The sequence below is a fragment of the Tamandua tetradactyla genome, chromosome 5 (assembly GCF_023851605.1).
Source record: "Tamandua tetradactyla isolate mTamTet1 chromosome 5, mTamTet1.pri, whole genome shotgun sequence".
NCBI lineage: Eukaryota > Metazoa > Chordata > Mammalia > Pilosa > Myrmecophagidae > Tamandua > Tamandua tetradactyla.
In genome coordinates, this window is record NC_135331.1 from 138766408 (window position 1) to 138896419 (window position 130012).

At 37.7% G+C, this 130012-nt stretch overlaps 1 long non-coding RNA gene and 2 pseudogenes across 1 annotated transcript; 2 read left to right on the top strand and 1 right to left on the bottom strand.

The window, feature by feature from the left end:
* The first annotated feature begins 18570 nt into the window (after window positions 1-18570).
* LOC143683335 (ATP-binding cassette sub-family F member 1 pseudogene) lies at window positions 18571-20242 on the top strand (annotated as a pseudogene).
* Window positions 20243-29404: 9162 nt separating this feature from the next.
* On the bottom strand, window positions 29405-118043 carry LOC143684907 (uncharacterized). Its single transcript, XR_013176262.1, has 4 exons — window positions 99730-118043; window positions 65165-65234; window positions 35060-35223; window positions 29405-30949 (listed from the first exon to the last, which is right to left on the bottom strand). It is a non-coding gene; the product is annotated as an uncharacterized LOC143684907 (long non-coding RNA).
* On the top strand, window positions 86447-87494 carry LOC143684906 (small ribosomal subunit protein mS31 pseudogene; annotated as a pseudogene).
* Window positions 118044-130012: the final 11969 nt, after the last annotated feature.

A 130012-nucleotide genomic window follows, 5' to 3' on the forward strand; every position in this document is an offset into this window, starting at 1 on the left:
ACTTAGTCAAAAATAGAAGACAAAGAACAGAAGCTTATAATACAAAATATAGGGGACCTAGAGATACACAGAAGCTAGAGACGGGTGAACAGTTAGCTAATGAGGCTGAATACAAATGTAAGGGAATAGATAGAAGTGAAGGAAGTTTATAACTGGGCCTGTAAGTAATATTGCCATATTGAAAGTGAACATGAATGAAAGGGGTTGTACAGATAATGTGTCCTACCATTATGAACTACTTCAAATGTAAGAATCTTGTACAAAGAGAGTATAATATTGGGGTATGAGGAAAACTGATATTGCATTAAAAGATTATATTTAACAAGTAAACATCAATAGTACCACAGCAACACCAAGGGTAAATAATGGGGAGAAGGACAAGAGTCAAGGGAAGGTTTGGATTTACTATTTGGTGAGGGTGGGTTTATCAGGTATTTTTCTTTTGGGAACAATGAAATTGTCTAAAATTGAGAGTGTTGATGGACTGCTGACTTTAGATGTTAGACATAATGCCTAGTGGATGGACGTGGCTGAAGGATACACTGACTTAGAAGTCAAGTGGCAAATGGCGGTATATACATGTGATCAAATACTGTGCAGCTACAGAAAGGAACAAAGTTGTGAGGAATGCAATGTTGTGGGACATTTTGTGGAGTAACATAAGCTGGAAGCAAAAGAGCAAATATTGTATGATCTCATTTAGAAAATACTTATAATAAAATTGGAGCCTAGATTATAAGCTCTTATAGCAGTTACATTTAGTCTGGGATGGTAATTGTGGAGAGGCTGTGCCTTATATGTATAACCAGGTATTCAGAGATAAGAATGAAGCTGATCAGGTCAAGATTAAGGTAATTTAGAATGTAGGGGTAAAGAAGACATTGTCTGTATTTTAGAACTTCACCTACCCTATGAGACCAAAGGAAGAAAGGTTTATTTTGTCAAAAACCTACATTTTCTGTAGCATATAATCTAACTCAACCTGCATAACTCAACCCAAACACAAGGAGCCCAGAATGGGAATGGGGGCCCGTAATCCTGTATAGTTTAATGTGATACATTACATGATTTAATGGGATACATCCCAGAATATGTTAAACAGATAATCAAAAAATATTGGCAAAATCTCTTAAGGAGAAACAATATGGAGCTATTAAATTTTACCACTGGGGAAACCCCAGATACTGTGTCAAAAACTAGTTCCATCCCCCATCTCATATTATCGACAGCCCCAACATGAAAAAGTTACAGAGAAGAGAGGATTTAACAAATGAGTATGATTGCTAACTAGAATATCAATCATTTTGGATGATTACATGGTATATGAATATATAATATATATCAATAAAATTGCAGCAAAGAAGTAGGAGACATTTCTCTCCCTTTGAAAAAGTTGACCATTTAATCCATCATCACCCAGTTTCTAATCTGGATACATAAACTGAATGACATAAATCAGTTCTAATAGATAACCTTGACAATGAGCTGATACTGAGAAACTGGGCTGGGTATCCAAAATCAGTCATTGCATTTGAAAAACACAATTATGAGTAATTATTGCCATTAAGTTAATTAAACCAGTACAATTCTAACAAGAAGAGTAGGAATAGAGGTGCACAGACTGGGGACCCCCGGGGACGTAGCTCTTGGATCTCTCTACCTCTTTCAGATTACAAATTAGTGAATAAATCTTACCTGCTATTTCCTGAAAGCCAGATACAGCTAAAATGTTACAAAGAGATTAATTTCCATAGATTAAATAGCTAAGAATAGAAACATGGATAAAGGGAGTCAGATGATATATTTCCTTGGAAACAGAGACTAAGGCATTAAATTGATGGGGATTTGCTCTTAATACAAGTAGGAGCACTTCAATTCTTATTTTCACAGATTTCATTTTACTTCCAAATTTGAAATTTCAAGGCCACTATAGAGCAACTTTCAAAAAATATGTATATTTTTTACCTACTCTCTCTGTTCTTTTGTCTGTCTAACCCTGCTCCACTCTGCAAGGACAGAAAGAGAGAGTTTTAGGTTAGTGATATGATTATGATTATAAGATTACATAATCTTACATAATTTTACCACAAAGGGGCTATTTGTGGTAAAAACCTTTCCCATTACTTTTTTGTTTTTGTTTTCACATGGGCAACCCTTAAATTTGTGTCAAGTATAAAATAAATCAAAATGAAGTACATATCATTGAAAAATTTTATAACCATTTTCCTCCTTGTAAAAGTTTTCATAGTAATTTTATTTTCATGGTAAGAAAAATTAAGAGGACATAAACGTAATTTTTAAAAAGGCAACGAAGAACTCAATAACTCCACCCCCTAAAGAGGATCATTGTTAACATTTTGCAGTATTTCCTTCCAGAAGGTGATTGTGCGTGTGTGTGTGTGTGTTTTCAGATGTCCTTGCCAACACTGGTCCTTGCAAGCCCCCTGGCTTCTGGGTTCTGGACGATTCTTAACCCCTCTGGGGCCAACACTGGCAGAATAAGAGCAGGCATAACTCTCCCCATCTAGGGGCCTGGAGCTCACCTTGCTACTGTGGTTCATAGTGAGTGAGGTGAGTCTTGGACTTCTGACAGTTTCTGGAACTACAACCTTGCCGGTCCACACTGAGTTTGTGCAATCTCTATGACTGGGTAGCTACCTCAGTTTCCTGATTCATATGTTTGTTCCCCATCCTAGGCCTGGTACCCTATTCTTCCCAGAGTCTTTGGTCAGGGCCTAACACCTAGCTCAACTCTTTCCAATGGTCTGCTTCTCCCTTGGCCACTAGACTCTACGTCCTGTGCCCTGAGCTTCTAGTCCCACCTGAGTATGAGCATTTCCTAGAGACTTCAACTATAACAACCCATCCATCGTAGGAGATGTTGTACTGATGAATCCCTATCAATCCTGAAATCACCAGGCATCTTTGACACTGTCCACTTGCATCAGAGACCAACCCTAGGATGGATCACCTAACTTTGGTGCCCCTGGTCCTATTGGCCCCTCTTTCCCCAACAGCCCACTGCAGACACCCCAGTGGTTGGTTCACTGCATATTTGCATGATCTCTCTTTTCTGTCAGATGTTTTAGACATTTGTTTTCTTCTTTTACTTAAAACTGGCTACCCTTTACTGAGCACCGTATTATTTTAATTGCAGTAGAGACATCCGTGACATTTTAATTAATGTCTTAGCTCCATTATTTCAAAGCAATGAAAATTTATGCTTACACCCAGACTTTCCAGTGGCTAGCTCAGAATCACCTGACACAAATTAACTCATAATGTAGTCTTTTAGATTTTGTCAGCAAACAGCAGGAAGGAAAATGAAAAGAAAGGACATTTATTCACATCATATTTTCTTCTTTCAGGATAGAGAGGGCTTGATAGGTTGTATCCTTTCATCCACTAACTTTAAGATGCTTGCTTCCTTTTGATGTGTTTTCATTTGGATCTGAACAAGTGACTGGGCCCACATTCTGTTGCCTTCAAATAACAAATAATAATCCCTCTTTGTAAATAAAAGAGTAGGGAAGCCTATGGTGCTATTTTGCCAAATAATATACATAGGGGATTATTTGAAAAGCAGAAAGACACACTTGCCTAATAAACCTTAAAAGCTCAAGTGGCAGCTTTGTCTTTCAAAAAAGGAAAATCCTCAGGAAGATATTTTGTGGCTTGCTGAGTCATTACTCCCTAATTCACATTTTTCTTCAAGTAGAAATAACTGCTTTGGAAATAGGTCAGCAAATGAGCACATTGCATTGAGAAGCAGAAAAGAATTACAAACTCTGTCTCAATCCCAGCTGTCAGCTCCCATTTGAAGGAAGCCATCGATGTAAAATATCTCTCATAGGGCAGGATGGATCCTGGGCTCCAAAGTGGAAGAATAATCTGAGCCCTGAGGTGGTCACCTTGCATTTGGCTGTCATACACAAGACAGTCGATTCTCATTATTTGTGGCAGTTAGGTTCTATAAAATCACTGTAAACACTTAATTAATGAATAGTGCTCCTAGGGGAAATACAAGATTAGGTTCCTGGAACCTGTGATCACATTTTTGCCAACTTATCAATACATAACCTTGTTTCATGTGTGCTTCTGTTTAAAGACACCTTATTTGATATAAATTGTTGATTTGTTAACATTGAACTCATGGCCAACAGCACTGTGGCTCATGCCTGATCGAAGCCTATCTAGCACACACATTTTTTTCTTGTGGTTAGGTGCACTAGACAGCACTTCAGCATTACTCTTGGGGGCCATTTTAAATGCCAGATCACCAGAAACAGCCCAAAAATGTGACACTAAATATACCAAGAAAGTATACTTGTTTATAGCAGAACAGATGAAACAAAAAGGCAAATTGTTTCCATGTTTGACCTCAGCTGGGAACCTATGTATGAAAATACAAAATTTTCTCCACTCTACATGGGTCCACAAATAGTCATGAACATGTTGTGAGCATTGATTTTGGAGTTATAAATAAATTTTTGCAAGTAGGTGAATTCACAAATATGGAACCCATGAATAATAAGTATCTACTGTATTATGATAGAAGAAAATTCAAAAGATATAATGGTTAGATGGTATGTTAGTTTGCAAGCTACCAGAATGCAATATACCAGAACTGGAATGGCTTTTTAAAAAGAGAATTTAATAAGTTACAAGTCTACAACTCTAAGCCTATGGAAATGTTCCAGTGAAGGCACCAACAAGAGGTTACCTTCACTCAAAAAAGGCCTATGGGTCTGGAACAGTTCTGTCAGCTGGGAAGTCACGTGGCTGACATTTGCTGTTTCCTTTGCTCCTGGGCTCCATTGCTTTCAGCCTCTGTAGAGGTTACTCACTTTATTTCTCAAGGGCTGGCTTTCATTTCTTGGCTTCCCTTGGCTCTCTTCAGGTTCTGGCTTGCTTACTATCTCATGGCAATGTCTGCTGGGCTCCAGGCATCTCCAACATCCATGTTTCTGTTCTCCACGTGTCCATATCTGTGTCAGCTCTGTTTCTGTCAGCTCTGAAGCTTCTGTCATTTCTTTCCTTTCTGTTGTTTCTGTCACTTCTGTAGGCTCTGTTGTTTCTGTTGCTTCTCCAAAATGTCTCCCCTTTTGATGACTCTAGTAATCTAATCAAGACCAACCTGGAATGGGCGGAGTCATGTCTCCATCTAATCAAAAGTTCATACCCACAATTGAGTGTGTCACATCCCCATGGAGAAAATCTAATGAAAAGATTCTAACTTACATTATTAAATTGGGATTAATCAGGATTAAATCATGGCTTTTCTGGGGGTACATAATAGATTCAAATCAGCACAGATGGCAAATACATTTTAGTCACTGGTCAGAGTTAAGAATTTGTTAAAGGCTTTTATAAGTGTTCATTTTCTAAATTATCTAGTTTTTATTTATACACAGGTCAGACTCCAGATGTAAAAACTGTGGGTAGCTGCCAATCAGTGTGATTTAAGCACTGTCATCTATATTTATTCCTTCTCAGCAGCTAGTTGACAGTATCAAATTCCTACTACCGGAGTGCAGGGAAGTAAAGCAGGGCTCCAAGTTCAATTCCTCCAGGGGCCAGGTGGGAAGGTGAATAGGTGAGGGAAGCTCAGTGAGGACACTGGGAATTTGGAAGATCAGGTCCCATGTGATAGGCCTCTTGTTGCCCAGCTCCAGTCTTTTGAGGCCATGTGGAAATGCCGGCTCAATGTTGAGACATAGTCTTATGCTTTGCAGGAGAAGATGGAAATCTGTATATTTATGAGAATTCTCCAAATTTCTAAAGGTTGGCAATTGAGTTCAAGAATTTTCAAACCCCTAGCATGCCCAACAATACACATGTGCAAGCCAGATGTGACTGTCAGACTTCTCGTTTATGCTGTGTTCTAGAGCGTCGGGAGGAGTAAAGGGCATATATTAGGTTGGGGCAAGATTGAAAAAAGATGTTATGGGTTTCTTCTTGGCAAGGCTCTAAAACCAAGGCACCAGTTTCTTTAATAAAGGATATTTTAGCAGAATAACTATGGAATTGAGTCTTTGTATAATTTCTGTCCAGAATGCCCCCACATCTCCTATCACTGTTGTTGAACATGACCTACCTACTTTCCCAATTCAACCATTTTATCTGACAAAATTCCCTTCCTGTCTTACATGGAAGAATGTAAAAAAAAACATAGCTCACCAAAGCAATATAATTGCTTTCAAAGAACAGAGTACTAGAGAGATTCTAAACATGTCTTTGATGGTTCTAGAATAGTTGCTAAAAAAGGTTACTATCTATTTCCTTTAATTAGAAGGAAACAATTATGCCATTGTTTGGGTGGCATTTAAAATTTGAAAACCAAGGACTTTAATTTGTAATCAAGTGTAACTGTTTTCCATTGCTGCCAAAACAAATTACCACTAACTTAATGGCTTAAAACTATACAAATTTATTATATTACAGTTTTATTATTTATTTTTTATCCTTATTTTTTCACTCATCTATTCATACTTGTATAAAAGAAGCATCAGACACAGGTTTCACAATCACATTCACACTGTAAAAGCTATATAGTTATAAAGTCATCTTCAAAAATCAAGGCTACCATATTACAGTTCAACCGTTTCTAGCCACTCCAATACATGATAAACTAAAAAGGGATATCTATATAATGCATAAGAATACCTCTAACGCAACCTCTCAACTCTGTTTGAAGTCTCTCAGCCACTGAAACTTTATTTGGTTTCATTTCTCTCTTCCCCCTTTTCATCAAGAAGGCTTTGCAATCCTATGATTCTGGGTCCCAGCTCATTGTGGGAGTCCTGTCCCATGTTGCCAAGGAGAATTTACACCCATGGAAGTCATGTCCCATGTAGAGGGGAGGGCAATGAGTTCACCTGCCAAGTTAGTTTAAGGAGAGAGAGGCCACATCTGAGCTACAAAAGAGGTTTTCTGGGGGGTAACTTTTAGGCATAACTATAAGTAGATTTAGCTTCTCCTTTGCAGGAATATATCTCAGAGCTCTAAAGGTCAGAAGTCCAAAATAGGTCTCACTGGGCTAAAAGCAAGGTGTTAGCATGGTAGGTTGCATTGCCTTTTGGAAGCTGTAGGGGAGAATGTGTCTCCTGCTCATTTGAGTTGTTGGCAGAATTCAGCTCCTTGCAGTTGCACGTTGTAGACTGAGGTCTTCATTTCCTTGCTGGCTGTCAACTGAGGACTGTTTTAAGTTTTTAGAGGCCCCCTTTTTTGCATTTTCAAAGCCAGCAATGGCAGGTGGAGTTCTTCTAATGTTGGATCTTTCTGACACACTCTTCTTCCATACTTCTTTTTTTTATATATACATGGGCAGGCACCGAGAATCAAACCCGGGTCCTCTGGCATTCCAGGCAAGCGTTCTTGCCTGCTGAGCCACCATGGCCCACCCCTTCTTTATTTTTAAGGACTTGAATGATCAGATTGGGTCCACCTGGATAATCCAGGATAAATTTCCCATCTCAACAATTGTAACCTTAATCACATCTACAAGGAAAGTCCCTTTGTGCCATGTAAAGTGTCAGGTTCACAGGTTCTGGGGATTAGGATGTGGTCATCTTTGGTGGGGGATGGGGAGGAAGGTGCATTAGTCTGCTTCTTACATGAAACTTATATTTGGGATGAAAAATATTTTCTTCTTTGAAAAAAATGGGTTTATCAAAGGATTTCAAATAAATAAAATTTCCTGACAAATGAACTTTACAGAATTTAAATTGTAACGTGCTGTTTGTTTGATTCCTATCATCCTATTCTCAATATCTGCTATTAGTGAGTGTCTACATGGAGAAATGGAAGAAAAAGTTAAGAGATGGAAGGAAAAATTAGAAAAGTAGATATATGCAAATGAGATGCATCCCCTATTTTCAATCTAAGGAAATATAATTTCATAATGATGGTGAAATGACCCATTCAAAAAGCAACAGACTTTAGATTCCATTAGATATGGTTATTTAATCACTGATTTTATGAGCTAAGAGCAGAAATTCTTATTTAAATATATTGGGATCTTCTAAAATCCAATTTTCACTGGAATGGTTTGAAAGCTTCCCAATACTATTTATAATAGTGATTTCTTCTCCTACATGATTATAAATTAGGCCTCTATCAACTAACACTAATAATGTCAATATGAATACGAAATATAAGAAAACTACGCAAAACTTGAACTAGTTGCTAAGGCTTAACAATGGATTTTCCCCACCCCTAAGCCTACATAGAACAATTTTCATAAGCTTAATGAAAAAAACATTGAGGTTTGCTGATGAGCTGATTTACCTGATTTAAATGTTTCAAATTTAAGCTCCTTAAAATATTTCCTTGCTTTTAAGATCAGGGAAACTCCTCAATAAGATAGTGGCAGGATAAAAAGAAAATGAACATGAAAATAAAGAGGGCCATTTTGTTGGGCAGCCACACCATGGTATGATATCAGGGACCCAGGATGATCCTTGCGGTATTAAGTCTCCAAAGATAGTTGCCTTCAGCCTTTCCTCTGTATGAATATGCTACTCTCCCACTGAAAGGTGGTGTTTCTTTTTCCTTCCCTTGAATCTAGGCTGGCCCTGTGATTACCCAGACCTAAAGAATGCAATAGAACTGATATTCTGGGACTTCTCCACTCAGGCCTTAAGAAGACTAGCAGCTTCTACTTTCTGCCTCTTAGGCATACTACTTTTTAAACTCAGCCACCAAACAGTGAGGAAGCCCAAGCAACTATAAGAGGTGACATGGAGGAGAACTGAGGGTCCTGGCCCTATCACCAAGCTCCAACTGAGCTCCCATCTGCCACCAGAATCACTGTTAGCCATATATTTGAGACCATTTGGACCTTTCAGCTACCCAATACCCTAGCCAACACCACATGAGGCAGAAGAATCATGCGTTCAGACAGAATCATGAAAAATAATAAATTACTGTCAGTTTAAGCAAGCAAATTTTGGAATACTTTGTTATACAACATGGATAACCAAAACAGTCTCTCTCAAAAGAAAAATGATGAAGACACTCACAAGAATATTTCTCCATGTGGCTGACTGGTGCCTATAATCCTATAATTGAGATTTATGTTTTTGAATATTAATCTAAACAAAGGTTCATCTTTAGTAAAACAGATTCATCACATGTAAAATAGAAGTATCACACTGTACACACTGTTCTTTATTAGAGATCTCATGTGAGTAGTTTCTCAATTTCCTTCCTGATAGCAGGTGAAAGGAGGGAGTAGAAAGAGAAAATGGCCAATTTCTGTAGGGCCTAGAACTCTTTGAGTTGTGTAGCTCATTTGTAATTGCTTATCAGTTTGGAACAAAGATCCTATCCTAAAAAAAAAAAAATAGAAATACAAACCATCAAATGAGAATCCCACTTGGAGACATGGAAGAATTGGTCAAAACCCATAGTAGTAATTAGAATAACTGCTTACCAACCTTCAGGGTGAAAGAAATGCAATCATTCTTATTGACCTTCATTCAGCATTACTGAACACAGGAACTCTTTCTATTTATTAATGAATCTTTCAATAAGTCATTTTTTCCTTCCCCAATTTCAGAACTGGCCTGAGGCAAAAAGTAAAATAACTTTCTTAATCTATCCTCTCATCTCCTCATCCCACTACATCCCACTTCATTCCTGTCACCTACCTCTCCTCTCATACTCCCAGTAACTTATCTTCTGCCAAAAGCTCTTTCTTAGCATTTACATAGAAAGGATTGGAATACTACAGGGCTAGTGAGTAATTTGGATTATCTCAATGTTTTCACTAAGGAAAATGAACAGGTTATCTTTGAGGACAGAAGCTGAACCCAGGAAATGGAAGGAGGAATTTGTCAGACCCAGTATAGATAGCTGTTTAGTCCCAGTTCAGATATAAATGCAGGCATTTCCCGAGTTTCCAGCTCCCCTAGACCAACTAGCTTTCAGTTAAGCTCAGAGTTTTCACAACTCTGCGTCTCCCAGTGGCATCTTTTTCTAGGTTCATTCCCAGCCCTTGGGAAGAGCTCTTAGAGACAACTCACATGGCATTCATCTTTACCTGCATGATGCTAATTGAATTATGTACTCAGTAACTAGGCTATTCAACAAAAGTCTCTTTTTCAAAGTAGAGTGATCCAACAGGCATGTATCTTACCCATACTCTCACCCCTTGGAACCAAAGTGTAATAAGTTCTCAGTCATGTCCATGTCATCTGGACAGAATATATCTACCATGACTACTAGCTTCATTTAAATTCTAGCCCAGTTACGTAAATTTCATGCTGCCTGTCCCTTGCCTCAGACTTCAGATATGGAGCATTGTTAGATATAGCAGTAATGGACCAAATGGGCTGCTTATAGAAGTCCTCTACTTCGTTCTTTATAAGGAGAGGACGCATTCATTTTTATTTTTATTGAATTATCTGCACGTATTTTCAAATAATTGCACATAATTTTGACAGTTATTTTGCTAACCACTCAAAGACAGCTTTTGGCTGCCTTTCCTTTTACAACATTAGTATGATATAAAGTGCTTAGAATGGTGCCTGGCACATAGAAAACACTATAAATACACGCTAGTATTGTTGTCACTAGTATCATCATCATCATCATCACCATGTTTACCTCTTTGGTGTACCATGACAGAGAGCAATTCATTTAATAAATTCATTCAACAAAAATTTTGTGTTGTGTGTTCTGGCATACACTGATAAACAAACACAGAAATATCTCAGCTTTTTCGAGAAGGATAGACAATAAACATAATAAGGAGATTATATAGTGAGGTAGAAAGTGATAAATTACATAGAAGAAAAAAGAAAAAGAAAAACAAACTGCGCTGGTTTGAAATTGTTATGTACCCCAGAAAAGACTTGTTCTTCTAATTCTGATTCAATATTGTAGGGTGGGACTCTTTGACTAGATTTTTTTCATGGACATATGATTCAGTCAATTGTGGGTGTGAGCTTTTGACTAGATTGAGATGTTACTCTGCCCATTTAAAGTGCGTATTGATTCACTTATTGAAGTCCTTTTACCAAGGGAGAGATTTTTGAGAAAACACAGTTGCTTCAGAGACACAGACAATTGGAGATGCTTGGAGTGCTGACAAAGTCATGGATGTGTGGTATGCAGAGCCAGCCAATGTTGCCATGTGCCTTCCCATGAGATGATAAGCAAACCGGGACCCAGAATTGTGTCCTTGATGAGCTAAGTGAAGGCCCACAGATGCTTAGAGAAGAAGTGACTGGCGTCAGAAGCTGGAAGCAACAGAACTGGGAACAAAGACCAGCAAATGCCAGCAGACATGCCTTCCCATGTGACTGACATTAGCCTTTCTTATGTCAAGGTATCTTTATCTGGATGCCTTAGTTTGAACATTTTTTCTGGCCTTAAAACTGTCAACTTGTAACTTAATTAACTCCCTTTATAAAAGCCAAACCATTTCTGGTATACCACATTTTGGGGAGCATTAACAAACTAAAATACAAGTGCAGGGTAAGAAGGAAGGTGAGCACTGCAATTTTAAATAGAGCAGCCAGGGTAGACCTCATTGAGAATGTAACGTGAAGAAGTTAGCCATGTCTATATCTGAAGGGAAATGTTCCAGGCAGAGGGAACAGACAGTGAAAGGCCCTAATTCATGCATGCCTGGTGTGTTTGAGAAAAATCAAGGACTCTGATGTGATTGATCAAGATGATCCAAGAAGAGAGTGATAGAAAATGAGGTCTAAGAGGTAACAGGCTCCCAAAGTAGGAGAGTCCTGTAGGACACTGTAAGGACTTCACTGTTTAAGTAGGGATAAATTGGAGCCATTGCAGGGTTAGAGCAAAAGAATGACATCATTTAACCTACATTTCTAAAAATGACTGATTGCTAAACTGAAAATAAATGATATGTGTCCAGGGTAGAATCTAAGAGAACAGTTAGGGGGTTAATGCAAGCAAGATAAAATGATGGCATAGATCAACGTTATTACAGTATTAAGGATGAGGAGTGGTTAGATTCTGTATATATTTTCAAGATAGAAAGAACAGAACTTCTTGACAGATTGTATCTACCACATGAGAGGGAAAGAAGAGCCGAAGATGATTCCAAGATTTTGGATGTAAGCAAACGGAAGCATAGCCATCAACTGAGAAAAGAAAGGCTAAAGGTAAAACACATTTGGGGAGGGAGAAACATCAAAGGAACAGTTTGGGGGCATGCTGAATTTGAAATTTCCATTACATTTCCAAGTGGAGATGCTAGACAGGCAGATGCATATAAAAATCTAAAGTTCAGAAAAGAGCATGGGCTGGAGATACTGATTAAGGCCTTGTCAGCATACAAATGATATTCAAACCACTGAACTGGATGAGATAAACAATATAAAAAAGAGAAGAGACAAAGAGGTCTAAGAACAAACGTAGAGTGTTCTAGTATCAGGAGGAATGGGGAGCAGAAAAGCAAGCAAAGGAAGCCAAGAAGGGGTAACCAATCAGGCAGGAAGTAAACAAAGAAAAATGCTGTATTCTGGAAATTAAATAAAGAACATAAGTGAAGGAAGGAGTAATCAACTGTTCAAATGCAAGTAACTGGGGCAAGTAAAATGAGGACTGACAATTATTCCATGTATTTAGCAGCGCAGAGATCACTTTAGCAAAACTAGAAGTATTAGGGCCATCAGCATGGCTGAAGTGGGCTTCAGACAGCAGGGGAGAGAGAATTTGAAGAAATTGAGCATAGATTAATCTCGGGGAGGGAGTTTCATTATGAAGGGGAGCAAAGAAATGAGATGGCAGCTGGAAGGGGAAGAAAGCTCAAAGGAAGAGTTTCTTAAATTGAAAAGAAAAAGCAGCATGTACTTATGCCAATGGTAATGATTGAAAAGAAAAAAATTAAAATGTAAAAGGAAGGGAGGAAGATTGCTGGAGGAATGTCCTTGAGTAGGCAAAATTGGAGCAGATCTACTACAAGCATGAAGGAGTTAGTGTAGAGAATTCCTGTATGATACAGGTCAGAAGGTAGAAGATGTGAATCCTGACAAGCAGGTAGGTAGAGCAATAGTAATCTATGGCAATTCTCTTCTGTTTGCTTCGATATTCTCTGTGAAGCAGGAAGTGAGGTCATCAGCTGAGAATAAAGACTGAAGATTGGAGCAGAGAGACAGAAGGTATGAAATAAATGTCTAGGAGAGTGGGTGCGTAGCTAGGAAAGGGTAAAATGATTGTCCACAGTGATGAAGGCCATTTGATGTTTGTGATAAATTTAAAATGATGCTAGTCAACGCAGTTGAGAGTTTACCAAATTCAGCTGCACAGAGGCAGGCACAGAGCAGGCAGACTCTTGAATTTAAGCTAGGTTGTGGTTTTTCAGAGTATTCTACAAAATGAGAGAGGCAAAAGACAGCCCAGAGTGTAGGTCAGGCAGTGATGTAATGATTGATTCTGGAATTTAAGCTAAGAAAAGAAGAGAGATTATCAAGGGGATAAAGGACAGTGAAAGGATGGTAGGACCAATGAATAGGAGGTGAGGGGTGTCAGAGGACTGTTGAAAGTACCAGAAGGAATAAAATGGAAATATAGGGGGAAAAAACGAGAAAAAAATGTTAATGTTGGAAATACTGAAACCCAGATCAGACAAAAAGCAGAAGATATCCCCTTGGGCTTCGAATCACTCTGGCAGGGAATAGGATTTTTGAGATGGACCAAAAATATCCTCTTCATCCATTATTTCTTATGCTAAAGAAAACTTTTGCTTTAAAAGCTATTTTTGTTATGGCTAGAGAAATAGGAGGGCTAGATGTTTTTTCCGAACTAATTTCCAATTTCCCATCTTCACAGGTGATCCCCATCTGGGTCATAATAAACCATCACTTCAAGTTAAATGTTGTAAGAGTAGACACCTCTTTCCCAAGCCAGCAGCTACGTTCTTTAACCCTCCTTCCTAAATAACATTTCATAATCTTTAGTTATTCTCATGCTCTTATTCTCTTGAACCTTCTTCCCTATTGTTAATCTCTCTTAAAATGGAATATAATGATTAAATTTGAATATGGCATAAGAGTCTCACCCATGTCAAAAATAATGGGAGGATGATTTTTGCGATTCTTAAGCATCATTTACTCTCTAGAGTCCTGTAAGTACTGGGTTCAGTATTTTTCAGAAAGTAGACACTCATCTTTTAATTAGGTCAATATTAAGGGTAAAACATGTCTGACTGAGCCATTCTACACCTGGAGAAATCTCCTAGCAGTGATATGCAAAAATAAACAACAGCTCCAGGGAACTAGGCTTCATTATATTTTTATTAACATAGTAACTTTTTTAATTTGGGGTAAGTAATACCCCAAATTGGATAATTACCTCCCACATTGCTTTCCTCTTGGCTTGGAGCTAAATACCAGGCTCTTTCTCAATTAGCATTCCAAGCTTTGAGTCAAGTTCCTTGTGTGCTGTTACCCAGCTGCTATACAACTACCCAGATGTTACATGAAGCCCTTCCTAAATATAGCTCTTTAAGTACATCGAGAATCCTCCAGGAAAAAAAATAAATGGCATTAATACAGGGATTTTATTAATAAGAATCAGTATCCACCACTTAAAATTTCCTTAGGAAAAAAAATTGATTGTAAATACCTCAAATAAGCAAAATTATATTCTGGCTGCTTAATTTCAAACTACTTATTTGATAAGGATAAAATGGTCATTGATTAATAAAATCTGATCAAATTTCATTAAGCAGTATCCTTATCCAGTAATATGCTATTGTCAGGTAAAGGGAATTTAGCAGTAAAATGATAAGTATGAAATAAGCCATGTTGAAAAAAGCCCTGCTGTTTTTAATTTAAATGTTTTAGTATTCAAATGGAAACAAAAAGAGCACAAATCTTCTGAAGTAAAAACAGAACTGGAATTTCCATTTCCCATAGACATCATAAATGAGATCATTCCACAGCAATGATTCCTTGCACAACATTTTGAGATGAGTGTGCTCAAACAGAATCAGTGGCCAGGACCCAAGGTACTGAAAACCTAAACTGGCTTCCGAAAAATTCATTACACACATACACACACACAGTGGATTTACAGCTCTATCAGAAATCACATAACCCATGGCTAAGTCTCTGTGATAGTTATGAATAAACAACTAAAATAACCTCAAGTAGAAGTGGCAGAAAATATTACTCCTTTTATACCACTTTGGAAGTGAATCCCATTCAATGAGAGAGGTAACAGCATATGTTACTTTGACAACATCAAAACTAATATTTTAGGATTTAGAAATCATCTGGCATAAAGCCCTGGATTAACATCTGAATCCAATTCTTCATGTCTCAATGCAGAGGGCCACTCACGCTTCCCACGTGACTTCTGTCCAACTGTGGAGCTCACATTTGTGCAGCTTTATCTGAGCAAGTCACCAACCATACCATAGCTGTCTTTCACTGACCTTCCACTTACAACAGATGGTTTATCAAAGACTGTTGGAATGCACCCTCCCTTCAGGACACAGCGCCAGCCTGTAGAGGAATTAGCAGCTGGGGAGACATGTTAGATACCCAACTTGATGTCACAGCTGAGCAAATGAAAATATCAAAAGGGAACTCAAAGCGGAAAGGCAAAATAAAGCTGAATTATTTCAGTAGTTAACAAAAGGCATGTTTGGCAGGGATGACTGTGCCCTGGGGGAGGCGTATGCACGTTGTGGGGAGCAGCCAGCTCCTGCCCAGCATCCACTGGCCCTGTCTGCTCCATGATCATTGGTGCCTGCTGGAGAAGCTCTAGTCTGCGGCCTCTCTGGTAAGGGTTAGCCTCCCCTTCCACTGCCCTTAGCAACCAGAGCAACATGCATCCTGTGGCTCACTCACCGACTCCCACCCAAAGTCATGCTGAGGGGTTTAAGAAAAGAATATTATCATAATATTTACACCACAAAGAATACGTTTTTGCTTCCTTCAGGAAAATAAAATGTAGAAATAAGCTATTCAGAGTAAAAAACTAAGGAAATGGGTCTGAGGAAATTTGAAGAAATAGAAAGGGGAGAAATCTCCATTATGTTGTTTTAAGGAGAGGAGGGAAAGAAAGGGATGGAGAAAGGAATTGTTAAGTGAAAAAACGTTAAGTAAACAATTTCACTGGTAACTGGTAATTATTTCTCCAAATTTTTAGGTTTCCTTCTAGCATTTCCCTACCAGGGAAAAGAAAAGCTACCTAACACTTTCCTGTGGAAATTTGAATGCTAAATATGAAAAATAACAGTGGTCCACAAATCAGAGAGGGGAATGATAAAATTCCTAAATAACTAGAATGGAAGGATTGAGAAGAATGTATAATTTTGTGTTTTTCCACTTTTTGTGTGTGGTAATGCACAAGATATATCTATCTACAATAAAGAGCTAGTGATGACTTGATATGAAATAGCATCACACCCTGGCTAAATTACATATCTTTTAAGTATTTTTAAATCCCTGACAGCACACATGCAGTTTAGTGTGGGAGTCAGGATTTGGGTTCCCAAGCCAGCTGAACTACATTTAAATCCAAGCTTCTCTGCTGTCTGACACTGTGGCCCTGGCAAATGTTTTAAATACCCTGAGTCTCAGTTTCCTCATCCAGAAAACAGAAATAACAGTCCCTCCCTCATAAAGTTACACGGTTAAATAAATTAATTTAAATGCTACCATTTAAATTAATTAATACATTTAAAGTATTTGAAATAATACCTGGCACATAATAAGTACTCAATATATGTTAGCTATTTTTATTTTTTTTCCTTTCATCAGTAATTATTATGTTATGTTACTTCCAGATAGAATTCTTTTGTATTTTAAAATAGGGCTCTTTCGTATTTTCATAATTTCTGGAGGAAATTAATCATGCAGGTACTTACAATATGAGATAGAAAACCTCATGAAAATAATCAGATTTTTTACTTTTCATTTTATTCCTCAATACATACACAAAAACTTAATTCTGTCTTAGTTAATTATATATGTATGTATTTATTATAAATTATGCATACAATATGCTATATATTTTGGTATTCTTGTTTATATCTGCTTTTAGTTTTATATTGCTAGCATATAGATCCTAATGGAGTTGACTGAATACATGGGCTGAGAAACGACAGTCAGCTGGTAGTTATAGAGCTGAAGTTAAAGCACAGCTCCAGATTCTTGTCATTCTTTTTAAAAATAGGGAACAGAAGTCAGTGGGATCTACCCTTTTACCTGATAAGGATTAGATAATCATATGCGTGAATGAATAAAATGAATGCATGGATATCAGTGTCCCAGTCTGTGTTCAGACTATCGTTCTATTTATATTTCCCTCCATTCTAGACTTCCAATTTGCTCTTCATATATTGGCTCAGATGTGAAAAACTTTTGAATTGATCACAAGAAAAAAAACATATGTATATATATAAACATACCACTTGTTTAACAAAATAACCCTTGCTTTTTCCTAGCTCTCCTATTTTTTCCATGCCATCCACTATGGATGGCACAGTTCTTCTCCCCACACCTCTTTTTCTTCAAAAAAAACCCACCAGCTAATTTAACCTTAATCAATATGCCTTCCCTTCAGGGAATAGAGAATGAAGAGGTATCAAAATAATTTTTACTCTATCCATCTATTTTCTTAGGATTTAGGCTCCATCAGGTCTGAGATTGTGTCGTCTGAAAACTGTGGATAGTCAACAAAAATGTTTTTCAACAGTGTTGCTGTGAGGAAGGACTAAGGCTCTCTTTGTGACTTTCCTTATTTCAGGTTACAACTGCCAGTATGATGCTTATTCCTCATTTTATTCCCACTTGCTTCTGTTTCTCTGTTTTCTTCCAGACTACAGTTAGGGCCAGAAAGCTCCTCAGTCTACCCTTGACTCAGCTCAGAGTGTCTTCTCCCTTCTTCACTAGCCTGTTATTAAACAGAGCTTTTTTTATAGTAACCAGAGTATGTCAGTCTGTTCAGATGAATTACTTTTTTCTGAAGTAAAAAAAGAGGGTGGGGGGATAAAATGATTCATGATCTTGACCCATGGGGGTGGAAAATAATGCCTCATTGAATGAAAAGGCAGCACAAACTTTAGAAAAACTGCAGTTTATATTTCAGTTCATACCTGTTGACTTTCAACCGTTGGTGGAAATTATTGTGAAGGAACAAGTACTTGGCCAGGTTGAATGGAAATAACAATAAAAAATATTCTTTATGTGAAAGATTAAGGAAAACAATCATTACTAGTCCAGCTACAAGCAGGATTCAGGCATTGGTTCCTTTATTCACTCAGGATATAATAATCCCTCTGGGGAAAGTTTATTCCAAAACATTACTCTTAATAACTTTTGTCTTCTTATACATTTACTACTTATGTATATTATTTCTTACAGATTTTACTAATTCTCATACTAAAAGACAAAAATGTGAAGGAAAACATTAGATTATGCTAGAGAATAGGAAAGAAATAAAATTATTTTACCAATTTCAATATCAAAATTCTTGAAGGTTAATTAAATAGGTGATAACAGAAACAAAAAGATTGTACAGAACTTCATTTTTCTGCATTTATTGAAAAATTATGTAGCCATAACTGCTGCTGTGATGCCGAAGGGGCCCACGCAGCAGCCACTGGAGCCCGAGGGGATAGGGGACAGAGAGCGTGCAGCCCCGCAGACAAAGTGCAAAGAAGGACAAGACCAAAAAGACATCCTTCAAAGAGGTGGCAGGAGAAGATAAACAAGCTGAGGAAGAAGAGAGACTGCGCAAGGAGAAGGAGCAGCAGCAACAACAGCAGCCATGAAAAAAAGAAGAGAAACACTCGAAAAGGCCGGCAGAAGAAGGATGCCGATGATGACGGCGAGGAGATAAAGCTCACGGAGCACCTTAAGAAGCTCTCGATGCCAGCCACTGATGAGGAGGATGAGGTACCGATTGAGGGTGGTAATGTCTTGGCAGCTCCGATTCAGGATCAAAGTGAGAAAGTGGAGGAAGAAGGAAGATGCCCTCCTAAGCCTGCTAACCCAGAGAATTGGCACAATAAGGTTGTATCTCAGGAACAACAGCTTGTGCCTAAGGGCTAAAAAGGAAAGGAAGAAAAGCCAAATGGGAAAGCCAAGCTGCAAAATAAATTTGCTGCTCTGGCTAATGGAAAGGAGGATGAAGAGGAAGAAAAAAAAAAGAAAAGAAAAGGAGCCATCCAAACAAGGGAAGGACAAGGCCAAGAAGGCAGAGCAAGGTTTGGAGGGGGAAGTAGAGGAGGAGGAAGAGGGGGAGTCCAAGGCAGAAGATCCTATGCTCACCTTAGCAAAAAGAAAAAAAAGCTGAAGAAACAGATGGAGTATGAATGCCAAGTGGCTTCATTAAAAGCAGCCAATGCTGCTGAAAATAACTTCTCCATGTCCCAGGCAGAAATGTCCTCCCACCAAGCCATGTTAGAAAATGCATCTGACATCAAGCTGGAGAAGTTGAGCATCTTGGCCCACTGTGGGGACTTATTTGTCAGCGCAGACCAGTGCATTGTAGCTGGTGATCTCTATGGGCTGGTGGGGCCCAATGACAAGGGCAAGACCATGCTTCTCAAGCACATTGCTAACGAAGTCTTGAGCATCCAGCCCAGTATTGATGTGCTACTGTGTGAGCAGGAGGTGGCAACCAATGAGACACCAGCAGGGAAGGCCATGCTTTGAGCTAACATGAAGCCACTGAAGCCACTGGAAAAGGAGTGAGGTACTCAGGGCATCTGGAACAGGGGGAGGATACAGCTGCTGAAATGCTAGAGATGGTATTTAAGGAATTGTGGGCTACAGGGGCAGCAGCAGCTGAGGCCAAAGCATGGCAGATCCTGGCTCATTTGGGCTTTAACCTGAAATGCAGAATCAGCTCACCCAGAAGTTCTCGGGAGGCTGGCGTTTGCTTGTCTCCCTGTCTCTACAGTGTTCATGGAGACCACCGTGCTGATGTTGGAGGAACCCACCAACCACCTGGACCTCAATGCTGTCAACTGATCAATAACTACCTCCAGGACTGATAGAAGGCATTGCTGATCATCTTCCATGACTAGGACTTCCTGGATGATATCTGTACCCATATCATCCTCTCAATGCCCAACATCTCTACCAGATCTACAGACTCTCTGGTGGGGCAGAAAGCCCCGGTTGTGTTTGCAGAGCTGGCCTGTCAGGAGCCTGATATTCTTATCTTGGATGAGCTGACCAATAACTTGGGACTACTGATGCTTTGGGGGAGGCCATCAGTGAATACAAGGGTGCTGTGATTGTTGTCAATCACAATGCCCAATTCATCACAGAAATCAACTGCCAACTCTGAGTGGTGGAGGGGCAAAGTGTTAGCCAAATTGATGGTGACTTTAAGAACTACAACTGCAAGTGTTGGAGGCCCTGGGCAAAGTCATGGTTAACTGACCCCAAGAATGAGCTTTCTTTCCAGGAAGTCTCCGAGAGGTGAACTTTCATGGCCTAGAAGTTCCCTGCTGACTCCTTTCACTACTCAGCAGCCAATCCAGCAACCACTTGGGCACACCAGACAGAGAATTCCCTTGATGTGACTATGAGACCACTTTGATAGCTTCCATTTCTCTGCAAGACTTATCTGTTGTGCTTTTCTTTACATACTGAATTGCCTCTATCCTTGACCTCCTTCTGTACTGAAAGTGACTTTCATTATTGTGGGGTTCCATCAGCCAAGATTAATGTAACCTAGAAGTCCGCTGACATTCCCTTTCACCCCTCAGAAACTTCCCTCTCATCTACCTTAACATTTCAGGCCCAGCTGCACCCACGGTCTCTGAGTGGTGTGGTTCTTCCTTGGTAGATTTAATGCTGACTTAGTGATACAAACAGCTGTTGCAGCTCAGAGCTGAAGGTGAGTGTCTGAGACTTGTGCTATCACCGAGTCAGGATTTGGTGCTTGCATCTCTTGCCTGGTTGAGGACCTGAGGGCAGGAAAGGAATGCTGCTGAATTTGAAACTCCCTTTACAAGGAAAACAAATAAAGGAAAGGTGTTGCTATCAAAAAAAGGAGAAAAATTATATGAACTCTGTGTTCTCTTCATGATTTTTCTATAATTGTACAAGTTCTCTAATAAAAAATATGATACACTGTGTCAATAGATAAACCGTTGTATTCATTATTTTAAACGTAGCTGAACTTTCTCTTTCTGTGTCTTTAGAATTGCATTCTTGTCCATTTACCAAAAACAATTTTACGTATCCACTTTGTACAATGCAGTTTATAAATGAAACACAACTCTTTACTTAAATGAGCTCATATTTTATAAGTCAAACCAGTAAACAAAAAGGCAACAAAATGTTTGATGTATAATAAGAGAAATGGAAAGAATGGAGGTGGCTCATGGAAGGAGTAGATGATTCTGTCAGGGGAGTTAGTTGGCAAGAATGAATAGAATATATCAGGCAGTTAAGAACATTCTGGAAATACAAGAAACCATATGCATTAAGATAAGGACACATCAGCCAGCATGAAGCATCCTTGGAACTGCAAGCCATGTGTGATGGCTGGAGAGTGTGGGAAGAAGGTAAGTGGTTCATTTGCCAGGGTTATGGTCAGAGAGGGCTTGAAAATAGCGTTAAGGAGCAGGGCCAGCTTCATGGGCACATGACCTGTGCAGTCGCACAGAGCCCACCTAGGAGCGCTCCATGCTTGCTCTAATTCTCTGTTGTCACGTTGAAATTCTTAATTTTTTATCAAAAGACTCTGTATTTTCATTTTGCCCTAGGCCCTATAAATTTTGTAACCAGTCCTGTTCAAGAGGTCAAATAAATATTTCTAGAAAAAAAAATTAAGGCAGAATCAAACGCTTCTTGGTGTATTTGTGATTGTCTGACTTTTAACAAGTATCAGTCAGGACACATAAATGCCAACAGTTCTCAAAACAAAGAAGAGAAGTTTCTAAAAAGATTTCTCCCTACCAAATCTATTAATTAAGGAAGACAGTTAAATGACTGTGCTTCTTGGACTTTTCTGCTGATTTTTGCTTACACTCCGGAATGAAAATATTCTCCAGTTCCATCATCTACAAAGTTCTTAATACTCTTTCTGGGATTGACTTTATGAAAACAGAGCCTTTAAGCAGAACTCATAAAACTATTTGGCACAGAAACAAAAGGACAAATATTGTATGATCTCACTGACATAAATGACATTAGTGAATAAACTTGGAGAATTTCATTAATAACAGAGACCATCAGGAGATAGAAATAGGGTAAGATATTGGGTAATTAGAGCTGAGGGGATACAGATTGTGCAACAGAACTGAATGTAAAAACTCAGAAATGGACAGCACAATGCTACCTAACTATAATACAATTATGTTAGAACACTGAATGAAACTGAATATGAGACTGAAAGAGGGAGGAGGGCTGGGGGCACAAATGAAATCAGAAGGAAAGATAGACGATAAAGACTGAGATGGTATAATCTAGGAATACCTAGAGTGTATAATGACAGTGACTAAATGTACAAATTTAAAAAATGTTTTTGCATGAGGAAGAGCAAAGGAATGTTATTACTACAGGGTGCTGAAAATTGATGGTAATTAATTTTCAAAATTTTACCTTATATGTGAGACTAAAGCAAAAAATGTTTATTTGGTACAAAATGTATATTTTGACTAGTGCAATTCCTGATATAACTTATGTAGACAGCTTAATCAAACATCATAAATACATGGAACCTTGAGTAGGACATGAGATTTTGTTGGTTTGTCGAGAGTGATGCTCTGATAAATCCCAGAGTGACTTGAACAGTGAATAAAAAAGTATTTGCAAAGTCCCCTTCGGGGAATGATGAGAAAGGGGGAAAATTCAACTTCTGCAAATTGGATTCTTGATATTCTCACAAGCAGTGCGGACAACCAAAACTATAGGCTGAGCCCCCAATCTTGGGGTTTGTTCATATGAAATTTAATCCCACAAAGGATAGGTCAAGCCTACTTAAAATTAGGCCTTTGAATCACCCCCAAGAGAACCTCTTTTGTTGCTCAGATGTGGCCTCTCTCTCCAGTCAACACAACAAGCAAACTCACCACCCTCCTCCTGTCTACATGGGACATGACTCCCAGGGGTGTGGACCTTCCTGGCAACATGGGACAGAAATCCTGGAATGAGCTGAGACTCAGCATCAAGGGATTGAGAAAACCCCTAGAATGAATTGAGACTCAGTATCAGGGGATTGAGAAAACCTTCTTGACCAAAAGGGGAAAGAGCGAAATGAGACAAAATAAAGTGTCAATGGCTGAGAAATTCCAAACAGAGTCTAGAGGTTCTCTTGGAGGTTATTCTTATGCATTAAATAGATACCACCTTGTTAGTCAAGATGTAGTGGAGAGGCTGGAGGGAACTGCCTGAAAATGTGGAGCTGTGCTCCAGTAGCCATGTTTCTTGAAGATGATTGTATAATATAGCTTTCACAATGTGACTGCGTGATTGTGAAAACTTTGTGTCTGATGTTCCTTTTATCTACTTTATCAACTGACAAGTAAAACATATGGAATAAAGATGAATAATAGGGGAAACAAATGTTAAAATAAATTTAGATTGAAATGCTGGTGATTGGTGAGGGGGAGGGATGGGGTACGGTATGTATGAATTTTTTTTCTGCTTTCTTTTTATTTCTTCTTCTGAATAGATACAAATGCTCCAAGAAATTATCATGATGATGAATATGCAAAAAAAAACTATTCGGCATTCTCTTTGCCAAAATATACAATATTTTATTCTCAACTTCTAAATTCAACCGACTTTCTTCTTAGAATCTTAAGCAAGAACATATAAGATAATAGATGAGCTTTTGTTTGCATTTTATATCATTTTTATATCATTTTTATCATTGCTTGTCTAGGGAACAACAAATCAAGTTATGATCTTGCCAAAATTATTCATCACTCATTTGCCTTAACCTATCTTTAAAATTAAAGGCCTTAGACCAACAAACAATGCTTCATTCCTCTCCAAAAATCATTTTGAAGGAATCCATTTCCAATATGTTTGTTTTATTTGAACCATCCCATTTATGCAACTCACCCTTTATTTCAGTAAGAATAAATCATTGCTTTGCATATATTATTATCAGCAGTTTTTCCACCACACCCTAGATCAATATAGACCATATGTTTTAGTTTTGTTTTCAAAATATAATAGTCATGCAGAAAGTACACAAAGTTTAAACAAACAGATTAATAAACATATATACATTATATAAATCAGAAATATATTAATGTGTATGCACACATATATATACAAAACAATATAACCACCATTCAAATAAAGTTATAGAATATTTCCAACACCCCAAAAGGATTTTTCATACCCTTTTTTATTTGATACACCCCCAAGAGTTGACTCCTAATATAATTTCTATCATCATAGATTAAACTTACTTATTCTTCAAATTAAAAAAACTTGAATATTTGGGGTATTTCACATCATCATTTCTGTGCAATAAATCTCTGTTGTGTGTAACAGTAGTTCGTTCTTCTTTATTGCTGTATAAATATACCACAAATTAATCTATTCCACTGTCAATAAACACTTGTGTTGTTCTAATTCACTAGCTTTTTTAAAGTTTTTTTAATGAAATGTTTAAAGTGTTTGCCATTCTATTGCTTTTAACATAGCTATGTTCTTTTATTTTAAATCTCTTTCAAGTAGCATAGATGATTCTAATAATTTCAATTAAGCTGATTATCTTTTTAAATGGAATATTTAGTCAATTTACAAGCATGAAATTATTAAAATAATTGGGAATAATGTTACTATCTTGTTTTCTATAAATACTGTCTATTTATTGTTACATTATTCCTCCTTTTCTACCCTCATTTGGATTAATGAGGTATTCTTTTTATTCCATTTTATCCTCCATTAGCTTTTTAGTTCTGTATTCTTGGATTTAGTGGTCATCTTAAATATTTCAATATCCATCTTTTACTTATTAAAGTCTAACTAAGTTAGTGCTTTAGCACTTCCTGAACAATTTCAGAAACTTATAACAGTATATCCCTTTACTCCTTTGAATTGATCATGTTTCTGTAGAAAAAGAAAATTGACAGAATATATATATATAATGTAAATATTAGGAAATTTATTATAGGAGTTGGCTCATGTGACTTTGGGTATTAGCAAACCCAAATTCTGTAGGACAGGCCACAAGTTGGAAGCTTGAAGAAAATGATGATGAATTCCCCAAGAGAAGCTGACTAGCTAAAGCAGAAATAGAATTTCTTCTTTCTCATTGCTGAAATCCTCTGTTCTCCCTTTAAGGCCTCTAGAAGATTGGATGAGGAGACTTCTCTCATTGTCAAAGGCAATCTCTTTTGTTAACTGTAGCTGTAATCAGCCATAGATGCAATCAATTGATAATTTACATTCATCTTTGAAATACCTTCACAGTATCAATCAGGCCAGTGTTTGCTTGACCAAACAACTGGACAGCATAATCTAGTCAAGCTGACACATAAAATTAACTATCACACCCCTCTTATCCTTAGTTCTCTTCTGAACAAATATTTTTGCTTCTATATGTGGTATAAATAATAGAAGACGGCATTATTATCATTGTTTTAAATAGTCAACATTATCTTACATTTACCCATATGGTTTCTGCTTTTGACCCTCTTCATTCCTTCCTACAGTTCTGTGCTTTCATCTAGGATGATCTTCCTTCAACCTGAACAATGTCCTTTAGTATATTTTTTGTGCCAGTTCTGCTGGAGAATAATTCTCTCCATTTTTATTTGCCCCCAAATATAATTAATTTGTCTTATTTTTGAAAGATATTTTCACTGGATGTAAATTTCTTGATTGGTCATTTTTTTCTTTCAGAACTTAAAAGGTATAATTCCATTGTCTTTTAGTTTTTAAACCTTCAGTTGAAATGTTGGTTGTTAATATTTTACCTACATTGATTATAATATGTACAATTTTTTCTTCTTCTGGACACTTTAGGAGTTTTTGGTTTGACTTCAGGTTGTAGCAGTTTGGCCATACTGTAGCCAGGTATGATTTTCTTCACATTTACATTGATTGTGGCTTGTTGAGCATCTTATATCTATGAGTTAACATCTTTCATCAATTATGAAAAAATTTTGCCCATTATCTCTTCAAACATTGCTTCTCTTCCATTTTCTTTCCTTTCCTCGGGGACCCTAATTACATGTTTATTAATCCTTTGATTGGGTTCCACATGTTTCAAACTGTATATTTTTTTATTTGCCCTCTTTTTTTACTTCAATTGGATATTTTCTATGGACTTATCTTCACGTAAAATTCTTTCTTTGTAATCCAATTTGCTGTTACTCCCAACCAATGTATTAGTAATTCTGAAATTAATACTCTATTTTTCAGTTCTAGAATGTCCATTGACTCTTTTCTTTTCTTTTTTTACAGGGCAAGCACCAGGGAACAAACCCAGGTCACCGGCATGGCAGGCAAGAACTCTGCCACTGAACCACCACTGCCCCCACTGACTTTTTACTGCAATTTTATTGAGACATATTCACACACTATATAATCCATCCAAGTATACAATCATTGTTTCACAGTATCATCATATAATTGTGCATTTATCATCACAATGAATTTTAGAATATTTTCATTACTTAAAAATTTAAAAAGAACACCCCAAACATCCTATATCTCTTCCTCCCCCTATTATTTATTTATATATTTGTCTTTTATCTTATAACTCATCTGCCCATACACTGGCTAAAAGGAATGTCAGTCACAATGTTTTTACAATTACACAGTCACATGACAAAAGCTATATAGTTATACAATCATCAAGAATCAAGTCTACTGGATTACAGTTCAAACAGTTTCAAGTATTTCCTTCTAGCTATTCTAATATACTAGAAACTAAAAAAGGGATATCTATATAATGCACAAGGATAACCTCCAGAATGACCTCTTGACTCTATTTGAAATCTCTTAGTCACTGAAACTTTATTCTGCTTATTTTCCCCTTTTTGGTCAAGAAGGCATTCTGAATCCCACTATGCCAGAGCCAGACTCATCCCTGGGAGCCACTGACATGTTTTTTTAATGATTCTAATTCTCTGTTGAAATTTTCCAACTCTTATTTTGTTTTATTTCTCAACTCTTTTAATATATTAATCACATGCATTTTAAGTTTATTTCACCAACACCAGTGTCTGCATTTTCTTGTAGATCTATTTCTTGCTTTTTTTTTTTTTTTTTGATGATAGGTCACATTCTGCAGCCTCTTCATAAACCTAGTTATATTTTTTATTGTATGGAATACATTGTTATAAAAGTACTGCAGAGGGTGGGCCACAGTGGCTTGGCAGGCAAAGTTCTCAACTGCCAGGCCAGAGACCTGGGTTCAATTCCCAGTGCCTGCCTTTGATAAAAAAAAAAAAAAAAAAAAAAAGTACCACAGAGGCTACAAATGATATTATTTTCCTTCAGAGAAGTTTCACTTTTTGAGCTATTATACAGATAGGATGAGGAACTAATGACTTCAATCCAATCAGAGACTGAGCTAGCTTGGGACTAGGTTGAAATTTTAGTAAGACTCAAGCCAGCTCTGATTTGTCCATATTCCTTACAAAATGCCCGTCCAGCATTTGGATCACAGCCTAATAGGACTATTCTTTAACCCTGAAGCTTGAATGCTTTCTTATGGAAATTTTAAGCTTCGTGCCTTAGCCTCCAAGATTCATAATTTGGCAAATGTTTTGAGGAAGAGACCTTTCTTGCATGTTGCAGTATAACTCCCTGTAGCGAGACTTTGTCTTTCTATTATTCCAGACAAAGAGAGATTTCATCTGCCTTCATGGCCAGTCCAACAGATTCCTGTGCCACCACCAGTGCTTAGCAAAAGGTGTATGGGGAGCACCAGCCTTGTGTTCTGGCGTCCCCTTATTACCTATTCATTACGCCAGATCCATATGACCTTATGAGTTTTTATTTTGTCCTGTAAAGTTAATCTCCAATCTACATCTGAAAACGTCAATACTCCTAGGAACAAAACCACTGGCAGTCAGAAACTCAGCTCATCTCAGAAGAAATTCATGCTCTCTAGAATTTTATTTATCTAGTCCTCACTGTTCCTACTGCATTTAAAAATTATAATTTTTTCAACTTATTCTATTTTTAGTGATGATTTCAGTGAGAGAGTTGACCTGCCATAACGTGCTCTATCCTACCCAGAAGTAGAAGTAGGTACAGGCCACGTATTTTAAAAACTTCTTTTCTATTTCAAAGAAAGAATAAAAACAAACAAATAAAACAAAAAATATTGATGAAAGTAATTAAGCAATGCATTAGAAGTTGATGACTCTCTATACAGAGTTCATGGGGGAGAAAGCATGTTAACTGAATTTTTACTTTCATCAAATATATGTGCGGCCTTTCCAAGTAAGTATTCCAAGCTGTCTTACTACCACAACTAAATTGGGTGAGGTAGAGTACCTATTCAAGGAGAACAGGTGAATCCAAAGATATCAAACCCACAAACAATAGACATACAGAAGGTTAGAGTTGGAGAGATGTCAATGATTATAATCCTTACTATATACAAGGAACAAAGGATGTAAGAAAAATTGTTCAAAATAACACAGATAACAGCAGATCCAGAACTAAATCCCAAGAGATCTGAAAAGAATGTTAGCAAATATTCTAAACATATATAGTACATGTCCATTAGATAGTTCGCATTTATTAATTTCTTATTCAGTTCAGCCTTTGAACAGAATGAACAGGTAAATGATGACATGATGACATTATAGCATATCCTAATTTCAATCTTCAGAACAACTAGCTGGATCATAAAATAATCAGGCTCAGAATGCTTCAGTAATAGAGTATAAAACCAGTGACTGAAAAGCAATATATTTCCATTAAAATTTCATGATGTAGTATTTCTAAAATATCATTTAAAACACACACAGACTCCTGAATAAAAGCAACGCAAATTGCAATCTAACGACTTCATCAGCCACAATGTTGAGAAAAGCCGCTACTCTTTGAAAAATGAATCACACAACAGCCTTTAAAACCGACAACAGTTAAACCAGGTTTCATGCTAGCATTAGAGTTGGAATCTATGATATCTATCACAGATTGACAAATAATACAGACTTTGTCTCTTTAAAGGTCAACAATTGATTTGTCATTATTGAAAATGTCTGCCACCCTCACCATGGCTAAATTTATTTAGCCATAAGGAGTCAGTGTAGCATGGTGGTTAAGATACCTGAAGACTGTCTGCCAGAGCTTGAATTTAAGTCATAGCTTCTCTATCTATGAGATGGGAACAAGAATAGACCTATGTCATAGAAATAAATAAAATAATTTAAATCACATATTTAATATATGTCTAGCACATGGCAAACAATCAACAAATGTCAACTACTATGCTATAAAATTATATTTGGTTAGTTTTTTTTAGCCATTTCTGTCACCACCACTCCGATTCAGGTTCTTATTACCATAACTCTAAAATGTTGCAGAATCTTCTTAACTGGTCACAGAAATTACTATGTATATGACTTATGGCTGCTGGTAGATGGAAAGAACATGTAAGGACAGTTAAGTGAATTTTTTAGTTAAAGCTCCCATCTGCATTCTACTCCAGATGATTAATCTAAGCCATTCCTGGCAATTCCATTCCCTTTGCCAGTAATTGGTTCCAGAATAGGCATATGACTCGATTCTGGTCAATGAGACAAGAAAGAGAGATTGTGAATGGCTTCTGGCTTAGTATTAAGAAAGAACCGCACAAAGATATGATCCATCTTACTTTGGATGTCATGTCTGGAGTGCTAACAGCCAAAGGCAAAGCCCTTCATCAAGCACAGCACAGTGGAGAGAGGGAAAGAATCTGAGTTCATGAAAAAAGTTGCTAAGCTTATCTTGAAATCCAGTCTACCTCAGGACTTTTCTGCCATAATAAATATTTAATGTGTTTATTGCTTATTGAACATAAATTTTAGTTAAGAAATATTTAACGTATTTATTGCTTATTGAGTGTAAGTTTTAGTTACTTGATGCTTAAAATATTCTAAACATTAAATGCTATAACCCATTATTATGCTTCTTCAAATTGTGGAGTAAATGTAACAACAAAATAGTCTGTGTGTTTCCCATATAAATCACAACGATGTTAAGGTAGTGAGTGCTCAGTAAACATTTTTAAAAGATATTTGAAATTACTGACTGTATATGTAGAATGGAATGATATCTTAATGTTTTGTTTGTTAATTTTTTTAATTAATAAAAAAAGAAAAAAGGTATTTGAAAAAAGAATAGAATAATATCAAAGTGAGATGGTAATTGGTACTATATTTAACCTTTGAATTAATTATTTTCAAAGCACAGCTAAGAGAGATAATTACCCAGGATTACTGTCAAATTCAAATGTCTCAACCAATATCATAATCATTGCCGCTTCAGTGTCTAAATCATCAAAATTCTGTTGTTTTAACAATTTTCTTTGTTTGACACACTGCTGTGACAAATATCATACAATGAGTTGGCAGGTGGTTAAGATATCTGAAGTCAGTCTGCCAGGGCTTAAATACTAATTAGAGCTTCTACATCTATAAAATGGTAACAATAATACACCTATATCACAGAAACAAATAAAATAATCTAAATTACCCATTCCATATATATCTAGCACATAGCAAACAATCAACAAATATCAACTACTACTACAAAATTATATCTGGTTAGTTTGATTGGCTCATGCCTTCTAAGGCCAGAAGTCCAAATCAAGGAATTGGCTAGAAATTCCTCCCAGGGTTGGTAGCACTCTGACTGGCCGGCAATCCTTGGGCTGGCTCTTTGGCTCTCTGATCACACGATCATGTGCTTCCTTTTCCGTTCTGGGTTCTTGCTGACTTCCAGCTTCAAGCTGACTCCATATGGCCTTCTTGGACTATGTCTGAATTTCTTCTGCTTATAAAGGACTCCAGTCCACCCTTATTCCATTGGAATGAACACATGGAAACAGAAATTAAAAATACTATTTATAATCATTCAAAAGAAAATTAAATACTTAGGCTTAAATGTAACAAAGCATCACAGTAAGAACTTACTGAAAATTACAATGTGCTCATGAAGTAAATCAAATAAGAACTAAGTAACTGGAGAGATATACTGTGTTCATGAGACTCAACATAATAAAAATGTCAACACTCCCCAAATTTATCTATAGGATTAATGCAATTCCTATCAAAATCCCAGAAAGGATTTTTGCAGACATAGACAAATTCATCCTAAAATTCATATGAAAAGCATAGTCCCTAGAATAGCAACAACAAGGTTGTTGTTGAAAAATAAAGTGGAAGAGATCATTCTACCCATTGCTTGTCTTATTATACAGCTACAGTAATCAAGACTGTGGTATTGGTGGAGGAACATGTTAGACAATAGAGCAGAAGAGAAAACACAGAAATACACCCCTACAAATATGCACAACTGATTTTTTGGCCAAAGGTGAAAAACCCATTCAATGGAGCAAGCGTAGCCTTTTCAATATATTGTGCTACTTCAATATATAATACCTCACATTATATACAAATATTAACTCAAAATGGATCACAACTTAAATGTTAAACTGTAAAACTTTTAGAAAATACACAAGAGAGAATATTCAGGGAAAGGGCAAGACGAAGAGTTCTTAGATTTGACATAGAATACATTCCATAAAAATAAAAATTGCAATTGGACTTGATTAAAATTAAACACTTTTGCTTTATGATAAACCCCAGTAAGAGTACAGAAAGACAAGTTACAGACTTGGAAAAAATATTTGCAAAGTACATACCTAGCAGAGGTCTATTATATAGAATAAATACATAAAATATTCTCAAAACTCAACAATTTAAAAAAAAAACCTAATCCAATTAGGAAAAGGGCAAAAACACAACAGAAATTTCACTGAAAAAGATACATAGATGGCAAATAAGCACATGGAATAATATTCAACATCATTAGCCATGAGAGAAATGAAAATTAAAACCACCACAAAATATCACTGTAGAACTATCAAAATGGCTAAAATTAAAAAATAATGACAATGCCTAATGTTGATGAGGATGCAGAGAGAGTGAATGAGTCACACATCACTGTTGGGAATGTAAAATGGTTTGGAAGATAATTTGGCAGTTTCTTATAAAACTAAATGTGCAATTACCATATGCTGCAGCAATTGTGCTCTTCGGCATTTATCCCAAAGAAATGAAGAATCATATTCATACAAAAATCTGGACACAAATGTTCATACTTGCTATATTTATAAAATTGGAAAAATTTTGGAACCAATCCATATGTTCTTCAATGGAAAACTGAATAAGTACACTGTAGTATATCCGTACCATTGACTACTATTCATCAGTAAAAATAAATAAACTTGATACATGTAAAACCTTGGATGAATCTTAAGGGAATTAAGTTAAATAAGCCAATCCCCCAAAATAGCAAAAAGCATGATATTACTTCATTAATATTAATTCTTACAATGACAAAATTGTAAGAGTGGAGAACAGATTAGTGGTTGCAAGGGGCTAGGGACAGGGTAGGGGACAGGAAAGAGGTGGTTGCTTTGTTATAAAGGGACAACAGGAGGTGATAGAACTTGTGTGTATCTTGTGGTGATGGATATACAAATAAACACGTGATAAAACTGGATAGAACTAAGGTATCTGTATAAGATTTGTGGATTGTATTAAAGCCACTATCTTCATTGTGATATGATACTATAGTTTTACAAGATGTTACTATTGTAGAAATTTGGTTAAGGTTGCATGGCCTATCTCTGTATTATTTCTTATCATTTCATGTGAATATATTATTATCTCAGAATAAAAGTTTAATTAAAAAAAATAGAGGCCAGAAAACATTAGAATGATATACACAAGTGCTGAAAGAAAAAAAATCTATGAATTAAAAGTTCTATTCAAATAAGAAAGAGAAGGTCAAATAAACACAAACCTAGAAAATTTGTTGCTACCAGGGTTTACTACAGGAAATGTTAAAGCCATTTAGGCTCTAGGGAAATGGTACCAAATAACTCAGATATACGAGAAGGAACAAAAGCCCCAGAAATTATATATATGTGTATAAAAACTATTTTTCTTTTCTTTTAAGTTCTCTCAAATGCATATGGATGTTTGAAGAAAAATTATAACACAATTCTTCAGCATATAAAATAATAAATGTAATATATATATAACAAAAATATCTCAAAGAATGGTGGTACATGAAACAACACTGCTGCATGATTCCTTTTTATAAAAAATAATTCAGTATTTACTTAACAGGATAGTCGTAATTTAAACAGACATACAAAGCAACCACAAAAATGCAAAGAAATATATCTAAAAAGCTAATTCACAACTAAAACTATTCATTTAACAAAAAGAAGGCAGAAAAGGAAGAAAAGAGAAATAACTAGACGAATTTTAAAAAATGAGACAAATAGAAAACAAATCACAAAATGGCTGGCCTAAATCCAACCATATTAATCATAACTTTAAATATAAATGGGACACACTTGCCAATCAAAATGCAGATTGTCAGACTACATTAAAATCAAGACCCAAGTGAATGCTGCTTAAAAGGAGTATACTTTAAATACAAATATACAAATAAATAAACATTAAAAGAATGAAAAATTTTATACCATGCAAACTATAAGCATAAGAAAGCTGGAAAGGCCATATTAATGTCAGAATATACAGATTTTAGGACATGGGATTTTACTAGAGACAAAAGGGACATTTCCTAATGATAATAGGTGCAACACAACAAGAAGATATCACAATTATACATGCATATGTGTCTAATAGAGAAATGAAATACCAAGGATCCACAGCTAGAAATAAGCAAAAATAAGGATTCAAACTCTTGCCTAGGAATTGATTCCAAGGTCTTAACTACAACACTATTTGATGTATGTGATGGTTAGGTTCTGGTGTCAACTTGGCCAAATGATTATGCTGACATCTGATCAGGCAAGCACTGGCCTGATTGTTGCTGCAAGGTATTTCATGGCTGGTTGGAGATACGACCCACCCAAGCGCTTGGAGATGGTCAGTTTGCCCCAAAGGCAGGAGGTGGGCTTCCCACCTCATTGCTCAAGAAGAATTGTGCCATCTCAGACCTTGGAGAGGGAGGAGCACACTTCTTGGGGATTGAGTTGAGCCTGGCTGCCCCTACATTGTCCTGGAGGGGTTGAACGTGTGCCCTGGAGATGGCAGAGAGCCTGGGTGTGGCCCTGGTATTTGGAGAGGGTGGAGCTGAGAAAAGGTGATCTCCCCAATGTCCCCCAAGTTTGCATTTGGACAGAGCTGGGCCACTGCATAGGCCCTTGGAAGGGGTGGGTCTGTCACTTTCTGAAGCTCCAAGGATAAATGACTCTCAGACTTTGAAATATAATGGAATTTGCTCTGCAGGTTTTAGGAACTGTGTTGATCAGGTGACCCTTGTGTTCCTTCCAATTTCTCTCTATGGGAATGGAAATATGTACCCTATGACTGTCCCTACTTTGTATATTGGCAGTAGATACTTGTTCTGAGTTTTACAGGTCCAGAGCCAGAGGAGAATTTTGCTTTAGGACAGACCATGCCTATAGTTGACTTTGATGAGATTTTGTACTATTTCTGACTTTGTTTTATATTTGTATTGGTACTGAAATGGTCTGAGGCTTTCGATATTGTTACAGAATGAATGTATTTTGCATTTGGAAAGAACATATCTTTTTGGGGTCCAGAGGGTGGAATGTGCCAGTTTAAACCTATTATGCAATTTTAGAAAAGCTATGTCCTTTAATTCTTATTCAATATTGGGGGGTGGAATTTTTTTTATTATTTCCATGGGGATATGACTGACTGATGGCTTAATACACCAGCCTTCTGATTTATCAACCCGCCACGAAATATCCTTGCAGCAATGGTCAGGTCAGTGCTTGCCTGACCAGACCACTGGGCATAATCGTGTCCAAATTGACACCAGAACATAACATCACAATGTGATTTTTATTTGTATTTTAAATAAAAATTGAGTTCTAGAAAAGATTTTAGAATTACCTTTTCTGGAAGTTTTTGGTGGAAGAAATAGCCATTTTCAGAATTAGTTGTAGTCCAGTTCTGCTTGTCAAAATAGGGGCTAATTGAAGTCTTATGTGTAACTGTTACAGATGGTATGTGAAGGCTCTTTGGGCGATGAGGTGCAAACTCAGATGATCAGCCAGCTGAGAATACATGAAAGGACAGCTTTAGTAGGACAGAGAGCTTGGAATAGGAGAGAGGAGAATGAGGGGCCCTGTCTTACCTAACCTAGGCTCCTGAGGATTCCTGGAGCAGTCAGGGGAGAGAGAACATGTGGGTCCCAGGCCCTTACCTTTACTGTGTCCCAGAGAGGACGGGCAATCTTTTCCCATGGATACTAGGGATTTGAGGTACAAACTACATAGCCTGAAAGCAGAAGTGGCAAGGACAATCTGGAGATGCTGAGGGCAGCTTCCATCCAAGCTTTATGGGAGTAACCTGCCCAGCTAGTAAATTATGCAGTATGAAAGTACAGAAGAGGCAGATGCCTTTCAGGAGAAGAAGCAACAAGGGGCTTTATTATCTCAAACCATATAGTGATGTAGGCCTTACCCCAGAGTAGGGCTAGTTGGAGTGATTGCTTAGAAAGGAAGCTTATGACTAGGCCAGGCAGGATGATGAGGCACCAAATATAATTTCTTTATATCATTATAATAATCCAAATAAATATAGGGGTCTCAAGTGAGTCAGCCCAAATGTTATATAATATTCAAGATTCACAGTGTGGAAACAAAATAATAAAAAATGATTCTTAATTTACCTTGCATCACGGTTAATTTCATGTGTCATTGAGCTAGATTATGGTGTCCAGTTGTTTGGTCAAGCAAGCACTGGACTGATTGTTTCTGTGAGCGTATTTCATACACGAATTTACATCGGTCAGCAGATTGTCTCTATTGTTAATGGCATCTACACTCCACAAAGGAGATTGTCCTCAGCAATGAGAGGAGTTTTTCATCGAATCAGTTAAAGGTCTTAAAGTAAGAACTGAGGATTTCAAAAGTCGGAAAGAATTTCTATTTCCAGTTCAACTGGTCAGCTTCTCCTGGGGAATTCATCATCATTTTCATCAGAATTCCCAAATGCAGCTTCTCCTGGGAAACTCAACATCACCTTCATCAAGTTGCCAACTTGCAGGTTGACCTACAGAATTCTAAATTGCCAGTCCCTTGATTATGTGAGCCAATTCCTATAGCAAATCTCAGTATTATTTACAGATGTACCCTGTCAGTTCTGTTTCTTCTGTTCCTCTGAAAACTCTGACTAATACAGCTGGAAATAGTTCAGAACATTAACTGATACCAGTTTTTTTTAACTTATAATGACCTTTCTAAGAAAACAATCTTTTCTTTTCCCTTCCCATTCTTTCATATTTGATTTTTCTCTCCACATCAATACTGTTTCAACTTTAGAGTTCATCTTTATTCTTCCTCTCTTTCCACGCAATTGTCTTTTCTTTCTCCAGAAAACAAATCCAAAGCTTGAATAACCTTCTTTCTTATTCTCCACTTCCCTTTCTATTCACATTGATTAATTATATTTATATAATTAGGCTTCATGGAAGGAGGGATATAGAAAAGAAGCTGTGGCAATTCTTACATATTAATAATTTTAATTATTTCTATGCTTTTTAAATATCATTTCTATACTTTTCAACATATTTCCGTAGTTACGATAGCTATACTATTTCAAGAGAGCATTATATACACAAAGAGCTTCGTTGATTATTATATGGTTTATCAATCCCAGATTTAGGATCACATAATGTTATTGTTATAAGCTTTTCATTCAGGATAATTTGAAAACTCTTGGTATAAATGAAAAACCTTGAATCCAATCTTTCATTCTATGGTTTAAGAGAGAACATTTTTATGATATAATTTTAATGAATCCTGTCATTATTTTAATAGAATTTGGAAAGAATTGTATTACTGGTTTAAAATATAATTATAGATGTATTGCTCTAGAGATGATTCATAAAGAGTATAAGGTATAGTGTTTTTATAGCTTATTTTGGAAAATAAAGGAAAACAGCAAATCCCACTTAAAGGCAGTGAACCATATATATCGGAAACTACCTATTTATTAGAAGCCACTATGATGTATTTGCTTTTAATTTTTAGTTTATTATTTTTAAAATTTCATCACACCAGAATTATAATGAACAGGTCACAGAACTAAGAACTAAAATAAATCACTCCTTTCTTTTCTGCCCTGGAGCTCCAAAATAGCCATTGATTAACTCAAACATTTAGCCTTAAACTTCTAAAGCAATGAAAATCTTAAACTATAGTATACATGAATTTTCTAATCTGAATTTTATCATTATTTTGAAAAGTTAATGGTATAATAATGTATGTTTTTGTCTTTCTAATATGAGAGCATCACAACTTGAAGATCTAAGAAGAGAAGGAAGGAGAGAATGAAGGAATGAGAGAATGGAGGGAGGAAAAGGGAAGGAAGAAAGAGAAAAGAAAAATGAGGGAGTGAAGGAAAAAGGAAAAAAAGACAACTGAAGAAGATAAAAATAGGTGGAATGACATTCCCTGTTCATGGATAGGAAGGTTAAATGTAGATATGATGTCAATTTTACACAAATTGATCTAAGGATTCAAAGCAATACCAGTCAAAATTTGAACAACCTACTTTAAAGACTTGGAAAAGCTAGTTTTAAAATTTATTTGGAAGGAAAAGAGACCTCAAATATATCCTAGGAAAAAAGAATGAAGTGGGAGGATTAGCACTTCCTGATTTTAAAGCTTATTATAAAGCCACAGTGGTCAAAACAGCATGGCATAAAGATAGAAGTATTGAACAAAGGAATCAAATCGAGAGTGCAGAGATAGACCACAAATCTATGTTCAATGGATCTTTGACAAGGTCCCCAAATCCACTGAACTGGGACAGAATAGTCTTTTCAATAAATGGGCAGGGAGAACTGGTTATCAATAGCCAAAAGAATGAAAGAGAATGCTTATGTTGCACCCTATATAAAAATTAATTCAAAATGGATCAAGGACCTAAAGATAAGAGCCAGTGCCATAAAACTAGAAGAAAATATAGGGAAGCATCTTTAAGACCTAGTAAGAGGAGGGAGTTCCTTAAACTTTACACCCAAAGCACAAGCAATGAAAGAAACAATAGATAAATGGGAACTCCTCAAAATCAAATGCTTCTGTGCCTCAAAGTACTTTGAGGACTGTCATGGTTAGGGACGGTGTCAACTTGGCCAAGTTGTGGTACCTGTTTATCTGATTGGGCAAGCGCTGGCCTGTCTGTTGCAATGAGGACATTTCATAGGATTAGGTCATGATCACATCAGCTACATCCACAGTTGATTCCATTTGTAATCAGCCAAAGGGGAGTGTCTTCTGCAATTAGTGATGCTAAATGTAATCATGGGAAGCCTTTTAAGGAGGACTCAGAGGAGACAGGTTCCATTCCTGCTTTGGCTGGTGAGCCTCTCCTGTGGAGTTCATCCAGGCCATCCATCGGAGTCATCGGCTTCGCAGCCTGCCCTGTGGATTTTGGACTCTGCGTTCCTATGGTCACGTGAGACACTTTCATAAATTTTATATTTGCAAGTGTTCCCTGTTGATTCTGTTTCTCTAGAGAACCCTAACTAATACATCTTGGTACCAGGAGTGGTTCTTAAGGAACAGAATCTTAAAAATGGGTTTTTATGAATGGTTTTCTATGCTGACTGGACTCAGAGACACTAAGGACTCTGATTCCCGTAATCAGAATGACACTCCCAATCCATGGAATGAGTTGGCAAAGAATATAGTCAAAATATCATCATTTGATTCTCCTAATGCTTTGCTTGTACGAAGCCAGACTCTGGGGGATAATGTTTTTGACACCTTTACAGAGTTTTGTAGAAATAAGAGTTATAGAGATGTTGGCTGGTTGTTGTTAGATACACTGTCTACATTAAAGGGTGAAATGAGAAGCTTAAGCGCCGTCTGAAAGATGTAGACATTTCTATGAGTATCCTGAAGGAAAATCTTATTTCCTGTAGCCGTAGACTTGAGATCTCTGAAAATCAGACTCAGAATCTTATTGTCAAAGTAGCAACTTTACAACATAAACTGAAATCTCAGTCTTGCATGGTGTCTGCCGTTAAAGTGAGGGAATTGATTGGAAAGGAGTGGGACCCTGAAAAATGGGATGGTGACATATGTATTGATAATGATGTTGGGGGTGAGGTTGAAACCCTAGACCATGCTGAGCCTTCTCTAGATAACCCTGTAATAGTCTGTCCTGAGGACATAGCCGCCCCACCTCCAGCCTGCCTTGAGGAATTGGCCACCCAACCTCCTCCTGAAGGGATTAGCCCTAGAGTTATTAATCCTGTTTCACCAGATGAAACTGCAAATGAAGGCCCTGAAGCAAATGGCTTGGAAGATATTTCTAATTCTTTTCATGACCCACCCCACCACCCCTCATTTCTTCTAGACCTATAACTAGACTACAGTCCCAACAGGCCCCTAAAGGTGAGGTACAAAGTATCACACACGAGGAGGTACATTATACTCCAAAAGAACTGTGTGAGTTTTCCAATTTATATAGACAGAAATCAGGGGAATATGTGTGGCAATGGATTTTAAGAGTGTGGGATAATGGTGGGAGGAATATAAGGCTGGATCAGGCTGAGTTTATTGATATGGGCCCACTAAGCAGAGATTCTGCATTCAATGTTATAGCTTGAGCGGTTAGAAAAGGTGTCAACAGCTTGTTTGGGTGGTTGGTTGAAACATGGATCAAAAGGTGGCCAACAATACCTGAGGTTGAAATGCCAGAACTGCCCTGGTACAATGTAGATAAGGGGATCCAGAGGCTTAGAGAGATTGGAATGTTAGAGTGGATTTATCATGCAAAGCCTGCTCTTACACCCCAGGAATGTCCAGAGGATGCACCTTTTACCAGAACAGTGAGAAATAAGTTTGTGAGACTAGCACCATCATCCCTCAAGAGCTCTGTGGTTGCACTTCTCTGTAGGTCAGATATTACTGTAGGAACTGCTGTCACTGAGCTGGAATCCTTAAACACAATGGGGATGACAGGATCCCGAGTTGGCAGAAGCCAGGTGGCAGCACTTAATCACCAACGACAGGGTAGACGCGGCTATTATAATAGACAACAAACTCAAAGGAGGCATCAAAATTATATGACACACAGAGATTTGTGGCATTGGCTAGTAAATCATGGGGTGCCTAGAAATACAATAGAAGGGCAGTCTACTAAATTCTTGTTGTAGCTGTATAAACAAAAGAGTTCTAGGTCAAGGGAACAGAAGTCTAACCTGAATTACAAAAACACAGAGTCACGGCCCCTTAATCAATTTCCAGACTTGAAACAGTTTACAGACCCTGAGCCCCTTGAATGAAGGGGAGGCCAGGTCCCTATGGGGGAGAAACCTGTTACACTGCCACAAATTTATACTGTTAATCTTCCTCTAAGTCTTCACCAAGGAGACCGATGGCCTTTTACCAGGGTAACTGTGCACTGGGGAAAAGGAAATGATCAGATATTTTGGGGATTATTAGACACTGGTTCAGAAGGGACATTAATTCCAGGGGACCCAAAACGTCACTCTGGACCACCAATCAGAGTGGGGGCTTATGGAGGCCAGGTGATCAATGGAGTTTTAGCTCAGGTCCGTCTCACAGTGGGTCCAGTGGGCCCCCAGACCCATCCTGGAGTTATTTCCTCAGTTCCGGAATGTATAATTGGCATAGACATACTGAGCAACTGGCAGAATCCCCACGTTGGTTCTTTAACTCGTGCAGTGAGGACTATTATGGTGGGAAAGGCCAAGTGGAAGCCACTAGAACTGCCCCTACCAAGTAAAATAGTAAATCAGAAGCAATACCGTATTCCTGGAGGGATTGCAGAGATCACTGCCACTCTTAAGGACTTGAAAGATGCAGGGGTGGTGATTACCACCACATCCCCATTCAACTCTCCTATTTGGCCTGTGCAGAAAACAGATGGGTCTTGGAGAATGACAGTGGATTATCGTAAACTCAACCAGGTGGTAACTCCAATTGCAGCTGCTGTTCCAGATGTAGTATCATTGCTTGAGCAAATCAATACATCCCCTGGTACCTGGTATGCAGCTATTGATCTGGCAAATGCTTTTTTCTCAATAGCTATTAGTAAGGACCACCAGAAACAGTTTGCTTTCAGCTGGCAAGGTCAGCAATATGCTTTCACTGTCCTAACTCAGGGGTGTATCACTCTCCAGCCCTATGTCATAATCTTGTTCACAGAGACCTTGATCGTTTCTGCCTCCCACAAGACATCACACTGGTTCATTATATTGATGATATCATGTTGATTGGACCTAGTGAGCAAGAAGTAGCAACTACTCTAGATTTACTGGTAAGGTATTTGCGTGTCAGAGGATGGGAGATAAATCCAACAAAAATACAGGGGCCTTCCACCTCAGTAAAATTTCTAGGTGTCCAGTGGTGTGGGGGCATGTTGAGATATCCCTTCTAAGGTGAGGGATAAATTGCTGCATCTGGCCCCTCCCACAGCCAAAAAAGAGGCACAACACCTAGTTGGTCTTTTTGGATTTTGGCGACAACATATTCCTCATTTGGGTGTGCTACTCCGGCCCATTTATCGAGGGACCAGAAAAGCTGCTAATTTTGAGTGGGGACCTGAACAAGAGGAGGCTCTATGACAGGTCCAGGCTGCTGCACAAGCTGCTCTGCCACTTGGGCCATATGATCCAGCAGATCCAATGGTGCTGGAAGTGTCAGTGGCAAATAGAGATGCTGCCTGGAGTCTTTGGCAGGCCCCTATAGGAGAATCACAACGCAGACCCTTAGGATTTTGGAGCAAAGCCTTACCATCTGCTGCAGATAACTACTCTCCTTTTGAGAAACAGCTTTTGGCCTGCTACTGGGCCTTAGTAGAGACTGAACACTTAACCATGGGCCACAAAGTTACCATGAGACCTGACTTGCCTATCATGAGTTGGGTGTTGTCTGACCCACCAAGCCGTAAAGTTGGGTGTGCACAGCAGCACTCTATTGTAAAATGGAAATGGTATATACGAGATAGAGCCAGAGCAGGTCCTGAAGGCACAAGTAAATTACATGAAGAAGTGGCACAAATGCCCATGGTTTCCACTCCTGCTGCCACATTACCTTCTCTTTCCCAGACCAGAGCTATGGCCTCTTGGGGAGTTCCTTACAGTGAATTGACTGAGGAAGAGAAAACTCGGGCCTGGTTTACAGATGGTTCAGCACGATATTCAGGTGCCACCCGAAAGTGGACAGCTGCAGTGTTACAACCCCTTTCTGGGGTGTCCTTGAAGGACAGTGGTGAGGGGAAATCCTCCCAGTGGGCAGAACTTTGAGCAGTGCACCTGGTTGTTCATTTTGCTTGGAAGGAAAACTGGCCAGAGGTGTGTTTGTATACTGACTCAAGGGCTGTTGCTAATGGTTTGGCTGGATGGTCAGGGACTTGGAAAGACCATAATTGGAAAATTGGTGACAAAGAGGTCTGGGGAAGAAGTATGTGGATAGACCTTTCTGAGTGGGCTAAAAACATGAGATATTTGTGTCCCATGTGAATGCACACCAGAGGGTGACTTCAGCAGAGGAAAATTTTAATAATCAAGTGGATAAGGTGACCCATTCTATGGATACCGGTCAGCCTCTTTCCCCAGCAACTCCTGTTATTGCCCAATGGGCTCATGAACAAAGTGGTCATGGTGGTAGGGATGGAGGTTAGACATGGGCTTAGCAACATGGACTTCCACTCACCAAGGCTGACCTGGCTACAGTCACTGCTGAGTGCCCAATCTGCCAGCAGCAGAGACCCACACTCAGCCCCCAATATGGCAACATTCCCCAAGGTGACCAGCCAGCTACATGGTGGCAGGTTGATTACATTGGACCGCTCCCTTCATGGAAGGGGCAGCGATTTGTTCTAACTGGAATAGACACATACTCTGGATATGGGTTTGCTTTCCCTGCACGCAATGCTTCTGCCAAAACTACCATCCGTGGGCTTACAGAATGCCTTATCCATCATCATGGTATTCCACATAGCATTGCTTCGGATCAAGGAACACACTTCACAGCAAATGAAGTGCGGGAATGGGCACACGCTCATGGAATTCTCTGGTCTTACCATGTTCCCCATCATCCAGAAGCAGCTGGATTGATAGAATGGTGGAATGGCCTTTTGAAAACTCAATTACGGTGCCAACTAGGTGGCAAAAACTTGAAAGGCTGGGGTAATGTTCTCCAGGAAGCTGTGTATGCTCTGAAACAGCATCCGCTGTATGGTGCTGTTTCTCCCATAGCCAGGATCCATGGGTCCAGGAACCAAGGGGTGGAAATGGGTGTGGTGCCACTCACTATTACCCCTAGTGATCCACTAGGAAAATTTTTGCTTCCTGTCCCTGCTACCCTGAGTTCTGCTGGTCTACAGGTTTTAGTTCCAAAACAGGGTGTGCTTCCTCCAGGAGAAACAACGATGATACTGCTGAACTGGAAGTTAAGATTGCCACCTGGTCACTTTGGGCTACTTACGCCTCTGGATCAACACACCAAGAAGGGGATTACATTATTGTCTGGGGTAACTGAACCTGACTATCAGAAGGAAGTAGGACTGCAACTACATAATAGAGGTAAAGAAGAGTTTTCTTGGAATATAGTAGATCCCCTGGGGCGTCTATTAGTACTACCATGCCCTGTGATTAAAATCAATGGAAAATTGCAACAACACAATCCAGGCAGGACTACTAATGGCTCTGAAACTCCAGGAATGAAGGTTTGGGTCACCCCACCAGGCAAAGAACCATGGCCAGCTGAAGTGCTTGCTGAGGGGAAAGGGAACATGGAATGGGTAGTGGAAGAAGGTAGTGATAAATATGAACTTCGACCACGTGATCAGTTACAGAAATGAGGACTGTAATGCTGTTTTGTTCATGTTATACTATTTAAGTTGTAAGACATCAAGTTTAAGAATGAATGTTGCCCAAGGATTTGCACCCTATTCTGGAGAGATTTAATGTGTTTCCAGTTATATGCTGGACAGTTGAGTATTGTCAGGTAAAAGAAAAAATGTGTGCTTATTTGTTTTCATTTGGAAATTAAGTATGGTGTAAGGTGATATATATATATATAGGTGCCAAGTTGACAAGGGGTGGACTGTCATGGTTAGGGACAGGTGGTACCTGTTCATCTGATTGGGCAAGCGCTGGCCTGTCTGTTGCAATGAGGACATTTCATAGGATTAGGTCATGATCACATCAGCTACATCCACAGTTGATTCCATTTGTAATCAGCCAAAGGGGAGTGTCTTCTGCAATTAGTGATGCTAAATGTAATCATGGGAAGTCTTTTAAGGAGGACTCAGAGGAGACAGGTTCCATTCCTGCTTTGGCTGGTGAGCCTCTCCTGTGGAGTTCATCCAGGCCATCCATCGGAGTCATTGGCTTCGCAGCCTGCCCTGTGGATTTTGGACTCTGCGTTCCTATGGTCACGTGAGACACTTTCATAAATTTTATATTTGCAAGTGTTCCCTGTTGATTCTGTTTCTCTAGAGAACCCTAACTAATACAAGGACTTTTCAAACAGTTGAAGAGATAGTCAACTGAAGGGGAGGAAATATTTGGAAATCACATATTGGATAAAGGTTTGATATCCTGTATATAAAGAAAACATACAAATCAACAACAAAAAACACATAGCCCAATTATAAAATGGGCTAAAGGTATGAATAGACATTTTTTTTCTGAAAAGCAAATATAGATGGATTAAAAGCACATGAAGAGAATTTTATTTTTATTAACTACAAAAGAGAAATGCAGATCAAGACTATAATGAGAAATCATCTCATTACTGTCAGAATGGCTGCTATTAAGCAAACAGGAAATTACAAATGTTGGAGAAGATGTGGAGTAATTGGAACACTTATTCGCTACTGGTGGGAGTGTACAATGGTATAGGCACTATGAAAGACAGTTTGATGGCCTTAGAAAACTAAATATTGAGTTGCTGTACAACCCAGCAATACCATTACTCAGTATATACCCAGACGAGCTGAACGAGTGACTCAAACAGACATTTACATACCAACGTTTAGCAGCATTATTCATAATTACCCAAAGATGGAAACAATCCAAGTGCCCATCAACAGATGAATGGATAAACAAAATGTGGTATATACATAAGACAGAATATTATGCAGCAGTAAGACAAAATGACACCCTGAAGCATATGAAAACATGGATGAACCTAGAGGACATAATGCTCAGTGAGATAAGTCAGACAGAAAAAGATAGATACTGTATGATTTAGCTATTATGACCTCAGTAAAGGTAAACTCAGAGGCTTATAATATAGAATGTAGGGGACCTAGAGGTACACAGGTGCTGGAGATGACTGTACAGTTAGTTAATGAGGTTGAACTTAAAAGTAAAAGGATGGATAAAAGTGAAAGTAGTTCATTTGTGGATTTTTTTAAAGGTTTTTTTTTTTTTTTCATAAATGAAAGTTTGGTTTGGGTTACAGTTCCATGATTTTTTGCTTTTTCTTCTAGCTACTCCAAGACACTGGAGACCAATGATTCAGCAGTCATACTCATTTGATAAATCCTACCTACTTTGTTATACTCCTCCTTCTCTTTAAATAACATATATGCATAAAAGCAATAAATTTCAAATTTATTCACAACATTTAGTTGTACAGCAAGTTTCAGAGTTTGGTATGGGTCACAATTCCACAATTTAAGATTTTTATTTCTAGCTTCTCTAAGGTACTGGAGGCTAAAAGAAATATCAATATAATGATTCAGCACTCATATTCATTTGTCAAATCCGACTTTTTCTGTGTAACTCCACCATCAGCGTTGATCTTTCTCCCACTCTTTAGGGGTATTTGGGCTAATGTACATTCTAGCTTCTTCATATTGGAAGGGGTGGTTGATAATATAGGATAGGGGTATGGAACTAGTTGATGTCCTGGAAGGGCTGGTCCCTCTGCATTTCAAGATTTATGTGGCCCAGGGACCCATCTGAAGTTTGTAGGTTTTGGAGAGTTACCCTAGTGCATTGAACCTTTGTAGAAACTTATATAATGCCCTAGATATTCTTTAGGATTGGCAGGAAAGGTTTTGGTTGGGGGTTGGCAAGTTATGATAGGTAGCAATGTCTACCTGAAGCACGCATAAGAGTGACCCCCAGTGTAGCCTCTCAACTCTATTTGAACTCTCTCAGCCACTGATACTTTATTTGTTACAGTTCTTTCCCCCTTTTGGTCAGGATGTCATTGTTGATCCCATGGTGCCAGGGCCAGGCTCATCCCTGGGGGTCATCTCCCATGCAGCTAAGGAGATTTTCATCCCTGGATGTTATGTCACATGTAGGGGGTGGGGATCAATGCTTTCTCTTGCAGAGTTGGGCTTAGAGAGTTAGAGGCCACATCTGAGCAACAAAAAAGGTCCTTCAGAGGTGACTTTTCAGCATACCTATAGGTAGGCAACTTACTTTTGCAGTTGTTCATGCAAGAGCTTACTTATATTTGTAGAGTTAATTGGTATGACACATGGGTCTATACAACCCCTTTCAATCATGTTCACCTTCAATATGGTAATATTACTTATAGAACCATCAGTGAACCACCTTCACTTCTGTCTATTCCCTTACCATTAAGTTCAACCTCACTAGCAAGCTGTTCACCCATCTCAAGCTTCTGTGTCTGTCTAGATCCCTTTTATTTTATATTATAAACCTCTGATTTTATCTTTACTATGGTCATAAAAGTGAATCATACAATGTCTGTTCTTCTGTGTCTGGCTTATTTCACTCAGCATTATGTCTGCAAGGCTCATCTATCTTGTCATGATGTCATTTCATCTTACTGCTGCATAATATTCCATCATATGTATATATACCACACTTTGTTAATCCACTTGTCTTTGATAGGCACTTGGATTGTTTCCATCTTTTAAGATTGTGAATAGTGCTGCTGTGAACATTGGTGTACAAATGTCTGTTTGTATCACTGCTTTCAGCTCTTCTGGGTATTGGTATTGCCAGGTTATAGGGCAGCTTGATATTTAGTTTTCTGAGAAACCACCAGACTGTGCTCCATAGTGGCTGTACCATTACACATTCCAACTAGCAGTACGGAAGTGTCCCAATTTCTCCACATCCCCTCCAACATTTCTAGTTTCCTGTTTGTTTAATAGCAGCTACTCTTACAGATGTGAGGTGGTATCTCATTGTAGTCTTGGTTTGCATTTCCCTTATAGCTAATGAGAATGGGCATCTCTTCATATGCTTTTTAGCTGTCTGTATTTGCTCTTCAGAAAAATGTCTATTCATATCTTTAGCCTACTTTATAATAGGGTTGTTTGTTCTTTTGTTGTTGAGTTGTATGATTCATGTATACAGGATATGAAAATTTTATCCAATGTGTGATTTCCAAGAATTTTCTCCTATTGAGTTGGCTCCCTCTTCAACTTTTTGACGAAGTCTTCTGAGGCACAGAAACATTTTATTTTAAGGAGTTCCCACTATTTATTGACTTCATTTTCTCAGCTGTACAAAGGGCCAAGGTCAGATATTTTGTGACAATCAGGCCACAGAAAGCAAAGAGTAAAGAGGACCCAATTCCCTTTGGAGCTAGCAAGTGGGAACACTCATTCCTTCTAGAAAATAATGAAGCATTTAACAAGCGTTTCCCAATGCAAATAACAATAGAACATTTATGTTCCCAAATGGCACATCACAGTCATTCGCCTGTATATAATCAGATAATTAGTGCAGGGCAGCAATTGAAGTTAAATCATCTGTCAGTTTGTCCTTAGATCTTACTGATAACAGCTCAATATTTGGAATAACTGATGACATGCAGTTATGCATGGAAGAAAAGATCAAGGCTTAATGTCTCTAAAAGGAAATGTTGGAGACAGAAAACACAAAAGATTACTTTGGGTTTCAAGCCTCTGGCACCAGTAAAAGACCCTTACTGACCAACATCCTGAAAACAGTGGATGCGTTTCCTGGCTAATGGTGTGATGGTTCTTTGATACGGGCGCCATTTTACCTGGCTCTTTAATCAATAGCAAATTCAAGTGGAAATAGCTTTGTTACACGTAGCCTCAAATCAGACAGCCTTTGGCTGGGTGATCATCACCCTGAGAACCTTTCAAAACATCAAGGACTTTGGAACATTTCAGTACTCTTAACATCATTATTTGGTAAGGCCAAACAATGAAGACTTCTGGTCAAATTGTAGACAGTATTCTGGCTATAACAGGGAGTTAGCACCTATTTCATTTGAAGATTTCAAGTTATAAATCATTTCAGTTAATCAATAATTAGTATGACTTGAATGTCTCCTCTGGGCTAAAAAGCATTAGGTGTCCTAGTGTAATATGAAGATCAATAATGTACTTCTTGCCCAAAGCTGTAATTAATATTTAAATTATACTAAAATAATGCAAACCTTGAGGATTTTAGTTGATACACAGGATCAGCAATACAAATCATGTTATGATAAACATACATATTCAGTAAAATCACATGATCTTGCCATTTTTAGGTAAAAAATGGTTGAATCTTGGCCATTTCATACTGTTTAAGCTACTATAAATTAATAGAGATTTCTAATTTGATATGCAGACTGTTTGCTGTATCATTAAAATAATTGTATATTATGGCAGGCTTTCCTGAATTAAAGCATATCCCCTATAGCCTAGAACCTTTAATATTTTTCCTCAGCAAAGCCACTTCTGCTTTCCCTGAGTGTTTTGTGATTTCCCTGATGATTAAGGGTGGCTTACATTCTGACATTACCTGTCTTTGCCTGTTCCTGAGTAGTGGAGGTTGAATCACTACTGGTGAGATGGACCACGAGCTTCCTTGCTGAGCACATGTAAGAATCACAGAGAATATATAGCTGTGTGGCCTCTGAAGAGTGAGGCTCTGAAATGTACAGGAGACTGGAACATACTAGTGGGAAATCCCTATCTACACTGGTGCTATCTGTAAAATATGTTCAAAGAATGGCAATTTGGGAGTCTAATAACACAGTATTATGCATACAATTAAATTAGCTTGAACAAATCATTATCCTAAATATACTAATCAGATTGTAAAGTAACAGATATGCTTCTTCCATTCTGGAAGATAATAAGAACTTAAGTGAAATTTTAAAGTACACAAAATAAAAATTATTTTAGTACCCTTTAAAATTAACATTTATGAAACACCTACTCTGTCTCAGAACCTGCCAGTCCCTTTCTCATATGTCATCTCTTTTCCTCCCCAAAACTTGTAAATAGCAGGGCAAGAGTTTGAATCTGGGTTTTCTGTACCAAATATGGGATTCTAAAGTGCTATGTTGGCCTGGTGTCCATATTTGGAATTCTTCTTTGCCATGGCTGCTCAGTAGACGTTATGCAATATGTTCAGTAAGGGGAACCAATTTGGTAAAACTGAGAACTAGTACAGTTTGCTTTTAATTCCTTTTGGAGAGACTGTGTGAAAGTAAAAGCTCCTACAACTAGCACAATGAGACTTTTGACTTAGGCAGTAATATAAGTGAACTTGATTGTGACTGTCCAAAGTGACTGTTTTCTTAAGAAGGAGAAACAAATCAAAGTTCATAATAACTCCCTCCTAATGTAACCAAACTGAACCACCCAGCTTAACTTCCCTAGGGAGAACCTGCGTCAAATTGAACACAAATATTTACCTAGATGTACTTGAAAAGAAACCCAAAGGTCTTTCCTGTGTGGATTACCAACCTACTCTAAAGAGCCAAGCAATCATAATTCAGAAGTAATGACCATTCTAAACACTATTAATTGAAATGGCAATTAGATGTTCTAATTTACTAGTTGATGTAACTGTACATGCCCTAAAACATATTAAAAATATGTCTAGAAATAATCCAGCAGAATGAGAATTTCACTGAATTTTTTACCCCTCTATTTATAATTTGGGGATTCTCTTAGAATTAGACTTTTTAAAGTGAACTCCACACGAACATGTTTTCATGTCTTAACCTCCTTTCCCCTGTGTTCAATATGAGTAACAGAAACTATGCTTATGTTTTATAATGTAGTTTCATGATAAGGTGTGTTGGGTGGAGGAGAGGAGGCTGGTCGAAAAGCCTTGAAAAGCCTAAAAGTGGATGAGCCTATCACTTAAGCAGAGCTCTGGAAGGTGCCAGAGGTCATGGAATCTCTGCTGCTCAGTTCTCAAGTTCTGCTTGTTATGATAAGCACTTGTTATCATACATATAAGAGGCTATAAAACCCTGTACCTTCATAAAGTACCTGCAGGACTCGCTACATAATTTGCAGGGCCCAGTGAAAAATGAAAATGCAGGGCTTCTTGCTCAAAACACAGGAAAAAAGCTTTTCCTTTTTTTATGAAGTATCTCTTTCTCTCCACTTACCATAGCATTTTTAGTTTTCTATGTAATGTCACACTCCCTTGGGCATGGAGACACTTACTGGGCAGATGCAGACCTTCACAGCCAACCTCCCTTCTCCCACAATAGAGCGCACATGTGGCTGCCCTCAACTCACTCTGAGTTCCCTGGCACATACCCGTGAAGCTGCCCTGAGTGCCTGGCTGTCTTACTTCACCTGAGCTGCTAAGACAAATACCATACAATTGGTTGGTTTAACAACAGGAATTTACTGACTCACAATTTTGGAAGCTAAAGATTTGTTCCTCCCAGGGTTGGTAGCAATCTGGTAGGCTGACAATCCTTGAAGTTCTTTTATTTTCCTGTCACATGGCAATGTCCTCTCCTTTCTTTTCCAGTTTGGTTGACTTCAGTTTCTTACTCTTTCCTGTGGCTTTCTTTCTCATGACATCTGAATTTCTTCTGCTTAGAAAGCATTCCAGTAATCAAATTAAAGCCCACCCTCATGCAGCTGGGCTACACCCTAAATAAAACATCTTTGATAGATCCTATTTACAATGGTTTTACACACATAGGAATGCACACTAAGACCAAGAACATGTGTTTTTTGGGGGTACATAATTTAACCTACCACACTGGCTAAACCCTGAAGTTTTCTCAGAGGCTGTTGCTTGCGAAAGGCTAGCTATTCAATTTAGAAATTAATTGGTCACATGATCCAGTCTATATAAATAAGGAACAAAGAGAAACTGCCCAAGAAAAGACTCCTAAAGCAAAATGCTAACCACGGAGCTCCTACACTGTAGGGAAGTTGCTCTTCTGATTTTGAATTTAAAGTGGGTACAATGAGTTCAGGAATATAAAATCTTACCTCAGGCTAGAATTTCTAACTGTGTCACTGATTATTAGAATCAACCCATAAGGAGGTAAACTCTTTGAGTTTCTTTGCTGACAAGCTAAAGAGAAGGTAGTTAATTAGAGGCCTAATCAGATAATCTGCACAGAAACCACAAAATCATGAACATTCGAACAACAAAGAAACTGTTATCTTACCAGGTAGGTCAAGAAATGAAAATGGCCAAAGAGCAGTTCTGAGTGCCTGGAAAATAAAATCTTCAAGCAAGGAAAAAAATGTATAATCACTCGGAGAGTTAACCTTGAACTCTGAACTAGGAATGGGAAGAAATCCAGATTAAGCTTAAAAAGAATGATCATGAGTCTTGAATTTTCCAAAACAGTTTTTATATGTCATCCTCAATGGGATATAAATCTCAAAAATAACCCAGAACTATCTTGACACTGAAACTACTAATGGGGTGTTAGCGTTAAGTGTTTTGCATAAGCTCTGGTGCTTCATAGTTAAACCACCCTTTATTAAACTTATTTTCCAGGAGGGAATCCATGGCTTGTCCAGAGAGAGTCACACAGGGGGTTCATAGTGACAGAGGTGCTTGTAAGGAAGGAAGCATGCCTCCACATCCACACTCTCAGTCTCTATACTTCCTCATATTCCTAACCCACAGGCACAAAATACATTTGTTAAGCCATGTGTCCTGATTTTTATTTGGAAATTGTAATCACTAGAGCAAAGTAACTCAAGCAATGCAGCCAATGAAAAGCAGCTAAAGGATACCAAAGAAATGCTATAGCTTTTCTTTTTTTTCTCTCTCTCTTCCTTCTGGAATTAATAATTCCTCCTAGCCTTTCTCAATTCCCATACCTTTTTTAAAAAAAATAATAACAAAGTCGTTTTCATAGGATGGTAGTAAGGAATAAAATAGGTAACACATGTAAATTGCTTAGCAAAGTCCTTAATAAAATTTTACTGTTATTGCTACTAGTATTTAATATTAGTATCGATTTGGGCATGGGAAGGACCGTTGAGTGTATATGGGCAGATTGGTCTCTTTCACTAGCAAGTTTAAAAGAAAAAGCAGAGTGGTATGTTAATACCATTAATACCACTTAATACCTAAGCCAAAGGGTATTAAAAATTTAGGGCCTAATGATAATTAAAGCTTTTTTGTATGTTATAAATATCAGGAAGCAAACCTAAAGTCTTTTATTTTCTGGTCTATAATCTTCTAATTAAATTTGTTCAGAGCCTCCTCATATCCCTTCCAGGGACAACTTATTAGTTAAGCAGGATGGAACCCAATGGAAGAATGAAACCTCAATGTGCTAGAATCTTAAGCAGTAAGCCATAGGGAGAGTCTGAGAATGTGCTTTATAATTCTGGGACTATGATCAGGTTCCTGGGGCCTACTGTAGCTGAATCCCTTGGTATTGCCCTGATGAAAGAGCTCCAAGGTAACCCTCAGATACAGAAATCCTCCCAGGTTACTAAAAGCCAACTCAGCAAACATCATAGGAAGGTGTAGTACAGAACAGACTGCCTCATGGATGGCACACCTTAGCTTCAGCAAGAAATTGGTGATTATTATAGAACTTTCTTTTGCCTTAGATTTGAATTAAATATGTCAACATTTGAGGCTAAGGACCTTAGGGGCTCTACCTCTGCAAAGGAGGCTGAATTCTTCTTGTGGTTGGTGGCGTTAATTTACAACCCTGGGGAAAGGTGATGCTAGATGCAGGGATGGCCACAGACACTCTAATTCAGTCGGGTGAAGATGCAGTGTTATCCTGAGGATTGCTAAGGAAGTAATACAGTCTAAGAGAGATGCCCTCACACTGGACACCACAAGCCTGGCTCCATGTACAGGCAGGACAGAGCATGCGCAGTTCTATTCTGCTGGATTCATGAGTCCACCCACAATAAACACTGCTCTTTGAAGCAGTTCATGAAGCAGATGTACTGTAAGAGCTTTGGAAAGCATCTGTATAGTAACAACTGTTTTTTTTTTTCACAAAAGAAAGAAAATTATTCTACTGCAGTGCAAGTAAGATAAAATCAAAAGGCTAAATTAAAGTGTCCTTTCTTCATTTGAAAAAAGATGTACAATTTTTTGCAGACATAATTAAACTATAAATAGGGGTATCCAGCAATATTTGGAAGACTATCTTTGTGGACATGGTAGCTAAATATCAATAGTGCCTCAATCCAAGCATGATTTCTCCATATTCTCTTGTTCAATTTGTGGACCAATGGGCATTGAAGGACTACTCCCTGAAAGTAGGTTGAGAGCCTCTCCATGGCTCTAGAAACTGGGTCAGGCAGAAACATTGGGAAAAGTTAAAGGTTTGCTGGATCTGTACTCAGGGAACTTCTAAAGCATTTGCCACTGTCTAGAAACATTCTTACACTTAATTTCTTATTATGTTATTGTTTTTATTAAAAATGTAATGGGCAATACATATACACAGTACCAAATATTAAAGGAGCAAAAGGGTATACAAAAAAAAATAGGCTTCCCCATCACATTATCTCCCAGCCACCTACTTCCCCTCCCCAGGGACAGCCACTGTTACTAATTTCTTGTGCATCTTTCTATGTTCTATGTATTTGTAAGGATATTTGTTGTTTGTTTTACACCAATAGCAGCATATTGTATACACACTGTTCTGCATCTGGCTTTTTCTGCTTAACATTAGATTTTAGAGGTCATTTCATGCAAGTTTTTTCACAGTTGCACAATATCAGATAGTTGTTTCCAATCTATATGGAATTCTAAATAATGCTACAATAAAGATCCTTGTATGTTTAACAGTTTGACTTTATAAGCATATATGTGGATAAATTACAAGTGGGATAGCTGAGTCAAAGAATATACGCATTTTAGATTTTTTGTTATTTATTGTAGAGGATATATGTAATTAACCTCTATTTACTTTGTACTAATTTATATTATCAGTCATATGAGAGTAGCTATTTCCTCTTACCTTGTAAAAAGTTATTAAACTTTTTACTTTGAAATAGGGTGAAAAATATTTTACCTGTACTGTTTTTTTGTTTTGTTTTGTTTTGTTTTTGGTAGTGGGGCATGTTTAGGAATCCTGTATTTTATGCATATTTGTGCTACAAACCCACAACTTCTCTAATAATAATTTTTAATTAAAAAAATTGGTTATAGGTGATATCTGTCCAGAGGCACAGTTCCCCTCAGTCAATGGACCTCTGAAACCCAGAGAATTAGATATCTGCTTCCAATAGACAATGGAGGGACATGCATAAGGTAAACATTTCTATTCCCATAGGGAGAAATTGGAAGGAAAACAGGGATCATGACCCCCCAAAGAATTCTGAAGCATTAAACTTCATGCTGCATTAGATTTTAAGGTCTGAAAGTCAGCTATGAGTCTATGGCCATACCTACCTGAATGCACCTGATCTCATCTGACCTCAGAAAGTCAGCTATACAACAGAGTTTTGTTCTCCTGGCCTGCTAAATTGGCAGCCCCACTCCTTCCAAGGACCTTTGCAGCATATATCCTTTCCCCAAACACTCAGGTGTAGGCTTCATCCTCTCCAATTATTGGAATAGCAGCCAGATTCTCCATAATCTCCAGGTCACAGACTCCACCATCTCAGAACATTGGGATGTCAGGCCTGCTTTCTCCAAAGACAAAGCAGATTTACCCTTTCCACACACATGGGTGGACCCACTGTCTTGGCCTGAGATGTCATCAGCCATGCATCAGCTTCTGTAGTTCTTCCCTTGAAGAGGTTTTTCCTTTAATCTGTCTCTTTTCTTTTTCTTTTAGTCCAGGCAGGCAGTGGTTCTGTTTATATAGATTTCACCAAAAATCTTGTTGGTTTTGCATGTAGTGCACAGGGGTCCAAACCATCAGACAGAAGAACTTTCACAGATCCCTTCTGTATAATTTCCAATCCTGACTTGCACTGAAATGGCTGAATGGATCCACATTCATTTTAACTCTCCATTGGAACACTATTCTCTGGGGTCTTGATTTCCCAGAAGCTCAGAGTTTTCTAGACTATCAATTTCTGGTTTCTTTATGTCCAGGAGTTCTGTTCTTAGCTTATCCTTTTCCTCTCACATTTTACTATAAGCTGTCAGGAGAAATCAGGCTGCACTTTCCACACATTTTCCTCAGATAAAAATCTCAGGTCATAGCTTTCAAGTTCTGCTTCCACACAACAAAAGAACTCAATTTTTCCAAGTTCCCTGCCACTTTAAAAAAGGGTCACTTTTCCTCCAGTTTCCAAATTAATAATTTTCTTCTAAGGTCTCATTGTAAGTACCTTTAGCAGCCAGATTTCTACTAACAGACTTTTCAAAGCAATCTAAGCCTTTTTTGTGAAGCATCTCACAATTATTCCAGTCTCTACCATTACCCAGTTCCAAAGTTGTTTCCATTTTTTGGGTATTTGCAATAGCAGCACCCCACTCTACTGGTACCAAAATCTGTCTTACTTTCCTAGGCTGCTCAGGCAAATACCATGAAATGGGTCAGGTTAAACAATGGACATTTATTTACTCATGGTTTGAGGCTGGGAAAGATTCCAAGCCAAGCATCCTCAAGACAATGCTTTCTCCCTGAAGGCATTCTAGAGCTGGCTGATGGGTGATCTTTGGTCCTTAGCTTGATCTACCTGCATTGTTTTAATTTCTTTTTTTTTCTCTAAATTTGAGATTGAGCATATTTTTATGGTTTAGAGACATCTGTGTTTTCATTCATGTTTCTTAAGTGTCTGTTTATATCTTTTGCCCCTTAGATTGTTAGTCTTTCCTTTATTGATTTCTAGAAGTTCTTTTTCCAGTTTACTATTTGCTTTGCTTATAGAGGTTTGTCAGACAGAAAAAACTTTTTTTAATGTGGTCAGCTTTCTTATATGGTGCTTCACTTTGCTAAAGCTGCAAGAATACAATATATCAGAATGGACTGGCTTTTACAATGGGGGTTTACTAGTTTACAAATTAACAGTTCTAATGCCATGAAAATATCCAAATTAAGACACCAAGAGTAAGATACCTTCTCTGAAGAAGGTTGCTGGCTTACAGGGTTCCTCTGTCACATTGGAAAGTACATAGCCAGCATCTGCTGATCCTGCGCTCCTGGGTTACACTGATTTCAGCTTCTGATTCCAGAGACTTTTTCTCTGGTGTTCGTTCTTTTTCCCTCTGGGTCTCTCTTAGCATCTCCTGGGCATTTGTAAGTTTGCTCCCTCCACTCTCTCTTTTATCCTTATAAAGAGCTTCAGTAAAAAGGATTAAAACCCATCTTTATTTGAGTGGGCCACACCACCATGGAAACAACCTAGTCAAAAGGTCCTACCTACAAAAAGTCTACAACCATGAGAATGGATTAAAAGAACATCACTTTTCCAGGGTACATAACAGTTCCTAACCAGCACACATGGCTTCTGAGTTTTGTGCCATATTCAGAGACTTTCCACATTCTGAAATTACTAAAAGTTATCTCCCTCATTGCTTCTACTATTATTCTTTTTTTATATTTTAACCTTTCATCCATTTAGATTTTTCTCCCAGTAAGCTACCCTTGTTGTCCTAATACTATTTACTATTTATTGAACAATTCATCTTCTGCCTACAAGTTTTAAATGCCATTTAAAAACTCACATACTAAATTCTCATATTATTTGGGTTTATTTTTAGATTTCTTATTAAGCAATATTCATGAGCCTGTGTCACATTATTTTATTTACTATAGTTTTAACGTATCTTTTCTAGAGTTATCTCTCTTTCCCATTTATTCTTCTTTTCGAGAATTTTCCTGGATCTTCTTGTTTGCTTTACTTTTTCCACCTGAAGTTTCAAATAATCTGGTCTAATTCCCAAGCTTAGTTTGGAATTTAATGGGATCACATTAATTCCTTTAAAAGGCTGAGTCTTTCCAGGCAAGAACATGGTGTGCATTTCCATTCCTTTGGTTGTTCTCTTAGTCTTTCTGTAGTATTTTAAAGTTTTACCATATAGATTTTGCACAGTTCTTATTAAGTATTGTCCTAGGTGTTTTATCTTACTCATAGCTATTGTAAAAGGAAACTTTCATCATATTTGCTAACTGGTTGTGCCTTGTATATGTAAAATACATTTATTTCTAAAAAGTGATTTTGCACCTAGCTGCTCTTTTTAAATTATCTTAATGTTTTTAATAGATTTTCCATTCATTTACTTGAATTTTCCAGGCAAATGATATCACTGTCTTGGAAAAAGACTCTACTTCTTGAGGGATGGCCCAGGAGAGGTAAAATTTTCCAGGGTTTGGGCGCTCCCACACCCTTCCCAAATGCAGAAAGCACCAGCGCTCCCCTCAGGACCTCATGTGCTGGCCAAGATGTCAGCCACAGTGGCTCTCACACTCTGTTCCCCAGGGTTCCAGGGCCCCTCATGCCAGGGCCAGAGACAGGTAAGGGGGCTGCCCCAATTTCACCTCAGAACTCCAGAACCCAACCCAGCAGTCTTTCGGTACCAGGTAGCACTGGAGTGGTTCAGCACCCACAGGTTGAAACCATCCTAGCCTGAGCTGTAGCTCTCAGGCCCAGAGACCATGTCTGGGGGAAGAGCCTATGCCTCAGGCTTAATTTTCCAGTAACATATAAGGTTTGAGGTTTGTGCCTTATGATTTGTAAAAAACTAAAATGCTGCACCACGCACTTCCATAAAACTGGCAAATACATTCTGAACAATGGCAGCTTCTTCCTTCTGCTTAGCTACATTCATACAACAAATGGGAGTTAGCAGACCTATGCTCTATAATAATTATAATTGCATTTTTAATTTTTTTTTTTTTTTTACATGGGCAGGCACTGGGAATCGAACCCGGGTCCTTGGGCTTGGCAGGCAAGCATTCTTACCTGCTGAGCCACTGTGGCCCGCCCGCATTTTTTAATTTAAGGAGCATAATCACATATATCTTCTTACATTACATTCAAAAAGCCCTGTTATGAATCATCAGTATTATATTCCAATTTTCTAAAAAGAAAATGAGACTCAGATATTGAAGCAATTTACCACGGTCCATGTGAATAAGATAGTAAAATGGGTGACACTTCCAATGAGTTTCTCCAGCACTCCATGGCTGTGCAATACATTGTGTTTGATCTAATTAACTTCTCTGAGCCTCAATTTCTTCACCTCTATGAAGAGGAGGCTGAATGAGATAGTCTGTCAGTTCTATACCAGTTCTAAAATATAAATTTCTCAGCTATTTCAAGAATGGTCCAGTCACTACCAAATTAAGAGCATTTAGTCATTTGGGGATAATATTTCTTCATATTTCCCAAATTATAAAAATAAAAAAATTTTGTATTTCTAAAATGTAGACACAATCCTCTCTATTTCCATTCTATAAAGGATTTTCCTGCCACACAAATTTTTTCTCTAGCAAACCTTTTAGTTTCCATGGCTGCTCAAGCAAATAGTATGCAGTGGGTTAGCTTAAACAATGGGATTTTATTGGCTTACGGGTTGGGTTTAGGAGAATTCTAAAATCAAGGACTCAGTAAAGTGATACTCTCTTCCCAAAACTGGCATTCTGGGGCTGGCTTGGTTCTGGGCTCCTTCATCACCGGGCAATGCAAATGGCAGCTTCTCCCTTCTCTTCTGGGATCCAGTTGACCATCAGCTTCTTGCTTCCTGTTCTGCTCTATCTGTCTGAATTTCATTCTGCTGGTAAAACACTCTAGTGATAGGCTTAAGACCATTCCTGATTGAGTTGGGCCATACCTTGGTTGAAGTAATCTCATCAAAAGGTCTTACACACCAACAGGAATGGATTAAGTTTAACATGTTTTTCTGGGGTAAATAGCTCAAAGCATCACACACAGCATTGGCACTATGTCAGTCAAATTGTGTCCACCATGTAACATGTAAGGCTGATTGAAAGTTCCTATCTTCTACAAGCAGGGTTTGGCAAACTTACCATGAAGGACAAGATAGTAAATATTTTAGGCTTTGTAGACTATACAGTTTCTGCCATAACTACTCAACTCTGCCACCACAGATTGAAAACAGCAGCAGCCATAGACAATACTTAGATGAATGAATTTGGCTATGTTCCAATAAACATTATTTAAGGACACAGAAATTTGAATTTTAGTTAATCTTTATGTGTCATGAAATATTATTTTTCTTCTGCATTTTAAAATCATTTAAAAATGGAAAAAATTATTCTTAGCTCACAAACTAGACAAAAACAGTCTGCGGGCCAGATTTGGCCTATGAATTATTTACCAGCCCTTGTTCTACAACCCCTTTCGTAAATTAAGTCAACAGTGGGAATCTTAGTATAAGCTTATGCCTTGGAATGTCCATTTCCAAAGTTAAATGCTTAGGCTGAAAATGCTACATTTAAGCCACTGATGGGCAAATCCATAATATCATCAACTCAGAAATATTAACAAAACCATTCACATGGAACATAAACATTTGTATTTATTCTTAAAACAAAAGGAAGACTGTTTTGTGGGTGAGAGCCACAAATCTTGAAATGATACAGAAATGTCACTTGGCAAAGGAAAACATTATTAACAATTAGATGTGGCAGTTTGAAGCTGTGAAAAAGAGTGGTTTCCTGTAAAATCCTCATGTTGAGTTTCATAGAGTCTGGCAGCATTCTTTAGAGATAATACACTATATCACCTTCATTTGTAATTTACAGTTGAATAGAAGCTGTGTGCAAATGATTTATTGAACCCATTCATCAAGAGACCTGGTGTCTGCTCAGTGGCTCTTGAGACCTTTGGCCAGCTGTGCCACCTCTCTGTTCTTCACACTCTCTAGCTATGAAAATGGACATTATACCTTTGGGGTCTGCCACCTTCCATTTCAGAGCTGTATGTAAAAACAAGTAGCAGGGATTGTCACTTTAAAGGCTGAGTACTCAAGAGTATTTATGAAATGAAAATTATGAGTGAATGAATAAATGAGGAGTGCAGAAAAGATTCTCAAGTGGAAATATACTCCACTTTGATTTTGTTGGTTTCCTACTACTCAAGTCAACTTTTGATAGAAATTTTTTTCTTAATGGCTATATTGTTTTGCTAAAGCTTCCAGAATGCAATATACTAGAAATAGAATGGCTTTAAAAAATAGAATTTATTAAGTTGCAAGTTTACTGTTCTAAGGTCATGAAAATGTCCAAACTAAACCATCCAGGGAAAGATACCTTGGCTCAAGAAAGGCCAATGGGTCTGGAACACCTCCGTCAGCTGGGAAGGCATGTGGCTGGCATCTGCTAGAGTCTTTGGCTCTACATTTCAAACAGCTTTCCTGGGAACATTTTCTGTCTTCATTTCCAGTGCTTCTGGTTGTGTGGACTCTGTCTCTTCTTCTGAAATGGTTCCCTCTTAAAAGGCTCCAGTAAGTGACCCACCTTGAATGGGCAGAGACACATCACCATGGAAAACACCCAATCAAAAGGTTCCACCCACAATTGGTGGGTCACATCTCCAGGGAAACAACTTAATCAACAAGCTCCTACCCAACAATATTGAATGAGGATTAAAAAACAGGGCTTTTCTGGGGTATATAACAGTTTCAAACCAGTAAAATGGCTTATTTGATATTAATGCTTAGTCAAAGTAGACCTTGTTTGAAAATAGATTCTATTTTCAGTTTTCAAATTCTGATTAATTTTATATTAAGTAATTGATTTTTTTCCATATAATACAGGAGTTTTCTAAATTAGAATTACATTTTCCCAGAGGAGATTCTTTAGGGTAAGAATGTGGTGTGATTCATCATTTTCTTTGTTTCCCTTCTCCCCTGTAGGTATAATCTTTTTAGAGGAATTCACTGTTGATCCTATAATGATATCTGAAGAAAAATCAGTGAGGATAGAGTAGGTCTGATTGTTCTAACCATAAATACTATCAGTTAAAGATAGAAATAACTTTGGGAAACCATCACCACAAAGACTATGGTTAAACTAAAAATAACACAATACAATTTGAAGGGGGGTGGAACACTGTGGTTCAGACAAGTTTTTCCTTTATTGCAGGTTTTCACGCAGAGATCAGTACAAAATCAGCTATTGTGGTTTCTAACAGGCCTTCTCCAACTTCACAGTCCATAGGTCTGGAGCATGTCCTTCTTCCTTTATTTATACTTCCCATTCCCCTAAAACTCCCTCAGATTCACTGTTTTTCTGGCGAACCTTATCTGGCACCTTCTTCATTTGAGGCTAGAAGAGGGGGAGTCAGACTGCGTAGAAGGAAAAGTTCTAGGAGGAAATAGGAAGAAAATGGAGAAAAAGCTGAGTATCAGAAGCGACTTTCTCTTGATGGTGTTTAAGCTTGTCTTTCATCATGGCTGTGGCTGTGTGGCCTCCCTCAACTAGCTCAGAGATAAATGATGGTGGGATTCATCTACTTCTGGCCTCAGCTCTCTGTGTGAAAATATTAGAGACACTGACAACTTCAACCTTATGTGTAAGCAATGCTCTATATCGCTTTTCAAATCAGATGTTTCCTTATGATATAATGGCATTCCAAGTCATTTTATTATAGAGAAAAATGGGTCTTTGTATTATAAGGTATATAATGACACTTGTTAATGTTCTATCGCATTCACTTTGGGAATTTCAAACATGAGTTGAGCAATCATCTATGGGGAAGGGGACTGATTTGAAATGGTGATATTTCCTGGTCATCCAACTTATAAAGTCAAGATATAAAAGAAACTGTTAAGTATAGGAGAAAATTGAATAAACCAGGAGATTGAACCATAGAAGTTAGAGGCTTCTGGCTTCTGTGATATCTTACTTCCACATTCTCAAGAAACACAGTACTCTTACTGAGGCAGACACTGACACTAGGCAGCATTTTTTTCTCCCTCTTTCTCTCTCTCTCTTTTTTTCTTTCACTAATAGAAACATGGTTTTGTTTGGGGATGGCAATGTATCTAGGCTAAAGAAGTAAATCACCACAAACTATGTTTTCTAGCTTCCCTTGTAGCTCAAGTTGTCCACGTGATAGGGTGCTAGGCAATGAGATCCAAGTGTAGTTGATAGGTGGGGTTTCTGGGAAACCTTGATTAGAGGGAACAAACTCAGCAGGCCAGGCCCCCTTTACCTTCACCTTTCCATTCTTTCTGCCTCTTGTTAAGAGGCAGAGGAGCCATCTCACTAGCGAGAGGAAGAGAGGGCAATTTAAAGGTGCCAGGGCAGAAAGATGGTGCCCTGTACTTGCTCTAGACTGCTTCCTAAGGACTTCTTTCTTCAATGTGCTGTGCATGCCAAAAGTGTGCTATGGGTGGGCCTTGTACCTTTAGGCTTTAAAACTCTTAAGCTTGTCTAATTCAAATATCTGTCTAATACAGGAAGGAGGATATAGCTAGTTATACAATTGCTTTCTGTGATATAAAAGAAGCCCTGTGGTGTTTGGTAGGGAGTCCTGGATTTGAAGTGAGAAGCTGTTTGGGCCCAGATTGAATTCATGCAAAGTGTGGGCTGTACTGTTGCAAGACTGGAAAACACTCCAGGTACAGAAGTAGAAATAGATTTATTAGGACTAATGAGACAGGAGAGAGTCTCTGGTGGCAGCTGGTCTGGAGGGTTAGAGTTTATGCCAGTTTGAAACTATAATGTACCCCAGAAAAGCCATGTTTTAATCCTGATCCAATCTTATGGGGCCAGACCTATTGTTTAGAGTAGGAGGCTTTGATTGGATTGTTTCCATGGAGATGTAACACACTCAGTTGCAGGTGTGACCTTTTGGTTAGATTACTTCCAAAGAGATGTGGCACATCTAGTTATAAGTATGGCCTTTTGATTAAATGGAGATTTGACTCCACCCATTCAAGGTGAGTCTTGATTAGTTTACTGGAATCTTTTAAAAGGGGAAACATTTTGGAGAAACCTCAGATGAAGACATTTGGAGAACAGTTGCTTCAGAGATGACAGAAATGCTTGGAGATGCTTGGAGTGCCAATAGTGAGAACGGATTCCTAGCGTGCCTTCCTCTGAGATGATAAGCAAGCCAGATCCCAGAGCTGTGTCCCAGAGGAACTAAGTGAAGGCCCACAGATGCTTAGAGAGGAAATCACTGGCATCAGAAGCTGGACACAATGGAACCAGGAACAAGGACCAGCAGATGCCAGCCACATACCTTCCCATATGACAGACATCAATCTTTGTTTGGAGTTAGGGTAGCTTTCTCTGGATGCCTTAGTTTGGATATTTCTATGGCCTTAGAACTATAAACTTGTAATATAATAAGTCCCCTTTATAAAAACTGTTCCATTTCTGTTGGTATATTGCATTCCAGCAGCTTCAGCAAACCAAAACAGTGTGCCACAAGGGACGGGGGTGGGGGTGGTGCTCGCAAGGACCAATATATGATTTTAGAACAAAGACATTCTATATAGTATGTGGACACTGGGTCTCTAGTATAATCATTAAAGGGGCTGAAAACCTGATGTTTTACTAAGATTAGTGTTTAAGAATAAGAAACAATCAAAGCCGTTTTTATTTGTGGTTACATTCTACCCTCCTCCTCCGGGAAGACTCTTTACTTTCTTGACCTTTGTCCTTGGCTAAAGCAGATTTGTTATTGGCCATTTAGGAGGGGGCCTGGGCCCTGGGCTGCGACAGAAGACCAGTGTACAATTACCAGGAATGACCTCAGAAAAGTCATTCAACCGAAACCTCAGTTTCCTCTTCTAGGAAATGAGACTAATGGTGCCTTTACCATGTTTCAAAATTGTGTAGATGACCATGAGATGTTAAAAAAAAAGTCATTAAATATCTATAAAGCATTATATAAAATAATATCAAAATAATGTACTGAGGCCTCTTCTTGCCTGTTATAGAGACTTAAATACCACAGATAAGTCCTAAAGTCAATGTGACATTTAAATGATGATGATACTCAAATCTATAAGTCCAGCCAACCTCTTTCCTGAGTTCAAGGTTTTAACTGAATATCTCATAAGTCTGAAACTCAAAGTCTGCCCCTCCTCTTATTTTGTCGTTCTTAATGAATGATATTACCATCTATCCAGTGTCACAAACCAGAAACTTAGGAGTTGCACTGTTTCCCTCTCTCATTTACTACTAAATTTTTGTTGACTCAAATATCATTTGAATCTTTCCCATCACCAATGCCTTAGTTCATTTGCTGCTTTTAACTGACCTTCCTGCCTCTGTCTCTCCTTCCTCTAGTCCTTTATCCATACTGTTGCAAAAAATACTTTTCTAAAGTATAAGTCCAATCATGACACTCTGCTAAAATTCTTCAGTGGTTTGCCATGGTTCCCAATATAAAACCCAAGTCCTTTTGCAAAGCTCACTAAGCCATTCATCATTGCCTCCTCCTCCTCCTCAGATTCTGCTCACTTATCTTTCCTTCTCCTCCAGTATCCAGACCCACTTCATGACCAGCAGTTCCCCAAATGTACAACAATCTCCACTCTTCTGTGCCTTCAATGCTGTTGATGGGATAATATTCCTGTTTAGCTTGCTCTTACAGGTCTTTCAAGGCTCAGTTTAAATACCACTTTCTCCAACAAACCTTGAATGAGCTCCACCCCACAACCACTCCGAACACACACACATACATATAAACTAAGTTCTTCCTTCCGTCTCTGTGACCATAGTCTTCCATAATACTTCTCATGTTGTAATCACTTCTTCTATCATATGTTTTCCCCACCAGATGGGCTCCTTCAGGGCAAATACTGAGACTTTCATTGTTTTCTTTTCAACATCTTGTTCTGTGCTTTACACAGAGTTGGGTACTCCTGATCCTGGCCAGGTATTAAAAATAGAGGATACTCACCCAGAAGGGGTCTTCTTTTGAATCCCTGTCCAGACAGGAGAAGAGTCTTTAATTAGGCATGACCTTGAAGCTGGTCAGTATATGGGGGAAAAAAAAAAAAGAGACCAATAGTTTAATCATAGGTCTTTCTTATACCACTGACATTTTAAAAGAAGGTTTCCAACCATTCAAGCCTGAAGAGTGACTACAGAAAAACAGGGAGAATTCCTTTTATTAGGCTAAAAGCCAGAAAAGAAGTCAATGGGGTAGTTTGTTTCCAAGGCCAGGAGCAGAGCTAGCAGGAATGTCGACTCCAAGGGAGTCAGGCCAAAAAGAGAACATTCCCTTGTGGGATCAGACAGTTAACCTCTTCACTTATCACAGGGAAAGAACCTCCTCCCAGCTTTGTGAGCTATTAAAATACTTATGCCCTTGTCCCATCCCTGAGGGAGAGGCAGAAGAAGAGATAAGAAGACTTGAACTCTTCCCTGGAAATCTGTTCTTTGCTTAACAAATTACTGTACACTACTTCACCATGTTTCAAAGATGGAGACTAAAAATGTTGACGTCTTGATATACTCAGGCATTACATAAAGTCTAGGAAATGTGCTCTCTCCATACTAATCCTACTATCTAATGAGCCACACAATGTCTGCTCACATCTCTACCCAAAAAGCTGTTTCTGCCCATCCCTTGACACACATATGCACACCACTGCTCCTATGAGTATCCAGGTATCAGAAACAGCATAAAAATTACTTAGAGAGGGTGGTGTGATGGTGGCTCAGTGGCAGAATTCTTGCCTGCCATGCTAGAGACCCAGGTTCGATTCCTGATACCTGCCCATGCAAAAAAAAAAAAAAAGAAAAGAAAAGAAAAAAGTTATTTGGAGAGTCAATGCCCATTTTCCCATTTTACCTCCTTATGTCAACCAAAACATTGAAAGCTAGGAAAATTTATCCAATCTTGGGCTGTAGTTTGTTTTTCTTTTTCTGCTCCATCAGTTATATTTCAGACAGACTGAGGAATAGAGATGCACACCAACACACACACATTCTTCAGTGAGTAAGTGCTACCCTTGCCATTCTCCTGGGCTCCCAAAGATGAGGACAATAAGTTATATGCAATCTGGATTTCCTTATCAATATTTCACAGATTCTTCAAAGTTTGAAAGTCTATAGCTCTGGCAGGATTTCTGCTTTTCTTTGATCTGAGTTTTCTCTATATTTTTTATCCTTAATAAAATGTCTTCCAGGGGAAATAGGAAAAACTAAATGGGGGTAAACATACTGATATTATGTATTGAAAATACATACTTTTTAAAACATTTTCACTTACTAAAATTTGGTTAGGTAGCACCCAAATTAATTCCATCAATAGTAAGGAATTGAAGAAAGAATAAAAGCTAGTGAGAGTGTGAGAATTCAAATATTTGTGTGTTTTTTTCTGTTTACATGTATGATATGTATTTGCTTATATTTCTGCAGTGAGGATGTATTTAGGGTTGCCATATTTAGCAAAAAAAATAAAGGTCATCAACTGAATTTGAATTTTAGATAGACAATAATTTTTTAGTACAACTATGTTCCATGCAATTTCGGAGACATACTTATATTGAAAAATTAATTTCATTATCTGCAATTCAAATTTAACTGGGCATCCTATATTTTAGCCCTACATATATTACTTGTGGAACTAAATAATTAAGAAAAGAAAAGGAAATATTAATGTACCTAATGTACAAAATGTTAGCCACAATTCTTTCCAGGTGATAGAATTTCTGTTGATTTTTATTTTCTTCATTAAACTTTTCTGAAATTGCCATCATTTTTATAATCAGAAATAAAAACCAAATGTTATTTGAAAAAAAAAGAATGTGTGTCAAGTCAGACTAATATTTAGACTAGTGGTATCCAAAGAAAACCCAGTTTTGCAGAAAATGAAATTTACTTTCCTCTCCTAAGCATGTGGGCAAAAAAATACTCGCCGGGTATGAAAAATCATAATTGTCATACAAGATAAGCAGAAGAACTAGTTAAAACCTGGAACTCAAGATGTAAAGAAGCTTTTATCTCAATAAGAAAAAATAAAGATATCCATTATGAGCATTACTGTAATTGAAAAGTACTTAAGTGCAGGAACGAAGCAATGATGCTGTCATTCAAAAGTGAAAAAGAGGACAGCAAGGTGTTACTTTTTTTAATCATCAAGACACACAAATTAGGAAGTATGAGTTTAAAATTACTAGCATATAACCCTCCAATTCTTGTGTTTGAGTTTGTATTTATTCCACCTTTTCTCTAAATCCAGTTATGGGCCTTCTAGATAAACAGCCAGTTTGAAAAAAAAAAACCCACACCCACAGGAATTATTCTTCAGCATCATAGATCATCAACTCACTGATGCTTTGCAAGCCTTTCAAAATGATAAATATTTGAGTTAAACTGCTTATTGTTATTAAAAAGAGCCTAAAGATATTTTTTCATAACTTAATACCGTTAAAGAACTGGCCCTAATATTCCATTTAAGCCACAATCAGACACTACATTTGTTTTGATATTTATTAGCTTTTAAATTCTTTTCACTTCATGGAATGATTTGTTGAAATTTGATAGTCTCTGTTTTTATAGATCACCCTAGGAAAATGTATCCTCACAAATTTGATGGGATTATTAATAAGTCTATGTGATTGATGACTATTAAAGGTTATTAAGAACTTAACATGATAAATATTAAACATCCATTGTGGTAATTATTGGCTGTTACTCAGAGTCGGTTTTGTAATGAGAGCTGCTGTGAGATGCCCCTAGAGAAAAAAGAAAATTCCAAAGACAGGTCTGCCTTTTAATAGAAGCCTCCAGCATCAATGTCTGATTTTCACTGAACAGCTCTTCCTGTCATACCACTCCTCACCCCCATAGGAGGTATATGTGGAACAGAACATGGTAAAGTATCAACAAATAGCGTTGCAGATATTTTTGTGATTTATTTAAATGATTAATTAATCATTGCAGAATTTTTTTGGCTTTGGTTTTGGCTCTTAGTTTTCTCTGTTTTTCAGGTCGACTATTCCAAGATAAGACTTCAATAGGAACCACAAAGTGAAAATGAGAGGGAAGGATTGTCTCTGCCTGTGAATTTTCTTAAATGATGAAAAACTCACTTTACATTTCAAGGGTTTGAGAGAAACAGTACTATTTTATTAATAAAATAATAGTACAGTATTGCCCCTGCTTCTTTGCATTTTTAAAATTATTAGAGCAATTGAGCTCCTTTGCCTGTTGAAACCCTGTCCTTATAAAATTTAGACCGCTAATCACGCAGCCATTTTACTTCAGAATGCTGCAAACAGTGGAATTTCTCAGGCCGGTCTCAATGTCAACAAACTAAAGGATACTAAACAGCAGAAAAAGAAAGACATAGGTTATTTTTGCCACTCATTTAATGACACTCAAAGGGGGGAGTTGTGAACAAAAGTGGGGCGGAGTCTGTAAGAAAATATGAACTGAATCTAATGATTCCTCAGAACTACCCAGCATCTAAAGCCAAGCTTGCCAGGTTTGAGTGAATTTGAACTCTCTCCATTTCTTTTATTCAGAAAACAACTTATGCCTTAGATCCAGTCAGGACAGTTAAAACAAACACTTCAATAAAGCAATACTTTCAGTACCTTTGTTCCTCAGATCATATTGGGCACATGTTCTAATAATATATAGAAAAGAAAGAGCAGTTGTCAGAGAAGGGAGAAACTTCACTGAAATCTGGGTTTGTAGCCCATGCAGTTGGACTGCACTTCAATTCCCTCTCTTACTTCCCTCTTCTGAATATTCAAAATAGGAATAAAATCTAAGGTCAGACGGTTCCAAGTTTTGTCAGCATAAGAAGTTCAACTTCTGCTTTTCCTTTCTGGGAAGGTATTTTCAAGAAAACTTCTCTCTGCAGCATTACTCACTTCTAAGAGCCTAAGGTTTGACTATAATTTAGACTGATCATGAAAACAGAACTAACTCAGAAGCATGGCAGAGAAGAGCATTAAGCTCCTTGGGATAGACTTGAGAGACAGTTTTCAACCAGTTATAGAATCAAAGTTCAATTTAAGATATCTTTGGAAACTCAGAAAGCATTTTCCCATAGAAACATGTTAGATTAGTCCACCATGGCCAGTGGCACTCTTTACATAGTCAAATAGTGCTATACTATACTAATAATATTCTAGAACCCCATCACCATGAATTCTGAAAAGATATATCTAAAAACTCAAACAGCCAGAGAAACACAAACTCTCTTTCCCCAGGTTCAGCGGCAAGAGTTTTTCCCACCTTCCAACTCTAAGCCCACTGAGTCACATAAAGACTCTGGTGCAGTAACCAGTCCCAGCAAAGGTTGGGATGGAGAGGTGGGCTCTGGGGGTGGCTAGGGGTGGGCAGGAAAATGGCAGGTAGTTTCTGCAGTGTGGCCTGGCTAAGGAGAAGACTCTAGCAAAGAAGGGGGACTATGAGGGACCTTCCACATGCAAGAATCATAGATCCAAATACCAGTGAGGGGCAGAAACTGGGATTCTAGAACAGCTCCACTGAGTCTGGTGGAGGCCTGAGGAGAGGGTTTAGGCAGGTGGTAGGGGAAGGAACCAGATGGGGAAAAAGGAGACAGGGAGAGACAAAGATTTCCAGCCAGAGGTTTCAAGAGCAATTATTTCCTTGGGTTTCAGCAGGAGCTACATCAGAAGTCAAAGGAAAGCAGCAACTATAAGGAATTTTTGTTATTGCTTTTATGGTTGAGACCCCTTTCAATGAATCTTCCTTATCTTCAGTTCAGTCCCACAACTTTCACCTGGATCCCAGCTATTGCCTCAAACCCTGCTCTGCTAACCATATAGACACCTTCTCCATATTACCTGGGACATCTTATTTCAGATACAGTGTAAGCATTACCATTTGAATTGAGCACCAGTGTGGCAAGTCAAAGATGTGTCTGATTTTGGAAAAGACTCAACCTGGTAAACTTGTAAGTAAGAACATACTCTAGAAGGCAAACCCTATATTTATCTCTTTGGCACAATGCAAAGATTTCTACATTTTTTCCCCAATTACGGAGAATTGGGAAACCCAATTCTCTAACCCTTTGATGGGTTAGACTTACTTTAACCTAGGGAAACAAGAATGAATACTAATGGTGGTAAAACATTGTGATTAATATTCTAGATGCAGTTGGAATAAAATGCTATGGGACTGAGAGGAGGCAGTGAATAATTCTTCCCATTCACAGGTAAAAGAAACCTAAAATAGTGGTGAGCTAGATTTGAAGCCTCTCAGGCAGCCACATGGAGTACAAATAAATATAACCACATCATAGGGGACAACAGGAGTGTGTCTTGTTTATCCTGTAGCCACTAAGATCAAACAGATAAGTCCCCATCCAATTTGAGCTCCTTGTCAACAAATTTAAATAGATTCGTTGAGATGTCCATTAACGTTGCCCCTGAGCCATATTGTTTTCCCTCCCATCTCAAGCCCCATGGGAGAGGAAACTTGCCTTAGAGAGTAGAGGACAAAAGCAGGGATAGGCTTAGCAACTAGGGCTTGATCCTACAACCTAAGGCTTCCTTTCTGAATGACTCAGTTTTCTTCATGTGGAGGTGTGTAAACTGGGCAGATTATTTTAATGTCTCTGTAGCTCAATTTCCTCATCTATACAATGGGGATTGACTAACCTTACAGATTTGCTGTGAGAGCTAAACTACTTAATGTATGGAAAGTGCATAATGCAGTGCCTGGCAAAAATGAGTAGTGAATAAGCAGAAACTACCAATTCTATATGCTGCTCCTCCATGGAGCATGTCCTAGAGAAATAAAAATTATGAGGGCTGCTTTCCATGTGAGCCTCAGAAATTTCAACCTTCACAATTCATTTTTCACAGACTGCAGAGTCCACCTCCTCTCCTAGGAGATATATATGTTTATGAAATTATTAGTCAGGGCTGGGTCCACTAGTGTCCGGCAAATTTCATTCAGATTTCTTTCTTTGGCTTGGAGACTGAAATGTTTACCCTTTTATAATACCCTTCATTGTGACATGCTGCCACTCACAGTGCATCACTCCCTGTAGGCACCACCTCTACTGGCAAGGTCCACAGCCATTACTTCCTGTTCTGTTTTCTAGAAGACTGTTCAGTCCTGTGCCATTTAACAGACATGGCAAAGGAGGGACGTGGGAAGTCATGCAGAACACCAGGCATCTCTTGGTCAGACACTGTCTCTAACGTCACTGCTGGAACACTTTTCTCTGCCACGTTTAAATCCACATGGAAGCGCCAGTTTGAAAGGATCATGTACCCTAGAAGAGCCATGTTTTAATCCTGATTCATCTTGTGGAGGTAGCCATTTCTTTCTTTTTTTCTTTTTATTAATTAAAAAAAAATTAACTAACAAAACATTTAGAAATCATTCCATTCTACATATACAATCAGTAATTCTTAATATCATCACATAGTTGCATATTCATCATCTCTTAGTACATTTGCATCGATTTAGAAAAAGAAATAAAAAGACAACAGAAAAAGAAATAAAACGATAATAGAGCAAAAAAAAAAACTATACCTCAGCTATAGTTCGAATGAACGCAGCTTCATTCGATGTTTTAACATAATTACATTACAATTAAGTAGTATTCTGCTGTCCATTTCTGAGTTTTTGTATCCAGTCCTGTTGCACAGTCTGTATCCCTTCAGTTCCAATTATCCACTATCTTACCCTATGTTCTAGTTTGCTAGCTGCCGGAATGTAACACACCAGAGACGGATTGGCTTTTAATAAAAGGGGATTTATTTTGTTGGTTCTTCAGAGGAAAGGCAGCCAACTTTCCACTGAGGTTCTTTCTTATGTGGAAGGCACAAGATGGTCTCTGCTGGTCTTCTCTCCAGGCCCCTGTGTTCCAACAACTTTCCCTGGGGTGACTTCTTTCTACATCTCCAAAGGCCTGGGCTGAGCTGCTAGTGCTGAGATGAGGAATGCCAAGCTGCTTAGGCTGTGCTACATTGAGCTCTCTCATTTAAGCACCAACCAATTAAGTCAAAACGTCACTCATTGCAGCAGACACGCCTCCTAGCCGACTGCAGATGTAATTAGTAACAGATGAGATTCACCTACCATTGGCTCATGTCCACAGCAACAGAACTAGGTGCCTTCACCTGGCCAAGTTGACAACTAATCTAACTACCACACCCTATTTCTATCTCCTGATGATCTCTGTTACCAATGACATATTCCAAGTTTATTCACTAATGTCGGTTCATATCAGTGAGACCATACAGTATTTGTCCTTTAGTTTTTGGCTAGTCTCACTCAGCATAATGTTCTCTAGGTCCATCCATGTTATTACATGCTTCATAAGTTTATTCTGTCTTAGAGCTGCATAATATTCCATCGTATGTATATATCACAACTTGTTTAGCCACTCGTCTGTTGGACATTTTGGCTGTTTCCATCTCTTTGCAATTGTAAATAACGCTGCTATAAACATTGGTGTGCAAATGTCCATTTGTGTCTTTGCCCTTAAGTCCTCTGAGTAGATACCTAGTAATGGTATTGCTGGGTCGTATGGCAATTCTATATTCAGCTTTTTGAGGAACCGCCAAACTGCCTTCCACAGTGGTTGTACCATTTGACATTCCCACCAACAATGGATAAGTGTGCCTATTTCTCCACATCCTCTCCAGCACCTGTCATTTTCTGTTTTGTTGATAATGGCCATTCTGGTGGGCGTGAGATGATATCTCATTGTGGTTTTGATTTGCATTTCTCTAATGGCCAGGGACATTGACCATCTCTTCATGTGCTTTTTGGCCATTTGTATTTCCTCTTCTGAGAAGTGTCTGTTCAAGTCTTTTTCCCATTTTGTAATTGGATTGGCTGTCTTTTTGTTGTTGAGTTGAACAATCCGTTTATAAATTCTGGATACTAGACCTTTATCTGATATGTCATTTCCAAATATTGTCTCCCATTGTGTAAGCTGTCTTTTTACTTTCTTGATGAAGCTCTTTGATGCTCAAAAGTGTTTAATTTTGAGGAGCTCCCATTTCTTTCTTTCTTTCTTCAGTGCTCTTGCTTTAGGTGTAAGGTCCATAAAACCACCTCCAGTTATAAGATTCATAAGATATCTCCCTTCATTTTCCTCTAACTGTTTTATGGTCTTAGAGCTAATGTTTAGATCTTTGATCCATTTTGAGTTAACTTATGTATAGGGTGTGAGATACGGGTCCTCTTTCATTCTTTTGCATATAGATATCCAGTTCTCTAGGCACCATTTATTGAAGAGACTGTTCTGTACGAGATGAGTTGGCTTGACGGCCTTATCAAAGATCAAATGTCCACAGATGAGAGGGTCTATATCTGAGCACTCTATTCGATTCCATTGGTCGATATATCTATCTTTATGCCAGTACCATGCTGTTTTGACCACTGTGGCTTCATAATATGCCTTAAAGTCAGGCAGCGTGAGACCTCCAGCTTTGTTTTTTTTTCCTCAAGATACTTTTACAATTCGGGGCACCCTGCCCTTCCAGATAAATTTGCTTATTCGTTTTTCTATTTCTGAAAAATAAGTGTTTGGGATTTTGATTGGTATTGCATTGAATCTGTAAATCAATTTAGGTAGAATTGACCTCTTAACTATATTTAGACTTTCAATCCATGAACATGGTATGCCCTTCCATCTATTTGGGTCTTCTGTGATTTCTTTTAACAGTTTCTTGTAGTTTTCTTTGTATAGGTCTTTTGTCTCTTTAGTTAAATTTATTCCTAGGTATTTTATTCTTTTAGTTGCAATTGTAAATGGGATTCGTTTCTTGATTTCCCCCTCAGCTTGTTCATTGCTAGTGTATAGGAACACTACAGATTTTTGAATGTTGATCTTGTAACCTGCTACTTTGCTGTACTCGTTTATTAGCTCTAGTAGTTTTGCTGTGGATTTTTCAGTGCTTTCGACGTATAGTATCATATCATCTGCAAACAGTGAGAGGTTTACTTCTTCCTTTCCAATTCTGATGCCTTGTATTTCTTTCTCTTGTCTAATTGCTCTGGCTAGAACTTCCAACATGATGTTGAATAACAGTGGTGATAGTGGACATCCTTGTCTTGTTCCTGATCTTAGGGGGAAAGTTTTCAATTTTTCCCCATTGAGGATGATATTAGCTGCGGGTTTTTCATATATTCCCTTTATCATTTTAAGGAAGTTCCCTTGTATTCCTATCCTTTGAAGTGTTTTCAACAGGAAAGGATGCTGAATCTTGTCAAATGCCTTCTCTGCATCAATTGAGATGATCATGTGATTTTTCTGCTTTGATTTGTTGATATGGTGTATTACATTGATTGATTTCTTATACTGAACCATCCTTGCACACCTGGGATGAATCCTACTTGGTCATGATGTATAATTCTTTTAATGTGTTGCTGGATTCGATTTGCTAGAATTTTGTTGAGGATTTTTGCATCTATATTCATTAGAGAGATTGGTCTATAGTTTTCTTTTTTTGTAATATCTTTGCCTGGTTTTGGTATGAGGGTGATGTTGGCTTCATAGAATTAATTTAGTAGCTTTCCCTCCACTTCAATTTTTTTGAAGAGTTTGAACAGGGTTGGTACTAATTCTTTCTGGAATGTTTGGTAGAATTCACATATGAAGCCGTCTGTCCTGAACTTTTCTTTTTGGGAAGCTCTTTAATGACTGATTCAATTTCGTTACTTGTGATTGGTTTGTTGAGGTCATCTATTTCTTCTTGAGTCAAAGTTGGTTGTTCATGACTTTCTAGGAACTTGTCCATTTCATCTACATTGTTGTATTTATTTGCATGAAGTTGTTCATAGTATCCTGTTATTACCTCCTTTATTTCTGTCAGGTCAGCGGTTATGTCTCCTCTTCCATTTCTGATCTTATTTATTTGCATCCTCTCTCTTCTTCTTTTTGTCAATCTTGGTAAGGGCCCATCAATCTTGTTGATTTTCTCATAGAACCAACTTCTGGTCTTACTGATTTTCTCTATTGTTTTCATGTTCTCAATTTCATTTATTTCTGCTCTAATCTTTGTTATTTCTTTCCTTTTGCTTGCTTTGGGGTTAGTTTGCCATTCTTTCTCCAGTTCTTCCAAGTGGACAGTTAATTCCCAAATTTTTGCCCTTTCTTCTTTTCTGATATAGGCATTTAGGGCAATAAATTTCTCTCATAGCACTGCCTTTGCTGCGTCCCATAGGTTTTGATATGTTGTGTTTTCATTTTCATTCACCTCGAGATATTTACTAATTTCTCTTGTAATTTCTTCCTTGACCCACTGGTTGTTTAAGAGTGTGTTGTTGAGACTCCACGTATTTGTGAATTTTCTGGCACTCTGCCTATTATTGATTTCCAACTTCATTCCTTTATGATCTGAGAAAGTGTTGTGTATGATTTCAATCTTTTTAAATTTGTTGAGACTTGCTTTGTGACTCAGCATATGGTCTATCTTTGAGAATGATCCATGAGCACTTGAGAAAAAGGTGTATCCTGCTGTTGTGGGATGTAATGTCCTATAAATGTCTGTTAAGTCTAGCTCATTTATTGTAATATTCAAACTTTCTGTTTCTTTATTGATCCTCTGTCTAGATGTTCTGTCCATTGATGAGAGTGGTGAATTGAAGTCTCCAACTATTATGGTAGATGTGTCTATTTCCCTTTTCAGTATTTGCAGTGCAGTCCCCATGTATTTTGGGGCATTCTGGTTTGGTGCATAAATAATTATGATTGTTATGTCTTCTTGTTGAATTGTTCCTTTTATTAGTAGATAGTATCCTTCTTTTGTCTCTTTTAACTGTTTTACATTTGAAGTCTAATTTGTTGGATATTAGTATGGCTACTCCTGCTCTTTTCTGGCTGTTATTTGCATGAAATATCTTTTCCCAACCTTTCACTTTCAACCTATGTTTATCTTTGGCTCTAAGATGTGTTTCCTGTAGACAGCATATAGAAGGATCCTGTTTTTTAATCCATTCTGCCAGTCTATGTCTTTTGATTGGGGAATTCAGTCCATTAACATTTAGTGTTATTATTGTTTGGGCAATACTTTCCTCTACGATTTTGCCTTTTGTATTATATATATCATATATACTTTTCCTTCTTTCTACACTCTTCTCCACACCTTCTTCTTCTGTCTTTTCGTATCTGTCTCTAGTGCTCCCTTTAGTATTTCTTGCAGAGCTGGTCTCTTGGTCACAAATTCTCTCAGTGACTTTTTGTCTGAAAATGTTTTAATTTCTCCCTCATTTTTGAAGGACAATTTTTCTGGATATAGGAGTCTTGGTTGGCAGTTTTTCTCTTTTAGTAATTTAAATATATCATCCCACTGTCTTCTTGCCTCCATGGTTTCTGCTGAGAAATCTACACATAGTCTTATTGGGTTTCTCTTGTATGTGATGGATTGCTTTTCTCTTGCTGCTTTCTAGATCCTCTCTTTCTCTTTGACCTCTGACATTCTGACTAGTAAGTGTCTTGGAGAATGTCTATTTGGATCTATTCTCTTTGGGGTGTGCTGCACTTCTTGGATCTGTAATTTTAGGTCTTTCATAAGAGTTGGTAAATTTTCAGTGATAATTTCTTCCATTAGTTTTTCTCCTCCTTTTGCCTTCTCTTCTCCTTCTGGGACACCCACAACACGTATATTTGTGCGCTTCATATTATCTTTCAATTCCCTGAGCCCCTGCTCAAATTTTTCCATTCTTTTCCCTATAGTTTCTGTTTCTTTTTGGATTTCAGATGTTCCATCCTCTAGTTCACTAATTCTAACCTCTGTCTCTTGAAATCTACCATTGTAGGTTTCCATTGTTTTTTTCATCTCTTCTACTGTATCTTTCATTCCCATAAGTTCTCTGATTTGTTTTTACAGATTTTCAATTTCTTCTTTTTGTTCATTCCTTGCCTTCTTCATGTCCTCCCTCAATTTATTGATTTGGTTTTTGAAGAGGTTTTCCATTTCTGTTCATATATTCAGAATTAGTTGTCTCAGCTCCTGTATCTCATTTGAACTATTGGTTTGTTCCTTTGACTGGGCCATATCTTCAATTTTCCCGGTGTGATTTGTTATTTTTAGCTGGCGTCTGGACATTTAATTACCTTAATTAGTTTATTCTGGAGATTGCTTTCACTTATCTTACCTACTGTTTTCTTGCTGGATGAGTTTGTTGTCTATCTGTTCATTGACCTTCAGCTCAGCTTTTTCTGGGCCTCTAGCTTAAGTTTTGCTTAACAGAGCGTAAATTTTCAGTTCTTATTTTCTTGTTTCTTGTCCTGCTTATAAGTGCCTTTTCCCTCCTTACCCTTAGAAGGGTCTACATAGGTATTACAGACTCCAGCCGGGTTTTCCCAGACTAAGCTGGCCTCCTTGTGGGGGGAAGGAATCACCTGTGACAGTTTCCCCTGAGTGTGAGACCCAGCAGGTTGAAAGACTTTCCTGTGAAGTCTCTGGGCTCTGTTTTTCTTATCCTGTCCAGTATGTGGTGCTTGTCTGTCTGCGGGTCCCACCAGCAAAATATGTTGTGGCTCCTTTAACTTTGGAAGGCTCTCCCTGCTGGGGGCATGGTGGAGACAGATAAAAGGTTGTAGGCTGGTTTTAATGGCTTCAAATTGTGAAGCCCTGGGATCTGAATTCCTTGAGAGAGGGATTCCACCTAAGTTGCATTTCACCCCTCCCCTGGGGAAGATTCAGGTGATAGACAGTCCTGAAAGCAGCCTGTTTCTGCATTTGGGGCTGTTGCAGCCTGTGTAATCCTGGTGCTGAGTCCAGAGGCAACCATCCTCCATAGAAACAGCTGCAGAAGGCTCTGTTTCATCCCCTTTCCTCCCTTCCAGCCAGCCCAATAGGCGACTTCCACCCTGATCAGTTTCGCCTGAGCTGGGGGCCTATTTTCAGTAGTCAGAAATTGTTCATTAATGCCACTATTGGTGTTCGGTCGGACTCAGTCCCTGCTACTGTTGAAGACTCCCTCCTTTCCCTCCGGGAAGCCGCCTGTGGTGGAGGGGCGCCGGCCGCCAGCCGCCGCGGCTTGGAAAACTCGCTGCTCCGAGACTCGCAGCTGGTCCAGAGACTCGCAGCTGGTCTGGGAAGCTGCCTGTGGGGGAGGGGCACTGGCCATGGGCCGCCGCGGCTTGGGGAACTCGCTGTTCCGAAACTCGCAGCTGGTCTGGAGACTCGCAGCCGGTCCGGGAAACTGCCTATGGGGGAGGGGCGCCGGTCGCCGGTCGCCACGGCTTGGGGAACTCACTGCTCTGAAACTCACAGCCAATCCGGAGACTCGCAGCCAGTCCGGGAAGCTGCCTGTGGGGAAGGGGCGCCGGCCGCCGGCCGCCGCGGCTTGGGGAACTCGCTGTTCGAAAACTCGCAGCCGGTCCAGAGACTCACAGCCGGTCTGGGAAGCTGACTGTGGGGGAGGGGCGCCAGTCACCAGCCCCCGCAGCTTGGGGAACTCGCTGTTCCGGAGCCTCACAGCCGGTCCGGGAAGCTGCCCGTGAGGGAAGGGCGTCGGCCACTGGCCGCCGCGGCTTGGGGAAGTTCATGCGGCTCAGGGAACTCACTGCCGCGGAGGCTCGCAGCCGGTCCAGCTGGTCCAGACTGGGGTACGCTGCGTGTCTGGTCTCTGTCGTGGCTCTGGGAGCTGCTCTGTATTGTTTCTGGTTATTTAGTAGTTGCTCTGGAGGACGAACTAAAACGCGTGCACCTTACCAAGCCGCCATTTTGGACCCCCCCTCAGTCATTTCTTTTAATCCCTATTTAGTATTGTAGTTTGGAAACCTGATTAGATTATCTCCTTCCCGTATTTTTCCCTTTCCTTACCCTACTTTCAAACTAGTAGTAAGCTCATCTTTCTGTCTCAGGAGTAGGAGGTAGTAACTGTGACTGTGATTCAGAAACAGAGGAGTAGACAAATTGTTTCATCTTCAAGCCAGCAATGATACATGAATCATTATGCTTCAAATCTCTGACTTTTCATTCATAACAAGCAGGAGAAAACACTCAGCTTTTAAAGGACTCATTGAATTAGGTCATGCCCACTTGGATAATCTCCATAACTTAAGGTCGACTCATATAGGATCTTCATTTCCTCTGCAAATGAGGAAATGATTAGATTATCTCCACAGAGATGCTGACGCACCCAATTGTGGGTATTAACCTTTGATTAGAGAGAGATGTGACTTCACCCATTCCAGGTGGGTCTTGATTAGTTTACTGGAATTCTTTAAAAGAGGAAACATATTTAGAGCCACAAGATCCAAAAGAGCCATGAAAACCACAAGGGCCTACACAGCCAGAGACCCTTGGAGATGAGGAAGGAAAATACCCCCAGGGGAGCTTCATGAAACAAGAAGCCTGAAGAGAAAGCTAACAGATGTTGCCATGTTCACCATATGCCTTTCCAGCTGAGAGACAACCCCTGCACTTCATCGACCTGTCTTGAGTGAAGATAACCTCTTGTTAGTGCCTTAATTTGGACATTTTAATAGTCTTGCTTTAATTGGGACATTTTCATAGTCTTAGAACTGTAAACTTGCAACTTAAATTCCCCTTACAAAAGCTGTTTTGTTTCTGGTGTATCATGTTCTAGCAGCTAGCAAACTGGAACATGGGATAAAGCTGTTGAGATGGAACAATATATGAAGAGATAGTTTATACAAAATTGTCTCCTTCCCGTATTTTTCCCTTTCCTTACCCTACTTTCAAACTAGTAGTAAGCTCATCTTTCTGTCTCAGGAGTAGGAGGTAGTAACTGTGACTGTGATTCAGAAACAGAGGAGTAGACAAATTGTTTCATCTTCAAGCCAGCAATGATACATGAATCATTATGCTTCAAATCTCTGACTTTTCATTCATAACAAGCAGGAGAAAACACTCAGCTTTTAAAGGACTCATTGAATTAGGTCATGCCCACTTGGATAATCTCCATAACTTAAGGTCGACTCATATAGGATCTTCATTTCCTCTGCAAATCCTTCCATGGAAATGCCTAGATTAGTGTTTGTTGTATAACTGGGGAAAGGTGTGTGTACACAGGCCAGGCATCTCAGCGACCTTCTTAGAATTCTGCCTACCTACATTCTAGAACAAAAACTGGGTCCTACTTTTTTTCTTGGAAGTACCATAAAGGCATCAAAGGGAATGTCTGGGTGGTATGGCCAGTCATAAAGGATAGCAGGTGTTCATGCAAAGATTTCCATATGCTCCAAGCTTGGCATGAAAATGTAAAAGTCCCCAATCCTGAAGCTATCATGTGGGCCTGGACAGTGTTTTTCTGAGCAATAAACAGTGTGGACATTGAGTACTAGCAAGCAGTAATCCACTTCCACTCTCCAAAAACTTGGCACTATGTCACATCTTAGAAATGTGGCTCAGAAATTAAATTTAGTTATAGAATTGACAGTGATATTTCTTTCACATCCAACAAAGTAGTAGTGGAGACCTTAGTAACCCCACACCTAGTACAGCACCTATCATATTTCTTCATTACCGAATGAATAAGTGAATGAACAAATGAAAGAAAAAAAAGAAATGGAGCTATGAATTAATGATTTCCAAAAGTTAAAAAAAGCCACCAGTTTCTGGAATCAATCTTTCAGATAAGGGGAAAATGCATTAGGGTAGTTCTTATCTGTGTTCAGAGATAAGTTATTAACAATTATATGAATAATCACTCTTTAATCAATGTAATTTAGAAAATGCTAAATTAACATTGGTAAACAGGTTCTCTTCTGCAGTATTTTTCATATCTTTTAAAATGTCACTGTACATTATTATTCTCTGAATGTGATATAACCGAGCATTTCAAAAATGTACTTGAACCTGTTCTAGTTTGCAAGCTGCTGGGATGCCAGAAATGGGACAGCTTTTATAAAGGGAAATTTAATAATTTACAAATTTACAGTTCTAAAGAAGTGAAAGTGCCCAAATTAAGGCTCAACAAGATGTTACCTTCACTCAAGAAAGGCCGATATGTCTGGAACACCTATGCGAGCTGGGAAGTCACATGGCTGGCATGTACTGGTCCCTTGCTCCCAGGCTCTGTTGCTTTCAGCCTCTGTTCCTGTGTGAATTCCTCACTTTGCTACTCTGGGGCTGGTTTTCATCTCAGCTTCCCTTGACTCTTCATGTTCTGGCTTGCTTAACATCTCACGGTGATATCTGCTGGGCTCCAAGAATCTCCTAACATCCGTGTCTATTCTCTGAAGCAGTTATTCTCCAAGTATCTACATCTGCTCTCTCTGTTGGCTGAGATTTCCATTGTTTCTGACTCTCCAAAATGTTTCTTCTTTCAAAAATATTCCAGTAAAGTAATCAATCTACAAATGTAGTGGAATCAACAGAAGAACCATCAAAGATTTTGAAAAGGAGGCTTCTGAGATAGGAAAGTGTCCTTCAAGTATGCCTGTGTCTTAGATAAACTAAAAGCTGAATGTAAGCATGGTATCACCATTGATATCTCCCTGTGGAAATTTGAGGCCAGCAAGTACTATGTGACCATCATTGATGCCTCAGGACACAGGGATTTTATTAAAAATATCATTACAGGCATATCTCAGGCTGACTGTTCTGTCTTGATTATTGCTGCTGGTGTTGGTGAATTTGAACGTGGTATATGTAAGAATAGGCAGACCCGAAAGTATGTCCTTCTGGATAACACACTGGATGCGAAAAAATTAATAGTTGGTACTAACAAAATGAATTCCACTGAGTTGTCTTACAGTCAGAAGAGGTATGAGGAAATGTTTAAGGGAGTCAGAACCTACATTAAGAAAATTGGCTACATTCCTGACACAGTAGCATTTGTGCCTATTTCTGGTGGAATGGTGACACATGCTAGAGCCAACTGTTAATATACCTTGGTTCAAGGGATGGAAAGTCACCTATAAGGATGGCAATGCCAGTGAACCCAAGCTGCTTGAAGCTCTGGATTACATCCTGCCACCTACTAGTCCAACTGACAAGTCCTTGCATCTGCCTCCCCAGGATGTTTACAAAATTGGTGGCATTGGTATTGTGCCTGTGGGCTGAGTAGAGACTGGGAGTTTTCAAACTGAACATGGTGGTCACCTCTGCTCCAGTAAACATTACAACTAAAGTGAAATCTGTTGAAATGCACCATGAAGCTTTCAATGAAGCTTTTTCTGGGGACATTGTGAGCTTCAATATCAAGAATGTGTCTGTAAAAGATGTTTGTCATGGCAACATGGCTGGTGACAACAAAAATGACCCATCAATGGAAGAAGCTGGTTCCACTGCTCAGGTGATTATCCTGAGCCATCCAGACCAAATCAGTGCTGGCTATGCACCTGTGCTGGATTGTCACAGACCTCACATTGCTTGCAAGTTTGCTGAGCTGAAGTAGAAGATTGATTGCTCTTCTGGCAAGAAGCTGGAAGATGGCCCCAAATTCCTGAAATCTGGTGATGCTCCCATCGTTGATATGGTTCCTGGCAAGCCCATATGTGTTGAGAGTGTCTCTGATTACCCTCTGGATCATTTTGCTATTCATGATATGAGACTGACAGTTGCCGTGGGTGTCATCAAGGCAGAAGACAAGGAGGCTGCTGGAGCTGGCAAGGTCACCAAGCCTGCCCAGAAAGCTCAGAAAGCTAAATTAATATTATTCATTACTCATAACACTTACCAGTCTTAATCATTGGTGGAAGAACAGTCTCAGAACTGTTTGTATCAACTGGCCATTTAAATTTAATGGTAAAAGACTGGTTAATGATAACAATGCACAATGAAGTCTTCAGAAGGAAAGGAATGTTTTGTGGACCATTTGTTTTCATGTGATAGTTTTAAGTTATTAGATTTTAAAACCAGTACTTCTTAAATGGAAACAACAACCAAAAATCTGTCACAGAATTTTGAGACCCATTAAAATAAAGTTTAATGAGAAAAAAAATGGATTTGACAAGAACTACTTTTAGGAGGAAGGTAATCAGTAAGGATGGGCTGGGTAATGCAACGGTAAGAAAATTACAAAAATATCTTAATGGCTTATATCAACAATACTTTATTTCTTGTTCACTTTATATGAAAGCTGCTTATTGTTTGTGGCTCTGTTCAACATCTTCATTACTCTTGGGTCAACACTGAAAGAGAGGCTCCCATCTCAGTTACAGCCAGTCTCAAGAAGCAGGGAAAATAAAAATGGTGGAACCATGTGATGAAGTTTAGGCTTTTGCTGGATGTGGCATACAGCACTCACATTTGATTGGCTGTTGCAACTCACATGACCAAGCCTGATATAAATAGGGTAGAGATAAGTAATCTCCCACAGGGAACATTCAGTAGAACTGGTTCTGTGGGGAACATTCTCTGAAGAACTCTATACTAGGCATACAGAAAATGAAACTCTCTCCGAGCTTGGGACACCCTGTGTTCCTGGTGGCAAAGAAAGAAATCAGGACCATGGGGCACCACTAAATTACAGCACACACAAATCTTGGATTTCATCCCAAACCTTTTAGACTTGTAGTTATTGTATTTCTTTCAATTTTGGGAAAAAAACAGTAATCAAAAGAAAGACAGTATAATCGTCAAAATTTCATTCCTTTAGCTTAATCAGCCTAAATATTTTTAAAAGAAGAAAAACATTAAATCTTCAGTTTTCTTTTGCATAAAAATTTTGATTGCTGGACATATCTATAAAAAATAGAAACGTACCTGCTACTTTTTGAAGGGACCTAGGTTAGTTTGGTTTTCTTCTTTAAGCTATTAAATAGAACAGAGCTCTATGTATTATAAATTAACGTAGGCCAGCTGATGCCCTGCTCTCATCACAGCATTTGGCTCATGTTTCCTGACTGGGCTGTGTACGCTTCCCCACTTGGCCCTGCCAATATGTCACTGCAGATGGGTCAGGATGATTTGACGAAAAGCAAACAGTTTTGGCCAAATAACTACCTGACTCTGGGCTATATTTGAACCAATAACACAGTTGGCGAAAGGTTTCAAAACTCCAATGATACAGCATAACATTCCCTTACTGTAGAAAAAAAAGGATTAAAAAGAAAAGACACATATCCAATGTTAATGACTGGGACTTTATTTTCTTTTTCTACTTAATGCCCTCACCTCCTTTATTTTTATATTAGACAAGGGACAGAGATAACTCATCCCAATTAAGAAAAAAACTAAAAACATTAGGTAAGATTATCATTGGTTGGCTAAATCGATTGGCTAATTACTGATGCCAAAACTTTACTTTCCTGGCTGAAATGTGAAAGTATATGAAAGTTTTTACTGACAAGCCCAATAATAATTCCATATTGAACATTTTGTGAGTAAGGATCACAGTGAGCTCCACTCCTTTAAGAAATACCGTTACCTTATGATCTGAAACCATTGACCCATTCAATGCAATTAGTACCACTTATTTAAAACTAACCTTAAAACATGTGATTGCAGCAATATGTACTTTACCTAGCCTAGCACTACCACACCATTACAAGCCCCTTCATTAAAAATGTTTTAATACACTCACATACACACACAAACATCTACATATGATACATGTACCTACATGCCTAAGTTAAAACATTATATATATATAAATAGCTTTTGAATATATGTATATCAATAATTTTAAATCCAAATATCTATACATTGGTAGCTAGAAAGACCATGATTGAAATCTTCTATTCAAACAAAACATCCTTAAGGTAGTTTTAACTGGTGCCCTTTCAAAAGGCCAGTAACTAGAACAGTGACTGTGTTTTATGAATGTGTGGATTTACTCTCTCCTGGGCCATTTGTTTTGAATGACATAACTAATAAGGTTTGTGTTTTCCTCTCCACCACAAACTTCTTTGGTTTATGGACAATGGGAATGACTTGGGTTTGGCTTTACTTGAATGGAACTAGTCCTTATGGAACTTGACAATCAGTCATTTGTCAAGAGAATTTGCAAACAATTAGAAGAAAGACAACCCTGCAATAGGTTATGATGGATGTATGTCTCTCCAGAAATGTGCAGTAACAGAGGTTGCACACAAAAGAAGCTGTATTTCGAGACCCTGAAGTGGCTATATACAAAATAAGTAATTTTGCACTGCCTAAATTTAATGAGGACAAACACATCAGAGTGGGCACAAAACAATAATCCACACTTTTTCTTCCTCCACATGGTCTTCATAACAGTCTATGCACTTAAATTATTTTGTTAGCTAAGGCCTATAGTTGAGATGCAATAAGAACTTCCCACTAACTTCTAACTAGAATCCATAGCTAATCATCTTGAAACATCAGTTTCTCAACTTAACACTTATTATAAAACTATCCAGAGAAATGGCATGTGATATTTTATTATTCATCTACACTATTAACTATATATATTTCAATTATCATTTTGGATGAGTGTTATAAACTATTTTTCCAACTGTTCACAATACTAACGAATTAGAGGAACTTTAAAGAAAGAAGAAAAGGTTAGGGTTGTGTCAATGAAGGCCACAAATATGAACTTGACTGCAGCAAATAAGTACTCTATGTTAGAAAGGAAATAATGGGTATGTGTTCTAGTTTACAAGTTGCCAGAATACAATATACCAGAAATGAAATGATTTCTAAAGGGGAATTTATTAAGTTGCAAGTATACCTGTTCTAAGGCCATGAAAATGTCCAAATTAAGGCACCAAAAAAGGGGTTATCTTCACTCAAGAAAGGCCGATGAAGTTCAGGGTTTCTCTCTCAATTGGAAAGGCACATGGCAAACACGGTGACATCTGCTATGTTTCTCTCCAGGCTTCTTGTTCCATGAAGCTCCTCTGGGGGCATTTTCCTTTTCCATTTCCAAAGGTCTCTGGCTGCATCAGAGCTTTTTCCAAAATGGTTCCCTCTTAAAGGGCTCCAGTAAGCAACCCCACCTTGAATGGGTGGAGACACATCTCCATGGAAACCCTCTAATCAAAAGTTACTACCCACAATTGGGTGGGTCACATCTCCATGAATGATAAAAAAAAACTCCTACCCAGCAATATTGAATGAGGATTAAAGGGCATAGATTTCTGGGGTACACCAGATTCAAGCTGGCACAGTATGTCACTGGGTTCTGAGTATTTACAGTAGCAAAATGTAAATTTCCCTTTTATTAAAACCAGCTGTAAGAGGGATGCACTGCAACCCAACCCAGAGCATTTTCCATATTGTTTCCTTGAGTCTTGGTGTCACAACCTTTTCACCTGGGTTCACTGCCTGCTGTATCTAATGAGAGCCCCACAGCATTTGTGGTTGAGATTCTGCTAGCCACCACTCATCAGGAAATGGCCAAGACAAAAAATAAAATTCAAAGATATTTTAACACTAATAGTGTGATCTATAGTAGGAAAGATGAGCAGCAGTCTGTTCCAACCAATGAGATTTCCAAGGGAACTTTCAAGAGCCAAGACAACGTAAATAAGACTATGAAAAAAGGCTTGTTAAATATTATTAAGGGCATGAAAGTTGAATTAAGCAAATTAAATGTACAAACAACCAAGCCACCCAACAGGAGACCACTTAAAAGTAAGAAGGCTAGAATTGGTAGGCTTCAAAAAGCTACAGAAGAAATCACAAGAAGAGAAATGAGTCTCTGAGTCCTGAGTTAGTGGTAGATGCATTTGCTGTCCTAGTATCTCTCCCTTTTGACAAGCAAATGACCAAGTCAGAGCTGCTCAGACATTTATGGCCGCACAAAGAAGAATCAAGGGCAAAGAAACATGTAGAAAGACAGAAAGTTAGTTTCAGTAACATAATATCAGATATGAAAGTTGCCAGATTGGCTACAGCTAGAATTAGTACTAGACCAGAGTATCAGACTCAATTTGACAAAAGATCAGGAAATTTTGTTGACAAGCAGAAGACTTCTGATCTTAGAAAAGTTTTAAGAAAAATATATTCAAGGGGAAGAGACTTAATATTTTTTAGAGTAAGGCAGTTACTGAAGAGGCAACTGAAATAGAGACATCACCTTCGCTTTGGGATGTGGAATTTGCTAAGCAGTTAGCACAGTAAATCAACAGTCCTTACAGAATGGTTTTGAAGAGATGATCCAGTGGACAAAAGAGGGGAAACTGGGAGTTCCTAATTAACAATGAAGTAGGTTTCAATGATGATGGTTCAAAATTTCATGAACACATATTTCTGGATAAATACCCATAGCATTTTCCAAAATAAGAACCAATTCACCACTTCATGGAGCTGGTGATTTGTGGCCTTTTAAAAAATCTATATCTGAGTGTTAAAAAGAAGATTGAACACATAGGGTGGTTTAGAAATTATTTCAATGAAAAGAGGGACATTCTAAAAGAAAGTGACATACAGTTTAGTTGAAGACCATGTAAATTTTTATTTCAAGCTATTGGATTTGGTACTATCACTAAATAAAATAATTTTAGTAGAAAAACAAAACACAACCAACTTTAAGAAAATCTGAAACTAGCTGCCTAAACCTGAAACTTTTAGTAAAAGAAACAGCCACTTTCTGACACCTCCAACCTGGTTGGTCTTAGTTTGCCAAGCTGCCATGACAAATACCCACACAATGAGTTGGCTTAAACCACGGGAATTTATCAGCTCATGGTTTCAGAGGCAGAAGTCCAAATCAAGGTGTTGGCTAGAAGTTTTGCTTCCTCCCAGAGTCAGTACCCTTCTGACAAACCAGCAAGTTGAGTTCCTTAGATTTTTTGTTACTTGACCATGTCCTTTCCTTTTACCACCAGGTTTCCATTGACTTACAGCTTCTGACTTACAGCTCCCTGTGGCTTTTTATATGTTTGAATTTCCTTTGCTTATAATGGACTGCAACAATCTGCTTCAACTAAAATAACATTTCACAGGATCCTATTTACAATTCACACCTATAGGAATGTGGCTCAAGACCAAGAATCTATCTAAATTGGGGTATATAATTCAACCTACCATACCTGTTGATACATAGTAAAGCTTTAAAAAAATTATGAAACATGTTGTCTAACCTCCATATGTTTGTGGATTTTCTGGCCTTCTGCCTCTTGTTGATTTCCACTTTCATCTCATTGTGGTCTGAGAAAGTATTTTGTATGATTTGAATCTTTTAGAGTTTGTTGGGACTTGCTTTGTGACCCAGTATGTGGTATATCTTGTAGGGTGATCTATGAGCTCTTGAGAGGAGTGTGTGTCCTGCTGTGGGGTGTAATGTCCTGTAAAGTCTACTTTATTTATAGTATTGTTCAAGGTTTCTGTTCCCTTGTTAGTACTCTGTCTAGATGTTCTATCCACTGATGAAAGTGTATTTGAAGTCTCCAACTATTATTGTGGAGGTGACTACTTCTCCCTTCAGTGTTGTCAGTATGTGCCTTGTGTATTTTAGGAGCACTCTGGATCAGTACATGAATGTTTATGATTGGTATGTCTTCTTGAAGAATTGCTACTTTTATTAATAAAAATATATATAAAGCAATTCTTTAGAATCGAGTAGACAAGAAATTCACTATAAAGTAAAGGGTTTTACAATTCAAAGAATGTAAAAAGTCATTTTCCAAAGGTCTAGCAAATAGAATTGTAAAGACAGGCACTACACACTCCTCACCTCTCACCTATGTCTTTGTAAGAGTTCCCGTATGTCCTCTTACAGGTGTATCTAATAAATTTTCTGCCTGCTTACTCCATGCTATGCTATGCCACTGAATTCTTTCTTGCAGCATGGCCAAGAATCTAGGAAGCCAAAATCCAGTAACATATTCTGGTGAGCCAGCCAGGAGCCATTTCTCTTTGACTATTAGAACTGGTGAGTACCAGGGCTTGGCCATGTGCTGCTGCTTTTTCTTCTTGCTTGACTCACTGCTATCCCTTCCTATGTCCTCATTTTCACTGTCCTCTCTAGGAGTCTAGGGGTTCTAATGCAGCTTCTCCAGGACATAACCTTTGTTCATCTCATCCTCAGAGGTGCCAAAAGCCCTATCCCCACGCTGTGTAGATCCAAGGAAGCTCAGGGTGGCAGATGATACCACAGATTGGGACATGATTGGGGATTTCTCCCCATGTTGTGCAGGAGTCCAATGGGAATGAAATCAGGCCCCTCTCTCTCTCGTAACCTAAGGGCTTTAATGCAGCTCCCCCAGGACAAAAACCTCAGTGTACCCTCAGCTTCCAGCTCCCTCCTAGGAGGTAGCAGAAGTCCTGCCTCCATGCCATGTAGATCCAAGGAGGCTCAGGGTGGCAGGTGATACTGCCCTTTGGGACCTGATTGGGGGCTTCTCCCCGAGTCCAACAGGAGTCCAATGGGTGCCAAATCAAGTCCCCATATCTCTGACTCTCTGTCTCTCTCTCCTCTGCTATCTGAGACTTCCTACACTCTCTCCTTTTCTTCCCTCTGAAGACCGAGACCCTTCCTATTGAATCTGTTCCTCTTTTCACGTCTTTGACAGAGGTCCTCTCCTGCCTCCATGAGAATCTCCCTCTTTCTCTTCTACCTGTCTTTCAGGTAATACATTCTGTCTTTTGTAATACAAGATTCTGGGCTAAAAATTGTTGTACCAAACAAGGTGTTGTCTTTAACATTCTAGGGACTCACCTCTAGTTTAGGCCTAAGAGAATTAGGTACTTTCCAATGGGACTGTCTTTTCCTGAAAGCCAGAAGTGAAGTTTGCAGGGTAAATGGAAGTCCTGGCTATCCTCTCTGCATCTTTCCATCTCTTTGTCTGCCACTGTGTCTCAAGTTCCAGCACATTTTACTATTAGCCCTACTGAGAGTGTTGTCTAATCCAGGAGGAAATCATTGGCTGGAGAAATTAGGCTGTTAGGTGTGAAAAAGTTTTATGCTGCAAGGGATGGAGGGAGCCTCAATCCTGCCCCTATCCTATAGTAAGTCCATACCTAGACCATGTAAATTTCCTGAAAAGGCCACATTTTATTGCATGACTGGCCTTTCCCAAGACATTTCCCCTCAATGGGAGCCTGATATCTTTGTCACATGTTCCTTCCCTCTAGCCCAACCTGGGTAATGCCCAGGGAAATTCCCTCCCTACAGCTTGTTTCTGGCAAAGACTTTCCATTCTCTTAGGCAATAAGTCAGGAAGTAAATTTAGAGCACAGATACCCAGGAAGATGAGTGGGTCAGTTCAGTAGTCTTGGGGTGGTCCCACCCAGGCCATTTGTCTCCTGAGTCTTTGAGGAGCCCTGGGGATATCCAGGGATAAGGAGCTTAATGCCATGGGCCTGAAGGATTAGTGCTCAGAATAACAGGCCAGCAACCTAGAACACCAGGCACCAATAGAAAAATCTGCCTTTTTATCTCTCTTCCTTAAAAAATGGGTGTTGCCTCAGTACATGGAATCTTGAATAGAAGATTGCTGGTTTGTCCAGGTTACTGTTATGCCCCAATAAATCACAGAGTAATTTGCGCAGTGAATAAAGACATATGGATAAAAAATAAATAATAGTGGGGATAAGGGGTAAAATGAATTGGGTAGGTTGAAATACCTGTGGTTATTGACAGGGAGGGATAAGGGCTATGGGATGTATGAGTTTTTTCTATTTATTTCTTTTTTCTGGAGTGATGTAAATGTTCTAAAAATGACCATGGTGATGAATACACAACTATGTGATGCTATTGTGAACCATTCATTGTATACAATGTATATTCTGTATGTGTGTGAAGATTTGTCATGAAAAATATATTTTTTTAAAAAGTGGTGCCTTCAGTATTTCCTACAGCATATTACCTAGCCACGATATCACCTGGAGACCAGCCAACATTGGCCAACAAATAGGACAGTCAGCCATAACCTTATCTCACAATTAAATCTCCTTTATAAGAAGGAAAGTGGCAAGAAATTCCCTATGTTATAACTTATATCAGGACAAACCCATAAAGCACTCTTGCAAATTATGTTATGTCCAGGAAAACTGTCAAAAACTTCTTGATGATTCTTCTTTGTGGAAGGAGGCAAGTAGTTCAAATAATCCTCTTTTAAATAACCCGTCCCCCAATCCTCTCTTAATCTCTATTGAAACCTATTATGGTTGAATTTAAAATTACTCTTCTTTTTAGCCCTCAGGAAACAGGAAATTTAGAGGACAATAGGGCTCCTCTTTTTCTTTTTCCAAAGAAAATAGCAAATGCTAACAGTCAATATAAACTAAAAAAAGATGGAGAGGCATAGCCCTCCAATGGGATTCTTAATTACAACACCATTCTCCAGTTGGTAAACAACAGAGAAGGTAATCAGAAATTCCATATGCTCAAACATTTATAGTTCTCTATCAAGACAAGGACCTAAAAAAGACTTGCCACTTGTGTTATGCCCATGTCTCGATTTCCATTAAAGAAAAAAATACTTGTTAGTTAAAAAGCATGAAAAAATGTATCACAAAGTTGGTTAATTATAATAAGTGAAGGGAAATCACTCAGGAAAATCTGGCCCTGTTCCAGGGAAGGTTAGTGGAAGTCCTTTAAAAAGCACACTAATGTAAGCCCAGATTTCTGAGAAAGTCAAATTTTGCTAGGAGCACCCATTTCACCAGCTAGTTGACCCCTGACACTTAGAGAAAGCAGCAAAAGCTCTCCATAGCCTTGCAAACTCCCACTAATGACTTATTAAGAACTGCCTTTTCTATCTTTCAATTGAGGCAAGGCTGAAGAAGGGAAGGCAATGAGGGTTAAACAAAAGATCAGAGAGCAGGCTCAGTTGATTGCATATGCTGTTAACAGCATCCTGTCCTCTCAAGGCCACCCAAATTGTGGCTCCATCAAGGACTTTACTTCATCTGTGGGTCAGAGGGTCACTGGTAGAGAGGGTGCCAGAAGCCTCGAGATGACCCTCAACCTTAGGATCCAATGGGGTCTTGCCCCAAGTTCCACCAAGAATGAGCTTCAGACACTCGGACTGTACTGTCTCTAAAGGGGGGTCAGAATAGCCCCTCAAGCCCTGCATGCAAAAAATGAAGAAGACTGAGGGTGCCCAACACTATGTATGGCCCTGCTGACTTCACATCTGACCAACTGGAGCCCCAGGTGACACACAACTGGACAGGTAAGATTATTAATTTCTTAATTAACATTGGACCCACTCTGTCCTAAACTGCCTCTCTGGGCCTACCTCTACTTGGACTTGCCTAATTATGGGAGGTGATGGTAAAGCCAAAACTAAAACATTCACTATCCCTCTCCTTTGTAGGCTTAAAGATGTTCTAGTGTGCCATCAATTCTCATTGTACCTGAAAGCCTCAACCCCTTCTAGGGAGATCTTTTTCACTCCCTAGGGACACCTTAACACTACTTGTGTTTACCCAACTTGTGTTTACCAACTTGTTTGCCCAGAGGCAATACTAGATCAAGGCCTCTTGACATCTAAGAGAAGATCCTTAAGCAAAGAAACTCATCTATATAAACTAAAGGCATCCCACAGCTAGCCAAATAACTGCTAACTGCATTCAAATTTTCAGTTCTAAATCTTTAAAAACTCATTTTTATATCCCTCTTCACCCTAACTCTCAATTCCTTTGCTGCTGTTAAATGGCATGTACTTAATAATAAAATTCCCATACATTCACTTAGTGTTGCCCCAAGGATTTCAAAATAATCCTTATATCTTTAAACATGTCTTAACAACAGACCGCACTGAACTCCAGTGCCCTCACGTTAACTTTATAAACACATTCCTAGTATGAAAGTAAATTCTATTATATTCAAGCTAACCAAAACTTAATAAGCTTGTTCATAGTATATTTTTTACAAAACTTTTCTTTAAACCTGTGTATGCATACACAACTAAAATTTAGTTTTCTCTATAAAATAATGTAAATTGTTAGTCTACTTTTAATGAAAGGTTTAAAAGTTTTTAACCATCTGAGTACTCTAAAAAACAGTTTAATAATAATATCCTTTCTTAATGTTTATGTTAACCTTATCATCCTTTATTTCAGGAAACAAATCTTCTCACCCTTAAAAGAAAACTTACAAAAGATTGTTCTCTCACCCTGTAAAAGTAAGATGCTAAAATAGCTTAACACAGTATATTAAAACATGCTTAACAAGTATTAAAATAATTAAAAGAAATTTTCTATCCTTCTGTTAGTTAAATTTGCATAAGTAAAATGTTATTCATATACTTTTAAAATGTATGAATTCCTAAAGACCTGGTAATTAACATAACCCTAGTAAATGTGTAAAAGTAAAACAAGACAAAACTTCGGCTAGTTTGTAATTAATAGCCCCAGTATAAAACAACTGTCAAACGTTTTCATTTCTAAAAGGACTTAAAGTATAAGTTCTTACAGCAATCACATTTACTCCTAAGCTTTAACTGTGTTATTTCTAAATTCTAAAATGCTTTACTGTTTGTAAAACCTAGCAGTTCTTTAGGCTTAGTAGAACTTTAAGTATCTATGTAACACCTAAGACTTAAAGTTCAAGTTCTCCAGCTTTAAAAGCCAACATTACTCCATACAGCAACATATAAATAATGCTACTCTAGTTAAGACTAAAATAAACATAATAGTATCTATATGTTCAAACTATTAAACTTCTCACTTGGGAAATTCCTTCTATTCTCTTAACAAGTGAGGATTTCCAATTTAAGAAGCTAAAACCCTACTCCCAGGAACCTTAGCTCAAAAAGCAAAAATGGCCCTCACTTGAGTCTTAGAATTAGGAAACGGTAAAAGGCTTTGCCTTCCTAGTCCTGCATGCTCATACAGCAGTGAAAAAAGAGCAAGCCTTGCTCCCAATTAAACCTCACCAAGAGATACTCAATTTCTTAAATGCCATGCTCTTACCAAAAAAAAAAAAAAAAAAAATACTGGTAATTCATTGCCCTAGCCATCAGTAAAATAACACTAACGTCTCTTGTGGGCACAACTGAGCCAACACAACAGCCAAAGCTGCAGCTCAATCAAGCCCTGTCTAAGCCTCATTCCTGCACCTTTTTTTTTTTAATTAAAAAAAAGTATTTTTACTGGAGAGATGTTTATTGGGTACAAAATTTATATTTTATATTATATATATTATATTTATATTTAACATTTCTTAATTTAACTTGTGTGGTCAGTTAGTTGAACACAAGTACATGGAATCTTGAATAGGGTGTGGCTTGTGGTTTGTTGGTTTGTCCAGGTTAGTGTGATGCCCCAATCAATCCCAGAATTATTGGGGCAGTGAACAAAGAAGTAGTTGCAAAGTCCCTTTGGAGAATTAGGGAGAAAGGGGGAAAGATTCAACTTTCCTATTTGGAAAATTTCTGATATTCTCACAAGCAGTGGAGACAACCATATCAATAGGCTGAGCCCTCTATGTTGGGCTTCACCCCTATAAAACTTAATCCTGCAAAGGATAGGCTAAGTCTACTTAAAAGAGTCACCCCCAGAGAACCTCTTTGTTGCTCAGATGTGGTCTTTCCCTGTAAGCCAACTTGGCAGGTGAACTCATTGTCCTCCCTCTGCATGGGACATGAATCCCAGGGGTGTAAATCTCCCCGGCAAGGTGGAACAGGACTCCTAGGATGAGCCAGGACCCAGCATCATAGGATTGAGAAAGCCTTCTTGACCAAAAGGGAATAAAAGAGAGAAATGAGACAAAATAAAATTTCAGTGGTTGAGAGATTTCAAACAGAGTTGAAAGGTTATCCTGAAGGTTATTCTCATGCATTATACAGATATCCCTCTTTAGTTTAGGGCATATTGGAGTGGTGAGAGGGAAGTACCTGAAACTGTTGAGCTGTGTTCCAGTAGCCTTAGTTCTTGAAGACGATTGTATAAAGATGTAACTTTTGGGCAGGCCATGGTGGCTCAGCAGGTAAGAGTGCTTGCCTGCCATGCCCGAGGACCCGGGTTCGATTCCCGGTGCCTGCCCATGTATTAAAAAAAAAAAAAAAAGATGTAACTTTTACAACGTGATTGTGAAATCACAGTGTGACTGTGATTGTGTCTGATGCTCCTTTTATCCAGGGTATGGACAGATGAGAAACAATATGGATTAAAAAAATAATAGGGGGAACAAATAAAAAAATAATAATAGAGAGGACAAAGGGTAGAATAAATAGGGTAGATGGAAATACTAGTGGTTGATGGGAAGGAGGAGTAAGGGGTATAGTATGTATGAGTTTTTCTTTTTTCTTTCTTTTTCTGGAATGATGTAAATGTTCTAAAAAATGATCATGGTGATGAATACACAACTATGTGATAAAAAAAGAGAGAGACCATCATATAAAAACAAAGAACCAAGAAATACCCTGAGGTTTTTTCTTCAGTGACTGAGTGGACAGCAGATATCACTGACTAAGAAAAAATGGTCAAGAAGTAGATTTGGAAGTGGGAATTGAATATTAAGAGTTCTGATTTGGCTATGTTAACTGAAATGTCTTTGACAGTCCAAATAAATGTAGACCTTGTAGATTCAAATATTACACTTAGGCTGACATATTTCTCATTTCGGTGGAATGATATCACCATCTACCTCATCTCCCAGGGGAAAGCCTAAATATCATCCCAGACCAGGCTTTCTCTTTCTCTACCTGTCGCCCCTCTTCCAATCAGTTCAAGATCTCTAGAATTTACCACTTCCTTCTTACAGCTGAATTCTCACATCCAAACTCAATTCTCGTCAATTCAATTCTCACTACTCTGTAGCACTGAATCATTAGGACCAAAAGATTGTGTAACTGCTGCTGTGTGGTACTTGTCGAACACAGGACACAACCCAACCAGATAATATTTGGTTATCTGAATTATGATAGCATTTCATAAGCTAATTTTAAGTCTTCCCTTCTTGTATGCACACACCTTAAAACTAGCAGTATTTTCCACACACTACCATAATTACTAGGTACTATCTGCCTCACTGACATTTGGTTTCTTGACCAGAAAAAAATGATGGGTGACAAATGCTAATGTTGCCAGGACTCTAACAACTGTCTAGTTAACCAGAGCTCCTGTTAAGATATCAAGACTAGTTACAAAGTTCAAAACAGCTTAGTATCACCCAGCTAAGCCCAGTGTTTCTAGCTCCTGTTAGTCTAGTTCGTGAACTGAAGCTTTGCCCAGTATTTGTTTGATCATTCCTTAGATAATGCTATGAGACAATACGATGAAAAGAGGAAAAGAGGAAGAAAGAGAAGAGAATAAAAGATATGTTCATCATCTCACTTCAACCCTCTCAAACATTATCATCATTAAAACACAGTATAGTGTTTCAAGCATTTTCTTGTTCAAAGGACCATTAAAATGGATTTTAACTGAATACTAAGGATCTGCTATAAAAAGCTATTTAAAGAATGAAAAGAGAGAAAATAAACATAAATGATTAGAAACTGTTAAATTTCCTTGGAAATGATAAGAGGGTCTCCATTATTACTGGCAATGGAGAAGGAGACATAAGGTATGGCAGAAACTAAATAACAGAAAAGACTCTAGTTGACTCCAGTTGAGAAGAATGAATTGAGTTGGGGCAAAACCAATCAGATTAGAAGCAGCTCATGGGGTGGCATGCATTAAGAGATGGAGATACTTATACAAGCTGGTCTTGGTATCTCATGAAGGTTATGAGAGTCCACAGGCTAGAATTTGAATTTCATGGTTGAGGTAACTGAAAAATCATCACCAAATTTGACCAATTACATATTGGACCAGCCAGGGTCAGAAACACACTTCCTTTCTGTTTCCATACCCTCACCTCCATAAGAAGTTAATTTGTATTGCACAACCCAGTCTTCTGGCTTAGACAGAAACTGTTCATTTTTTAGAAATTACCAAAATATTTATAGCTTGACTAAGCTAATTTAAAACACACAGCAAAATCATGCCATCCCTATGTTCTTTGGGCTGCAGCTGTGGGAGTAACTGCATGTCTCTAAGCCAACGACGGCTCAGGAACACTCTATTAAAAGCAATACTTTCCATACTTTCCATAGTTCATGGGAACTATTGTATAGATTACATATGACCCCTTTTGTTCATTAGGTAATCTAGCACAGAGATCCAACTGTTTCCTGTCATGTTTTCTTCAAAACCTAAACTTTCAAGGCAACTTGAGAGGGATCCTGAGCTCATCCTATGCTGAGTATTTTGTGTCCTGACCCAGGAAAATATTTTATAATCCATTTCCTAATACAGGAAAAGCTGAGTCTTGCCATTGTACAAGCCTAAAATTTGCCCTGAAAAATGACTGTGATTAAATAAAACAATTGGAAAAAGATTTCCTTAGATCTGATGAGAAAATTCAACATTTGCCCCAGGGCTACAGCTAGGCTTTGCCATCAGGAATCATGGCCAAAGTCTAAGAAAGGCAGATAAGCTGCCCCGTGCACCTGAATAAGACACCAGGTATTTTTTATTTTTCTCTTGACCCTTCAGTAGAAGCAGTGATTATTAGCTTCTTTCATTTTTTTTATTAGAGAAGTTGTAGGTCTACAGAAAAATCACACAGAAAATATAGTTTCCATACACACTCCCACAGACACACATACTTGTTAGCTTCTTTAATACCTTAGAGAAACACCAAAACATTTCCAAATCTCCAGAGAATATGAAATTTATCAACTATAGGTGTAGTAGACAAACTCTTATTTTTACTATTTAAAATGATTCCTTCAGGGAAACCATTTTGTCTTAACTTACACATGCTTACTTATTTGTCATAACTTAGACATGCTTGCATGCAAGCAGAAATAAGAAAACTTCTGCTCTAAAATATATATGGACAAAAGGTAAATGGAAGAGGGGATGGGGCCATTAGGAAATGAGACCAACCATCAGCGATGTTTCTTCAGAAAACTTCTTGAAATAGATTTTGATTTCATATTCTGCATGATTCACATATGCTTTTGATAAAAGCAAAAGGAACAAAATTACAAAGTCCAACATTGTCATCACTATATGTAATATGCAAATTATGGTCTTTAGCATCTGAGAGGTCAGGATAGCTGTGCCCACAGAAAAGCAATTTCTTTCTCAACCTCATATTGTTTAAACTACCCTAATCTCTGGTGAGGCAAGCATGGGCGTCCATACAAAGTGCAATGTTGTGATCTATGTCATTTAGCAGATGAAGAAGGGCCCTGTGAAGAACACAGTCACCAGGCTGAGACTGGCAGAAAATAGCCCAAAATGAGTCATATAATGTAAGAAGGTACAAAAGATGATTCATCAAGTCTAAAGGAAAATAAATAGAAGCGAATGGTTACTGATCACAGTGAAACTCAGTTCCAACAGGGAGAGTTTATTGGTCTGCATTACAGTGAGCCCTGCCACTGAGTTGACGGGATGAGGTGATGGTGCTGAAAATGTTGTAATGGATAGGGGTGAGGAAGTAGCTCCTTTTGGGGTGGTAGCACTGTAGTGGCTGCTGTTTTCAGTTAAGGATCTTTGTGGCAGAGGGATACATCTGCACTAAATGTTATGAAGTGTGTGATGTAAAATGATTTATCCAGAAGGCTGTACAATTGGCATCAGATAAAACATTTGGAATCATTTTAGATGTACATTACCTAGAGGCAGCATTCCCTCCCCAATGCTAAATTTAAACCATTTCTGTTATTTCAGGCTCTCTAATGAAATCTGTTTCTCATAGGATGTCTCTGTCTTGGAAATAGCAAAACAGAAGGGAATTTGAAGCATATAAGTCACTAGTTCTTTTATCCCCCTCCCCCACACACATGTACACACACACACACACACACACACACACATCCCTTTCATTAAAAAAGTCAAAACAGAAGATAGAATGCATGGGAGTGATAAAGATGTGCTTCCCAGGATGGGGGAAGCTGAGGGAGGGGGTTGCTAAAGGCTGCCAATAGCTCACAAGCAGCAGCACGAACTGACTCATGCAAAGCCCCAAAGGAATCAGTTCCCTCAGTCACCCTTTAAGAGAAGAGGGGCAGAAAACGTGATGCTATAAATGTTCCCACAGAACCACAGCTTTGTTAGATCTAAGGGAACCACAGGCTTGTCCTGCTGCTCACCATGCTGGAATGCAAATGGGTTCATTTGCTGTATATAGCTAAAACCTAACAGAAAACATTCAACACACACATGCACACAGGAGACAAATGATCAGGATCTGATGGGAAAGTTTATATAGCATGAGTAAGTCTATACTATTCTATAGCTGAACATTAAAGTAAGTTTTAATATTTTGATGCAATTAAAACCAAAATCAGCATCTTTGAACTTACTGTCTTTATCTCAAGTAAAATGTCAAAACTATTGCAAGAAATTGAAGAATAAAGCTAAGCAGAACCCAGGAAGAGTTCCAATTTGAAGTCCAAACACAATCTTTTTTCTTGGTTAATAGGGGCCTTGTTCACATCAATGACAATTATAACCCACAGTCATAAGAACACCATATCTTTAACTTTTTCCATACGTCTTTTTTTGATGATGATTCTACTATTTACCATTGTCTTCCATCTCACCTGGAATTAATTAGCCAGAGAATGGGACTCTATTCCAAGGGTGCCAGGAAAGATGCCTAAGGATTCTGCCCAGTATGTAACAATGCTCATAATATCCAAAAGAAGATATGGGTTGGCAAGCTTCGTTTTATCTAAATAACCTCCTGCTTCCCCATAATATGACTCAGAAAGAGTACCTGATTATGTGCAGGCTTCCACGTCCCTTTTAAATTGAGCAGACAGGCAGCATACCAAGAGACTTTATCAGTGATAATTCAGTGAGAACCAGGAAACATCTTTGGCTGTCTATGCCCAAGGCAGGCAAACTTCTGAATACCCTCCTTGGAGACTCCAAACCAATTGGGCTGCTTTGTCTATTCAGTTTCCAGAGCTTTCTATCAAGACCTTTGGCCAAAACTGCTATGGTCACTATGCATTGTGAGATTACAGTGCTTAAACAGTTAATGTGGCTGGAAGTTTCCATTTGACATTCCAAGGGAGGTGGCATAAAGCCACTGGGGAAGAAACTGGTTCTTTATAGAGTCCTAAAGTTCTACATCATACATAACCTCCAGTGTCAGAATGTTCCCTTCATTCTAAAGCCACATCATCAATGCTCCTGGCCTTAAATAACTCAAGGAACACTATTCTGTAATCCTCACTACAAAAAAACAAAACAAAACTAAGAGCTTTAAGCTTTCTGGGTCTCCACCATGTTTTTCATGCACATTATTACTGAAACATCTAATCCCCTCATATAAAAACACATTTCTTGGTATGGGACTCACCATCATGAGGGTGCTTTCTGAGAAGTCAAGCAACTATTGACAACTTAGTGTTATGTGAGTACACATTGGCAAAATTGCTGTTCCTTATCACTTACCATATTATCTTGCAATGAAAGGCTTGAGAGTGCACTACAAGATCAATTGCAAAGTTAACTATAGAATGTAACCATATCTATACTAACAAAGAATTAATTGCTATATTATTGAGGAAGCCAGAATGTCCTACTCTGGCTCTATCCTACAAAGTGTACTGCTGATTATAAACATCTTGCGGATGAGTTTAGAGCAAAGATGTGTTAATTAAGGCCAGTCTACTCCCTGCCTGGTTAGTAAAATCTTTACTTTGATTGATTTCCTGTTTACTTTCAGAATGCAAACAGAATCCATATTTTCTCTTTGATTAAAACATGCAGTGATTATGAAAGCCTGGCAACACATACTGTATTAGTTTCCTAGGCTGGTCAAGCAAATGCCATGAATGGTTAAGGTTAAACAATGGGAATTTAATGGCTTAGTTTTGAGACTAAAAGAAAGTCCAAATCAAGACATCATCAGGCAACGTTTTCTCCCTGAAGACCAGCATACTGGGCTGACTGCTGGTGATCCTAGGCTCCTTTGTCACACGGCAAGGCACAGGGCAGATTCTCTTAGTCTCTCCATTCTCTTCTGGGTTTCACTGATTTCAGTTTCTTACTTCCTGGGGCTTTCTGTCTGTCTGAATTTCACTTCACTTATATATGACTCCAGTAATAGGATTATTGACTGAGGTGGGTCACATCTTCTTAGCTAAAGGTCCTGTTTACAATGTGCTAACAACCATAGGAATGGATTAAATTTAAGAACATATTTTTCTGGAACATACAGCTTCAAGCCACCACACATACTAAGTCACTCAAATCTTTCTGGAAGGTAACTCAAGATACTTCATAGGCAAGAGCCACAAAATAGCCCTCAAAGATGGACAGTATTATAAAGTTATTAGGAGAATCATTACTGTTTCTGTATCAATACAAGGGCTAATAAATATCTATTAATAAAAGGAAATATGCCTAAAGGTGCCTAGTTTTGCATTTTACTCTGAGATTTTGGTTCTTCTAGTCCTGCTTGTGAGTTTCCTCCTTCCCTTCCACTCTTTAGGATACAGCAAGGAGGATACAATTGATAAATGACTGCCCAAATTCCTTGAGTCCACCTAATCTCTGAACACCCACTGCTTGTCCCAGTTCGGCCTTGTTTTCAAGATTGGGTCTCTACCAAGGTTTCCCTTTAACTTTTGCCAGTTAGTTTTCCTGTTTTGTAGACTCTTTACCCTCAAATAAAGGAGCTACATCCCGAGTCTGAGTTTATGAAACCCTAATATTTCTCACAAACCCATCTCTAGAGCTAGCTCCTGTCCCTGTATTCTCAACCAAATATGGGCAGACCTTCTGAGATTACAACCCTCAGTTGCTGGCTTCAGGATCCCAAATTCTTGTTCTCTGTGGAACTACTTCCTCACTTAGCTGGGGGACTATGTAACTTGCCTCAAAGATGGTGGCAATAATCCCTCCCATCCCACTTGCACTTGTTTTTTCTTTTTAACTTTTATTTAAAAATAATTACAGACCCATAGGAAATTGCAAAAATAATACAAAGACTCCCATGTAAACTTCAACCAACTTCCCCCAATGGTAACATCTTACATAATTATGGTACTGTATCAAAACCAAGAAACTGACATTGGTTAAGTAGTGTTACTGCTAAGTAGACTACAGAGCTCCATCAGTTTTCATTATTTTAACTTATACTCACTTGTATGTGTATGCATAGATCTATGCACTTTTATCCATGTACAGATTTGTATAATGACCACTATAATCAAGATAAAGAACTATTCCATTACCATAAAAAAAAACCCTAATGTTACCTTTTTGTATTTGTGCCCTTTTCCTCAACCATCCCTCCACCCTTTCCCCATCTCTTGCCTAGCAACGACTAATCTTTTCTCCATTTCTATACTTTTTATCATATCAAAAGCATTGGATATAAATGGCATGATACAGTATGTAACCTTTTTGCACTAAGCATAAAAGACTTGAGGTCTATCCACATAGCTGCACATATTGAAAGCTCATAAAAGACTGATTTTTTGCACTAAGCATAAACTCTTGCAGTCTATCCACATAGTCGCACGTATCAAAAGTTCATTCCCTTTCTTTTTAACTGAAAAGTTAATCGTTTTCAAATTTTGTTTAACTATCTAGGAAGTCTGTGTGTATGTGTTTTTAAATTCATTCTTTTGACTACCGTCCCGGGTGGGGCCAAGATGGCGGCTTTAGCAATGTGCGCGTTTTAGTTCATCCTCCAGAACAACTACTAAATAACCAGAAACAGTACAGAACAGCTCCCGGAGCCACGATAGTTACCAGACACACAGCGGACCCCAGTCTGGACCAGCTGGACCGGCTGCGAGTCTCCGGAACTGTGAGTTCCCCAAGCTGCGGCGGCCGGCGCCCAGCGCCCCTCCCCCACAGGCGGCTTCCCGGAGGGAAAGGAAAGAGACTCTAACAATAGAAGGGACTGAGTCCAACCAAACACCAATTGTGGCATTAATAAACAAATTCTGACTACTAAAAATAGGCCCCCAGCTCAGGCGAAACTGATCAAGGCGGAGTTTGCTTATTGGACTAAGTGAAAAAGAGGAAAGGGGACGAAACGGGTTTTTGTGGCTGTTTCTATGGAGGCTTGGCTGCCTCTGGATTCAGTAGTGAGAATACTCAGGCTGCAACTGCCCCAGGAATAGGCAGAAACAGACTGCTTTCAGGGCTATCTCCCACGTGTGCCTTCCTCAGGGGAGGGGTGAAGCCCAACTTAGGTGGAATCCCTCTCTCAAGGAATTCAGACCCCAGGGCTTCACAATTTGAAGCCATTAAAACCAGCCTACAACCTCTCCTCTGTCTCCACCACGCCCCCAGCAGGGAGAGCCTTCCAAAGTTAAAGGAGCCACAACATCTTTTGCTGGTGGGACCCGTAGATAGACAAGCGCCACATACTGGGCAGGATAAGAAAAACAGAGCCCAGAGACTTCACAGGAAAGTCTTTCAAACTGCTGGGTCTCACCCTCAGGGAAAACTGATGCAGGTGACTCCTTCCCCCTGATAGGAGGCCAGTTTAGACTGGGAAAACCCGGCTGGAGTCTGTAATACCTATGTAGACCCTCCTAAGGGTGGGGAGGGAAAAGGCACCTTACAAGCAGGACAAGAAACAAGAAAACAAGAACTGAAAAATAACCCTCTGTTAAACAAAACTTAAGCTAGAGGCCCAGAAAAAGCTGAACTGAAGGTCAAAGAACAGATAGACAACAAACTCATCTAGCAAGAAAACCCTAGGTAAGATAAGTGACAATAATCTCCAGAATAAACTAATTAAGGTAATTAAATGTCCAGACGCCAGCTAAAAATAACAAATCACACCAGGAAAATTGAAGATATGGCCCAGTCAAAGAAACAAACCAACAGTTCAAATGAGATACAGGAGCTGAAACAACTAATTCAGAATATGCGAACAGAAATGGAAAACCTCATCAAAAACCAAATCAATGAATTGAGGGAGGATATGAACAAGTCAAGGAATGAACAAAAAGAAGAAATGGGAAGTCTGAAAAAACAAATCACAAAACTTATGGGAATGAAAGATACAGTAGAAGAGATGAAAAAACAATGGAAACCTACAATGGTAGATTTCAAGAGACAGAGGTAAGGATTAGTGAACTGGAGGATGAAACATCTGAAATCCAAAAAGAAACAGAAACTATAGGGAAAAGAATGGAAAAATATGAGCAGGGACTCAGGGAATTGATTGATATTATGAAGCGCACAAATACACGTGTTGTGGGTGTCCCGGAAGGAGAAGAGAAGGGAAAAGGAGGAGAAAAACTAATGGAAGAAATTATCACTGAAAATTTCCCAACTCTTATGAAAGACCTAAAATTACAGATCCAAGAAGTGCAGCACACCCCAAAGAGAATAGATCCAAATAGACATTCTCCAAGACACTTACTAGTCAGAATGTCAGAGGTCAAAGAGAAAGAGAGGATCTAGAAAGCAGCAAGAGAAAAGCAATCCATCACATACAAGAGAAACCCAATAAGACTATGTGTAGATTTCTCAGCAGAAACCATGGAGGCAAGAAGACAGTGGGATGATATATTTAAATTACTAAAAGAGAAAAACTGCCAACCAAGACTCCTATATCCAGAAAAATTGTCCTTCAAAAATGAGGGAGAAATTTAAACATTTTCAGACAAAAAGTCACTGAGAGAATTTATGACCAAGAGACCAGCTCTGCAAGAAATACTAAAGGGAGCACTACAGTCAGATACAAAAAGACAGAAGACAGAGGTGTGGAGAAGAGTGTAGAAAGAAGGAAAATCAGATATGACATATAAAATACAAAAGGCAAAATGGTAGAGGAAAGTACTACCCAAACAGTAATAACACTAAATGTTAATGGACTGATCTCCCCAATCAAAAGACACAGACTGGCAGAATGGATTAAAAAACAGGATCCTTCTATATGCTGTCTACAGGAAACACATCTTAGACCCAAAGATAAACATAGGTTGAAAGTAAAAGGTTGGGAAAAGATATTTCATGCAAATAACAACCAGAAAAGAGCAGGAGTAGCTATACTAATATCCAACAAATTAGACTTCAAATGTAAAACAGTTAAAAGAGACAAAGAAGGATACTATCTACTAAAAAAAGGAACAATTCAACAAGAGGACATAACAATCATAAATATTTATGCACCAAACCAGAATGCCCCTAAATACGTGAGGCAAACACTGCAAATACTGAAAAGGGAAATAGACACATCTACCATAATATTTGGAGACTTCAATTCCCCACTCTCATCAATGGACAGAAAAACATCTAAACAGAGGATCAATAAAGAAACAGAGAGTTTGAATATTACAATAGATGAGCTAGACTTAACAGACATTTATAGGGCATTACACCCCACAACAGCAGGATACACCTTTTTCTCAAGTGCTCATGGATCATTCTCAAAGATAGACCATATGCTGAGTCACAAAGCAAGTCTCAACAAATTTAAAAAGATTGAAACCATACACAATACTTTCTCAGATCATAAAGGAATGAAGTTGGAAATCAATAATAGGCAGAGTGTCAGAAAATTCACAAATACGTGGAGGTTCAACAACACACTTTTAAACAACCAGTGGGACAAGGAAGAAATTACAAGAGAAATCAGTAAATATCTCGAGGCGAATGAAAATGAAAACACAACATATCAAAACTTATGGGATGCAGCAAAGGCAGTGCTATGAGGGAAATTTATTGCCCTTAATGCCTATCTCAAAAAAGAAGAAAGGGCAAAAATTAATTGTCCACTTGGAAGAACTGGAGAAAAAACAGCAAACTAACCCCAAAGCAAGCAAAAGCAAAGAAATAACAAAGATTAGAGCAGAAATAAATGAAATTGAGAACATGAAAACAATAGAGAAAATCAACAAGATTGATGGGCCCTTAGCAAGATTGACAAAAAGAAGAAGAGAGAGGACACAAATAAATAAGATCAGAAATGGAAGAGGAGACATAACCACTGACCTCACAGAAATAAAGGAGGTAATAACAGGATACTAAGAACAACTTTATGCTAATAAATACAACAATGTAGATGAAATGGACAAGTTCCTAGAAAGGCATGAACAACCAACTTTGACTCAAGAAGAAATAGATGACCTCAACAAACCTATCACAAGTAAAAAAAATTGCATCAGTCATTCAAAAGCTTCCCAAAAAGAAAAGTTCAGGACCAGACGGTTTCACATGTGAATTCTACCAAACATTCCAGAAAGAATTAGTACCAACCCTGTTCAAACTCTTCAAAAAAATTAAAGTGGAGGGAAAGCTACCTAATTCATTCTATGAAGCCAACATCACCCTCATACCAAAACCAGGCAAAGATATTACAAAAAAAGAAAACTATAGAACAATCTCTCTAATGAATATAGATGCAAAAATCCTCAACAAAATTCTAGCAAATCGAATCCAGCAACACATTAAAAGAATTATACATCATGACCAAGTAGGATTCATCCCAGGTATGCAAGGATGGTTCAACATAAGAAAATCAATCAATGTAATACACCATATCAACAAATCAAAGCAGAAAAATCACATGATCATCTCAATTGATGCAGAGAAGGCATTTGACAAGATTCAACATCCTTTCCTGTTGAAAACACTTCAAAGGATAGGAATACAAGGGAACTTCCTTAAAATGATAAAGGGAATATATGAAAAACCCACAGTTAATATCAACCTCAATGGAGAAAAATTGAAAACTTTCCCCCTAAGATCAGGAACAAGACAAGGATGTCCACTATAACCACTGTTATTCAACATCGTGTTGGAAGTTCTAGCCAGAGCAATTAGACAAGAAAAAGAAATACAAGGCATCGGAATTGGAAAGGAAGAAGTAAACCTCTCACTGTTTGCAGATGATATGATACTATACGTCGAAAGCACTGAAAAATCCATAGCAAAACTACTAGAGCTAATAAACGAGTACAGCAAAGTAGCAGGTTACAAGATCAACATTCAAAAATCTGTAGTGTTCCTATACACTAGCAATGAACAAGCTGAGGGGGGAATCAAGAAACGAATTCCATTTACAATTGCAACTAAAGAATAAAATACTTAGGAATAAATTTAACTAAAGAGACAAAAGACTTATACAAAGAAAACTACAAGAAACTGTTAAAAGAAATCATAGAAGACCTAAATAGATGGAAGGGCATACCATGTTCATGGATTGGAAGACTAAATATAGTTAAGAGGTCAATTCTACCTAAATTCATTTACAGATTCAACGCATACCAATCAAAATCCCAACAACTTACTTTTCAGAAATAGAAAAACGAATAAGCAAATTTATCTGGAAGGGCAGGGTGCCCCGAATTGCTAAAAGTATCTTAAGGAAAAAAAACGAAGCTGGAGGTCTCACGCTGCCTGACTTTAAGGCATATTATGAAGCCACAGTGGTCAAAACAGCATGGTACTGACATAAAGATAGATATATCAACCAATGGAATCGAATAGAGTGCTCAGATATAGACCCTCTCATCTGTGGACATTTGATCTTTGATAAGGCAGTCAAGCCAACTCATTTGGGACAGAACAGTCTCTTCAATAAATGGTGCCTAGAGAATTGGATATCTATATGCAAAAGAATGAAAGAGGACCCGTATCTCACACTCTATACAAAAGTTAACTCAAAATGGATCAAAGATCTAAACATTAGGTCTAAGACCATAAAACAGTTAGAGGAAAATGTAGGGAGATATCTTATGAATCTTATAATTGGAGGCGGTTTTATGGACCTTACACCTAAAGCACGAGCACTGAAGAAAGAAGAAATAAATGGGAGCTCCTCAAATTAAACAATTTTGAGCATCAAAGAACTTCATCAAGAAAGTAAAAAGACAGCCTACACAATGGTAGACAATATTTGGAAATGACATATCAGAAAAAGTTCTAGTATCCAGAATTTATAAACAGATTGTTCAACTCAACAACAAAAAGACAGTCAATCCAATTACAAAATGGGAAAAAGACTTGAACAGACACTTCTCAGAAGAGGAAATACAAACGGTCAAAAGGCACATGAAGAGATGCTCAATGTCCCTGGCCATTAGAGAAATGCAAATCAAAACTACAATGAGATATCATCTCACGCCCACCAGAATGGCCATTATCAACAAAACAGAAATGACAGGTGCTGGAGAGGATGTGGAGAAAGAGGCCCACTTATCCACTGTTGGTGGGAATGTCAAATGGTGCAACCACTGTGGAAGGCAGTTTGTCGGTTCCTCAAAAAACTGAATATAGAATTGCCATATGACCCAGCAATACCATTGGTAGGTATCTACTCAAAGACTTAAGGGCAAAGACACAAATGGACATTTGCACACCAATGTTTATAGCAGCATTATTTACAATTGCAAGGAGATGGAAACAGCCAAAATGTTCATCAACAGATGAGTGGTAAACAAACTGTGGTATATACATACAATGGAATATTATGCAGCTCTAAGACAGAATAAACTTTTGAAGTATGTAACAACATGGATGGACCTTGAGAACATTATGCTGAGTGAGTCTAGCCAAAAACTAAAGGACAAATACTGTATGGTCTCACTGATATGAACCGACATTAGTGAATAACCTTGGAATATGTCGTTGGTAACAGAGACCATCAGGAGATAGAAATAGTGTAAGATAAGGGGTAACTGGACCTGAAGGGATACAGGACTGGATACAAAAACTCAGAAATGGACACCACAATATTACCTAACTGTAATGTAATTATTTAAAACACTGAATGAAGCTGCATGTGAGAATGATAGAGGGAGGAGGGCTGGGGACAGAAATGTAATCAGAAAGAAAGATAGATGTTAAAGATCAAGATGGTATAATCTAGGAATGCCTAGAGTGTATAATGATAGTGAAATGTACAATGTACAAATTTTAAAAATGTTTTTGCATGAGGAAGAACAAAGGAATGTCATTATTGCAGGGTGCTGAAAACAGATGATAACTAATACTTTAAAATGTCACCTTATGTGAGACTAAAGCAAAAAATGTTACAAAATTTAGATTTTGACTAGAGCATTTCCTAATATAACTCATGTAGATAGTTTGATTGAATGTCATAAGTACTTGGAATCTCAGGTAGCACATGAGATTTTGTTGGTTTGTCCAGAGTGATACCCCGATGAATCCCAGAATGATTTGATCAGTGACTGGAAAAGTATTTGAAAGCCCCCTTCGGGGAATGGTGAGAGTGGGGAGAAATTCAACTTCCCCAAGTTGAATTCTTGATATTCTCACAAGCAGTGTGGACAACCAAAGCTATAAACTGAGCCCCCAGTCTTGGGGTTGTTCACATGAAACTTAATCCCACAAAGGATAGGTCAAGTCTACTTAAAATTTAGGCCTAAGAGTCACCCCCAAGAGAGCCTCTTTTGTTGCTCAGATGTGGCCCCTCTCTCCAGCCAACACGACGAGCAGTCTCATCACCCTCCCCCTCTCTGCGTGGGACATGATTCCCAGGGGTGTGGACCTTCCTGGCAACATGGGACAGAGATCCTGGAATGAGCTGAGACTCAGCATCAAGGGACTGAGAAAAACCCTAGAATGAGCTGAGAATTAACATCAAGAGACTGAGAGAACCTTCTCAACCAAAAGGGGGAAGAGTAAAATGAGACAAAGTGTCAATGGCTGAGAGATTCCAAACAGAGTCGAGAGGTTATCCTGGAGGTTATTCTTATGCATTAAGTAGATATCACCTTGTTGTTCAAGATGTAGTGGAGAGGCTGGAGGAATTGCCTGAAAATGCAGTGCTGTGTTCCAATAGCCATGTTTCTTGATGATGATTGAACAATGATATAGCTTTCACAATGAGACTCTGTGAATGTGATAACCTTATGTCTGATGCTCCCTTTAGCTACTATATCAACAGAAGAGTAGAACTTATGGAATAAAAATAAATAATAGGGGGAACAAATGTTGAAATAAATTCAGTTTGAAATAGTGGTAAATGAAAGCGAGGGGTAAGGGGTATGGTATGTATAGTCTTTTTTTTCTCTATTATCATTTTATTTCTTTTTCTGTTGTCTGTTTCTTTTTCTAAATCGATGCAAATGTACTAAGAAATGATGAATATGCAACTATGTGATGATATTAAGAATTACTGATTGCATATGTAGAATGGAATGATATCTAAATGTTTTGTTAATTTTTTTAATTAATAAAAAATGTTTTAAAAATAAATAAATTCATTTCTTTTATTACTGAGTAGTGGTCCATTGTATGGATACACCAGAGTTTGTTCACCGATTCACCTATAATGTAGGAGCTTTGGGTTTAAAGACATTTGTTTGTTTTTTCCAATATTTTACTATTACAATAAAGCTACTATGAACATATGTACAGGTTTGGTGTAAATGCAAGTTTTAATTTTTATGGAATAAATGCTCAAGAATGCAATTTCTGAATAGTACAATAAGTGCATGTTTAACTTCATAAGACACCCCCAAATTACTTTCCAGACTGGCTATACCATTTCCATTCCCAGTAGCAATGTATGTGAAACCCAGTTTCTCCTCATACTCACTAGCAGTTGATCTTATTGCTATTTTATATATATATATATATATATATACACACACACACATATAGCTGTCACAATAGGTCTGTAGTGATACTCATGGTGATTTTAATTTGCATTTCCCTAATTGTTAATGATGTTGAACATCATTTCATGCCCTTATTTTTCACTCCATATGTCCTTTATGGTAAAATTATTTTTCATGTCTTTTACTCATTTTATAATTGGATTTTTCTTTTTTTTTGTAATGTTGAGTTTTGAGAGTACTTTATATATTCTAGATACTAGTCCTCTGTCAGATATGTGGTTTGAAAATATTTTCTACCAATATGTAGCTTGTCTTTCATCTGCTTAAAAGGATCTTTTGTAACACAAAAGTTTTAAATTCTGATGAAGCTCAATTAATCATTTTTTTCTTTATGGCTCATGCTTTTGATGTCTTCTCAATGAACAAGAGAAAATAAAGCTATATATTTGTATGTGCTTGAATCTACATAAATGAACTAATGGAGATCCAATCTAATAAAATTGTGAGGGATGTGTGGTAGGAAGAGGAGGATGGGGCAAGAGTAGAAATTAACTTCTCATTTTTTTATACTAGTCTATTTTTGAACTTTATGAATATATTAATTAAAAAATTGATCACATGATTTGCAGTCAGATCACAGCTGTAATACCTGTAATACAACTAATACACATATTAATTTTTGGAGCTCGGGAAAGTAGTTTTAGAGCAATGAATTTCAGTTTTCTCATTTGTAAATGTAGATAAAATGGCAATGTTTTTATGCAGATTAAATGAGATAATGTATGCAAAAATACTCAGTTCAATAAATAGTGAATCATTTATGAGATCAAACTATGACTCATGTACGAAAGCAAAATACATATTTTGTTATGAAACAGTTCAACCTTTTTCATTACATCACTGGTGTCTTTGGTGTCGTACTGCTGTTTTTCCAGGCTTATGACATTCTGCTGAGGAATTATACTTGCTGCATTTTTTACTTCTGTTTCTCCAATTAATACTGTTTCAAGTGAGCACTTCTAAATGCTATGTCCTTTACATGCAATAACAAATCCCTAATAATCTCATCAGGTAGGAATTATTATTCCTAATTTATAGGTAAGAACTGGGGTTCAGAGAGGTAAAATAACTTATTAGTCTGTCTAATTCCAGAGCTCTTATATAAAACTCCAATGCCAGTGGCATCCAGAATATTCTTCATAGTACACCAGTCCCTAAAGACAATGCTCAAACAAAAGGGTTCATTGGTTAAATGAATTCACTATAATTTTTTAAATAAAGCATGTTGTAAAAGTCCTTTTTTGAGACTTCACAATGCATATAAGCGTGTCAAAAGTTCCGAGAAATCTTGTCAGACTTTGTTCAACCCAGCACTTCCCAAATTCACCTAACTACAGGGCTTTTTTAACTTTTTAAATAACAAAACCAGCACTCCTCAGAATCAACTTTCCACAGAACAAATTTTAGGGAATGCTGCACTATGCATACATTCTGCATTTTTGAGTATTTGAAATTTTTATAAAGTATCTAAATCTGATATGTGACACCAAAATGCTATAGCTTCAGAACTCTACAAACAGTTCATTTATAAGTTATTATAATATATATATATATACATGCAACCCTCTTTGGTTTCTGAAAACCTGGAGGGGCAGCAGGTTTATACCAACAACTCTTGAGGACAAGTGGTGTTAAAAAGAACATAAATGTTCTTCCTAATGAGCTTGATTTTCACCTTGAATGATATCCTAATCTAAACAGTTTAAGATAACAAGACCAATTTCTTTGGGCTCTAGTTAACAATGCAAAATAAATTTTGTTGAACATATAACCAAAAAATATGTTTTCTTCAAATCTCGGTCACTGGCTTTAATTCTAGCATCTATTACCGCTATCTCTACATAGCTCTTAGAACACACAACTCATTTTCTGCCACTTATCTGAAATGTCAGTTCCTCAGCAGGTGGGAGTACACTTTATCACACTTTCTAATCCCTATCCTTGAATTCTACCTTCTATAGAATGTTCATTCAAACAAATGCTTGGTAATGATTATGATGATGACTCAAAGTTTCTCCATATTATTATGCTAGAAATGCACAATTGAGTTAACAATAATTAAATACTTTGATATATTTAGTAAAATCATCTGTAATTTCTACCTACAGAGCACTTTAAAGAGGTCTAAACTAAGGCATTTAATAATGTCAGGTATATGTTGCTCTGCATTAAACTGAACTCAGATGCTTTTATTGGCAATTTTATTATTTAAAAATTTTTCCAGGGAGGTGGGTATTAATACTTCTTCTTTTTCCTAAACTACTCAAAGTATACAAAATGTATTTTTAAAAATATTCCAGAACATGTAGTTTCTCAAAACTCTGAGAATGGGTCATTAGAGTAAGCTATATACTGAAATGGAACAAAATACAGATTAATATGAAGTTAATAACTTGATTTTAAAAAAACCACTCTTTCGTCTTTAAGCTTATTTGGGTCACAATCAAATAAAAAAGAAAAAAATAAGTGTATTTTGTGTAATTCTATTAAAATACTATCTACCTAGTAACTTTGGATGTTTTCATACAGAATACAAAAATCCTTTATTATCTTCCAATTCTTATGCAATAATTGTGCTACGATTCACAATCTGTGCTATGAATCTGCAAGATGTTCCTTCATCTGGAGACTTTATTAAAGCCTGAATATTTGTACTTTTTTGAATTTCCAGTAACCTGTAAAAAATTTATAATTTCTAATTTTAGAAGAGTCTTTTAGGATTCATATTCATAAATACAAACCTCAAAATAATTACTTCAGAGATTTTGAGATATGAATGAGCATAAAATTAGAACCAATTTTAAGATGTTTACCTTGAATATAAAACAATACAGGCATATGTAAACTTTAACTGATTTTGTTAATCTCCTGCTTTGAATTGTTTTTTTTAATGACAGTCTGTATCAGAAGACTCAGTAATTAATATGTTTCTTAGAAATGAGCTTATTCAAATCTACTTGTCTATTGGTATAACTACATGGCATATATTAGTCATTTATTTGAATTCACAATTTACTTGTCTCTCCACTGCATTAATATATCATAATAAGATTCATTTTACCTTTACTTAAGTCTAAAAACTTCTCACAGAAGGAAACTTGGCTTAATACTTAGAACTTTCATGTAAATCAAGTTCAGGCTATTTGCTTTCTACAATTTCAAATTTTACATGATTAAAAGCTTAAGTTAAGTCAATATTTAAACTGAATAAGAATTGTGTCTGGTTCTCTTTTCTATAAAGTGATCCATCAATACTTACTACTTTTTTTAGTTTATAGTTAAAAGCTTTTAATTATTAAAAAAGTAATACATTTGCAGAGCTTTAAAAAGTCAAACACTTCATTACTTTCCCCACTAGGTGGGACATGACATCCAGGGGTGAAAATCTCCCTGGCAACGTGAGATAGACAATGTCATTCTGACTAAAAAGGGGAAAAGAAGTGTAACAAATAACTTATCAGTGGCTGAGAGAGTTCAAATAGCCAAGTGGTTACTCTTTCCCAAGCTTAAGTTAGATTTTGTTACCTATCATAGTTTGCAAACCCCAACCAAAACCATTCCTGCCAACCCTAAAGAACACCTAGAGCTTTATATGAGTTCCACAAAGGTTCCATACACTAGGGTTACTTTCTAAAAACCTTCAACTTCAAGATGGGTCCCTAGACAACTCCTGATACGCAGGGGCCAGCCTCTCTGAGAACATCAATTTGTTCCACCTCCCCCCATGCTCTATTTCCAACAGCCCCTTCCAGTATGAAAAGGTTAGAATGGGCATAGCCCAAATACCCCTGAAGAGTGGGAAAAAGACCAAAGGAGGTAGTGGAGTTATACAAAAAGGGTAGGGTTTGACAAATGAGTACAACTGCTGAATCATTATACTGATATTTCTTTTAGTCTCCATTGTCTTGTGGCAGCTAGTAGTAAAAACCTAAAATCATAGAATTATAACCCATACCAAACTTTGAAATCTGTTCTACAGCTAATTGTTGCAGTGTGCGTTCAAATTTATGTTATTTTTCACAAAAAAGAAAAAAATGATTCTGATGATAAATACACAGCTATATGGTGATACTGTGAACCACTGACTGCACATCTTGAATAATTACATGGTATGTGAATATATAATACATATCAATAAAATTGCATTAAAATAATAAATAAAGTCAAACACTAAAGATGCTAAAGGACATTTACAGCAAAGTTATTGTCCCCTGGCCCCTGCTCTGAGGCAATTATTTTCAGCCATTTTATAATTGTTTTTTCTTTCTGCTGTGTTTTTTACTACCTCTAGATAAGTAAAGTGTTTTTGTTTTGTTTTTTTACTCCCTGGATAAAATGCTTAGCCAACGTATGACAGCAGTGTAAGTTTTTCCACCCTCTTAAACCTGACAGATAATCCAATTTTCCTTTTATTTATTTCATTTTCCTCTTTTATTTACTTCATTTAGGGAGCACATTTCCCAGTAGCATCTTGAAAAAGGTGTATTATTTGAGCCCATGTTTATTTTAAAGATCTTTATTCTACCTTTCTATTTAGTGGAGGTTCAGCAGGGTATAAAATTATAAATTGGGAATTATTTTTCCCCAGAATTATGATGACATTTTACATTTTCCAATATTGTTATGAAAAAGTCTGATTCCTGAATCTTTCTGGGATTCTGTGAAGCCAGATCTGCTCACTTCTCATTAGTACTGCCTTTATCATCTGTAGATGCTTCAAGTGACCTACCTTTATTCTACCAAGTGATCTTCAGTTATCCATACAGTCTGTCTTTTTATATTGCAGTCCAGTCTTATAAATATCTTCTGGTTTGATCAAAAGTGAAGTTTGTGTTTGCTTCTTATTTACCTTGTTGTTTTGAGATGATTTTCAAGGGGAGGTTGAAAATGTATTTTCTTTGCCATCTTGAATTTCTAAAACTTTTAAATATTAGATTGTGCCTCCAAAGTTTCTACCAGGTGAAAAAAAGTTATGTCACTTTCAAATCTCTCCTTCATCATCCTATGTGCTGAAAAAGGGATTGGAGGTTCCATTAATATTTTTAGCTGACATTTTAAAGGCAATATTAGGCATATTTGACTTTCAAGTGCTATCTTTTGTGTGTGTGTGTGTGTGTGTGTGTGTGTGTGTGTGTGTATGCAGTATGGCAGGGCTTACATTTCATTCTTTTTCCACGTGAGCATCCCCTCTTTACAGCACCATTTTTTGAATTTTTGTTTGTTTGGTTTTTCATTTGTTTGCTTGTTTGTTTGGGAAGTGCATGGGCCAGGAACTGAAGCCGGGGTCTCCTTGCATGGCAGGTGAGAATTCTACAACGCTATTTATTTTAAAAGGAGTATATTTATCAGCTTTTATCTTTCAGGAGTTCTATATATATCATAAATTGAGCTCCACAGATGAATCACATTATAAGTATTGTCAAAAATTTTTACATTGTAAATTCATATTCAAAACAAGAATTTAAAAATGTATCCAGTTCTTCATTTTCTATGCAAATTAAACTAAAACTTAAAATAATTATACCAGGTATGGATCTAAAGGCACAAACACATAAAAGAAAATGTATACAAAATGAATGGAGGAAGAGAGTCTAAAACAAAGGATCTGATTACTTGGGAGTTGATCTGTCTCAAAGAGTTTGTCCTGGTAATTACTACCACGATAGTCTTCATCTAAGCCATTTAATTTTTATTTTCTAACAGAGAATGTAGTTGGAAAAAACTTTTATTTTCTTAACAGTACGTATAACCAATTAGACTAGTGAAGTCAAGGAAATTTCAAAATCTTTTTAAGCCTTTATAAACATTTGGAATCATAAAGAAAAATAGGAGATCTCCAAATATCCCTCCATTTGCTATCAATTAATGAAAATCCCTCCCATTTGGTAATAAATAAAATTTGAATCTTTTAAATTTGTATAGCAAATCTGTTTTTTCACTCTTCCAGTTACCAAACCTCTCTGTGCTACAGGAACTATCTCTATCTACATTATCAAGTTTCTGCATATCTTTCCTTCTCTTTCAACTCAAAATATCTGTCCTCTGTACGGTGTTTCTCAAACTTTATCATGCATCAGAAGCACCTGGAGAACTTGTTAAACACAGATCACACGTCCCCACTCTTAAATTTCTGATAAGTATATCTTAAGAATATCTGGGATGGGGCCCAAGAATTTGAATTTCTCTCAAGTTCCCAGTGATGCTGATGTTGCTAATCAGGGACCCTTCAGTATAGGAGAAATAAATAGTACTTCTCTCCTTTCCAATTACTTTGACTTGTACTCTTGATTCCATCTCCATTCCTCAATTATTTCCTCTAAGTTCCAGCATCTCCAATCTCTTTCTATATGTATTGACTCCTTTCCTTTCTGCTTTCTAGATGCAAGGTCCTCAATTTTTTAAAATGTAGCACAAGTGCCCCATCTAGCTACCAGCCTATGTCTTTCCTTATCTGCTTACTGCCAAATTACTAGATAAAATATCCTTGAAACAAAATGTCTACATTCTCTTATTTTCCTACATTATTCAGATGACCTCTAAATCAATCAGAGTCCCATCAGGAAACATACGGCACATTCAACTTGGGTAAATTATTAATGAACTCTTTTTAAATGTGTGGACAGGATATATGGAAACCACACGATACTGCAGTAAGCTGGGCTAGTAACAATGAGAGATTCTTTGCCATTCCAGAGCCTGAATGGGTTAAGGGAAGCAAAAGTTATCAGAACCTGAAAAGAGAGTGTTGTGTGAAAAGACATGCTTGATAGGAGCTGTGACCTTCCGTGAGAGGCAACACCATAGAGGTAAAGGGGGATGAGAGGAAGCAAGGAACAAAAAACCTCATTCTCTATCCTTCTGCCAATATGCCAATATTCTGCTAATGCTCCAAACTGACTAAAATAATCAGAACAAGAGGGCAAGAAGCTGGATGATACAGTCAATCTCAAAAGACACAGTAGAGGGGAGATGAATGAAGAATATGTCTGAGGGGTAAATGGGAGATGTTCAACATAGTCAATCTCTTTTGCTCCAGAGCATCTATTTAAGTCATTATTTGCGTCTGCAACACAGGAGATAAAGTCGATAAGCTACCATCTCTTAAGAGGTTGATATCAATTTAGTAACATCCTTCTCATGTATACAAGGAACATTCTCCAGGACAGATGATGTGCTACACCATAAGACAAATCTCAATAAATTTAAAAGGATTGAAACAACACAAACTATCTTCTCCAAACCTTACAAAATTAAATTAGAAATAAACAATGAAAGGATATTTGGGAAAATCCCAAAATATTTGGATATTAAATAATATACTTTGAAATAATCCATGGGTCAAAGAAGAAATCAAAGAAAAATGGAAAATATTTTAACTGAATGAAAATAAACACAACATATAAAACTTTAAGGATATAAATAAAATAATATAAATAAGAGGATAATTTACATAGCTTTAACTGCCTATAGTAGGAACAGGAGATCTTAAATCAATCATCTTAATCTAAACTTAAAAATCAAAAGCAAGCATAAGGTAGTAATAAAGATCAGAACAGAAACCAATGAAAGAAAAAAGAAAAACAATAGAGAAAAAAATCAACCCCTTGTTTCATTCTTTTTATCTGAAAACCAATTAATGTCATATACCATATTAATAAAGTATAGAAAATAGAGGGTGAAACTCTCTCAAACTCATTTTATGAGGCCAGTATTACACTGATACCAAAGCCAGAAAAAAAAATCAAAAGAAAATACAGACTAATAACCCTCATAAATATAGATGTAAAATCCTTAACGAAATATTAGCAAACCAAATTCAGCAACATACAAAGAGGATTACACACCATATTGAGTGGGATTTATTCCATGAATGCAAGTCTTTTTGTTTTGTTGAAGGTTTTTATCATTAATGGATATTCAATTTTGTGAAATGCTTATTCTGCAAATATTGAGATAATTTTGTTGTCCTTTTTTATCTGAAAACCAATTACTGTCATGTAACATATTAATAAAGACAGAACTTCTTTAACTTCATTAAGGCCATCTACCAAAAACCTATAGGTACCATCATATGTACTCATGGAAGAGTGAATGTTTTTCTCTAAGATCAGAAACAATACAAGGATGCTCATTCTCACCACTTCAATTCAACATTCTAGCCAAAGTAACCAGACAAATGAATTAATGAATGAAAGGGGGGAGGGGAAGGGAAGGAGGGAGGGGGAGGAAGAAAGAAAGAACTAGAAAGGGAGAAGTAAAGTGGCTGTTTGTATTTAATCAGTAACATAATCCTGTATTAAGAAAGCAAAAGAAATCCACCACAAACTGCTAAAATCAATAAACAAGTTCAGTAATACTGTGGGACATAGATTAATAAACAAAACTCCATTTATTTCTATATATTAGCAACAAAAAAATCTGGAAATGAAATCAAGAATATACTTCCATTCACAATCACATTAGGTGAAGACACAAACAGACATTTGTATACCAATGTTCACAGCAGCATTATTCACAATCATCAAAAGATGGAAACAAACCAAATGCCCATCAACAGAGGAGTAGATCAACAAAATGTGGTATGTACATACAATGGAATATTATGCAGCAGTAAGGAAAATGATGTCCTGAAGCATATGACAAGATGTATGAGCCTTGAATACATAATGCTGAGTGAAATTACCTAGACATAAAAGGATAGATACTGTATGAGTCCACTTTTATGACCATAAAGTTATAATCAGAGGAATATAGGGGACTAAAGATATATAGAAGCTAGAGATGGATGAACCGTTAGCTAATGAGGTTGAACTCCAATGTAAGGGAATAGAAAAGAGAGAAGGTGATTCTCTAGTGGGTCTAGAGGTAATATTACCATACTGAAGATGAACAAGATTGAAAGGGGTTGTAGAGCCTATTTGTCCCACTGATTCACATTAGAAATATGAATTAGCTCTCATAAGAATTACTTCAAAGATATGATTCTTGTATAAAGACTATTTAAGATCAGGGTACAGGGGGAAAACTGCTATTGCATGCTATAGGCAATGTTCAAAAGGAAACCATCAGCACTACCATAGCAACAGCAGAGATAAATAATGGGGTGAAGGACAAGAGTTGAGAGGTTTAGCTTTCCCATTTGGCCAGGGTGTGTTTACTGGTTTTCTTTCTCTTGGAAACAAGTAGATTACCTAAAACTGAGAATGCTGATGGACTGTGGATGTTGGGCTTTCTACATGATGCCCGATGAATACAGGTGGCTGAAGGACGCACTGACAAAGAACTAGATTGGCGAACGATGGTGTATACTTATGAACAAAGTCGTGAGACATGCAACAAAGTGAATGAACATGTGAGACATTTGGTGAGACAAAATAAGCAAGAAACAAAAGAACAACAATGGTATGGTCACCTTCAGAAAATGCTTATGAGAAAACAGAGGCCTAAATTATAAGCTTTTACAGCAGACACGTTAAGTTGGGAGTGGTGATCATTATTTCTGGATTTTGAGAGGCTGTTTTATTATATAACCTGATATTTACAAATAAGAATGAAGCCTAATAGGTTGGGGTTAAAGTAATTCAGAACATAGGGGTAAGGAAGACCATGTCTATTATTTCAGAATCACACATGCTCTTTGAGACCTATGGAAGAAAGGCTTATTTGATCTGGAACTGAAGTTTTTGGTAGTGTATAATCTAATTCAACCTATCTGTATAGCTCATTTGAACAACTGAAACACAGGGAGCAACAATTGAAAGACAGAATAAGAGGTCCTTTAGACAAATACTATATGGTTTCACTGATATGAACTGACATTAGTGAATAAACTTGGAGAATTTCACTGGTAACAGAAATCATCAGGAGACAGAAATAGGGTTAGATGTTGGGTAATTGGAGCTGAAGGGATACAGATTGTGCAAGAGGACTGACTGTAAACACTCAGAAATGGACAGCACAATACTACCTAACTGTAATACAATTATGTTAAAACACTGAATGAAGCTGAATGTGGGAATGATAGAGGGAGGAGTGCTGGGGGCACAAATGAAATCAGAAAGAAAGATAGATGATAAAAACTGAAATGGTATAATCTAGGAAGGCCTAGAGTGTATAATGATAGTGACTAAATGTACAAATTTAAAAAATGTTTTTGCATGAGGAAGAACAAAGGAATGTCATCACTGCAAGGTGTTGAAAATAGATGGTAATTAATATTTTAAAATTTTAACTTATGTGAGAAACTAAAGCAAAAAATGTTTATTTGGTACAAAATTTATATTTTGACTAGTGTTTTTCCTAATATAACTTATGCAGATAGCTCAAATGAACACCATAAATACATGGAACCTTGAATAGGGCATGAGATTTTGTAGCTTTGTCCAGAGTGATGCCCCAATAAATCCCAGAGTGATTTGAACAGTAAATTAAGAAGTACTTGCAAAGTCCCCTTGGGGGAATAGCAAGAAAAGAGTAAATTCAACTTTCCCATTTGGAAAATTCCTGATATTCTCACAAGCAGTGGGGCCAACAAAATCAATAGGCCAAGCCCTCAATCTTAAGATTTGTTCTATGAAACTTATCCCCGCAAAGACTAGGCTAAACCTACTTAAAATTAAGCCTAAAGGTCACCCCCACAGAACCTCTTTTGTTCCTCAGATGTGGCTTCTCTCTCCAGCCAACACAAAAAGCAAACTCACCGCCCTCCCCCTCTCTATGTGGGACATGACTCCCAGGGGTGTGGACCTTACTGACAATGTGGGACAGAAATCCTAGAATGAGCTGAGACTAAGCATCAAGGGATTGAGAAAATTTTCTCTCCAAAAGGGGGAAGAGAGAAATGAGACAAACTGTCAATGGCTGAGAGATTCCAGAGTTGAGAGGTTATCCTGGAGGTTATACTTACTCATTAAATAGGTATCACTTTGTTAGTCAAGATGTAATGGAGAGGCTGGAGGAACTGCCTGAAAATGTAGAGCTGTGTTCCAGCAGCCATGTTCTTGAAGATGATTTTATAACGATATAGGTTTCACAATGTGACCGTGTGATTGTGAAAAACTTGTGTCTGATGCTCCTTTTATTTACTTTACCAACAGACAAGTAAAGCATTTGGAATAAAAATAAATAACAGGGGGAACAAATGTTAAAATAAATTTAGTAGCTTGAAATGCTAGTGATCAATGAAAGGGTGGGGTAAGGGGTATGGTATGTATGAATTTTTTTCTGTTGTCTTTTTATTTCTTTTTCTGAACTGATGCAAATGTTCTAAGAAATGATCATGATTATGAATATGCAACTATGTGATGATATTGTGAATTACTGATTATATATGTGGAACAGAATGATCATAAGTTAAGAATGTTTGTGTTTGTTACTATATTTTTTTAAAAAAATTAAAAATTAATTAAAAACAACAACAAAAAGTAAGAGGTCCTTTAATCCTGAATAGATTACTGTAATGCCTGGAAACATCCTAGACTATATCAAGCAGATAATAAAAAAGTATTGGCAAAGTCCCCTGAGGGAAGGGAGAAAGAATAGGGAACTATTAAACCTTACCATTAGGGAATCAGCTGATACTGTGTCAAACTTTAGGAACACCCAAATCAAAAGGCCATGTCCTCGATCAGGAGGCTTACTCTTGTGAAGCTCATGTAGGTAGCAGAGCAGCTTAAACTACCGATAGGCATGCCTAAGAGCTACTTCTGGAGGACCTCTGTTGTTGCTCAGATGTGGCCTCAGTCTCTCTAAGCCCAAATCTGCAAGTGAAATCATTGCCCTCCCCGCTACATGGGACATGACATTCAGGGGTAAAAGTCTCCCAGGCAACGTGGGAGATGACTCCCAGAGATGAATCCAGACCTGGTAATGTGGGATCAACAATTCCATCCTGACTAAAGCGGGTAAAAGAAGTGTCATGAATAAAGTATTAGTGGCAGAGAGCGTTCAAATAGAGTTGAGGCTACTCTGGAGGTGGCTCTTAATCAAGCTTCAGGTAGACCCTGATACCTATCATAACCTACCAACCCCCAACCAGGACCATTCCAGCCATCCTAAAGAACACCTAAGGCAATATATAAGATTTCACAGGGCTTCCAGGCACTAGAATAACCTTCCAGAAACCTACAACCTCCAGCTGGGTCCCTGGTCCAGATAAGTCCTGAAGCCTAGCCCAGCCTCTCCAGGACATCAGATAGTTTCATCTCCCTACCCCATATTAGTGACAGACCCTTCCAATATAAAAAATTTGGAATTGTCATAGCCCAAACAACCCTAAAGAGAGGTATGGAAAGATCAAAGGTAATAGTGGAGTTATATAGAGAAGATAGGATTTAACAAATGAATACGAACGCTGAATTATTAAATTGATACCTTCTAGTCTACAGTATTTTAGAGCAGCTAGAAGTAAAAACCTAAAATTGTGAAATTGTAACTCATGTCAACCTCTAAAATATGTTCTACAACTAACTGAGGTGCTGTGCTTTGAAATATATAGCTTTTTTGTATATATGTAATTTTTCACAAAAAAATGAAGGAAAAAAGTCAACTGTGATAATAAAAAAATATTTAAGCCCTCTAGCCTTCTACATTCCGCAGCAGCTAGAAGGAAACATTATGAGAGGATCATATGGTAGCCCATGACAAACTCTGGGATCTATCCTGTAACCATCTGTTGAAGAGTGCTTTGAAAACTACTGCTTTTTTATTTCTTTGCTTTGTATATATGTTATACTGTACTAAAAAAAGTTTGAAAACTCACATAGATAAAAGAGGATATTACAATGAAAATCAGTAAATATTTTTAAAAGAATAAACATGAAAACTCAACATATCAAAATGTATAGGATGCAGTTAAAACAGAGGTTAGCAGGAATTTATCACTTTAAATCCTTATATTGGAAAAGAAAAGTCTCAAATTCATGATGTAACTTTCTACTTTCTGAAACCAGAGGCAGAATACAAAATTAGACACAAAGCTAGTAGAAGGCAGGAAATATTAAAGACAAAAATTCAAAGAAATTGAAAAGAGAAAAACAATTGAGAAAAATCAATGAACCCAAAAGCTGTGCTTTTGTAATCAATAAAATCATTAAACAAACAGAAAAGAAACCTTTAAGCCACAGACTAGGGGAAGATATTCACAAATCATGTATTTAACATACAACTTATATACAAAATATATAATGAACTCCCAAAACTATATAAGAAGACAAACAACCTAACAAATCAACAGTCAGAAGACTTAAATAGACTTTTCATCATAGAAAATACAAGACTGGCTAATAAGCACATGAAAAAATGCTCAACATCATTAGATTTCAGAGAAATGTAAATTAAAATCACTGTGAAATAACACTTTACAGCTAATAAAAGGGGTATAATAATCAAGACAACAATAACATATGTTGGCATGGATGTAGAAAAATGAGAACCCTCATACATTGAATTTATATGCAAATGTTCATAGCAGCATTATTTCTACAAGCCAAGAAGTACTACAATCCAAATGTCCATCAAATGGTGAATGGATAAACAAAACATGACATATCCATACAATGGGATACTTATACGAAGGAACAAAGAACTGATACATGCTACACTGATGAACCTCAAAAGCAGTATGCAAAGTGAAAGAAGCCACATATAAAAGACTACAAATCATATGGTTCTATTTATATGAAATTATACAGAAAATTCATAGAGGCGGAAAGATGATTAGTAGCAGTGTAGGACTGCAGGTGGGAGTGGGATTAGCCTCAAATGAGAACAAGGGCCTTTCTGGGGAGTAATGTCAGATTTAGCAAACAATATAGGACCCCAGTTAAATTTGAATTTCAGATAAGAACTTTTAAAATATAATTATGGGGTGGTGCAACGGAGGCTCAGTAGCAGAATTCTTGCCTGCCATGCCAGAAACCCGAGTTTGATTCCTGGAGTCTGACCGTGTTTTAAAAAAAAAAAAAAAAAAAACTATATATATATATAAAATTATGTCCCCAATATTACATAAAAATGTATTCATTGTTTATCTGAAATTCAAATTGAATGACATGTTCTGTATTTTATCTGGCAACCCTATTTTAGAATGATGAACATTTTTTTTTTGAGAGTGAAGAACATATTCTAAAACTGGGTTTGCTAATATTTCCACAAGTCCCAATTTCATGGGTTGTGAATTTTATGGCAAGTAAATTTTAACTCAATAAAGGTATTAGAACTATTTCCAGTGAATTATTTAATCTTCTTCTGAGAAAGCACACTCTTATTTCTACCCATTTGTTCTTGGACCTATGCTATCTGGCTGCAAATGTGGAGACACTATATAATGACTGTTGGTTTAGGGCATATGCCACAGATTATAACATAGTAACCCAAAGACTCAGCTGGTGCCATAACTGAGTCTTCAGCAAACCATTCTAACATTCTATCAAGCCAGTTGCTTCTGATGGAGTATATAAGACCAGAGAACTACACGGGCAAGAACTCCATCACATTTCTTTTGCTATTTAACAAATATCCTACTCAGAGATGGTTTGGGTAGAAATGATAGCAAAGAATAAGGCATTCATGAGGCCCAAAATGGTGGTGCTGGCAAACCCAGGGAAGGCAAATCCATAAACAAAATACACGACTATGACAGTGAGAACAAAGGGATGCCTTTTCCATGAAGGAAGGAGTTCAATGTAATTAGCATGCTACCACGTGTCTGGTTGGCTAGTTGTCCAGGGAATGTATTAGCTTCTGACAGTAGAAGAATGGGTATTAAGCAGTAGTGGTAATCAGCTCAGCCTTGAAAGAAATTCTCTACTGTGGAGCCTATGCAAAGCCTCTATCCTTGCCTCCATGCTCACTTTGTGCATAGGCCTATTAAATTAGCACTGATGTAACTAATGAAAGCTGACATCCACAGTTTAGTATTCACTATCTGAATTGACAGCCTTTTCCCCCATGGATGTTCTTAATTACGGGGAATTAATAACTTTTCCACATCTCTATTCTAAGAAGTCCATCCCCTACCACTCCCCTAGACCTCCTTGTCAACCATTTTCCATCATCATTCTTTTCAAATTCCAGTCAACCTACAAGGGGGTGCAAGGGTAGTTCAGTGATAGAATTCTTACCTGCCATGTGGGAGACCTGGATTTGATTCCTGTCCCATGCACTTCCCAAAACAAAAAAAAAGCAAACAAAGAAGAAAAAACAAACAAAAATTCAACAAACGGTACTACAATAATAGTATACTCACATGGAAAAAGAATGAAATGTGACCCCCACCACACAGCATACACAAAAAAAATTCTAGTCAACCCATTATTCCATAATCTAATCTATAAATACTGATTTCTACCTCATACCATCTCTCCTAGCACACAAAGTTGTGCCCACCAAAAAGATTCCCCTTCACTATTGACTTTCAGGGCAACTCCTGGGAGGTGCCATTAGGCAATGCCCATCCACTTTCAACTAGTGTTAGCATACTAGGTTAGATCTCATTTGTAAAAACAAAGAGTAATTTTTCCTTAGTTCTTTAATCACCATAGGGAACTAATCATGAGGTGTAGGTTGAGGAAAAGACTTTGAAGCAGTAAAATCAGGTACCTTGGAAGTTGAGCACCCTGTTGATGTAGTTTACCTGTGCTTTCTGGAACTGCTCAGGTCTGGACTTATATACACCATTCCCATTTTTTCAATTTGATGTTCTTCTACAATAAAATATAGCATTGAAAATGAATAAGCTTTAGCTATACATAATGGCATGGATGAATCTCAAAACAAAAATGCTGAGTGTACTGTGTCTTCACATAAAGTCAAAATGAAGTTATTATGTTTAAGGAAGTATCCTTATGGATAAAACAATAAAAAGAATTATCACAAAAGGCAAAAAATATGTTCTCTTTGAAGGGAAAAGAGTGGACCAGAAAAGCCCTTCTGAGATGCTGTTAATGACCTATTTCTTGACCTACTGGTAAATCATAGAGCCTAGCATTTATATTTTGTGCATTTATGTTTGTTATTGTTCAAATTTAACACATACATAAAATGTCTTCAGTATGTACATAATTTGTTAAAAAGAGAAAAATTAATAGAAAACCAAAAATGATGGCAAAATATGACAAGTACTCTAAAAGGTATAAACAGCTATGATAATGAAATGGGATTATAGTTGATGATGGTTTTTATTTTGTTTTATATTTGAGGAGAGATGGGAAAAAAAAACAAGAAAACTTTATGAAGGTAATAGAATTTGTACTGCCTTAATCATGGATGGGTAAAATTTCAACAGATAAAGAAAAATGTAAACTCAGGCAAGAGATTTGCATGAGCAAAGCTATAAGCATATTTGGGAGGAATATCAGATAAAGTTTGGCTCAACAATAGATATACAGATGAAGAAGTTATTGAAGACCAACATATGGAAACATAAACTTATTTTAAGTTCTACAGCAGGGAAGAGACGCATTAACCTGGAAGTAGCTAAGTATAACGGATTAAATTAGAGAGAGACAGAACTCCAACATATCCCTAATGACCCCCAGAAAACCAGATCCACCAATTTTAACATTTTGCCAAATTTACAATTTGATATTTGATACTCTAATTTTCATCTTTGTTACCTTTTATATTATTTGATATTTCCTTCGTAATTATCAAGGGATGTTATATCATTCTATTCATCCAGCCACCTTTATACATGTCCACCTGCCAATTCATTTTCTGAACACTTGAGTATAAGCTGTACACATCATGCTCTTTAAACACTTAACACCGCTGTGACATTTTCTAAAAACAAGGATAGTCACATATAACCATCTGAAGTTCAGTTATCAAGCTCGAGAAATTTAACATCAATATAAAGTCTATGTTCCAATTTTTTCATATATCCTAATAATGTCCATTTGAGCCTTTTTTCCTCCCTTGTTAGATCCTGTCCAGGATTACATGCTGAATTTGTCATTGTCTCTTTACTTGCTCTTCCTTATTTTTAATTGTGTGATACACACACACACACACACACACACACACACACACACACACACACAATAAACTGTCCCATCTCAACTACTCCTAACATATCACTCAGTGGGGTTAACCATTTTCACAATGTTGTGATACCCTTAACACCTTCCATTATTAAAACTTTCCCATTTTCCAAACAGAAACCCTATACCCATGTAACTCCCCATTCCCTTTGCCCTCTACCCTTCGCAACCTGTACTCTAATTTCCACCTGTATTACCATGTATATATATATATATATATATATTTATACTTTCTTTGTAATTACCAAGGGACTTGGATTTAACATCCTAAATCTATTAACTACCTTATTTGCTTTGATACCAACTTAACTTCAGTAGTACACACAAACTGTTTATGTTCCCCTCCACTCCCCACTCCTCAGCTTTATGCAGCTCTTGTCACAAATGGCATGCTTATACATTATAAGTCCCAAACCACTAATATTTCTCATAATATTTTATACATTTGCCTTTCAGATCCTGTAGGAAGTAAAAAGTGGAGTCACAAAACAAAAATACAACAGTACTGGCGTTTATATTTACTCATGTCATTACCCTTTATTTCTTCACGTGGCTTCTATCTCTTGTCTGTTGTCTTTTCCTTTCAAGCTGCTGAACTCTCTTTAGCTTCTCTTGTAGGGCCAGTCTAGTGGTGACAAACTCCCTCAGCTTTTCTTTATCTGGGAATGTCTTAATCTTACCTTCATTTTTGAAAGACAGTTTTTCTGGATATAGAATTCATGTTGACAATTTTTTTTTCCTTTCAGCACTTTAAATATGTCATCCCACTGCATTCTCACCTCCATGCTTTCCATTGAGAAATTGGCACAATCTTATTGATGCTCTTTTGTATATGACACCTTGCTTCTCTTTTGCAGCTTTCAGAATTCTCTATCTATGGCATTTGACAGTATGATTATATGTCACAGTGTAGGTCTATTTGGAGTGTGCTGAGCATCATGGATGTGTATATCCTATCTTTCATTAAATTTGGTAAGTTTTCAGCTATTGTTTCTTTGAATATTCTCTCTACCCTTTTGTCTTTTTTCTCCTTTGGGAGCTCTCACAATACATATATGGGTATGCTTGATGGTATTCCACAAGTTCTTCTGTTCACTTTTCTTCATTCTTTCTGCTGCTCAGACTGGATGATTTCAGTTGTTTTATCTTCAAGTTTGTGGGTTTTTTCTTCTGCCAGCTAGAATCTGCTGCTGAACCTTTTTAGAGAATTTGTGTTCCATCTGTTGTTTTCTTGATTTTCTCTAGTTCTTTGGTCATACCTTCTGAGGCTCTCTGAGCACATTTAGGACCATTTTTAAAAGTCTTCGTCTGGTATGTCTCAGATCTGGCCCTCCTCAATGATGGTTTCAAATGCTTTCATCTTCTCCTTTGCCTGGGCCATTGCTTCCAGTTTCTTTGTATATTTTATAATCTTTTGTTGAAACCTGAACATCTGGATACTTCAATGTGTTCTCACTAGAATTTAGACTCTGGGGTATCTATTTCTTAAAGCTTATATCCAACTAGTGTTAGGACAGAATTTTGTTGGATACCAGGAGCTAACAATAACAACAACAAAAACATCTTTCTCGTCTTTGCAGACTGCCTATGTGAGTTTAGAGAATACCTTGAGGCCAAAGGGTAGTCTTCTTGATCCCTTCTGCACATATGTCCTATCTTGGGCATGTGCCTATAGCCCCAGGAATCCCCTCATATACACAGATGCAAATGTCCCCTCTTCCCTAAGAAAGATCCTTATGATCCTGGGCACTGCACTGCATGTCCCCCAGCCAGCAATTCTTTGTCCCAGGCAGCACAACCTGACTACTCTCCTACAGTGTTCTGAAGGAGAGCTCCATGAGCTGCCTTCGACCCATAGGGCATATTCTGGGATGGCAAGCCTGCTATGAGTGTCCTGAGATGTGGCCAGATATATTGGCTCCCAGTATGTACAAGAAAGAGTTACTCTGTTCTCACTGGAACCAGGACATGGGGCTTGCACTGAAAGTATGGACCAGCTCCACACTGAGCCTGTGAGGGAATAGGGGAGAAGCCAGCTAGAATACCATGAGATTCTACCACTTTTAAGTTCTTCTTTTTGATTCGGCACTCACTGGATGGATATTGCAATTCTTTAATTGGTTTCTGCAACAGTGAGAAAGATGTTTCTGGCAGTTCTTGCTGGTTGTTCAAAGCTTCTATGGGGTGACAGAATTCTGAAGCTTCTCACTATGCAATCTTGTTTGGGGACTGATTCCTTTTTAAAATAAATTAAAATTTAAAAGTTTAATTTAAAATGCATTAGATATGAATAGATGCAATCTATATAAACAAAAGCTTTTGGAAGTTCTCAACAATATTTAAGAGTGTAAAGTGGTCCTGAAACCAAAGTTGGAGAACACTG